A 144,179-nucleotide genomic window follows, 5' to 3' on the forward strand; every position below is an offset into this window, starting at 1 on the left:
AACTAGTTACACGGTTGGTAGCTGTTCTTCGCTTATTCCTCACTTTCCTAACAATCCGGGTTAGTTCTGATTACTTACAATTTTTGAGTAGTTTTAACTAGGTAAGATTAAATGTGCTGTACCTATTTTTTACTTGTTTAAGGTAAAAGAAAACTAGTTAAATGGTTCACAGCGGGTCAAACTTATTCCTCTTAACTTATTTCCTAACACATTCCGGGTTAGTTTTGATTACTTAGTATTTTTGACTAGTTAAGATTAAATGTGCTGTATCTAATTTTTTACTATTTTTAATGTGAAAAACTAGTCTTCCTCGTACACTTTCCTGACTTCTACGATAATTACTTTAAATTTTTGAGTAGTTCTGACGATCTTTGATTAAAGGTTTTGGGTAGTTTTGACTCCTTCTGACTTGATTAGCGCTGTACCAGATTTCTACTGTCTAAAAATGTGAAAAACAGAACTAGTAAATGTTAAACAGTTTCCGTAACATTCAAATTATTCACCACAATGGGGAAGCTGGTCCGATGTGGTCAAAGTAGGAGGCAAACTTCAACAAAAAAGTGTTGTTGGCAGGACAATTTATTTAAAATAGACTTCCGGTGCAGCATAAAGTAAAGTACAAGTAAACTATTCAAACAAATAAACAGAAAATAAGTAATTTAAATTAAAACAACATGATAACAACAACATGCCCCATCTGCACAAAAGTCTCTCCCTAACTGGACCATGTGGAGCTGCACATAAATGATGTTGAAATGATGAGGAAATGAACATATTATAAGTATAAGTATATAAGCAGTGTTGGGGAGTAACAGATTACATGTACCGGAGTTATGTAATCAGAGTACAAATTATGAGTAACTGTATTCGGTTACAGTTACTGTTTCAGTGAGAGGTAATCGGATTACAGTTACTTTGTTGAAGTAAATGGATTACACAGAGGTATTTTCCTGTTTTCACATTTCGGGGTATTCCACTTATTGCCGGACACTAAACCAGGTCCAAACCTGGTCTAAAACCAGGTCTAAACTAGGTCTAAATCAGGTCTAAACCAGGTCTACACTAGGTCTAAACCAGGACTAAACCAGGACTAAACCACAACTAAACCAGGACTAAAACCAGGTCTAAACCAGGTCTAAACTAGGTCTAAACCAGGTCTAAACCAGGTCTAAATCAGGTCTAAATCAGGTCTAAACCAGGACTAAACCAGGACTAAACCACAGCTAAACCAGGACTAAAACCAGGTCCAAACCAGGTCTAAACTAGGTCTAAACCAGGACTAAACCACAACTAAACCAGGACTAAACCAAGACTAAACCAGGTCTAAAACAGGATTTAACAGGACTAAACCATGCTGCGCGGACCGTGTCTCCTCTTCTATCAGTAATATTTTTAATACAGTTAAGTAAAGACTGGGCTTTTTTATTGTCTTTTAGCAGACTTATGTGAAGATATCGTCGTCTTTGCTTCTCTACAGCAAATCAAGTAATCCAAAGTATTCAGATTACATTACTCACTTTAAGTAATTTAATGGATTATGTTACAAACTACATTTTGTGGGATATAATCTGTAATCTGTAAGGGAATACATTTTAAAAGTAACCTTCCCAACACTGTATATAAGTTTATTTAAATTAACAATGTGCTATGTGATAATTAAACAAAATGTTTAGCTGGATGTGTGAAAATTAAACAAATTAATGTTTAAATGGTCAAAGGCCCGCATTGTCACAACCACGATGAGTTTAGAATCACATTTCAGACTTCAACTTTCAGACGGCAGAGTGGAGTTTTGCCATTTCGCCAATACAAACAACAACTAGCATGCAACTGGCACACCCATATTCCTTTCTGGTTCACGGACAATAAAAAGCTTTATAATTAAATCCAGACAGCACACAACAGTCAAAGAATCTGGCACAGTCTTTTTGTGTACTTAATAGGGGTGTAACGTTATCCAAGTCTCACGATACGATATCGTCACTGTATGAACCTCACGGAACGATATTTATTGCGATATCCTGGGAAAGTTCACGATATGGTGGGGAGGCTCACGATTAGAGATGTAACAATATCCAAATCTCTCTGTACGATATTTTCACAATATACATCTCATCTATCTGTATGATATTTATTGCGATATTTTGTGGAGGCTAATATGCTATTTTGTTCTTCAAATCCCTCAACAAGACTTAATCCAAAGAACTAATACTTAAAAGTGTTTAGAACTGATATTTCTTCATGTAATTTACATTGAAATGGCGCAAAGGATCATGGTCTATGTAGTTCCGTCTTTTTTTTTTAGCTACTGCCGCAGCATAACTCTTCAATTTAAGCAAAGACACTTGTAATTCGATATATTGTGATGGTCCACGATATTATTGTGAGAACTTTGACGATACGATATTATATTTCAGTTATTGTTACATTCCTAGTACTTTTAACATTTCGCAGTGACCAAAGGGTGCAATTATTAAGGTAATTTAATTTGCAAACAACAAAATATCTGGTCTCAGATGGGTCTTAAAACCTGCTAAACCTGTACTTTAGACCTCTAAAAACATGCTCTGAAATGCATTTTTGTCTGTTATTTCAGTCTTCAACAATCCTGGACCAGTTTTAAATTAACACTTTATTCTGAATTTTGATTTTAAAACATAAACTACGAATCTAATACCTATTCCAACAGATTTTTTTTTTTTCTCCCAAAGCCATTGAATCCTGTACTGTCTAGTAACAATAGTGGTTAAAGAGCTAAATTAGTCAGGTAGTAGGAGACATAAGAGGATTGAAAGTCCAGCCTTCTGCTCCTCTGTTCCTCACACGTCACTCGCTCAGATTAAAGTGACAGCCGGCCTATTCTCTCACATTGCATAAGGACCTCTCTGGAACACGCACGCCATTAGGAACACCACTCTCATTAGGAACTTTGTGCAAAACGCTAAAATATATTGGTTGGTATACTGGTCAAAGAAATGTCAATGTATTTTTATTTGTAATTTGAATATTATTGGTTTTGGAACACAAATTCTCTGCTTATAGGGTTTTCTTGGCTGTATTGTAGGTCTGTGTGGTGTTTTCTTATTTTAGACTTGGTTTAGACCTGGAATAGTCCAAGAATAGAACTGGTTTTGGTCTGGCGGTGCTTGAATGACACATTTTCTTGGTGCAGTTGGCGTGAAAAGAACCATCAGGTAGAGCTGGACAGTTTGGGAAAAAAAATGCAGATGGTGTTTTTCTGAGAAGCATTGCCATGATTATGATTATATTTGCAATTCATATTTTATTAATAAGATCCTGCTTAAAAGTTACTGACAAACTAATACAAAATCACAATTCAGAGGATGTTTGTGCAGCTCTAAACTACAGGATTAACAGTTTTTATGCAGAATAAATCACTGTATTCTAGTATATTTTGTTGTTAGAGGAAGAAATGATGGCACTTCAAAAAACTGTAGCCTTTGCAATTTGATCAATTTGTTTGTTAAAATTTTAATTGATTGCAATTAATCTTGCAGCCCTACCATTAAATGACTTCTGTTCAGACTAAAAATTTACCATACACACGTCATCAATTGTACAGACTCTGCAAAATCTGAAAATCTATAAGCTTCCACTGACAGCACAGACAAACAACTATCTAATTTAGACACATTTTTCACCAGTTATTAAGGGTTTTTAGTCGACTAGTCAAGTAATTGTTTCTATCAGAGGCGGCGCTACCATTAGGCAAAAGTAGTCGGCTGCTTAGGGCCCCCAAACCTGGAGGGGCCCCCAAACAATTGCCCTTGTGGCACTAATGACCGAGGCCTCAGAGCAATTAGATTTTCCCTCAAAATGACATTAAATAAGAGTAGTTTACTTTTAAACAATAATCATAACAAAAATAATAATAATCATATTTAATGAGTGTAAACAAAAATGTAATTGTACTAGCAAAAAATAAAACTACTTACAGTTCTGGTTTTCTAGTAGGCGACCAAACTAATAAGACAAGTTTCCAATCCACCATAATTCAAATAAATAGAGATGTGCAGGTTGCAAGGAAAATAGGGAAAAACAGAGTAAATAAATAAAAAAAAACTAAACAAAACGAAAAAAAATTGTGCATTATAGAGGGCCCCAAACTCAAGTTCACCTAGGGCCCTCAAATTTCTAACTCCGCCACTGGTTTCTATTGTACATTAAGCTTTCTGAAATACATTTAAAACACTTTAGGATGGCTTCTGGATAGAGAATTAGAAAATGTTTATGCTCTTCTGACATTTTGATTTAATTAAGCTGCTGTCTTTGTTTTAGAAGGTCTTTGGCGTGCATTTTAGAGTCCGTATAGTCCACATAACACTTAATAATGATCAAAATACAATGATCATTTTTGATTATTATGATTATTCTGGTTAATTCTTGCAGCTTTAATATCGCGTCATTAGGCCGTAGAGGTCTGTAAGCAGCTGGAGTCTGCAGCGAGACCTAAGCTCCTATATAAAGGGTTAAAAAGCACACAGTGTAAGCCTATGCAAAATCAATATTAGGCTATGTGTAATGTTCAGTGTGTAAAGTGCAGTCTGTAATATGCACGGAGTAACACGTGTCTTGCTGTTATATTTAAAAAGCCAAAAGCAGATACAGCTTGCGTGATATTGTGTTATACTTTTTCTCGTCTCAGCATTTCTTCCATCTCCCCCACAGTCACGCCTCCCCCCTCTCTCCAACCCCCTCCAACCCCGTCCATCTCCGGGCCTATCTGCAAGGTCGTTCCCAAGGACACCCTGCTCCCAGTATTCCCCCGTCTGATTGGTCGATGGACGTTAAAGGGACGGTTCCCTCTCGAGCGCATGGCCTGTATCCAGCTCCCATAAAACTCTGTCATCACTCAAATTACTCCTGATGTGGCGTGCTGTGTGCCGTAGACCGGAAAGGGAGACGTAGCAAAAACTGGGTGATATAACAACTTATCAAATCCACGTATTTTTATAGTACATTTTATATACATGGCCGTTTCCAAAGTGCTACACAGATAAAATCAAAGAATAAAAACAGTAAATAGCACATAAAACATAGCTAAAAAATATGTATTTGAATAAAATCTTATAAATAAAAGAGAAGGACTAAGAAACAACTCGCACGGTGTTAAAATCTAAAGAATAAAACACTTAAAGGGCCCATATTACGCTATTTTCTGCTTATTTCCTCATCAAAAACAGACCTGGAGTTGTGTTTTGTTTCATTCACACATGTTTAACACACAAACCCTACATGTTTAGTCTTGTGTTTTTTCTCACAAACATAAAACACTCAGTTCCACTTTGTGATGTCATGTGGTAATACAGGAAGTGCGCCACTGTGTTTTTAAACTCCACACACTTTTACTAGAATCATTTGGGTGATTTGAGCTCTGTAATTGCCAATGTCTACTGGACTAAAGGCAGCGGTTTACATTAAAACTACCACCACATGACATCACAAGGTGGAACAGTGCATAGCCAGGCTGGAGCTGCTCAATTTCATTTCTCTCCAGCGACTAGGTCAGGAATCGGGATACACTAGACTATTTCACCAACCTCTAAACTTTTTCACCTGGTGAGCTACATGTACAAAAAGAAAATGCCCAAGAGCTTCTAATTTTCACTGTCACAAGAAAATGAGCATAGAGCCTTAGATGGGGAACACTTAGATACCTATAAAACCAAACCTTTATCCTTTTATTAGTGCGCAAAGTTAGGGATCAAAGTTATACATTTACAAAGGCAGTTAATCAAATTTGAGTCATTCAGTACAATATGTATAATTCAGAAATCCTTTGGCGAGCTACTTGGAAGGGGGTGGAAAGCTACCGGTAGTTCCCGAGCTACAGGTTGGAGACGACTGCACTAGACGGTTTGCAAGATCCCCGGAAGTTGTAGACCGCGCACCGGCCAATCAGCGAAGAGCTGTGAAGCCATGACGTCAAACTCAAGCGCCTGTCTGGGTCGCTTTTGTGGAACAGCACAACGGTAAACAAAGCGATCGAGATGGATGTAGATGAAGACATGCATTCTGTGTTGGCAACAATTCCCGAGATCGAGGATTTAAAGCCGTAACAAGGAGAATGTTTGAATTTTATCAAGGAGAAAGACGTTATTGGCCTTTTCATACGTCACGGCCAAACAGCAGCGATTAGTTAAATAAAAAAAGTACCCGCCTACTGTTGAGCGAACGTATCCTAATGCTGCGAGGTCAGACGGTTTCCACAAAGTGAAACTGGCTGATGAATCAGGTTAGCCTATTAATGCAGGATTACTCAAACATGTGTGAATGAAACAAAATAAAGGTTTGATTTTGAGGAGGTAACAGCATTCTAACACGGCTTAAACCTCACAAGAGTCAATTTTATGTTATGCAGGACCTTTAAAACATGCAAAAACAAAGCATTTCCTGTCTGTATTCACGGGTTCTTTTCAACCCTATGAGCAAATTTGAATTATGTGATCGATGCAAATTTACTTCACAGAGAGCTGAGGAAGATATTAGGAGTAGATGCTTTTCCACAGCTGTGGTTCACTCGTGGAATACTGTTAACAAAGACGTTCCTAAACAATACCAAAGAAATCACTCAGTACTCGATACACATTATGATGCCACAATGAAGATAAAATGCTCCTTTTTTAGTAATAGAATGTAATTTTTAACAACAAAATAATGATACTTTCTTTATGGTACTGTAAGATCTTATATTTGTTCTGATATAACTCAAACTGACACTGAAACTCTTCTGGAAAATGCAATTTTTGTCATTACTGTGATTTTTTGCAATATCAATACTTGCTCAAATGAGTTTCTAGTTTCGAAATTAGTTTTAGTAGGCCTGTTGTGATAAACAATATACTGAAACCAAACCACAAAGCAGATTTAGAACCAAAAACTATGCTAAATTTGCAATATTGTTAAAAAATTACGAATTGCAATACCTGAAAGCTTATTGTAGTACAGAAAATAGTACAAAGACTAAGTTCTGATGATAAATACTCACCCCCAAATATTATTGTTCAATCTGTTCAATGATAAATCGATAAAGTAATTATTGTGATTTGTAATGTACATTTTAGTATTGATTTTTATCTGCTTTTTGATACTTTTGACAACCCTAGTAGACATAAAAACATGGTATTCTTTTGTTATTTAATGCTGCACTATGTAACTTTCTGTTTGGCGGTCCGTCACCTGTTAGTTTCTATGGAGATGTCATTGCTCTGCCTGGAATGTTCCATAGTATGACATTAAACAGCTATACCTTACATTTACTCAATTACAGGTGGTTTTATTGCTTAAAAAACCTAGAAAAACTGGCATTCTGACTGTGAGTGGGGTCGCCTCTCCACAGATCTGACCTGTAACTTGGAAGAAAGAAAGGTTTAATGTCATACTGTGAAATATTCCAGACAAAGCAATAACATCTCCACGGAGAAAAGCATTTGACGAACCCTCCACCACAATGCACCTTTAAAAATATTGAAAAAAACTGCAAAAACGCCCCTTTATTTTGAAAGATTACACACTTTCCTTTCTATTTTCGCCCCAATCTCTTCAGCTTTTTGACGCCTTTCTTATTATAAACGATAATACATTTCTCATTTCCATATCTTCAAAGCAGTTATTAACCCATTACCATATTATCTTGCGATCAATCTATTCTGCGCCCTTCCCCGCGCAAAACTAAACGAAGCAGCACCCCATGCATTCCAGAACATGTTTGTAGGGATCTAAAACGCCGGATTTGTGAGTTTTATGGATTAAAAACCCCACAGAGATCAGCCATTTTGTTCTCACCAGAGGCCAATATATTATCAAAATAACTGCAGCCTTATTGCTCCCATTAAACAGTGATTTATCCTTTAGTCGTGCCTTACACTTAGCAGTATGTCACTAAGCTGTACTGAAAATACACCATCCATTATACAGGCCCTCTCCCGCACTGCCACACAGCTCTGTATGTGTGACAGATCAGTTATCAAAGTGACAAAACACTCTGCAAAGAAACTCCACATCGCAGCCCGCTCATAAGCAGCGAGCGTCATCTCCGACCTGGCAACCCGCTTTCTTTACGATAAGAAGGCGTGACACGTACAGACTCAGCAGCCGAGGCCGAGCACAATGTAAACGGATTTGAAGCAGGCAGGCAAAAACAGTCAGCGAAATGGACTCCGCTGCCAGACTGTAGTAGTGTAGACTGAGCAAAAGAGGGTTTAGGACACGAGAGAGAGAGAAAGATGACAATAGAAATGTAATGTAAGCTAAAAGTTCAATTCATCTGCTTCTCCGACCACCGCCACTTATTCACAAATCACATTCATGCTTCTCGAAGGGGGTGAAATGTCTTGCTTAAGGAGAAAACGACAGAATAGAGCCACTTTCACCCTCCCAGACTGAACAGAAAGAGGTTTAGTACATAAGAGAGACATATGACAATAGAAATGTAATGTAAGATACTATATATACAGCTAAAAAGTTCAATTCATCTGCTTCTTTGGCCACCACAGCTCCCTCACATATTGCATTCACATTCACTAAACGAAGTGGGTGAAGTGTTTTGCCTAAGGACACAAAGACAGCAACAAAATGACAAAAACAGTCAGCAAAATGGACTTGAGAGAGAGATATATAATAGAAATGCAATGTAAGCTAGTGTACCATATTTTCCGGGCTATTGGGTGCGCTCATAAGCCTCCAACCCCATCAAAAAATGCCACAATCCAGAGCGTCCTACTATAATATATATTATATACACAAATCCATGTCCCAGCACGAGTTCAGTAAACTACAAAGCCGCGCCAAACACGCAAGGAGAAGACAGCGACCGCGCGGTGAAAAACACCCGCAGACACACTCATCACTCCACGTGGACGAGGAACGGAACGATGGAACGAACCGAAAAAGCGAGTGCAATGTGCCGCTTCTAGACAAAACTGAACAACTGAGTCATTGCGAACACGCCGACAATCCAGCGGTCCCAGACAGCACCCTCCCTACACGCCACAACTGAACAAAGCCCAGAGTCGCCGTGAACGTGACAAACAAAGTCCCACTGACCCATCCAACTGTTGTGTTTTGTTTAATGTGTCCGGTGTGTTTTATTTGTGAAAAAAGTTAAAAAATAGACCATTCAATGACAGTGCGCCTTATAATCCAGAGCGCCCTATAGTGTGGAAAATATGGTATATATTTTGCATGCATGTAACTAATAGCAACTGGGATGGACAGGCGGATTGGTGCAGCATTGGCAGTGATGCGGTCGCTGTATCGAACCATTGTTGTAAAGAAAAGGCTGCGTCGAAAGGCAAAGCTCTCGATTTACCGGTCAATCTACATTCCAAACCTCACCTATGGTCATGAGCTCTGGGTAATGACTGAAAGGACAAGATCAGAGATACAAGCGGCAGAAATGAGTTGTCTATGCAGAGTGGCTGGGCGCTCCCTCCTTAGAGATAGAGTGAGGAGATCAGTCGAGCTCGGAGTAGAGCCGCTGCTCCTCCACATCGGGAGGAGGTGGCTCGGGCCTCCCTTGTGGGGTGTTCTGGGCATGTCCCACCAGAAAGAGGCCCCGGGGAAGACTCAGGACACACTGGAGGGACTATCTCTCTCAGCTGACCTAGGAACGCCTTGGGGTCCCCCTGGAGGAACTGAAAGAAGTGTCCGGAGTTAAGGAAGTCTGGGAATTCCTGCTTAGACTCTTGCCCCTGCAAACAGGCCCCGGATACATGGAAGAAAATGGATGGATGGATACACGTAACTAACATATGGTAAATGGTCACATTTTTCTATAGCGCTTTTCCACCTTCAAGGCACTCAAAGCGCTTTACAACAAGGAACCACTCACCCATTCACACACCAGTGTACGCAGACACTGTGGGCAAGGTGGGTTAAGTGTCTTGCCCAAGGACACAACGACAGCATTCATCTGTGGGAGCTGGAATCACACCAGCCAACCTGTGGGTCAGTGGATCTGACCGCTCAACCTGTGATGTTTATGTAGAGAGCTGGAATCTAACCGCCAACCTTCAGAGCAATGGGAGAATACTCTACCAACTGAGCTACTGCCGCCCCATATCACATTCATACTAGGCGAATTGTCTTGCCAAAGGACACAACAACAGAATAGAGCCAATTCAAGCCTACACATACAGACTCAACAGAGGCCAAACACAACGCAAACATCTTTGACGCACATAGACAAAAACAGTCAGTAAAATGGACTCCACCGAAAAATACGTCGAGTGGCCAAAAAGACGTCACAAGAGTTAGAAATGTAAGAAATGTAAGATAATCCAGATATTTTGCATGCATGTAACTAAAAAGTAAAATTCTTCGACTTCTCTGCCCACTCACTCACTCACATATAACATTCATACTAGGCAACATGGGTGACGTGTCTTGCCTAAGGACACGACAACAGAATAGAGTCAGTTCCACTGTACACACACAGACTCAGCAGCAGAGGAGGAACACAGAGTAAACGGATTTGAAGCACACAGACAAAAACGGTCAGCAAAATGGTGATAAACTGTAGTAATGTAGACTGGGCAGAAAGAGGTTCAGGACATGAGAGAGAGAAATGACCGCCACCGCTCACTCACATATCACATTTACGAGGTGAAGTGGGTGAAGTGTCTCGCCTAAGGACACAACAACACCTCCATTCTTCTATCACAACTAGTATTCCTTGCTGTCGTCCATCCAAGTTTTCCAGGATCCAGAAAATATGCTTCTCTGATATTACTACTACAAATTTATGAGTCTGGTCACTGGTGAGTTTCCCTGAGTTCAGATGGGTGTGATTGACAGGTGGATTAGCCAATCAGAGATGTGCAGATACAAATCAAAACAAATATGGCTGCTTATGAGAAACAAAAAAAATAAGAGGAAACAAAACAAAACATCTCAGGTCACTATAAAATGGATTTATGTGGAATCAATAAGTGACGCACTAAATTCTGTTAATATGAGGTGAGAGAAGTAAGATTTTCTTCAGATCGGTGGGTGACCAATGAGTTCTTTTATTTTCACATGAATCACTGAAAACAAAAACAAAACATAAAATCTGTTTGGACAGTTTTGTTTGAGCAGAGGCAGTAGAGACCAGACTGATGTCCTTCTGTGTAAAAAAACAAAACAATGCATAGGCCTATACATAGACCTGGAGTGTCAAACTCAAAGTCACAGAGGCCCAAAATTAAAAACTGGGACCAAGTCGTGGGCCAAACTAAATATTTATTGAAAAAACTTCTGCACATCTGCCTGTTTTCTTTTCTTTCGAGATATGTAATGTTAAACCTTTTCTTATTAAAATACATGTTTAATAATAGTTTTGCTTAAACATTGACTCCAGAACAAGCACAATGCACAATAACACAATTTTAAATAAATAATGTATTTATAGCCTATCTACAGTGTTGGGGAGTAACAGATTACATGTACCGGTGTTACGTAATCAGAGTACAGATTATGAGTAACTGTATTCAGTTACAGTTACTATTTCAGTGAGTGGCAATTGGATTACAGTTACTTTGTTGAAATAAATAGATTACACAGCGGTATTTTCCTGTTTTCACATTTTGGGCTATATTCCTTTTTTTTTTTTTTTTTTTCAGTAATTCCACTCATTGCCGGACACTAAACCAGGTCTAAACCAGGTCTAAACCAGGACTAAAACCAGGTCTAAACTAGGTCTAAACCAGGACTAAAACCAGGTCTAAACATGGTCTAAACTAGGTCTAACCTAGGTCTAAATCAGGACTAAACCAGAACTAAAACCAGGTCTAAACCAGGTCTAAACCAGGACTAAAACAGGATTTAACTAAACCATGCTGCATGGACCGTGTCTCGTTCTCTTCTATCAATAATATTTTTAATAAAGTCTGGGCTTTTTCATTTTCTTTTAGCAGATAAAACATCTTATGTGAAGATTTCCTCATCTTTGCTTCTCTACAGCAAACCAAGTAATCCAAAGTATTCAGATTACGTTACTCACTTTAAGTAATTTAATGGATTACGTTACAAACTACATGTTGGGGGATGTAATCTGTAATCTGTAGGTGGAATACATTTTAAAAGTCACCTTCCCAACACTGCCTACCTGTAGCCCTCAGGCAGCTCTAATACATATTTGATATCACCTCTCAGGCCAAATATAATTATATCAAGGGCCAAATTTGGTCCCCGGGCCTGAGTTTGACATGTCTGACATAGACTGTATAAAGAAGTGGAAAGGCAGCGTGACACCCATTATGAAACCAAAAAGTTGCATAGTGCAGCTTTAAATGAGAAAAGTATCAAAAAGCACAATACTAAATTTTACACTACAAATCATGATAATTACTATATCAATTTATCTTTCAATACATATCAGACTGAACAATAGTGTTTGGCTCCAGTTACAGAGAGAGGGGTAACATTTGTTTTTTAATTTTCAATGTAAAGTCAATTGAAGCCAGAGTTGATGGAGCTGGAAGTGCCCCCACGCTCCCTTCCTATTTGGAACACGGCAATTAGTGGGTTTTGCTTTGTCCATTTATATTGACAGTTTATAGGTCTATATTATTCGGCCTAAGCACTAACCAGGCCCAACCCTGCTTAGCTTCCACGATCAGGCATTCCCAAGCACGAGTCGTCAATCTAAAAAACAACTGAAATGGAAAACGCTGCACATGATTCCGACCAGAGAGTCTCCCACAGAGCAGACACTCAGTCATCATCGCAATGACTTTTACTTTCCTTCATACATATTTGATCCGCTGCTGCGTTCATTAAAAGAGCAGAGAAAGTGCTGAGTAAGAGCGCTAATCACGGTGGGCTGAAGAGTAAACGTGGAGCGAGTTTTGGAGACGCTTCTGTGAAAGTCTAAACAACAGTGCAGAAGGCGTTAGCGCGGTGTTTGTTCTGCTGCGGCGGCGCTGAAACGACAGAGACACGAGGACGGTCACTGAGAACACAAGATAACATAGGCTCTCATATGTTTGTAATGCATATTCTTGTAAACAGTGTTGGGAAGGTTTTAAAATGTATTCCCCTACAGATTACAGATTACATCCCCCAACATGTAGTTTGTAACGGAATCCATTAAATTACTTAAAGTGAGTAACGTAATCTGAATATTTTGGATTACTTGATTTGCTGTAGAGAAGCAAAGACGAGGAAATCTTCACATAAGATGTTTTGTCTGATAAAAGAAAATAAAAAGCCCAGTTTTTACTTCACCAAAATAAAAAAACTATTATTGATAGAAGACGAAGAGACAGGGTCTGCACAGTATGGTTTAGTCCTGTTAAATCCTGTTTGAGACCTGGCTTAGACCTGGTTTTAGTTCTGGTTTAGTCTTGGTTTAGTCCTGGTTTAGTCCTAGTTTAGTCCTGGTTTAGTCCTGGTTTAGTCCTAGTTTAGTCTTGGTTTAGTCCTGGTTTAGTCTTGGTTTAGACCTGGTTTAGTCCTGGTTTAGTCCTAGTTTAGTCTTGGTTTAGACCTGGTTTAGTCCTGGTTTAGTCCTAGTTTAGTCTTGGTTTAGACCTGGTTTAGTCCTGGTTTAGTCCTAGTTTAGTCTTGGTTTAGACCTGGTTTAGTCCTAGTTTAGTCTTGGTTTAGACCTGGTTTAGTCCTAGTTTAGTCCTAGTTTAGTCTTGGTTTTAGTTTAGTCCTGGTTTAGTCCTGGTTTAGTCCTAGTTTTAGTTCTTGGTTTAGTCCTGGTTTAGTCTTGGTTTAGACCTGGTTTAGTCCTGGTTTAGTCCTAGTTTTAGTCTTGGTTTAGTCCTGGTTTAAGTCCTGGTTTAGACCTGGGTTTAGACCTGGTTTAAGTCTTGGTTTAGTCCTGGTTTAGTCCTAGTTTAGTCTTGGTTTAGTCCTGGTTTAGACCTGGGTTTAGACCTGGTTTAGTCCTGGTTTAAGTCCTGGTTTAGTCCTGGTTTAGTCCTAGTTTAGTCTTGGTTTAGTCCTGGTTTAGTCCTGGTTTAGTCCTAGTTTAGTTTTCTGGTTTAGTCCTTGGTTTAGTCTTGGTTTAGACCTGGTTTAGTTTAGTCCTGGTTTAGTCCTAGTTTAGTCTCCTGGTTTAGTCCTGGTTTAGTCCTGGTTTAGTCCTAGTTTAGTCTTGGTTTAGTCCTGGTTTAGACCTGTTTTAGACCTGGTTTACTGTGCGGCAATGAGTGGAATTACCGAAAAAAAAAAAAAAAAAAAAAAGGGATATAGCCCGAAATGTGAAAACCGGAAAATACCGCTGTGTAATCCATTTATTTCAACAAAGTAACTGTAATCCAATTACCACTCACTGAAACAGTAACTGTAACTGAACACAGTTACTCATAATTTGTACTCTGATTACATAACTCTGGTACATGTAATCTGTTACTCCCCAACACTGCTTGTAAATTACAATACAAAAAAAAAACACAAAAAACACAAAACAGTTCAGTAGCTGTTTATTTAGATCAGGCATTCTTAGGCAGCTCAGGGGTCCTCGTTAGTGCCATGGTAACGCTGGTGCTGGTGCCATGGTAACGGTTTTACTGCTGTAGCTTCAGTTGATCCTTTAACGTCCAAGTTTGTGTCTGATTGAGGTGGGTTTGTAAATTAGTTGTTTAATTGTTTCTTTAATCGTTGTGTAAATGTTCTGATGCTAATTTTATATTATTATATATTTGATATATTTATATGTGATAGTTAATGTGACTTTTTAACAATTGTTCTTATTATTATTATTGTATATATATATGTGCGAGCTGTTACTACTTCAGTTAATATGATGATTTACAGTCAGTGTTGGGGAGTAACAGATTACATGTACCAGAGTTATGTAATCAGAGTACAAATTATGAGTAACTGTATTCAGTTACAGTTACTGTTTCAGTGAGTGGTAATTGGATTACAGTTACTTTGTTGAAATAAATGGATTACAGGGCAGTATTTTACTGTTTTCACATTTTGGGCGATATAAACCAGGTTTTTTCTTTAAAATTTTTTTAGGACATTAAACCAGGACTAAACCAAGACTAAACAGGTCTAAACCAGGACTAAAACCTGGACTAAACCCAGGACTAAAACCAGGACTAAACCAGGACTAAAACCAGGTCTAAAACAGGACTAAAAACAGGACTAAAACCAGGACTAAACCAGGACTAAAACCAGGTCTAAAACCAGGACTAAAACAGGACTAAAACCAGGACTAAACCAGGACTAAACCAGGACTAAACCAGGATCTAAAACCAGGACTAAAACAGGACTAAAACCAGAACTAAAACCAGGACTAAACCAGGTCTAAAACTAGGACTAAAACCAGGACTAAACCAAGACTAAACCAGGTCTAAAACCAGGACTAAAACCTGGACTAAAACAGGACTAAAACCAGGACTAAACCCAGGACTAAACCAGGTCTAAAACCAGGACTAAACCAGGACTAAAACCAGACTAAAACCAGGACTAAACCAGGACTAAACCAGGTCTAAAACAGGACTAAAACCAGGACTAAAACAGCAATAAAAAAACAGGACTAAAACAAGGACTAAAACAGGATTTAACAGGACTAAACCATGCTATGCGGACCGTGTCTCCTCCTTTTCTATCAATAATATTTTTAATTTGGTTAAGTAAAGTCTGGGCTTTTTATTATCTTTTATCAGACAAAAAATCTTATGTTACGATTTCCTCGTCTTTGTTTCTCTACAGCAAATCAAGTATCCAAGGTATTCAGATTACGTTACTCACCTAAAGTAATTTAAAGGATTCTGTTACAAACTACATTCTGGGGTATGTAATCTGTAATCTGTAGAGGAATACATTTTAAAAGTCACCTTCCCAACGCTGGATTTATATGATTTATAAATATCCAGACAAAAGCTGGGCCCAACATTAACAGTTGCCAGCTATTTCTTCTCTGATAGTTATTTCAGTTAGTAAAATATTATTAAAATTTGCCTATAGATAACCAGATGAAGGATAGACAAATTAGACCTCCATGAGTACATTCCTGTGTCTGTTTACTAGGGATGGGCATGATTAGTCGATTAATCGATAATTGATCTTTAAGAATTTCATCGATTACGTTCATTTTAATCGAAAAACCGAATGTAGGTTGCTGTGTGTAGCGTGACCAAACAGGGTCCTTACATGTGTCTCTCTGCACTTACAAGGAGCAAGACACAAACAGTCAGTCCGCCTGCAACGAACCGAAGTGCATATGCATATTTAACGATGACTTGTACAAGAAATTCCACGCTTTCCGTTCCGGTCGGGACAAGTGTGAGTCCATGTGCACAGTGTACAAAGCAGCACATATGTTTCGGTGTCCAGTGGGAAAAAGCTTTGACAAACGCAAATCTGGTCACATTAACCTGTATTCCACTGAGTCATGTCTTTTAATCCGACAGAAGTTGAACCGCATCAGCGACACAAGAGTTGTATTTTTATCTTTATCGCTTAGTTTATGCAAATTAGCGATGCGGTTTTAAGTTTCGTTTCTGTGAGAGTTGCGCAAAACTGAATTAAACACATTATAATCTCAAACGGGCTGATGTGGCTCTAGAGTCGTTACGGTTTATTTGTCGTAAAGTTGAATTTATTTATGCAGATTAGTGCAGATAGTAATAATAATGATGATCATTTTAACATAAAAACATTAATGATTAATCGATAATCGATCGTTAATAACATCTGCAGCCTTTTACCATCTAAAAAACATAGCGAAAATCAAAGGTTTACTGTCTAAATCAGACTTGGAGAAACTTATCCATGCATTTGTCTCCAGTAGGTTAGATACTGTAATGGTCTGCTCACTGGTCTCTCCAAACGAGCTGTGAGACGCTGCAGAACATCCAGAACGCTGCAGCTCGGGTCCTGACTCGAACTAGGAAGTACGAGCACATAAGTCCTGTGCTCAGGTCTCTGCACTGGCTCCTGTGCCTCAGAGACTTTAAAGCAGCTCTGCTTGTACAAGTCTCTCCATGGAGGAACACCAAAGTACATCTGTGACATGTTAGTGTCATATGAACCATCTCACACTCTGAGGAGCTCAGGGACCGGCCTCCTGCTGGTGCCCAGAGTCACGACTAAACAAGGGGAGTCAGAGTTTCAGGTTCATGCAGCTAAAACCTGGAACAGTCTGAACATGTGAGACAGACTCTTCTGTGACGCTGTTTAAATCCAGACTCAAAACATTTCTGTTTAACTGTGCAAATAACTGAAAGGTTTTCATTCCGCACTCTTCTCTCCAATTTATGTCTCTCTTTTTTAAAATTTTAATCTTCATGATTATTTATGTTTTGATTTGTTTTTATTATGATTTTAATGTATTTCTTATTCTGTAAAGCACTTTGAATTACTTTGTGTACGAATTGTGCTGTACAAATAAACTTGCCTTGCCTTGCCTTAATTCTTCTGACGATCGATTAAGAAAATTTCATCGAATGCCCATCCCTACTGTTTACCACGCTCTGATCAGAGTATTGTTTTGGATAAAGTGTCTCAGTACGTCGCGTCTCAGTCTACAGTCCTAAGATATCTCCAAGTGTAAGTTTTGATGGTATAACTATCGGGCTGTTGGCGTTTTGTTTTAGTCGATTAACTGGTGGATGGTGTTTTAGTTGAACGAAATGTGTAATAGTTGACTAATTATTTTATTCAGATTATTAAGATCACACAGATACTACAACAGTTTTGAGTGAGATAATTTATTATTAATTATGCAGAATGGATTTTTGTGAGCGTTAAGTTGTGTTATAATGTTGTTACCTCCTCAAAAACAGACCTGGAGTTATTTATGTTTCATTCAGCTTGAGTAATCCTTTATTATTAGCTCAAAATGGTAGTTTTCATGTTTACAGCTACTTTTTATCTTTAGTTCAGTAGCAATAGGCAATTCCAGGGCTGAAATGATCTATTGCAGGCGTATAGAGGTTTCCATTTGAGAGAACTCAGCGTAAATATGCAGGGTTTGTGTGTTAAACATGTGTGAATGAAACAAAACACAACTCCAGATCTGTTTGTGACGAGGAAACAATATAATATAGATGAGAAAATAGTGTAATATGGGACTTTTAACTTCCCCAAGGACACAAAAACAGTTTGATAGATGCTTGAGAATTGAAATATAGTTTGCAATATTGGCACAGCATTGAACTGTATTGTACATTTGTAAGAAAATATCGTTGTACTCTGATTAGTTGAACACTACGACTACAAACATGCCCGTATTTATCTTCTACAGTTTTCTCTGTCCTTGATTTTTCTGGACACTGAGTCAAACGGGGATTACAGACGACATTTATAAAACCAGATTAGCTCAGATCACCTCCTCACGAGCGCTGTCATTACTGATGGATAATGCGACCATTGCAGATTACACCGTCCATTTCAGGACCACAGCTGCCCAGGGCGAGACTGCCAACAAGGCTGCCAACTGGACCCCCGACCGCCATCGATCACTCCCCCACGCACTACATTCACCACACTGGGGAAGGTGAGTGAAGTGTATTGCTTAATGACACGATAACAGTTTGCATTAAAGCCATTGTGGAACTCGGTATGCCCAGAAGTCTCCCGTTCAAGTACTGACCAGGCCCGACCCTTGCTTAACTTCTGAGATCAGGCTTTAAAAATGTGATATGGCCATGTTTTTGAATGAGGAAAAGTTCTTCAAATCATTTGCTTGAAACCGAGGAACTGACACTAGAGTAAGGTGCAAAGATCTGACGTCATCTGGGCTGCAACTATTAAAAAAAAAGTAAATAAAACAAAAGTTTAGTCTAGTCTACATATATTTTCACTCTCCAAAAGTAAATTAAATGCAAATGTGTTGTCAAGATAATCAAATTTCAAACTCGATTTCAGTACTAAGAAACAGACTCGATTCTCAACACTGATTCTGATACAAAAATGATAATAAAAAACAAAACAAACTCTTTCTTTAAACAATGGAATGTGATTTTCAATATTAAAGGGCTCGTATTACACTATTTTCTGATGTTATAATGTTGTTTCCTCATCACAAACAGACCTGGAGTTGTGTTTGTTTCATTCACACAAGTTTAACACAGAAACCCTGCAAATTTAGGCTGGGTTCTTCTCTCAAACTGAAAACACTCTGCTCCAATTTGTGATGTCATGCAATAATACAGGAAGTGCTCCCCTCTGTTCTTAATCTCCATACACCTTCACTAGAATCATTTGGATGATTTCAGCCCTGGAATTGCCAAACTCTATTAATCAAAAGGTAAAGGGTAGGTGTTAACTTGAAAACTACCACTACATGACATCACAAGGTGGAACAGAGCATTTTGAGCTTCAGAGATGTAGACAGACTAATAATAAAATGTATGAATGAAACAAAACACAACTCCAGGTCTGTTTTTTATGAGGTAACAGCATGTCTTTAAACTCACAAGAGTCAATTTTGTTTAATACTAGTATAGGATCATCAGATAATAGTTCTTTCTTTTCTATTCCCATCATTCGTGCATTCGTTTTTCAAAATAAAACCAAAAATAAGAAAACGAAAAAACAACTATTTTCTTCATTATTTGTCTCCAAAACCAAAATGAAAAAAAAAAATATTTTTTTTTTCAGTTTTTGATTTTGTGTTTAAACGAATAATGGGGGAAAAAAAAGACTGAACCAGGACTGAACCAGGACTAAACCGGGACTGAACCAGGATTAAAACAGGACTGAACCAGGATTAAAACAGGACTGAACAAGGTCTAAACCAGGTCTAAACCAGGATTAAAACAGGACAAAACAAGGTCTAAACCAGGACTAAACCAGGACTGCACCAGGTCTAAAACAGATCTAAAACAGATCTAAACCAAGGGTGACTTGGGGACTGGGACCAGACCAGGACTGAGATCGGGACCAGGACTGGGGCAGGGACTGAGACCGGGACTTAGACTGGGACCACACCGGGACAAGATCAGGACTGAGACTAGGACTGAGACCAGTTTAGTCCTGGTTTAGTCTCGGTTCAGCTCTGGTTTAGTCCTGGTTTAGGCTATCTGTTTTCTTTTTTTTCTTTTTTACAAATAATGAAGAATATATATATATATATATATTTCGTTTTCTTATTTTTTGTTTTATTTTGAAAAATGAATAAACAAATGATACACAGATTCCCATCCCCCTTACATCTGTGTAATCCCTCAGTGGTCCAGGAGGTAGGTTCCAGAGTGGTCCATGGTCTGATACAGCTCCAGATCATTCTAAAGCTATTCAGGTCCCTATCCTTTTGTCAGTACAGTTTCACAAGTAGTATTAGAATGTATTGGTTTTGACTATTTAGTGTAAATACTTAAAAAAGACAAGTAGTATAAGTAGTATAGTGGAATCGTGCAGAGTCAGAGCCCTGGATTACACCCTGACTCTTAACCGTAGTGACTAGAGCTGCACTCCTGACTCATGCCACATATTAATAGCCTGCAGAACATCCACTCTGCTGTTTAAACGCTCAGATAGATGGAGCTCTGCGTCTGCATTCAAGAGCCTATAGTTTTAACATCGTGCTGGAGGACAGGCCAGATTCTGTGGTGGATTTTGCTGATTAACTGTCAGTGTAAATTTGCTGACCTGGTTTATGGCTAATATCTCTGTAATTCCCGGGCCTATTCAAAGTTATATAATGTCTGTCAGTAGAAATGAACAGAATTGCGATTGTGTTTGAACAATGCCTCGCTTCAGAAAGTGGTGTCATTATTTAAGAAGTGATTATCGTTAGTTGAAAAGAGTTTAAAGGTCCTATATATTACGTAAAATTGACTCTTGTGAGCTTTGAGACATGTTAAAAAGTTTTTACCGCCTCAGAAACAAACCCGTTTTGAGTTTTGTTTCAGTTCATTCACACGTTTTATTATTAGTCTGTCTACATCTTCACAACTCAAAATGCTCTGGTCAACTTTATGATGCCATGATGCGATAGTTTTCAAGTTAAGAGCTCCTTTCACCTTTAGTTCAGTAGAGATCGGCAATTTCAGAGCTGAAATTATCCAAATGATTCTACTGAAGATGTATGGAGTTTTAAAAAAAAAAAAACAGTGGAGCTCTTCCTGTATCGCCACATGACATCACAAGGTGGAACTAAGTGTTTTCTAGAGCTGGGTGCACTATATTTCAAATCGATTCAATATGATTCAGTAAAAAATAAAGGCTAAGTCATGGCTGTGACGCTAAAAGTCTTTGTTGTTCATATAAAAAAACAAACATTTCTCATCAAAACAATGAAAATGTCAAATGTGTCGTGTGAACAACTTTCCTTCCTCTAAACAAGCAACAAAACTGTAGCACTGTAACAAAATAATTTAGTAAAATATACCAAAAATACTCTTGGCGATATGTCAATACAGCTGACCACGATATCGATACTGTATCATCACATTGAACGATACGATATATTTCAATATTTTTGCATTTCCCTAGTGTTTTCAGTCTGAGAGAAGAGACCAGTCTAAATATGCAGGATTGTTAAACATGTTTGAAACAAAACACAACTGCTGGCATGTTCTTAATGAAGAAACGACATGATAACATAGATCCGAAAATAGCGTAATATGAACCCTGTAAAACAAATACGACAATGTTATGGAGCTAATCCCTAACAAATAACAAAGAGCTTCAGTATTTGTGGATATGATTTGCATATATTTGTATATTTCTTTCAAAATTCTGAAACTTCTAGACAGGCCGGTGCCACCTAGTGTCTCCACTCAATTTCATTTCTCGCCAGCGTCTAGGTCAGGAATTGGAATACACTAGACCAGGGGTGTCCAAACTTTTTTCATCAAGGGCCACATATCTAAACACAGACGAAGCAGAGGGTCGATCGAGGGCTGTGGACTGGTGCTCAATACAGTGACTAATTGAAATATGTGCATGTTTAAACACGTTAGAATGAGTCAGCAGTCTTTATTCATGCTAAGATCCTTAAAACCACACACTAAATATTAAACAGTAGCTTTATTCAGTTAGATGTAAAAAAAAACTTGCAGTAAAAAGTTAATTTTTCATTGATGCAAGGTAATTTGGGTCAATCCACCTGGAAGCCTAAGGGCCAAGAAAAATTTGTTTGAGGGCCGCTTTTAGCCCACGGGCCATAGTTTGGACATGCCTGCACTGGACGGTTTGCAAAAACCCCGGAAGTTGTAGACCAATCAGTGAAGAGCTGTGAAGCCGACAATGACATGGTCACGACTGAGCGTTCCGGCAAATTACAAACGTCTCGACCAAATAGCAGCGATTGGTTAAACAAAAAAAAGTACCCGCCTACTGTCGAGCGAATGAATCCTAATGCTGCGAGGTCAGACGGTTTCCAAGAAGTGAAACCGGCTGACGAATCGAATCTATGACTGAATCTTCCTCCCCTCCATCTGAAATTGTGACGTCAAATTCAGCTTCCAGTTAATGACATTTTGATAATTTATGAATGAGTATTCAAAAGATATAATATTTGGGTTGAATCGTTAATTATGGCAAAGGTGGTTCTATATTTTCATTACTCTGATTTCATTTATTATTATCGATGGGTTTCAAAGTCAAGATTACTCAAATACAGACTGATATTTGAAATTCTAATTATTATTTTAGCTATTCCTTGTTTTGCAGTGTGTAGCAGCTGCTCTGAGCACATGTCCAGTGACTGTCCACACATTTTGTTACTACGACCACATGTACCTGCTGTTACCGCACCGTGACATATTGCTCTGCGTGTTGTCTTCCCTTCTCTCTCCATCTCTCCTCCATTTCTCGCTCTACCCCTCTTTTCTTCCTTCATCTCTCCTTCTCCTCTCCTTCTCTTCCTCGTTCCCATCTTCCCCCCTGCACCCGCTTCACCCATCGCTCATGTTCTGACTCAGCAAAAGCACAGACACAAGGTCATCCGGCTGCTGTTACCAAGGAGACGGGCGTTGGGGTTGGGTGGGGGAAGGGGGGTTCCTTCTCCTTTACCTTCAGGTGGAGCGAGGGATGCGAGGAGTGACAGAATGATCGAGAAGAAGAGAAAAGTATTATGTCATGACATCGGGGCGGGGGAGGCCATTTTGGTTCCTGGTTGAAAAGTTCGACGGTGTTTTGGGGTTTTCGCTGCTTCGCAAGGTTACAGAATCCCTGACTATGTGTCCTTATATAATCACAGGGTTGGGTGACACAGACGAAATGAATATGAATGAGTGAATACATTAACACGCTGTATATTTTGTGATTATTCTGATGGCAAATTTACATGGCAGCCCTTCAAAAATGTGCTTAAATATGCCACTAAATGTCTTGGTTGAGATTTCAGAAGTAGACATAGCAACTTGTCGGTAATTTGGGGTTTTTTGCAATGAAGCTGGGGGCAGAAATGCAGATTTTCCTATGGATTACGTTGTATTTTTAAAAGAAATAGCAAAAAAGTGAATTCACAAATGTTGAATATGATCATTTTAAGGGGTTTAACAATAACAATATTTATTGCGATATCGTGGAAAGCTCACAGTTAGGGATGTAACAATATCCAAATCTCTCTGTACGATATTTTCACAATAAACATCTCACAGTATGATATTTATTGCAATATTCTGTGGAGGCTAAACAGCTAAAACTGTTAATACGCTTTTTCCTCTTAAAATGCCTTGACAAGACTTAATCCAAAAAACTAAGACTTAAAAGTGCTTAGAACTATTATTTCTTCTTGTAGTCTGCACTGAAATGGAGCAAAGGATCATGGTCTGTGTAGTCTTTTGTTAACTATTGCTGCACCATAACTCTCAATTTCAGCAAAAACACTTGTAATTCGATATATTGTGATGGTCCACGGTATTATTGTGAGAATTTTGACGATACGATATCACGATTTTTTGATTATTGTTACATCCCTAATCATTTCTATTAAAGACTACACCCAGAGACTTGCAACAACATACATTTACAACATAAATCTGCATTTAGCAATATGAACTTTTGCAATCACTCCACTAAAATATTAGTAGCCTCTAAAGTGTTGTGATGTTATCTGAAACCCAGCTAAATTAGAACAGACCACTGTAGTTTTACTTTCAATAAGCTCTTTTGGACTACAAAGACACTACTCAAGACTCAAACTTTTCATATCTCCCACAGTGTGTATTGTTGTGGCATTTTGTAGTTTCACAAACAGTCCTACGGGTACTTTCATTATATTAATCCTCAAGATATTCCTGCTGGCCAGACCTAACTCAACATCTATGGGTCCCTGGGCTCCACAGCCGCCCTCTGCTCCTGACCCTGCAGCGCTGAAGGACGGGTCAAAGGGTCAAATGCAGAGAATAAATGTTCCTAAGTGAAGGGTAGTTTGATCACATGTGAAGAAGCCCACAGTAGCTCCACCTTCACCTCTCCTTTAGTGAGCAGTCATTTCTCCACAGATGAGTTTTTCATCATTCTAAAGGTCCTCAGATTGGTACTCAAGAAAGATCACATGACGGGGTTAAATCCCGTGATGAGTAACATATGGAACACAACATAGCCGTCTATAATATGTCCTTCATGTACACTATCCCAGCATGCATCTGTGTGTCCTTCTGCACGTGCTTCATCTTACTGCTCACTCTCTTTTGTTTGGTACAGAGAAGAAATGCACCTCAAATAATCACAAAACGATGTATATTATGGAGCTTGTCACTGATCACGGTCTCAGTGTGCACACTTTAGGTCGTGTCCAGTTTGGAGAGTTTGCAGAACACGTGTATGTTCTTGTTTCAGTGTTGTAGTAAGGCAGATGTGCTGCGGGCCCAGAGCCGCTGGGACAAGATGCACATGCCCATGAAAGAACCACGAGCGCGACACATCCAGGGACCGTGCTGATACATGCAGCGTTACACAGACTCATGTGACGGCACAGTGACACATTACAAGAGGAACAAACACAGGCACGAGTCACGACAGCTAGAGTCTAACCTTGTTCGTCCATTTACACAATCTCAGTCTAGAGACACTCGACGCAGCTGCCGCACGCCTCGGAACTCTGCAGTAAAACAGGAGGGGCAGGACTGGTCCCGATTGGTCTGAAAGCAAAACTAGATAACGACGATTGGTTAGCTTTTCTGTCGCTGAGTAGACGCTCAGACCCCGGAATGGTCGCATTTTGAGCGGTGGGCGGGTTCGAGGGGGGCTTCACATCACCCATTTGCGCTCAAGGCGGAGTGGTGCGACACGAGGTGCGGAGTACTGCGGCAGCCGGCACCGCCGCGGAGGGAGATAGATCCTGAAAAGGCAGGTCTGTGCTGCGTCTCTCCTTTCGCTCTTTCCACGAGAGTCTCAGAGCGCCCAGGACCATCCCCGCGTGATGCTCCGCTTGAGACCGCAACATTTCATTTGACGTCTCACTTGCTGGGAAAGTGTCGCCTTCGGTTTCAGAGGTCTGGAACACTCTGACAACTAATTACTGTGGTTTATTTTAAACTCAGAAAGCGTCACCTTAAGCCTGTCACTTTTATTCCCATAGGCACCTTACTGTATTTTGATCGTAGAGGCTGACACCTCTCAAGCCGTGCATCACCTGAGAGGAGAAGAGTGACTGCGCCAACATGGGGGTAAGATCCGTTCGAACTTTTTTCACTACGACGTAGCCCACCTGAAGTGGCCATAAAACAGAGACGCAGCCTGTATATAGGGTATTTTCTTTGGAGGAAATGTAAGTTCACATGAATGACATTGGCTCTGTGTGTTCCCTCGGTCTTTCAAAATGCGACAGACTGATGAGGCTTGCAGCTTCTACTTTCATTGCTCGGTTACAAATAGCCTCCTTTAATCTAGAAGCTCTGCTGTGTCCGCTGAAAAACTGGGCTATGACTCGTGTTTGTCTTTGTGGAAATCTACTGCGTTATGTTAAACATAATACAAAGTTGGTGCAGATGTCTCGGATGGGAGGTCCTCTGCGCTCTGGAGGTTGTCCGGATGTACATTAGAGTAGGCCTTACTTTGACTGTAACCTTGCCGGCCGTTACAGACCTAATCTGTTTAATCCTACACTGAGCTTCTCTACGGGGTGGAACACTGGTGCACGTGTAGCAACTGCCAATCATACTTAATTTTTAATTAGATACCGCGTTATCCTTTACATATGAAAGGCACAAAAACACACGCACATGGGCCGTAGAGATGGATGCGCGCAATGCGCTGTGACCTCCATGGAACCGCTGCCCCGTCTGCCTCTGTCCTCGGGTGCCGTAAGCGCCCTGCTTTATGCTCTGCTGCCGTAAATGAGGTGCTGAACTTTGGGGAAGCAGGATTCTGTTCGTCCTTGCGACTGATGCTGGAAACGTCTCATCAGCTACCCGTGCGTCATAATGCGGTTACCCGAATTAGAGACTCGCCGCGAGCTTATTCTTGAATTTGTGACATAACAGAGGTTTCCAGCTAACATGATTCTGCAAACAGTGATTAAAGGGACGCGGGCGATGCAGCCTGTGCGCATAAACAATGAAGTTTGTTTTATAGAATTGTGCGTAAACTTCACATGATCTTTGATAAACTTCAATTCGACGTAATGACGTCGTTTGTGGTTTAAAGACCGGTGATCTTAGCTATCCGTCACACTGAGATTTCATTTTACATTTGAGTTACTGCGACGGTGTGGTGGCATTTGACAGACCGAGATGTGAGCGGTGTATCCCGGATAGACCCTGTCACTCCGGTGACAGCATCAGGATGAGGCGGACGGGACACCGGAGCAGAGATGTCGCTGTCACACTTGTGACTGATGAGAAAGCAGAGGCTGCTATTTCAGCGGCTACTGCGTCAAACGGGACGGCAGTAGAAAAGTGCTTACGCATGTGGCTGCCGCATGAAAGTTTGTCAAAGCGAAGAGACGTAAGCATCACACAAGCATCTGTGAACGCAGCTTCAGCCTGAGCCCTAAGGTGGCCATGACAATGACGCTCAATATCTTTACATTTTCACCCTTGGCCCTGTGCAAGATGCACCAGAGCTGTCCTCTACCGGATCCGCAGGGGACATGCCTTGCGACGGTTTTCTGCGTCAAACGCGGGGCGGGGCCTCTGAGGTGGAAATTCCCAATAAAGCGCTGTGATAGGCTGATACCGGGAAGCACGTAAAAAGAAAAGGGTTAAGTGAGGATGTAGAGGAACTAGCAGAGAATCTACAGGGATGAAAAGAGCCTTTGAGAATGTGCATCAGCCTCTTGGTTTGATTATAAGTGTTGTGCGGAGGAGCTGTGTGAGGAGACAAGAGCAGGACCAGTGTCTGTGGAAATGTGATCTGAAGAGCCGTGCACGTAGCAGGACATGTGTTCACCTTCACACATGTGCTCCAGTGTGGGCTGTGCACAGGCCCAGGCTCTGCAGGTGCTGTGCTGCAGTGAGGAGGGAGGGCTGGATCCTGTTACTGGATAATGACCAGCGGCTCACATTACCACAGCTCCTGTTTCCTATGGCTGCTTTGTGGGATTGGTTATCAGGGCAGAAGACAGATGGGGCAGAGCAGGGAGATGGAGCAGGGTGGATGATCTTCAGAGGACATTGACTAAAGGCTTGTGTGGTCGGCTGGGGGTCGGGGTGGGAGTCGGGGTGGGGGTGGTGCAGGTGTGTCGATGCCCCAGAGACTGGAGGATTAAAGTGTGAAGGTTTTAGAAGGTCACAGGAGTTTGGCTGTGGTTAACCTGCTTTTAGGGCTCTCAAGCAGGAGAGAGGAGAAACTCCACAGTGATGGGACCCTAGGAGAGTAATTACATAAGAACATACACCTATGTAGAACATGGTGTCCTCTGTATGCAGAGCAGTGTGCATAGCTCTGCATAGCTGTGCTCAGGTACAGAGATGCTGCCTCTGCAGAGGCTGGGCCTGAGAGCTGCACACTGCAGCATCCTCCTGACTGCACCTGGAGCTGCTCATGAACGCACTGGAAAAGAGTCAAAGTATAAAAATGTGACAGTTTAACAAACTCCAAACTCGTTTAAACATGTGCACCCATGAACTGTGCTCCTGGTGCTGAGTTGCAGCTGTGAGCTGTTAGCTTGTGTCTCAGGGGTTGCAGAGGTCATCCATTCAATCGCTCTATTGTCCTTTTGTCCTCTGGGTCTGATCGTTTCTATGCACTGTAACAAGCGCACTGTCCTCTAGGAGAACACAGAGAAGAACAGGGTTTGGCTAATGTCTCAGCACACACAGTTAGCCTTTATGCTGCTGTTGGCTAGCACAAGCTAAGAAATGCTAAAGGTCACATTTCATTGGACAGGACTCCTGGAGAATTAGTGCAGACGAGTGATTGGCAGAGCTAACACTTTTCCAGAGGAAAGTGTTGATGGTCTCTTTAACAAGAGTGATTCAGCTGCTGCGCCGTAAACAATGACTGTGGTGATTTATGGCGTTGTCCTGGAGATGTGGGCCTAATTATTGAGATGAGAGAAGTTGTACTCTGTCAGAGTGGATTGCATCGGCCTCACACTCTTCGACACAATAAGATTTACAGTTCTAATTTAAAGTGCACCTAAATCAGTGCAGCTTACAGACTCCAGCAGAGCCGTGCCAACTCCTAGTGGACAGTGGGGGAATCAAACTACAGGTCTGAGAAAGAGGCAGATTAAGAGGAAACACGGACAGATGGACACGACGCAGCAGGGGGGCAGGTGACTGTGGAGGTACAAGTGTGTAAGCTTTTATCTGGTCATACATTTATATTAGAATGTGGTCTTATATCTGTGTAGCCCCACAGTGTCCAGGTCGGTTCCACAGTGGTTTATGGTCAAATATTAATCTGTGCTCTTGTACTTGTACATACAGCTCAAGTTCATTCTAAAGCCGTTCAGGAAAGGCTCATTTCTGTTTTGTGAATGTAACGTGACTTGGAAGTGACAGGTGATAGAGAACCTGAAGTGGAAGTGAATTAATAAAGCAAAGAGGAAGTGGACAGCGCCAGAGTCCACATTGAACCAACAGAAAGAGGCGGCGTTGTGTTAATCCAGAGCCGTGATCACAGGACACGGGATAATCCTCCTCCTCCTCCTCCTCCACTTGTCCCCTGGTCTCCTCGTCCCCTGTGCCCTCCGACTCCCCACAGACACCCACTTCCAGCCACAAGCTCCAGGACAGTTCATCTGAATATATAGACCCAAACTATAGTTATAATCAGCTAATAATAATTAAAGAAATAATAAATAAAGCAACACTGCGTTTTCTGGAGTTGGTACTTCAGTTGCATAATAATTAAAGAAGTGCCTATGACAAATTGGAGTAATTATTTGACCAAAACACACTTACGATCTTCATATATAAGATTTGAGCCACTTGTTTTACGATATTTTAGGTTTCAAATTTTACTTCTGTACTTGACAACGTGCAAGGAAATTACATAACTGTTACCGAGCAACCATGTAGTACACTCTTCGAAAACTCCTCTAATGTACACAGAGATTATTATTTGACAAATAGTATTATAATAAAACACCTTTTTTTTTGGTGAAATAATGTTCAAAGTATCAGAAAATGTGGGTGTTTTTTTTTTGTAAATTGTAAATTGTGATGAAGTTTTGGATAGAAATCTCAAATATGATAATGAGTCAATATGAAACTTTTAAAATAGAACTCTACTTTCTGTAATTTTCAACATATTTTTCAACTTTTCTTCACAGATTGTTTCTTGATTTGTGTAAAACTATAATTCATATTTTCTGATCTTGATTTGATCCCACCAAAATAAGTCAGAATTGGAGAATCATCAGAAGCTGCCATACAAACTTTAAAACCAAACTCTGGGACAGTGTGTGAGTTCATACCATAGAAGAGTTGTCAAAGGAACAATATTTCCATGGAAACTAACTGCAGGGGGCGCTCTTCCAGAATAAATAGGAGTCAGGTTTGTGGAGATGCGAGCCCACTCAACAAGATCCCATTACCGCAAGATATTTATACAGGCTCAGAAGAGTGCTCTTGGACATGTTTAGTCCTGGTTTAGTCCTGGTTTAGTTGTGGTTTAGTCCTGGTTTAGTTGTGGTTTAGTCCTGGTTTAGTCCTGATTAAATCCTGGTTTAGTTCTGGTTTAGTCGTGGTTTAGTTGTGGTTTAATCTTGGTTTAGCCCTGATTAAATCCTGGTTTAGTTCTGGTTTAGTCCTGGATTAGTCCTGGTTTAATCCTGGTTTAGTCCTGATTAAATCCTGGATTAGTTCTGATTTAGTCCTGGTTTAGTTCTGGTTTAGTCCTGTTTTAGTCCTGATTAAATCCTGGTTTAGTCCTAGTTTAGTTGTGGTTTAATCCTGATTTAGTCCTGAATAAATTGTGACTTAGTTCTGCTTTAGTTCTCATTTATTCTTGGTCATGATTAAGTTCTGGTTTAGTCCTGATTAAATCCTCGATTAGTTCTGATTTAGTCCTGGTTTAGTTCTGGTTTAGTCCTGTTTTAGTCCTGATTAAATCCTGGTTTAGTTCTGGTTTAGTCCTAGTTTAGTTGTGGTTTAATCCTGGTTTAGTCCTGAATAAATCGAGACTTAGTTCTGCTTTAGTTCTCATTTATTCTTGGTCATGATTAAGTTCTGGTTTAGTCCTGCTTCTATTTTTGTTTGCAGAGGACATTTAAATAACCAAACTTTTTCAGATTATCTTGTCGCAAACATTCAAAATCATCTGAGTAACGGCCGATTCAGCCGTGAGCACAAAACGATCACAAAAGCTGATTTGTTGTTTTTGTGTGGGTGGAACAGTCAATATCACATCACATGGTGTATTTTCAGGTCTTTTTTTTTTTAAATGACTCTTGTATTTCCTCTATAAAACCACTTCCTCTTCTGCACTGACGTCACCTTCCCTTTTTGTGCGGTTCTCAGATCACGTGGAAAATCTGTAGCCAACTTGTCCGGGCAAATTGAACATAGTTTGGCACTCCCTGTCTGCACTAACGTTTTATTGGGACACCGTACACAGAGCAATTTGACAAACATGTTAAAACAGTGGATCCTGTGCTGTCGTGGTCCTTTACCTCACATTAAAGAGCCAGTATTTTGCTATTTTCTGATTGATGTTATAATGTTTCCTCATCACAAACAGAATTTAAGTTGAGTTTTATTTCATTCACACATTAAACACAGAACTTCTGCACCTTCACTAGAATCATTTGTGAATAATAAACCAGTTTTATTTTTCACAAGATAACATTATAACCTGACTTTAAGCTCACAAAAATCATTTGGTACATGACTGATTAAAGTTAAAATTTCAAAAGTTCATATGTAAAAAAGAAAAAAAAGAAAATAATATTCATATGTAATGCATGCATGTTTTAAAAGGTGCTGCAGAGAAACTAGATGAATATACAGGTGGACTTCACTATGTCACGTTTCTGATGTAGAGTCCTGCACCTGCTTTTCTCCATGGAGATGTTATTGCTTTGCCTGGAATGTTTCACAGTGCGGCATTAAACATATCTGTCCCCATTAGGGCTGGGTATCATTAAGAAATTGCCTATATGATGCATACCTCGATACATAGGCCATGATATGATACAAATTTTGATACACAGGCCACGATACGATTGATACCTCGATACACAGGCCACGATCTGATGCATATCTTGATACTTAGGCCACGATACGATACATATCTCAATACACAGGCCACGGTACGATACATACCTGGATACACAGGTCACGATACAATACATACGTCGATACATATATGGGCCATGATACGATACATACCTCGATACATAGGCTACGATACGATACACACCTCGATACGTAGGCCACAATACCATACATATTTTGATACACAGGCCACAATACAATACATATCTTGATACATAGGCCATGATACAATACATATCTCGATTTGATACTATATATGTAAAATAGATTTGATAGGGTTCAATAAAAAATAAAAAAAAGCTCAGTCATGGCTGTTTAGAGAATGAGAGCCTCGCACATCAACTACTAGAGACGGGTGCGTTGGAGGAGAGGGAGCAGCCCCAGAACATACAGAAAAATCCCACACACCGTCTTACTTGCAAATTGTGAAATTTATTAGGACAAACCGTGCAACGTTTTGGCACTAGGCCTTCGTCAGGCAAACAGAATGAGAGCTCAAGTGGCCATCTTAAATAGGGTGTGGCAAGCACCCAAGGGTGACAGGTCATAAAGAAACAGTGCACACAGAACCCCATAATTCAAAAAACAAAGACAGTCAACATATAGTGTAATAATAATACAAATAATAATAATGAAATCATCATATAACGATCATAGAATAATATTAGAAAAGTAAGAAGAATATATGGATACATATAGACAAAGTACACATTCACCCAACTATAAAATAATGTTGTCGTGCCATATACACATCTATATATATACACAATGAATCTTAAGCTGTAGCCCATATACAGCCCACCCAAAACAAGAGTCCTAATGATGTAAACTGATGTTTACAAAAAGATGCTAAGATTAAAATCGTCATTGATCCTTTAGGAGCTAAAGATTGGAGAGTGTGAATCCAAAATGCTTCCCTTTGTTTAAGTATGCGGTCATCGTCCCCTCCTCTGGGTGGAGGGGGACATGCTCAATGCCACAGAAACGTAGAGAGCAAATATCATGTCTCTGGTCATTAAAATGTACTGCTACAGGGTCGTCTGTGCACCCAACTATGCCAACTTATATGTGGGTCTTTTTGAAAACAAATTTGTATTTAATTCTGCTCATAACCAATATTTATCAAGCATAATTAAATGGTTTAGATACATTGATGACATTAAGACGGTGTGCGGGATGGCTGTGATATTAAAAGTTAAACCACTTTTTGAGCAAAATGAACATGAAACACAAACATTTTAATCATCAAAACAGTGAATGCGTCAAATATGTTGCATAAACACATTTCCTTCCGCTGAACAAGCAACAAAACTGTAGTGCTGTAACAGAATAATTTAGTAAAACATATCAAAAAATACTCTTGGTGATATATTGATACAGCAGCTCATGATATTGATACTGTATCATCACATTAAATAATTCTATATATTGATATTTCAATATTTTTGCACACCCCTAATCTCCATGGAAACAAGTCTATTAAACTACCACGGCAAGTTGCAGGTCAGGTCTGTGGAAAGGCGACCACTGATCTCTGTAAGAATGACTGTTTTTTAAGGTGATTGATTTTGCAGTCAAAACATTAGAATTGAATAAACACAAGACAGATACAGTAAGTTTAATACCTCATTGTGAAACATTTAAGGCAACACTAAATCATCGCCATGGATACAAGCAACTCTAACCAAAAGGCTGAATACCGCACCTTTAATCAATATATATTTTTAATCGATTACACCACAGAATCTGCTGACTGTCTTCAGATTCTTGTAAAAACGTGTTAGTGGTTTGCGTCTTTCCTTTACCCAGCAGTGAATACAGTGTCCAGTTACAGATGCATCAATTATTGGTCGGCTCACATCAGGGGATCCTCGGAGCTCCGTCACCATGCCGATCGCTGTGGCGGTCGCTATGGTAACCCCCTCAAAACACGCTCCCCTGACGGGCTCCAGGAACACAATGCAAAGAGCAGGTTGTTAGCGTTCGCAAGGGAGTGTCTACAGAATAATTCATGTCAAGAGCAGACCACAAAGCACATATCTATAGAGCTCGGGAACCAAATAGCGCCGTGGTAACGAGTGGAGATTGTAAGGCGGTGCTGACATTCGTCCTGGTTTGGTCTTGGTTTGGTCCTGGTTTGAGTCAGGTTCTAATATTGGTTTAGTTTCAGTTCAGTTGTGGTGTGTGTGTGCACGTGTTACCGAACATGCAAATGACCAGAGCTGAAGGTAACATTAGATGAATTAGACACCTGAGTTACTCCATGTTTGTTTAGAAGTCAGCAGATGTTTTTTTGTTTTGTTTTGTTTTGTTTTTTTACCAATTGTTTCAAATCCAGAGAAACCGACGGCTGATAAACTCTACCGATATATATTTTTTTTAATACAAACACATCCACATCCCTGCACGAAATTGGATAAAAGTAACAAATATGTAATTGGGTTCTACTCTACAATTCAAGTTGATCGCCAGTGTGGTAAAAAAAAATGCAAATATCGTCCCTTTTGTTTGTCATTTTACATATGATTTGACTAATAAAAATCTATGGACATAATCCTTGTTTATGACGTAAGAGATTCCTAAGCCTGCAAATAGTTTGAAATCGGGATGAACCGATTCAGCTTTTTTTTTTCAGTTCCGATACCGATAACCGATATCAACCAATACCAGTGCAAAGATGAAATCAGTGTTTATTTCCTTTAAACACGAAATAAAACAAAACAAAACTGATCCAAATGTGTTCTGTAGCTGTTGTTTACCCCTCAAATAACGCAAGAATAAATTTGTTTCAGTAAAAATTCAATCATTATGACACTCTCGTACTACATCAATTCATATGTCCACCGCCCAGGATCCTTGTATCCTTGTTTTTCATGACCAGTGCAGATGATTAATTCAAATCTAGAGAAACCAATGGCCACTTTTTTTTTTTTTTAATACAAACTAATCCTCAACCCTGATTCTCTACAAATTGAATTAAATTGGATAAAAGTAACAAAATGTAGGCTTCTACTGTAACGCAAAAAAATACAAATATCAGCCTTTTTGTTTATCATTTTACATATGATTTGACTTATAAATATCTATGGACATTTATGACGTACGAGGTTCTTAAATCTGCAAACAGTTCATTGTTGTCCCGATTGTTTAAAATAGGGATGAACCGATCCAGCTTTTTCAGTTCCGATACTGATTTCGATACTATAGCTTTAAGAATCTGCCGACAGAAAGATGAAAACAGCATTTATTTCCTTTAAACTCAAAACAAAACTGATCCAAATGTGTTTTGTAGCTGTTGTTTATCCCTCAGATAACGCAAGAATACATTTGTTTAAGTAAAATCATTACGACACTATCTTACTACATGAATTCATATGTCATCATCCTGTTTTGAGTCCGGTTCTAATCCTGGTTTAGTTCCAGTTCGGTTGTGGTGTGTGTGCACGTGTTACTGAACATGTAAATGACCAGAGCTGAAGGTAACTTTAGATAAATTCAGCCCTGACACCTTAGACACCTGAGTTACTCCACATGTTTGTTTAGAAGTCAACGGATGTGTTTTTTTTTTTGTTTTGTTTGTTTTTTCATGACGAATGCAGATATTGATTGTTTTAAATCCAGAGAAATCGATGGCTGATAAGCTCTATCAATATTTTTTTTAATTACTTCATTTATTTATTTATTTATTTTATTTATTTTTACAAACTCATCTACAACCCTGTTTTACTACAAATTGAATGACACTGGATAAAAGTAACAAATATGTATTTCGCTTCTACTGTACAATTAGTGTGGTAAAAAGTGCAAATATCTGACCTTTTGTTTATCATTTTACATTTGATTTGACTAATAAATATCTATGGACATTTGGGGTGTGCAAAAATATCAAAATATCGATATATTGTATCGTTAAATGTGATGAGACAGTATCAATATCGTAGGGTGCTGTATCAATATATCACCAAGAGTATTTTTTGGTATATTTTACTCAAGTGCTACAGTTTTATTGTTTGTTTAGTGAAAGGAAACTCGTTTATTTGACATTTTCACAGTTTTGATGATTAAAATGTTTGTGTTTCATATGAATTTGGCTCAAAAAGTGGTTTAACAAAGACTTTTAGTATCACAGCCATGATTTAGCCATTATTTTTTTATTGAATTGTATCGAATCGATTTAAAATATATCGTATCGAATTGAAAGTTCACTGTTTTGAGATATGTATCGTATCGTGGCCTGTGTATCGAGATATGTATCGTATCGGCAACTTAATGATACCCAGCCCTAATGGACTTAGTGCTTGTTATTACATACTAGGTTCCCAAGCCTGCAAACAGTTCATTATTGTCCCGATTGTTTAAAATAGGTTTGAACCGATCCAGCTTTTTCAGTTCCGATACCGATTTCGATACTGAAGCTTTAAGAATCTGCCAATAGAAAGATGAAAACAGCATTTATTTTCTTTAAACACAAAATAAAATAAAACAAAACTGATTCCTTTAAATAACACCAGAACAAATTTGTATAAGTAAAAATTTAAACATTATGACATGATCTCATCTTTCCAGGATATCGTCTGAACCGATATTTAGAAATCGCATGGTACAATCAGCTGTTAAAGTCTCAAAAAATAGATGTATTGAGTCATAAGATTCATGGAGATTGTTTGTGGAGCCAGTCATCCCAAAAAGGAGCTATCAGGGTCAACATTTGTGGACGTTTCTGTAAAAAGCGTGAATCACCCGATGAGTCACTTTGCTCCCTGCCCTCCATCTGAGATAATCTAATTCTAAAACATGAATGGAACATATTTGAAATGTTTGATATTTGACCCCGCTGCGTCATTTCCAGGTAAATATAGTGCTGCTGTTGCGTGTGTGTTGTGTGTTTTGTTGTGTTTTTGTAGATGTGAGAGCCACGACTGTAATTCCAGACTCCAGGTTTTGTTTCCTTCCGAGGAACACGGCTCATTACGTTACACGGGCTCAGAGGAGTGATGTGGGACTGGATGTACTTTGGGACATGTTTAGTCCTGGTTTAGTCCTGGTATAGTCCTGGTATAGTCCTGGTTTAGTTTAGTCCTGGTTTGGTCCTGGTTTAATCCTGGTTTAGTCCTAGTTTAGTCCATGGTTCAGTCTTGGTTTAGTTCTAGATCAATTCAGTCCTGGTTTAATCCTGGTTTAGTCCTGGTTTAGTCCTGGTATAGTCCTGGTATAGTCCTGGTTTAGTCCTGGTTTAGTTTAGTCCTGGTTTGGTCCTGGTTTAATCCTGGTTTAATCCTGGTTTAGTCCTAGTTTAGTCCATGGTTCAGTCTTGGTTTAGTTCTAGATCAATTCAGTCCTGGTTTAATCCTGGTTTAGTCCTGGTTTAGTCCTGGTATAGTCCTGGTATAGTCCTGGTTTAGTCCTGGTTTAGTTTAGTCCTGGTTTGGTCCTGGTTTAATCCTGGTTTAATCCTGGTTTGTCCTGGTTTAGTCCTTTAGTCCTGGTAGTCCTGGTTTAGTCCTGGTTTAGTTTAAGTCCTGGTTTTGGTCCTGGTTTAATCCTGGTTTAGTCCTAGTTTAGTCCATGGTTCAGTCTTGGTTTAGTTCTAGATCAATTCAGTCCTGGTTTAATCCTGGTTTAGTCCTGGTTTAGTCCTGGTATAGTCCTGGTATAGTCCTGGTTTAGTCCTGGTTTAGTTTAGTCCTGGTTTGGTCCTGGTTTAATCCTGGTTTAGTCCTAGTTTAGTCCATGGTTCAGTCTTGGTTTAGTTCTAGATCAATTCAGTCCTGGTTTAATCCTGGTTTAGTCCTGGTTTAGTCCTGGTATAGTCCTGGTATAGTCCTGGTTTAGTCCTGGTTTAGTTTAGTCCTGGTTTGGTCCTGGTTTAATCCTGGTTTAATCCTGGTTTAGTCCTAGTTTAGTCCATGGTTCAGTCTTGGTTTAGTTCTAGATCAATTCAGTCCTGGTTTAATCCTGGTTTAGTCCTGGTTTAGTCCTGGTATAGTCCTGGTATAGTCCTGGTTTAGTCCTGGTTTAGTTTAGTCCTGGTTTGGTCCTGGTTTAATCCTGGTTTAATCCTGGTTTAGTCCTAGTTTAGTCCATGGTTCAGTCTTGGTTTAGTTCTAGATCAATTCAGTCCTGGTTTAATCCTGGTTTAGTCCTGATATAGTCCTGGTTCAGTTCAGTCCTGGTTTAGTCCTAGATCAGATTTAGATTGGTTTAGTCTTAGATCAGTTCAGTTCTGGTTTAGTTCAGTCCTGGTTTAGTCCATGGTTCAGTCCTGGTTTAGTCCATGGTTCAGTCCTGGTTTAGTCCATGGTTCAGTCCTGGTTTAGTTCAGTCCTGGTTTAGTCCATAGTTCAGGCTTGGTTTAGTCCTGGTTTAGTCCTGGTTCCGTTCAGCCCTAGTTTGGTCCTGATTTAATCCTAGATCAGTTCAGTCCTGGTTTAGTCCTGGTTTATTCCTGGTTTAGTTCTAGTTTAGGCCATAGTTCAGTCCTGGTTTAGTCCTGGTTCCTTTCAGTCCTGGTCTGGTCTTGATTTAATCCATGGGTTAGTTCTGGTCACATCAAAATTGGGGATCAAACTGAGACTAAACCTTGGACCAAATCAACACTAGACAGGACAGAACCAGGACTACAACTAAATTAGTTTAGGTTAGGTTTAGGTCTGATTTGGTCCTAGTTTAGTTCTGGTTCTAGTTTAGATCTGGGTTGGTCCTGGTTTAGTCCTGGTTTAGTTCTAGTTTAGTCCTGGTTCTAGTTTAGTTCTGGTTTAGTCCTGGTTCTAAATCTGGATTAGTCCTGGTTTAGATCTGGTTTAGTTCTAGTTTAGTCCTGGTTCTAGTTTAGATCTGGATTAGTCCTGGTTTAGTCCTGGTTTAGGTCTGGTTTAGTTCTGGTTCTAGTTTAGATCTGGGTTGGTCCTGGTTTAGGTCTGGTTTAGTTCTAGTTTAGTCCTGGTTCTAGTTTAAATCTGGATTAGTCCTGGTTTAGATCTGGTTTAGTTCTAGTTTAGTCCTGGTTCTAGTTTAGATCTGGATTAGTCCTGTTTAGTCTGGTTTAGGTCTGGTTTAGTTCTGGTTCTAGTTTAGATCTGGGTTGGTCCTGGTTTAGGTCTGGTTTAGTTCTAGTTTAGTCATGGTTCTAGTTTAGTTCTGGGTTAGTCCTGGTTTAGTACTGGTTCTAGTTTAGATCTGAGTTAGTCTTGGTTTAGGTCTGGTTTAGTTCTAGTTTAGTCCTGGTTCTAGTTTAAATCTGGATTAGTCCTGGTTTAGATCTGGTTTAGTTCTAGTTTAGTCCTGGTTCTAGTTTAGATCTGGATTAGTCCTGGTTTAGGTCTGGTTTAGTTCTGGTTCTAGTTTAGATCTGGGTTGGTCCTGGTTTAGGTCTGGTTTAGTTCTAGTTTAGTCCTGGTTCTAGTTTAGATCTGGATTAGTCCTGGTTTAGGTCTGGTTTAGTTCTGGTTCTAGTTTAGATCTGGGTTGGTCCTGGTTTAGATCTGGTTTAGTTCTAGTTTAGTCTGGTTCTAGTTTAAATCTGGATTAGTCCTGGTTTAGTCTGGTTTAGTTCTAGTTTAGTCCTGGTTCTAGTTTAGATCTGGATTAGTCCTGGTTCTAGTTTAAATCTGGATTAGTCTGGTTTAGATCTGGTTTAGTTCTAGTTTAGTCCTGGTTCTAGTTTAGATCTGGATTAGTCCTGGTTTAGGTCTGGTTTAGTTCTGGTTCTAGTTTAGATCTGGATTAGTCCTGGTTTAGATCTGGTTTAGTTCTAGTTTAGTCTGGTTCTAGTTTAAATCTGGATTAGTCCTGGTTTAGATCTGGTTTAGTTCTAGTTTAGTCTGGTTCTAGTTTAGATCTTTAGTCCTGGTTCTAGTTTAAATCTGGATTAGTCCTGGTTTAGATCTGGTTTAGTTCTAGTTTAGTCCTGGTTCTAGTTTAGATCTGGTTAGTCCTGGTTTAGGTCTGGTTTAGTACTGGTTCTAGTTTAGATCTGGATTAGTCCTGGTTTAGATCTGGTTTAGTTCTAGTTTAGTCCTGGTTCTAGTTTAGATCTGGATTAGTCCTGGTTTAGATCTGGTTTAGTTCTAGTTTAGTCTGGTTCTAGTTTAGATCTGGATTAGTCCTGGTTTAGATCTGGTTTAGTTCTAGTTTAGTCCTGGTTCTAGTTTAGATCTGGATTAGTCCTGGTTTAGTCCTGGTTTAGTTCTGGTTTTGTCCCAGTGCGGTGTATTCCTCGTCAAGCCTTGGTTCAGTCTTGGTTAAATCACACTCCAGACCTGGTTGAGTTCTGGTTTGGTCCTTACACTCTCACCTCTGATAACATCTCCATAACGAACACAAAACAATCTGACAATCTGTGCTGCGTTTTGTGGCCGATGGAGCAGCTTTTGTGAGCGTTATCAGCGAGTCCAGTGATTAGGCAGTGTTATGGAAACTCTAGACTTCCTCTGTTGCCTCGTGTCAACGGTCGTCAACTTTCAATTGTCCTCAGTGTATCACAGCTCGTGAAAACAACAGGTGTTTAGAAAGATTATTTTCATACGGCATCATGTTTTGATTCACTGATTTTCTCTTTAAAGATACACTGTGTAACTTTTCCGGTGTAGAATAGGAAATCTCGCTGTTTACGTCCGTGGAGATGTTATTGCTTTGCTTGCAATGTTCCGCAGTATGGCAGTAAATGTAACTATCTCCATGGAAACGAGCACGCTGCATCACCAGGCCTAGTTACAGGTCAGATCTGTGGAGAGGTTCAATAAAAACTGTTGTAGTAGAATAACAAAATTAAGCGTATATATGTTTAATACCATACTGTGAAACATTCCGAGCAAAACAACAATATCTCCATGGAAACAGGAAGGTGTCGCATTCGCAGAGGTGGGGGACTTGAAAGTCATGACTTGGACTCGAGTCAGACTTGAGTTACCAATTTAAGGACTTGAAACTTGACTTGGGAAAATGACCAAAGACTTGGGACTGAACTTGGAACTCGACTTGGACTTGAAAACCACTGACTTGGGACTCACCTTGGACTTGGGACTGGACTTGGACTTGAACACCACTGACTTGGGACTCACCTTGGACTTGGGACTGGACTTGGACTTGAACACCACTGACTTGGGACTCACCTTGGACTTGGGACTCGACTTGGACTTGAACACCACTGACTTGGGACTGGACTTGAACACCACTGACTTGGGACTCACCTTGGACTTGCCAGTCTTTGACTTGTGACTTGACTTGGACTTGAGGCCAAAGACTTACTTGAGACTTGATAAACAGCAAGTTGGTCCCATCTCTGTCCCCTACACACTAGAAAAGTTACACAATGCACCTTTAATGCATTTCCATACTCACATACATACATAAGCCTGTATACTTTTAACCACTCATGCTTCCTATTGGTCAATCTCTGTCGCGATCTGAGTGAGTGACAGGTGGATTTAACCAATCAGAGAAGCAGATATCTTTAATTCCATTTTAAATGGACAATTTTACGCTATTTGAACCATAATCTTTGTTATAATGGTGTTTCTTCGTCACAGACGTATTCGCAGTTGTGTTTTGTTTCATTCACACATGTTCAACACAAACAGAAAACACCCCGTCCCACCTTGTGATGTCATGTGGTAGTACAGGAAGTGCTTCATTGTGTTTTTAAACTTCACACACCTTCACTAGAATCATTTGGATAATTTCAGCCCTGGAATTATCAATCTCTAGTGAGCAAAAAGTAAACTGTAGCTGTTAAAAATGTTGAAAACTACCACATCATGACATCACAAAGTGGAACAGAGCATTTTGAGCTTTGGAGATGTAGATAAACCAATCATAAAGTGTTACTCAAACGTGTGCAAATGAGACAAAACACAACTCCAGGTGTGTGTGTTTACTACAGTCTACACTAAACTAACTCCTACTGAGTTCATTTTTGATCCTGGACATGACAGTTTTCTATAATCCCCCCTCAATATTTAGGCAGAGAAACCTTTAGTTTATCTCAAAACTCTTAAAAGATCGACTGGTTAACTCAATGTCCACTATAAGCAAAGATTGTTAGTATATAAAAATTATGATAACAATTTTAGAAACTCGTGGTATGAATATTGCCCACCCCGGTCACTACCAAAACAACTGAAGCTATTTGTGCTCTCACTTAAAATTCCTCTTGATGATATTAACAGTATCCAGACTCTGTAAACCAGCCTGTGCAATCTCTCAGTGTGTAAGTCAAACTCTGAAACAGCGCTCTTCTAAAACTTAATTAGAAAATAACCCCATCTGCCCCGTCTGCACCTGCCATGCCCCTGCCCCGGCCTCCCGCTGAGAGCTCCTGTTCCCAGGGCACGGCTCCGTCATTCACACCCTCTCATCCGTCTCAGCTTGTGGGCACTTGTCTGTAGGCGCTGCTTTGTTAGGCAAACGGCGGCGGGCACGAGAGGCAGAGCGCGTGGGCGTGTGGGCGGAGGGCAGGTGAAAGGAGGGAGTGGAAGAGGAGAGAAAGAGAGGAGAGAGGAGAGGCTGGGACAGAAGGAGCAGATATTTGGATAACCACATGATAAATAATATATTGGTTTTGTTTGGCTCATGTACAAAATTCAGACGTTAATCCTCAAAATATGTTACGTAACCTTTTCCATTCAGTCATGTTAGATCACCATAGACTTCAAACCATCATTTTTGCTTTGAATCAACTTAAAATAAGAATAAAACATAAACATTTCTGGTATAGCGCTTCTTGGGACTCTAAATTTACGGATGCAATTTACTTTTTTATAATATGTTTTGAAATTGAAAACTGAAGATGTAAATTTCAATCTATATTTAACCTGGTTTTCAATGTTTTGTCACTTTAAATTGTTTCAAGAGTCAAATTCAAGTAATTTTCAAATGTATGTTTATCTAATATTGATCGTTCATGGTTTTTCGTTCTTTTTCTTGTTAAAAAAATGCATCTTATTATTAAGTCATACTGACCTGCACTTCAATCTGTGCGTCATTTGTTCATTCGTTTTTCAAAATAATAGCAAAAATAATAAGAAAAAAAACAAAAAAAAAACTATTACGATACGACTTCTTTCTTCATTATTTGTCTCCAAAACCAAAATGAAAAAAACAGATAATGATTTGTGTTTTTTTTTTTTTCAGTTTTCAATTTTGTGTTTAAATGAATAATGGAAAAAAATGTTCTTTCCATTGCCGGACTTTTGCGCCGCATACGGACTGAACCAGGACTAAAACAGGACTAAACCAGGTATAAACCAGGACTAAATCAGGTCTAAACCAGGACTAAACCAGGACTAAACTAGTCTCAGTCCTGGTCTCAGTCCTGGTCTCAATCCCAGTCTAGTCCCCATCTCAGTACCAGCCTCAGTCTTGGTCCTGGTCCCGGTCTCAGTCTTAAACCAGAACTAAACCAGGACTGAACCAGGACTGAACCAGGACTGAACCAGGACTGAACCAGGAGTGTCGGGATGGGCCTGGACTGTTGGGTGCTCAGGACTGAGACCGGGACCAGACTAGGACCAGACTAGAACCAGAATGGGAATAAGACCAGGACTGAGACCCGGACCAGACCAGACTGGGACCAGACTAGGACCAGAACGGGACTGAGACCGGGACTGAGACCGGTTTAATCCTGGTTTAGTCCTGGTTCAGATCTGGTTTAGACCTGTTTTAGTCCTGTTTTCAGTTTTTTTTTTTTTTTTTTTCTTATTTTTGATTTTATTTTGAAAAACGAACGAATGATACACAAATTCACCTCAAATAAGACAACAAATACTATTTTTCCAAACACAACACAAAATAAATCAAACATAATTCAGTCATTTGAAGTGAAATTTGATCGATTGATTAAAAAATAAGATTAAAATAAGACGTCTTTTGTATTTGCCCGTCCTTCAGTCCTGCTGGGGGGTCACAGATCTTGAGTTAGTCTTGGTCAGAACTGCTTTAACTTTAGGATCTGTTCTATTGTTCGTGTTTCGTGTTGTCACAGTCTCGTTCTTTACCCAGGCCTCGTCTTTATCGCGTCGGGGAACGGCTGAAATCAGAAGTGTTGATGTAACAATGGAGCTGTCACTTTTAGTCGTCAGTGGATTTGTGAAGTTGTAGGGCAGCATTAGTCACTCCAAACAGTAAAGGCTCATTTGGTTCGCTCGCCTGGTACACACTCTCTCTGTTTCTTTAACTCTCTCTCTCTTTTTCTCTAACTCGTTTTTCTCTCTTTCTTTCACTCACTCTCTCTCTCTCACTCTCTCTCACTCAGAGAAGTGTCTCGGAGGACAGAAGCTTCAGTACTTTTCCACTGCATCAGTTAGGGCTCCGTGCAGCCTCTCCTCTCTCCTCTCCTCTCTCCTCCCTCGCTCTTCTCTCTTATGAGGTATTGGTTTGCCGATACCGATTGCTCAGTGTTAACTTTCGATATTTTTTGGGCCGATATGTAACGCCGTTTTGATCCATTTAGAACAAACTCAGCCCATTTTTACCACAAAAGAGCAGTGTCGTCTCATTTTTTGCAGTTATATTTTTACGCTAAAATATAAAAATTGATGTTTTTGCATATTCTTTAAGCTGCAGCTCGACCCAAGCAAAATATCGTTCTGTGCTGGAGATTTAAGGGCAATAGTCAATGCATTAAAAAGCGCAAATATCGGTTCGATCAATCGGCTAAACAATAAATTGGTCTAGATCTACTTTTCTACTTCCCTCCTCTCCTTCCCTTCCCCTCCTCTTGCCTCACTCCTCTCTTATCTCTCTTATCTTCTCTCCCTCTTCTCCTCTCTCCTCCTCCTCTCTTCTCCCCTCCTTCCCTCTCTCCTCCTCTTTTCTCCTCCTCACCCCTTTCCTCTCCCCACCCTCCATCTCTCTCGTCTCTCTCTGCTATTCCTCTCACTCTCTCCTCTCTCTCCCTCTGTCCCTCCTCTCTTCCTCTTACTCTCTGCCCTCCCTCCCTCCCTCTCCCCTCCTCTCTTCTCCTCTCCTTCTCTCCCTTGCTCCTCTCTCCCCACTCTTTCTCTCTCCTCTCTCACCTCTCTCCTCCCTCACTCTCACCTCTCTCTCTCTCTCTCCTCTCTTCCTCTCCCATCCTACCATCTCTCTCCTCTCCTCTCCCTCCCTATCTCCTTTTCCCTCTGCTATCTCTCGCTCTCCTCTCCCTCCTCTCTCCTCTCCTCTTGCCTCACTCCCCTCTTGTCTTTCCTATGTTCTCTTCTCTCTTCCTCCCTCCTTCTCTCTCCGGTCTCTCCCCTGCTTCCTCTCTCCTCTCCTCTTGCCTCACTCCCCTCTTGTCTTTCCTATGTTCTCTTCTCTCTCTCCCTCTCTCCTCTTCCCCTCTCTCTCTCCTCTCCCTCCTCTCTCCCCCTCTTCTCTTCTCCTCTCTCTCTCTTCCTCCTCTTTCCCCTCTCCTCTCTCCCGCTTCCTCCCTCTTCTTCCCTCTCCTCATTTTCTCTCCTCTCCTATTACGTTACTCCCCTCTTGCCTCTCCTATGTTCTCTCCTCCCTCCCTCTCTCTTGTCTCTCTCCCTCTCCTCTCCTCCCTCCATCCTCTCTCTCTCTCTCTCTCTGTCAGCTCGTGCCTGGTCTTGCTTGTTCACCTGCTCTTGTATGTTGGGGTTTATTAGCACATGGATCACGCCCTGTGCATGTTTCTCTCCGTCTGTCTGTCTGTCTGTCTGTCACTCTTTGTACAATAGGCTGCTTGTTTTGTATTTTCAAACACTCTACGCCACTTTTGACGTCAATGGTACCAAAAAAAAAAGAAAAAAAAGTTAGTTTCTTTGGTATTATCACTGTCATTATCCAAACTATTCAAGAAAGTCCAAATTTTGTCCTGTGTATTTTTTTCTTTTTTAATGTGTGTTTGGTTTTTTGGTATATATTTATGTTAACCCCCATAATGCATAGGCCAGTAGTTACACAGACTCCAATTTTTGAAGTATAAAAGTATATTTAAGTATATTTTTAAGTATAATTTCCTCCACAAACAACAACTTTTACTTAATTATACTGCCTAAAAAAGCTGCAATGTTCTGAAATGTGATTCTTGTACTAGTTTGTCAGTTCATATTTCAGTTTTTTTTTTGTCAATTCCTCTAAAACGTGAACTTTAAACACAATACTAAATAATAATATAACTAAAACAAATCTGAAATCAGAGAAACCACAAACTGCATTATGAAATCTCCCATATTTACCGCCTCGTGCCCTGACACTTCTCTCTTATCGCTCAGACAAAAGCTCGGATCTGTGCAGCGGTGCAGATTCTCAACTGTTAAAGATCAGTGCAGAGTAAAAGTACATGAAAGTGGATAGCGACTGGTCCAAACCTGTTTATCCGGGGCATCTGAAGTCTGTTAAGAATGTCATGAGTTGTGCAACCGCGGCATTAAAATCACTCCACTGTACACAGAAGCAGCTTTGTGAACTTTACTGCTCCGTTTGACTTTTGTGTTTGTCTACTGTGCGGTTTGAACAACTTAATCGGTCAATAAGGTTTACAATCCTTTTATTTGACATCTTAATCTCAATTGACTTACTGAAATACTTTAGAAATCTTAAACTGTGACTTACTTGTGTAGTATTTGTTTGTTTTAGTCGTTCTGAACTAGAGCGTGCGCAGTGCGTTCTTCTAATACTATGTTCGTTTGTAAGTTTTGCGTCATTCCCGGTCCGTGTACCATATGTTCTTTTGAATTTCAATTAAGAATGAACAACAATAAAATGAGAAAACAACTTTTTATTGTCATTATTTCATTTTTAGATTTCGGACCAGTCAAAAAACTGTCATCGTGCCTATTTTCAATTTCGTAATTTTGATATTTTATTCTCTTCTCGCAGCAGAACTTCCGACGTGAAAAACCAGAGAGAATAAAATATCAAAATTGAAATATGCAACGAGACAGTTTTTGATTGGTGTAATTTGAAATAAACTTTAAATTAAATTAAATACTGGAAATAGAAGTCGAAATCTGTTCTTTTTTTTTACACTAAAGCAGGATAATGAAATAACAAACTGTTTTCCCATTTTATTGTTATTCGTTCTTAATTGAAATTCAAAAGAAGGAATGGTACACAGACCGTTCATGATTATATTATTTTAAAATCTAAACTGAATACTTTCTTCAGTATTTATTATTGTTATAGTACACTTGTGCCACTAGAGGGCGCACAGTTCTTCTCAGGAACATCACCTAACTTGGTATTCCAATAAAAAAAAAAAAAGAAGAAGAATTTTATTAAATGCACGCTCTCTTAAAAAAATAGATCAGGCTATAAAAACAAAAACAAAAAATATATATATAAAAAGGAAATTTCAAAAAAGGCAGTGTCAAAATAAAGAAATGAAATAATAATTAAAATATGAAATAGAAAAGAGGAGCTGATGTTACTCTGTTGGTAACAGTTTGAAGCAATATTATCAATGCATTATTTTTTTTTTTTATTTTTATTTTTTTCCAGCTCTCGTTGACAATGAATAATTTTAAGGGTTCAATCTCTCTAAAACTCTAAAAATTAAAGGTGGACTATGTAACATTTCAGGTAGAAGGTCTGTCACCAGCTTAAGACGGGCCTGGAATGTTCCACAGTATGGCATTAAACCTGTCTATCTCCATGAACGTGAGCAGGTGACGCCAACAATACTGAAAGATCAGATCTGGGGAGAGGCGAGCCCGCACACACTAGCGATGTTTGTTTTTCAAGGTAAAAAAATCCATGTAATCCAAAAAGGATACATACAGTTTACTGAGGAACATCTCCATGGAAACGACGAAGTGGCGCACCCTCTACCAGAAAAGTCACACAATACACCTTTAAACCATTGTCCATTTGTTTGCACGTCCAGTATGCAGAGTCTTTATTGACGCCTGTGCACAAAGCCGGTGTAACCTGAGAGCTCTGGATCATATGAAAAGCACTGGCCTCTGCTCTCTCCCGCCCCCTGCTGTTCGTGCAGATATAACTCCGTATCGATCCGCTCCAAGGGCAGGTTGTTGATGACTCGTCTGATCGATGAGGGGGCATTTCCTCTGGGACACTTGGGAAGAAGGGTCCTGGTCACTTCCTGTCACCTCTGAACTCTGCAGTGACCCGCGCCGTGTTGCATTTACAGGCGGAGTAAATAAACGTGAATTACAATTTAGTCAAGGAATAATAGTTATTTCTAATCTGAAGGTCGGATGATCGATTGCTTGGACCAGAGCGTAGAGTTGTTAGGTCCTTGGGCAAGACGCTATATGAATGTGAATAACGCATGAGTGATCGGTGGTTGTTAGAGTGGTCGATAGCATAAATTGGCAGCCTCACCTCCAGCACTTTACCCCAGGGCAGCTATGGCGAGTAGATTATCCTTATTTGTAGGGATGGGACAGGATCACAAGATCTCACGAGACTAATTTGCCACAAGACACATAAGCACACATAAGGAAAATTATCTCATGAGATTTGTGTTTACATTTGAGTTGGACCAAAAAAGGTTGAATGCTGGTGAGTAGGGCTGAACGATTAAAAAATAATCATTTCTGGCAGATATTGCAATTTTGATTTCATCCAAAAAAAAATTTCAAATCAAGTTTCCGTGCACATGAACATTTGCAAATATCACAGAAACTTACATGATACCAGAGTCCTGCACCACGATTTGACACTGGACTGTAACTTGGGCTTTAGAAGAAGTACAAAAAAAAACCACGGTTTTGTCATGTTGTCTGAGATCGCGATTTCTGGTCCAAAACAATAGATCATTTAGCCCTACTGGCGAGTTAACAGTTCTAGAAGCCATAGTTACAAAAAAGCAGTGCAAAAATGTCCGCAAAAGTTCTCCAGTTATTGATTATTTTGATTTGTTTTTTATTTAATTTGTACCAAGAGAGAAACAATAAACATACTACATACACATTGTAAACAACAGAAAAGCAAGTTTCTCGAAAAGTAGTGGGAAGAAGAAAAAACTTATATGAAGCCGCCCCTGTTCATGACATAGTTTTAGAAATTATGTGTTTTCTTATGTACATCAATCGTGGAACTTTACAAATATTTACATACAATAAATAGCAGTCGCTGTATCGGACCGTTGTGGTGAAGAGGAGCTGAGTCGAAAGGCGAAGCTCTCGATTTACCGGTCAGTCTTCGTTCCTACTCTCACCTATGGCCATGAGCTCTGGGTAGTGACCGAAAGGACGAGATCGCAGATACAAGCGCTCGAAATGAGTTTCCTTCGCAGGGTGGCTGGGCGCTCCCTTAGAGATAGGGTGAGGAGCTCAGTCACACGGGAGGAGCTCGGAGTAGAGCCTCTGCTCCTCCACGTCGAGAGGAGCAGTTGAGGTGGCTCGGGCATCTGTTCCGGATGCCTCCTGGGCGCCTCCCTCAGGAGGTGTTCCGGGCATGTCCCACCGGGAGGAGGCCCCGGGGAAGACCCAGGATATGCTGAGGGACTATGTCTCTGGGCTGGCCTGGGAACGCCTCGGGGTCCCCCCGGAGGAGCTGGAGGACATGTCTGGGGTGAAGGAAGTGTGGGAGTCCCTGCTTAGACTGCTGCCCCCGCGACCCGGCCCCGGATAAGCAGAAGAAAATGGATGGATGGACATTAAAATAAATTTCATACTATTTTCGTACAAACAAATAATAATGATAAAGAAGGCAGAGAAGTGTATCGTTTATAATCGTATCAAAATAAGCAAAATGAGAATGAGAAAAATGTAAAGATTTTTTTTGTTTTCGATTAGTTAAATAAAGCTCACGAGGCTAGCGGTTATGGGATGAAGTTAGAGCTGAGTTCTACGTATATTAGGAATAAGAATTGATTTACAGACAAAATAAAAAACACCAGGATCATGTAGAGCGGGTTAATACGAACATTTTAAGACCAAAATGAGGAGCCTGACAGCAGCAGTTAGAGAGAGAGGGGCCCCGATTTATCAAGAGAAAGTGAATTGGCGCTGGAGTCGATGGAGCCAGAAATACACCCATGCTCACTTCCTGTTTGGATTGCGGCGGCTAACGGGTTAACTACAATCATGCAGTCTTCTCTTGTCTTTTTTGTCTTATTTCATACAGTTCTGGGAGTCTACTTTTTAAATTTATCTGAGTAATCCTGTATTATTTTCAAACGTCAATATCTTTTTACTTTTTGCTTTTGCTTTTTCGCTTCTCTCCACACTCTCACGGACGCTCGCGTACTTCGCTGATACAGAACATCAAAAGCTTTCACTGATGCTCGACTCGATTACTAAAATAATTTAACAACTGCCCCGAGCTTTGATGAGCCAGAGCCTGCGCTGCGCTCGCTGCTGCAGGAAGTAATTAGCTGCAGGTCCAGATAGACGTTAGCTCATTACGGCGCTGGCTGCGAACAGAGCCTCATCTGATCGGTCGGGATCAAATGAACGTGGTGGAGCAGATGACACATTTAATTCAATTGTGAGAGGACACTGGTCTCACGTCTTTATCAAACGCCCACAAGAAAAGCGTTTCACTGTGCAGACAACAAAAAGACGACATGTTAAAAGGCCCGTGTTACGACGTTTGTGATGTTGTTTCCTGATCACGAACAAACCTAATCCGTGTATCAGTCGTTCATTTGTTTTTCAATGTAAAACCAAAAATAAGAAAATGAAAAAACTTCAGTGACTGCGATGCCGGAGTTTGCGCTACATACGGACTGAACCAGGACTGAATCAGGACTAAAACAGGACTAAACTGTTTTTCAGTCCTGGTCTGGTCCCGGTCTCGGTCCCGGTCTCAGTCTCGGTCTGGTCCTGGTCTGGTCCCAGTCTCAGTCCCAGTCTGGTACTGGTCTCAATCACAGTCTGGTCCTGGTTTGGTCCCGGTCTCAGTCCCGGTCTGGTCCCGGTCTCAGTCCCGGTCTGGTACTGGTCTCAATCACTGGTCTGGTCCTGGTCTCAGTCCTGATCCCGGTCTCAATCTTGCTCTCAGTTCTGGTCTGATCCCGGTCTCAGTCCCGGTCCTGGTCCCAGACTCAGTCCTTGTCTGATCCCGGTCTAAGTCCCGGTCTAAGTCCCGGTCTAAGTCCCGGTCTAAGTCCCGGTCTCAGTCCCGGTCTGGTCCCGGTCTCAGTCCCGGTCTCAGTCCCGGTCTCAGTCCCGGTCTCAGTCCCGGTCTGGTCCCGGTCTGGTCCCGGTCTCAGTCCCGGTCTCAGTCCCGGTCTCAGTCCCGGTCTCAGTCCGGTCTCAGTCCCGGTCTCAGTCCCGGTCTCGGTCTCAGTCCCGGTCTCAGTCCGGTCTCAGTCCCGGTCTCGTCCCGGTCTCAGTCCCGGTCTCAGTCCCGGTCTCAATCCCGGTCTCAGTCCTGGTCCTGTTCTCGGTCTCAATCCTGCTTTCAGTTTTGTTCTGATCCTGGTCTCAGTCCCGGTCCTGGTCCTCGACTCGGTCCTTGTCTGATCTTGGTCTAAGTCCTGGTCTCAGTCCCGGTCTGGTCCCGGACTTGGTTCAGTTCTGGTTCAGTCCGGCATTGCACTCACGGAAGTCACGTAAACAGGAAACGGCCGTTATCCAACATGTGTAAAAGAAACAAAACACAACTCTACGTCTGTTTTTGAGGCGGTAACAAGATTCTAACGCACAAAAGCTCAAAAGAATCAATTTCGTGTAATATAGAACCTTTAAAAGTGAAGTTATTTAAGTAAAGTTAAAATGATTTTCATTCAGAATAGACGGTCTTGTTTTGTATATTGGTGTATTCTTGTTCGGTCTGGTTTTGGGACAAGTTTGTGTTTCAGTGTATTTTTCTTCTACATTTAAAGTTAAAGATGCATTACGTAACTTTTCAGATGATGATGATATGATGATAAGTTTATTCAGATGTTTCCATAAATGATAAATTGTATTATTGTGCAGTAATCAACACATACATAAAGGCAGTTTGTTTGTTTTTTTACATCGCTCATCACAACTATAACCTCCAAAAATAGAATAAAAATGTTGAGATGTTCCAATTTTTTTTTTTTTTTTAATTTTTTTTTGATCACACTGGCAAATAATTTAAATAAGTATCTTGAAATACCATGAGTAATCCTAAGATCAAACCCACAGGCTGCGTCACATGGCCACTTCAGCGTCCAGTGCAGCTCAGGTTAAATCATAGGATATTTATATCTGCGTCTCCGCTCTGTTAACATACGACATAATCCCTATAAGTGCCAAGAGCTAAAGCTAACGCGCCCAGGTCAGGAGGGCAGTAGGCCCTTACGCAGCCCCGTGCATGTATAAAACATATGTGTGTGTCTGTAGTATGGGCGGTCAGACAGTTACCGCGTTGCCACCACACAGGACAAAGATGGCCGATCCCCCACCAAGAAGAAGGGGGGCAAGGACATGGACGAGCTCAAGAAGGAAGTCCCCATTGTGAGTACATTTCTTATTACTATCAAAAATAAATGTGTTTTTTGTTCTTGTTCAATTTTGGTTTCATTCATTAAACAAAGCACCTCAAATAACATAAAAATAACCATCTATAATGATTTAAAAAACAAAAAAGTGCAATAAGAAGTAGTTTTATTATAACCAAAAGTGGGGACTTGCAAGACCTGAGTCACTATTTTTAGGACTTGAGACTTGATTTGATAAAATGGACTAAAACTTGGGACTCGACTGGAGTTGAAGCCTGAGAAGACTTTTAAATCTGAATTTTTTCTGTTCTGACCGTAATGATTCACACTAAGATCTTGTCAAGACATTCAAAAAGGAAAAATTAACAAAATTAATTTCTACAACTCTGATATAAATACTCATATATAAATATACTATGATTTTTTAAAGTACAATTGAGCTTAAAAGTCATATAAATTGCAAAAACCTAACCTCTGTTTGGTACTTTGGTTTAAAGACTTGAAATGACTTGAAGCTTAAAGCAGACGACTTGAACTTGACTTGGACTTATTGGCCAGTGACTCGAAACTCGACTTGGACTTATATATTTTACGAGATACGTACTTTTTATTACTCTGTATTTTTTACTTTTATTTGGCCAAATTTCACTAACATGCAGCAGCAATATTCAGGACAAGTGGGGGATGGTTGTTAGTTGTGAACAGAGCTGGGGATTGGACTCGAGTCAGACTTGAGTCACTATTTTTAGGACTTGAGGCTTGACTTGATCAAATGGACTAAGACTCGGGACTCGACTTGGACTTGAATGTCAGTGACTCGGGACTTGACTCGGACTTGAGGCCTGTGACTTGAGAAAACTTGAGAAGCACTTTTAAATCTGAATTCTTTCTATTCTGACGGTAATGATTCACTCTAAGATCTTGTTAAGACATTTAAAAAGGGAAAAGTAACAAAATTTATTTCTAAAACTCTTATAGAAATACTCATATAAATATACAATGATTTTTTAAGTACAATGAACTTAAAATTCATATAAATTGCAAAAATCTAAGCTCTATTTGGTACTTTGGTTTAAAGACTTGAAATGACTTGAAGCTCAAAGCAGACGACTTGGACTTGACTTGGACTTATTGGCCAGTGACTCGAAACTCGACTTGGACATGTGTGTCTTTGACTTGGGACTTGACTCAGACTTGAGGTCAAAGACTTGAGACTTACTTGAGACTTGCAAAACGACGACTTGGTCCCACCTCTGATTATAACGATCCCAAAATAATTACACGTATAAATATTAGTTTTATATTTTTTAATTCTACGGACAATGTGGCTGGTTCTTTACACTAAATGTACTCATTTTCAGCTCGTGTTCGTAGTTGGACTTTCCACACTATAGTACTTAACATAAATAAAAACAAAAATACAGAAATAATTGTTCAGCTATAAAGAAAAAAATAAAAGTATCTGTACAATTACCCACGTTAAAATGCCACAAAAAACACACCTTCGAAACCTTCAAACCTTGATGTATGCGCTCCTGATCCATCAAGTTAAAATTGTAATGTCTTTTAATATTTTACTGTTTCTAATATCACAATAAAAAAACAAAAACACAAAAAAAACCCACTAATTTTTACACGTCATCACCGTAAGATTAGACATGACAGTACAACTTTGCATTTAATTCGGCTCATCAAAGTTGTAGTACATGTTTAGCTGATCATTAAACACAAACAAAAAGCACATTTATTATTATATTTATTAGTGTGATGGGATGGATCTGTCAGGTTTGTATTGCTAAGACAGATCTCAGCTCTTCCTGTTGATCCGGCATCACTGCACAAGGAAAACTCAGGTGAACCGCATGCTTAGACGGCATCGTGATCGGACTAACAAATATTTCATAATAGATTCAACAATTTGATCAACTTACAAATATAAACGCGCTCAAATATAACGTACTGACTGTTTGCGTGTCTTCTGTTTTGCAGACGGAGCATAAGATGTCCGTGGAAGAAGTGTGCAGGAAATACCAGACCGACATTGTCCAGGTGAGGTGACGCTGCAGTGAGGGCAGACGAACACTAGATGGCGCCAGAGTCATTTCAAACGGCGGTGAAACTCAGGGGTTTTTAAGCTCTGGTTTTTAACAGTTCAAATTCAATCTTTAAGCAGGGAAAGGTGATCAGACAGTCCCAGTTTTGAGCTCTGTGTCCCCTGTCCCCGCGGATTTATCCAAAACCACTGATTTGTCCCAGTTTTATACAAAAAAATGCCCCACGTGTCCATATTTTTGACCAATTTAACACCTGCCAACAGTAAAGAGAGGCATACATTGGCATTTGTTTTGGTAAAATAAAGAAAAAAATGATCAAAACTAAAGAACATGTGACTCTACTGACAGATGTCCTTCATGAATGAGCCAAATTACGTAACAATTTTCCTTAATTATTGACTCGATTCACAATTTCATTAGGCCCAACCACCAAAAACCAGGAGTGTCCCAGTTTTTTATTTTGAAAATCTGGTCTTCTATACTAGAAACTGATCTCAAGACAAAAAAAACTCCAAAACAAATCAAAGAATAGATTGAATTTTAGCACAAAATAATGGCAGCACAAATTATGGTCTTAAATTAGTTCTGATTTAGACCAGTATCTTTTTTTTCCAGTACTAATACTTCATCGGTATCTTCATTCAATACTAGTTTTAGCGATTATTGTCTTGGTATTGATACTTCTGACAACCTGTACAGAAAATGCAAAATTGTGGCTGTTTGCTGTAGGTGTTCCAGTCAGTGCTCTTGGAAAAAGGATCAAAACTTAAAACACAACTGGGAAATATCTAGTCAAAAGGCCTTTATTTAAATGACCAAAGCCAACATGTTTCGACCAAACTAGTCTTCATCAGGGCTCCGTTGTTTCTTTATTTACTTCTAACAACCTGTCTGAGGACTGGACTACAAAGTCGCACCTCAGTTTTATGCTTTAATACTATAATTTTCAAACACAAAAATCATCGAGGTACAATTTTACGACTATAATCTAGTGTCATCTAGAGAAAACGAACTAATGCTGGTGTCAGGATGAATGTGAGACTAAGCCTAGAAACTCGCGTGTCATTAGAAAACATTTTATAATTAGGATAAACATTAGAGACAAATACATTTTAAAATTTGTTTTCATCTATGTAACCGAAAACAAGAAAAATGTTGCACTTACAATGATCTATTATGGCTGAGTTTGTTATAAATCTAGCCTTATTTCCCATTTTAAATACGTGTCTCTTTTGATTCCAGGGCTTAACCAACTCGAGGGCCGCTGAGTTTCTGAAGAGAGACGGTCCCAACGCCCTGACCCCCCCTCCCACCACCCCCGAGTGGGTCAAGTTCTGTCGTCAGCTCTTTGGAGGTTTCTCCATCCTGCTGTGGACCGGAGCCATCCTCTGCTTCCTGGCCTACGCCATCCAGGCCGCCACCGAGGACGAGCCGGCCGGAGACAACGTGAGGCTCCGGTTTTACTTTTATGTCCTCATGGTTTTATTTTAGGTTCTGTTGCTACTCATACTACTGCGACTACTACCTACTACTGCTTCTACTGCTACTATGGCCTAGTACTTCAAATACTGATACATAATTCACAGAGTTTTTAGAGCTCTCAAAGACCTTTTACATAGGCTCCTACTACTACTACTACTACTACTACTACTACTACTACTACTACTACTACTACTACTACTACTACTACTACTACTACTACTACTACTACTACTACTACTACTACTACTACTACTACTACTACTACTACTACTACTACTACTACTACTACTACTACTACTACTACTACTACTACTACTACTACTACTACTACTACTACTACTACTACTACTACTACTACTACTACTACTACTACTACTACTACTACTACTACTACTACTACTACTACTACTACTACTACTACTACTACTACTACTACTACTACTACTACTACTACTACTACTACTACTACTACTACTACTACTACTACTACTACTACTACTACTACTACTACTACTACTACTACTACTACTACTACTACTACTACTACTACTACTACTACTACTACTACTACTACTACTACTACTACTACTACTACTACTACTACTACTACTACTACTACTACTACTACTACTACTACTACTACTACTACTACTACTACTACTACTACTATTACTACTACTACTACTACTACTACTACTACTACTACTACTACTACTACTACTACTACTACTACTACTACTACTACTACTACTACTACTACTACTACTACTACTACTACTACTACTACTACTACTACTACTACTACTACTACTACTACTACTACTACTACTACTACTACTACTACTACTACTACTACTACTACTACTACTACTACTACTACTACTACTACTACTACTACTACTACTACTACTACTACTACTACTACTACTACTACTACTACTACTACTACTACTACTACTACTACTACTACTACTACTACTACTACTACTACTACTACTACTACTACTACTACTACTACTACTACTACTACTACTACTACTACTACTACTACTACTACTACTACTACTACTACTACTACTACTACTACTACTACTACTACTACTACTACTACTACTACTACTACTACTACTACTACTACTACTACTACTACTACTACTACTACTACTACTACTACTACTACTACTACTACTACTACTACTACTACTACTACTACTACTACTACTACTACTACTACTACTACTACTACTACTACTACTACTACTACTACTACTACTACTACTACTACTACTACTACTACTACTCTTACTACTACTACTACTACTACTACTACTACTACTACTACTACTACTACTACTACTACTACTACTACTATTACTACTACTACTACTACTACTACTATTACTACTACTACTACTACTATTACTATACTACTACTACTACTACTACTACTACTACTACTATTGACTACTACTACTACTACTACTACTACTACTACAACTACTACTGTTACTACTACTAAAGCTACTGTTTCTCCTACCTCTACTACCACTAATACTACTACAAATATTAATACATAAAACAGCACAGAAAGCATTTTTAGGACACAAGAACTGCTACTCATTCATTCATGTTACTTGTAGTAGAACTACAACAACTACTAATACTACTACTGCTGTTTAACCCAAATGTCTTTTCCTGTGTGCAGTTGTACCTCGGTATCGTGCTGACGGCTGTAGTCATCATCACCGGTTGTTTCTCTTATTTCCAAGAAGCCAAAAGCTCCAAGATCATGGAGTCGTTTAAGAACATGGTGCCCCAGGTGAGAACAAAACAAAACAAAAAAAAAAAACAAAGAAAAAAACAGATAAATATTTGACTGAATATAGTTTAAAAAGGTGAAGTTAAAGCTTCTTTGGTAAAATCTGCCTTTAAATTGTCACGGTGTTGTGCCTAAAGTGGAACTAAGGTGGAAAATTCTGTCTGTTTCTATCAAAAAACTGTTGCATTATTCGATCCCTAGATGTTTTCAGATGAGACAACTTTAAGTCACACGGTAAATATGACAAACGTGTGGACAGAAGCAGATAAAAGTGAATTGTGCTTATACCAGTCCGCGCTTTCCATCTAAAAGTATGATATTATCAAATTGTAGAACATGAATACAACAAGTTTTACGTTTTGTTTATTCATTTTACTATATTTTCGAAAACAGACCATTGTACCTGAGCTGTTCTGTGCTGAGCTGAGTTCATTTTCCTGATGTCGTTTCCGTTCTTGTGTGCTGACAGCAAGCGTTGGTGATCCGTGAGGGAGAGAAAGTGCAGATTAACGCTGAGGAGGTGGTGGCTGGAGACCTGATCGAAGTGAAAGGAGGAGACAGGATCCCAGCCGACATCAGGGTGGTCTCTGCTCATGGATGCAAGGTACACAGACTGAGTATTTATTATTGTTTGCATATAGAAAGTTGGAATTTAGGCTCTATTTTTGCACATATCATGTAATTTCTAATAGTGTATTTGTATTTTCTTAATTATATTGAAGCATGTGGATTACATTTGAATCATTAAGACTAGCCTGTGAGATTCTAATCCTGAAAATTCTTACCAAATATACAAAAGATGGTAACTTTCTTTCTTTTTCATAAACATTTGGGTATCCTCCATGCACCACATTTTGGGAATCACTGGTCTAGAATAAGAAAAATATGAAAAAGCTGATAAAAGAGCAAATAAATCTAAAGAGTATCAGGTATTATTTAATTTTTGTACTATACTTGAACCATAACCAAGACATTTTACAGACATGTTTTAGTACATGTTCGACGGATTACAAAAATATGAACTGTTATTACGATAAAATAATCCAAAATTAAATTATAGGGGTTTTTTTGGAAATATTTCCCATCCCTATTTGCAAACATGGGATTCATTTTTCCGTTTCCACCTCCAGGTCGACAACTCCTCCCTCACCGGAGAGTCCGAGCCCCAGAACAGGTCACCCGACTGCACCCACGACAACCCACTGGAAACCCGGAATGTCGCTTTCTTTTCTACAAACTGTGTGGAAGGTACAATTTTAGATGAAGGACAAGAGTCTACAGAAGTCTGTGTCCCATAAATTTGCCATTTTAATCATTACATTTGTCTGGAAGCCTCTTTAACTGTAGTTATGTTTTAGTTGATACAAGAGAAGCTGAAATTTTATGCCAAGGTTTGTTTCATGTGGATAGGCCCAGTATTACAGAGATGTGCTTTTTGACAGTTAAAAGGCAAATTCAACCACAGAAATCTGATCTGCCCTCAAACTTAATTTTAACATGGGGGAAATGAATAATGTTATGGTGAAAGTGAACCCAGCCTACTCATCAGTTTCACCTTCCTGCTATTTCTGACATTCTGAGAAATTTTGCCAATTCAAAAGCTATAATCTTTAGTTTTAAATTGTTAATTGCTGTATCAACTGCTCTAATTTTTCATCACTCTGAAAACCATGGATTAAGCAAATTAGTCGTTGTGTATAAAGTAGTATAAAGAATCCCTTTATCATTCGTTCAGTCATTTTTCAATATAAAACCAAAAATAAGAAAACGAAAAAAACAACTGTTTTCTTCATTATTTGTCTCCAAAACCAAACGGATAACGATTAATTTTTTTCATTTTTCGATTTTGTTTTTAAATGAATTATGGAAAAACAGATAATGACCGTTTCCATTTTCGTGACTTAAACTGCGATGCCGGACTTCTGCGCCACATATGGACTGAACCAGGACTAAAACTGAACTAAACCAGGATTAAACCAGGACTCAACCGTTTTCAGTCCTGGTCTGGTTCCGGTCTGGTCCCGGACTTCGTTCAGTCCTGGTTCAATCCATATGCGGCGCAAAAGTTCAGCATCGCAGTTTAAGTCACAGAAACGGGAAACGGAAACGTTTGTTCCACTATTCATTTCAACACAAAATTTAAAAATTTAAAAATGAAACATTTTCTGTTTTTTCATTTTGGTTTTGGAGACAAATAATGAAGAAAATAGTTGTTTTTTCATTTAGTTATTTTTGTTTTTATTTTGAAAAACAAATGAGCGAATGATACATGGATTATAAAACGTACTATTAACTTAAACTTCTTCTTTCCCCCCAGGCACTGCTCGTGGTATTGTGATCTGCACCGGCGACCGCACGGTTATGGGGCGCATTGCCACGCTGACGTCGGGTTTGGAGACGGGCAAAACCCCCATCGCCAAGGAGATCGAGCACTTCATCCACATCATCACGGGCGTGGCAGTGTTCCTGGGAGTCACCTTCTTCATCCTGGCCATCATCCTGGGCTACACCTGGCTCGAGGCCGTCATCTTCCTCATCGGGATCATTGTGGCTAATGTGCCCGAGGGACTGCTGGCCACTGTCACTGTGAGTACAGCCGAGAGCCGACGACGAGGTACAGGACGTCTCTGTGACTGACAGTCGTCTGAGCTCTGAAAGAACCATGTTCTATCATCCAGTTTATTTCTATCGTACATAGAAGTGGGATGATTTAATATCAAGGACACAATACTCCAGGAGTCCAGGAGAGAAGAACAAGATGAGATTTAGACATAATTAAATCCAACGCATCTATTTATTTTTAGCATTTTAGGAAACACTTTACTTTAGGGATCACATATTATTGCTTGACTAATAGTAAAAGGCATAAAAAGTGCTTAACCAACTCTGTTACTTTTTTTTTTTTAATAATGTATTTATTAAACCTTTTGTTGTCTAAGGTCATATTTTACAAATAGTCAACAATTATACTGACTGCACTGTTAGTATTAGTATTATAAACAATAGATGCTTTTCTACTTCAATAGCAGAATGATCACTAACTAACATACAAACAGTTACCACTTCGACTAATATATGGGCTGCTTTTTATATCACTACATACTGTATGTTTTGTGTATTATTTTCAGTAATAGCATTAGTTTTGTGCTAAATTAATATAATATTAATATAATTATTGCAGTCTTTAGTTGTATGAGGTAATCTAACCTATATTGTTTGCAGACTGCTGACACATAAAAAACAATATATTATAATAATATAAATATATATGTAAAATATAAAAATTATTACTATGTTATTCTCCCGAGGGCTGATGATCTTGTGTTATTTGGTTGAGCTGCAAAATCGTTTCCTTTCCCAAACAGCACAGCAGTTTTCAAAACAGTGCACATAGTGAAATATAAAAATACCAGAGCAGGTTTTGATGAAGAAATTATAGTAAAAAAAACATAAACTAATGAGACAAAAAGACAAAAATGTTAGATTTATTTTTAGATTCATCATACTTTGTCTTCCAAATGCAACAGTTGACACAGTTTTTGATCTTCAGATTTTTATTGAACATGACACACACCAAAATCAAATTATTCAGATGAATTTGATTATTCTAGTGTGTTTTTTACTGGCTTTATAAATGTACACAGCAACAGTTCTTATCCAATAGTACAAGTGTCTGAGGTAAATGCTGTGCGCAGGTGTGTCTGACCCTGACGGCCAAGCGCATGGCCAAGAAGAACTGTCTGGTGAAGAACCTGGAGGCTGTGGAGACCCTGGGTTCCACTTCAACGATCTGCTCCGACAAGACAGGAACCCTGACCCAGAACCGCATGACTGTGGCTCACATGTGGTTTGACAACCAGATCCACGAGGCAGACACCACCGAGGATCAGTCTGGTGAGAAATACTACTACTACTGCTATTACTTATACTTCTACCACTGTACTACTACTATTACTACTACTGAAACCACCAGATCCACTAGGCAGACACCACAGAGGATCAGTCTGGTGAGAAATACTACTGATACTACTACTACTACTACTGCTACTGCAACTACTACTACTGCTACTGCTGCTGCTGCTACTACTACTACTGCTAATATTTATACTACTACTATTACTACTGCACAAGGCTGACACTACAGAGGATAGTCCAGAGAGGGCAGACGAGCTAAGCAGAGGAATACAAATACTACTATTGCTGCTAATATTACTACTACTACTTCTACTACTTCTGTTGCTCCTGCTTTACTATTGACGGTACTACAAATACTGCTAATACTAATAATACTACTTCTGCAACAATACTACTGTTCCTTGTTTACTGCTACTACTGCTTCTGCTACTCCTACTAATACGACTACTGCTTCCATTACTAATACTACTAAAACTACTGTCTAAAGTACTACTATTATGACTGTTGCTAATACTATGGCTACAATTACTACTACTATATCATTAGTAGTACAATTGCTGTTGCTATTACTACTACAACTACTACTACTAGAAATAATATAGTTTCTATTTGTTGGCATCTTTCTGAATATCCAAAGTCAACAACAACAACTACTACTACTACTACTACTGCTACTATTACTATTACTATTACCACTACCACTAATACCATTAATACTGCAAGTACTACTGCTAATAAAGAAAGTTTTGTTTATACTGCATGAAGAGTATTCAAATTAGTTTGTGTTTTCAGTACATTGAGACAGTTTTTAACAGTAGGACACACTGAAAAAACAGGACTGGACAGAAACTAATACTGTTCTTCTTCCAGGTGCTTCGTTCGATAAGTCGTCGATCACATGGCAGGCGTTGTCGCGCGTGGCCGGTCTGTGTAACCGCGCTCAGTTTAAGGCGGGACAGGACTCCATCGCCATCCTGAAGAGGGACGTGGCAGGAGACGCCTCCGAGTCGGCCCTGCTCAAATGCATCGAGCTCTCGTGTGGATCAGTCAGACAGATGAGAGACAGGAACAAGAAAGTGGCCGAGATCCCGTTCAACTCCACCAACAAATACCAGGTGAGAACTCCCATCGCTGCAAAAATCACTGATGATAATTTTGCTTAAAAATAAATAAATAAATAATCATAAATGATTGAAACAGCAAATAATTTCAAACTTCATGCAGGCTTAATTGAGGTGACTTTTAACATCAGTGAAGGTCTTATTATCTTTAAAAACAACTATTCCATCAGTTAGGTAATCCCTGACCAAACCTGGCTAAAGATTTGGTACCTGACATTAAACACCAAATGCTCTCTCCTCTCCTCCCTTTAGCTCTCAGTGCACGAGACAGAAGACCCCAATGATAACCGCTACCTGCTGGTGATGAAGGGGGCTCCGGAGAGGATCCTGGAACGCTGCTCCACCATCATGATCCAGGGCAAAGAGCAGCCCATGGATGAGGAGTTGAAGGACTCTTTCCAGAACGCGTACATGGAGCTGGGAGGACTGGGAGAGAGAGTGTTGGGTAAGAACATGTCTAATGGACAGAAGGGCTAAAGATGAATGAGGATATAGTTGAATTCACAGTCTGAATAGTTCAAATCAGAAAATCCTAAAGGCTGCACTGATTTTAATAACATGATTTCAACTACCATATTTTTCAGACTATAAATCTCTCTGGACTATAAGTTGCACTTTTGGGGAAAATTTATTTTATAAAATCAGAGACCAGGAACAGACATTTCATGTTGAAAGGCAAGTTCTAGTAATAACAATAGAACAGAGAACAACAGACTGTTAACGTCAAATATGAACAGTTCTTCAGATAATCTATAACATAAACAACAGAACAAGTTTACCAAACTCTACATCTCACTCCAAATCACTAAATAAATTAAATTCTTCATCTTTGGTGTCACTTCTGAGCAACTCCATGACCTCTAGAGGTAAACAGAGCGCCGCTTCCTCTTCTGTGTAGGTGTTGTCAGACTCAGCATCAGTTCCAGTTAGAATTAGTCTGGCCTTTCTGAATCCCGACAGGATGGTTTCAGTTGTCATTGAAGTCACTTAAATTTTAATTTTCAGTGGTGCAGAAGTAATGTTGCGATCGACTGACATGATACAGACAGGACAGAGGCTCTTTCTGTAGGAGACATGCGCAGTAGAGCCAAGTGACAGTGGTACAGGAGGAACAGGAGCAGCAGATACTAGAGCCTCTCCACGCTTCAGTGTGAACATTTTAATATACAAGTTGCACCAGAGTATAAGTCACAGGAAACACCCAAGCCACAAAAAAAAGTGTGAATTATAGTCCAAAAAATATAGTAGTTTGTATAAACCAAAAGCAAGGGAATTAGTTAGCGATAATTTCATATAATGAAGTCAGATGTACAGTGTGATTATTATTATTACATTTCTCTTCACTTCATTTCAGGTTTCTGCCATCTGCTGCTGCCTGAGGACCAGTATCCAAAGGGCTTTGCCTTCGACACAGATGATGTGAACTTCCAGACAGAGAACCTTTGCTTCGTGGGTCTCATGTCCATGATCGACCCCCCCAGAGCCGCGGTGCCCGACGCTGTGGGCAAGTGCAGATCCGCTGGTATCAAGGTAATGTTCATGTTTTTTGTAATATTAATGTTTTAATGTAAAAAATAAAGATAATCATAGGTCATAGATAAGTACTTTTTATTATTTTGTATTTTTAAAGTTTATATGGTGAAAATTCACTAACATGCAGCAGCAATATTCAGGGTTTTTCTTAAAGTGGGAGTATGGCTGTCAGCTGTGAATACTGAAGAGTCTCTGAATATCCCATATACAGTATTTCTTTGATGCATTGTTGATTTCTTTCCCCTCACAGGTTATCATGGTGACTGGAGACCACCCGATCACAGCTAAGGCCATTGCCAAAGGTGTGGGCATCATCTCCGAAGGAAACGAGACCGTGGAAGACATCGCACTTCGTCTAAATATTCCCGTCAGCCAAGTCAACCCCAGGTAAAGATGTCCACATAAACCAGTACTGACAGTCATGTCTTTGTAGGTCAAAATACAATTGTCAGAACTAAGAAATAATAATCAGGGCAATTTTAAGCAGTAATGGAACATAATGAAGTAAAAGTAGTGTATTTAAGTGCTGTACTTAAGTAAAAAATGCAGGTATCTCTACTTTACTTTACTGTACTGTCCATTTTAAAGTGGATACTGTTTACTTTTTACATTTGAAGGCAGGTATCTGTACGTTCTTTTCCACTACATTTTTTGATCAGGATTGAAAAGTAAAAGTATTTTTTATGACACTTTGAGATGTACTGAAAAGGCTGAGGGTTATTTTTAAGACATTTGTAGTTTGGGGAAACAAAAAACACAAATAAAAGCAGCTAGGACAAAAATATATAAATTAAATTGTTTCTGTTTTACAAAATTCATCTCAAATCTTCATCATATTCACAAGATTTAAAGCCTTATAAGACCTCAAAATTGGTGCTGAATACTTATACTTGTACTTTAATACTTTTTCTTGAGGAGATTTTTCATGTGATACTTATACTTGAGTATTTTTTGCACCAGTATTTGTACTTTTACTTAACTAACAACACTGAGTACTTCTTCCACTACTGATTTTAAGGCAATGTAATCTCTACTGAAAAACTGTAGATTCTATTAATAAAATCTAATTTGGTAACACTTCAGTTTAGGGATAACACATTAATAACTAAGTGCTAATTGGTTTTCTAATTAGCAGTTACTTAGTTATTAGTTGATATTAATTAAACACTGATTAATGCTTATTAAGATTTCAGTGTGTGCACAAAAACATCTGTTGTAATCTCCAAGACTTTAACGGGAAGAAAAACGTTAATGTGTTGTACTCACAAAAATACAGCCTTAGAAAAAAATGTACTTTATAAAGACTAAACAAGGTGTACTGAAGCAGCTATTATGCATTTTACTATTAACGAGCTATTAATATGTGGTCCGTAATCTAAAATATTACCTCTATTTATTTATTTATTTTTATTTAAAGGAAGTATTTCACTGCTGTTTGGTTTCACTAATGGTAAAAGTGTCGTGTTCTCGAGCTGTAACACTAAAATAACACAAATTCTGAAATAAGTTCCCTAATGCGCCGTACCGTAATCGGTTTTATTTTGTTTTCAGAGACGCCAAAGCCTGTGTGATCCACGGCACGGACCTGAAGGAGCTTTCGCAGGACCAAATGGACGACATCCTGAGGAACCACACGGAGATTGTTTTTGCCAGAACTTCTCCACAGCAGAAGCTCATCATCGTGGAAGGATGCCAGAGACAGGTACGGTACACTGATACTGACTGACAGCTCTGAACGTGACTGCTGTTACGCACGCTCACCAGCAGAGGGCACTATTTATCCAGTTTAGACACATATCCACGCCTCATATCAGATAAGGTTTAGGAAAAAAAAAAAGATCAAATTATTTTTAAACAGTATTTGTGCACTACCAAAAATGCTGCTGTTTTACACTAAAGTACAACTTATTTTATTTATTTATTTTTTTGTAGTTTTTATTTTTTTAGTTTTTGTAGTTTTATGCAGTCTTGATTTTTATTTATTTATTTATTTTTTCTAATAATATAATTTTCTTAGCCTCCTTCTTACCCCAGATAATTTAAATGTTTACTATACGCCTTTTCTATCGGGGCGTCCAAAACCTACATATCTCCATGGAAATCTTATTGCTCTGCTATGAATGTCCCACAGTATGGCATTAACCTTATCTATCCTGCATTTAGGTTTATTTGTATAGCACAGTTCGTACGCAACTTAATTCAAAGTGCTTTACGGAATAAGAAATACATTAAAATTACAATAAATTAAAACTAATCAAAACATAAATAATCATCATAAAATTAAGAGAGTGAGACATTAAATTAGAGAGAAGAATGCAGAATGAAAAATGAAAACCTTTCCTTACAGAACTGTTTTGAGCCTGGATTTCAACAGAGTCAAAGTAAAGTTCTGTCTCACATCTTCAGGAAAACTAGTCCAGGTTTAAGCTGCATGAATGTGAAACGCTGACTTTATCCAAATACAGATGTTTATTTACTGCTCAAATGTACCTTCACATTGTATATATTTACCACAGATCTGATTCTAACTCGACTTGGTGCCATCGCCTGCTTGTTGCCGTGGAGACAGAAAAGTTACACAGTGCACTTTTAACCTAATTTACAGACAAGTCAAATATTCTCAGTCCAATGAATTAGGTTTGAAATAAGACCTTTTTATCTCATGTAAATATATTTCTGTAGAATATCGTTTTAAATGAGTCTGTCAAATGCTTTTCTCCATGAAGATGTTATTGCTTTGTCTGGAATGTTTCACAGTATGGCATTAAAGCTTTCCATCTTCATGGAACCCAAACCTGGCCAAGTTACAGGTCAGATCTGTGGTGAAGCGACCCCACTCACAGTCAGAATCATGTCTTTCTCGGTATTTTTGAGCTATAAAACCACTTGTAATTGAATAAATGTAAAGTAGAGCTGTTTAATGTCACACTGTGGAACATTCCAGGCAGAGCAGTGATATCTCCATAGCAACAAGCAGGTGATGGACCCCCAAAAAGTTACATAGTGCACCTTTAATATAATTTTCTTGCCGTGTTATGCTGTCTTGATCTATATGAAGCATCTTTGAGTGTCAAGAAAATCTCTACACAAGCGTTATGTCTTGTTATTATTATTATTATGTTTTCAGGGAGCCATCGTAGCTGTGACCGGGGACGGTGTGAACGACTCTCCCGCTCTGAAAAAGGCTGATATCGGCGTTGCCATGGGGATCTCGGGCTCAGACGTGTCTAAACAGGCGGCGGACATGATCTTACTGGATGACAACTTCGCCTCTATTGTGACTGGAGTGGAGGAAGGTGAGAGAAGACAAAGAAAAGAAATCTACAATAATCAAGTTATTCTGACAGTTTGAAATTGAAATTACGGATAATAACAATGACCTGAGCCATTATGATTTATGGATTATGTGTTATGTGTTGTAATATTTGCTTATTCAGAGTGGTATTTTGAGTGATTGTGTCTTGCATTTGAGTTCTGATGGCTCCAAAAACGTATTTTCACCTACCCCCATCACTGCCTATAGAGTTATGTGCCTCCTTGAGATCGATTATACAAAAAAAAAAAAAAAAAAAAGAAATTGCATAGACATTTTCAAATAAATAAATACATTTATAACAAAAAATGTGAAATACCTCTATGAACTTTTGTAACTTTTCTGGTGGAGAATCAAATGTTTTTCTCCACAGAGATGTTATTGCTTTGTCTGGAATGCTTCACAGTATGGCATTAAACATTTCTATCTTCATGGAGATGAAAACCAGGCGGAGTTACAAGCCAGATCTGTGGAGAGGCGACACCGCTCACAGTCAAAATGTCGTTTTTTCTAGGTGTTTTTGAGCTATAAAACCGCCTGTATTTGAATAAATGTAAAGTAGAGCTGTTTAATGTCACACTGTGGAACATTCAAGGCAGAGCAATGGTATCTCCATGGAAACAAGCAGGTGACGGGCCAAAAAGTTACATAGAGCACCTTTAATATTTGAGAAGAAGTGCATTAGATGGAAGTTTACTACAATTACAATTACTATAACTACCTTGAATTAAAATAATAAATAATATAAAATGATCACTATTGGAACAAAAGCGCAAATACGTTTCTTTCTATTGATAAAAAATTACATCCACAACTGTAAAATTAAAATTATTAAGTCAATTACAGACACAAAACCTGATGTTCAGCTGATTATAATCGCTATAATCTGTTCAGAGACACTTGTTAAACCCGTATTTCTTTCCTTGTTTCTTCAGGGCGTCTGATCTTTGATAACCTGAAGAAGTCCATCGCCTACACTCTCACCAGTAACATCCCCGAGATCACTCCCTTTTTGTTCTTCATCATCGTCAACATCCCTCTGCCTCTGGGAACCATCACCATCCTGTGTATCGACCTGGGCACGGACATGGTAAAACAGCTCAGATAAACGCCTGATTTAAGCCCTCGTCTGGTCTACACTGACAGGGTTCATACACACACCATTTTGTATTCTTTTTTTTTTTGGAATCTAGTTTAAATTGTATTCAAACAAAGCTCTTAAATTTTTAGGCCCCCTTTCTGGTCTATAATGACGACAGGGTTCATACAACTTACAAAAAATTAAATTCAAGCACTTTTCATTAAGGTTGCAGTGACTAATCGGATTACTAGTGATTAATCGATTATTGAACGGTTTAATTTAATGATCAGTAATCGTAATTTGGAAGAATCTGGAGAACCTGAATGAATATAACACGTCACAATGGAAAAGAAGTGACAGTATTTTAATATCTGTAAAGAGATATTGACGTAATCTGGCCTGAATTGGATTAAAAATAAACATTTGACAAGCCAATAAATAATATTAATTAAAATAAATAAATATAATAAAAATAATGAATGAATGAATAAATAAATAAATAAATAAAATAGGACCGTTGTGATGGTGATTAACAATTGAAAACAAAGTAATATGTCTTTTGAAAGGGGGAAGTCCTCTAAAAGTTCAGGTAACCAATGAATAGTTTAATCTGAACCAAAGTACTTAGTAGTATATAAGTATATTTTTGATTTCCTCCAAATAAATTGCAAGTTAATTTTTAAAAAGTTTTAATAAAATGAAAAAAGGTGAAAAAAAAACAAACATCATTTGGAATGTGTACAGAGACATATTTACTAGGGATGTAACAATAACTGAAAAATCGTGATATTGTATTCGTCAAAAGTCTCACAATAATATCGTGGGCCGTCACAATATATCGAAAAACAAGTTTATTTGCTTAAATACATGGTTTTATAGTAGCAACAGCTTATAAACATCGGAAACTACATATCCCATGATTCATTTCAGTGCAGACAACATGAAGAGATATGTTTTTTACTTGAATTCTTGGGATTATGATGGAAATAATTCACTCCAAAATCTTGTCAAGGTGTTTTAAAAGCAGAAACGTATCCCATCTACAGTTATATCAGCCTCTTCAAAATATCGCAATAAATATCGTACTGTGAGATTCGGATATCGTTACATCCCTCATATTTACCCACTGTAGACCAGCAAAGACGCAAAGTAGTTCCTCTGTCTCAAATAATCTTCACTGTTTTAACGTTTTACCCGCTTAGAATCACCAAACTTCAATCAAGTAACACAGAAATTTCTCAAATTATTTCACACACTGATACAAACCCGCGCAGAATATACAAAGGTGTGAGAATCCAAAAGTTCACAGTGGTTTTGTCCCTCAGGTCCCTGCCATCTCCTTGGCCTACGAGGCGGCAGAGAGCGACATCATGAAGAGGCAGCCCAGGAACCCCTTCAGGGACAAGTTGGTGAACGAGAGGCTCATCAGCATTGCCTACGGACAAATCGGTGCGTTCAAGTTACACGAGAACGTTACGGTAAATCTGAGCTGTGGGATGTATTTGGTGCGGTGGTGAGATAAACTTTCAAGAAAACAAAACTCATTCATAGATTTTAGGACTTTAACTGTAACTTTTCTTTTTGGAGGGATACACCACCTACTTGTCTCCATGGAGATGTTATTGCCTTGCCTGGAATGTTCCACAGTATGCCCTTCATTTATACAGTAGATCACTATGGATATAAGGAGATGATGACACTACTAGCTTAAGGTACAAGTCAGATCTGTGGAGAGGCAATCTCGATCTCAGACTACGTTTACACTGAAACGAATCACCGTATCGGAAACGATCTACGTCCAGACACGTCGTTTCTGTGTCCGCAAACCTTCCCTCTCTATACAGTTTTGAGCATATTTATTTACGTTTTACAGAAAAGAAACTTAAAACCGCATGGCTAATTTGCATAAACTGAGCGCTCAAAAACCAGCTCGCTATTGTGTGTTGATGTGGTTCAGCTTCTGTGGGACTAAAGGACACGACTCAGTGGAATATGAGTGTTCTTTCTGTGACAGAGGGGTGTTCTGCTGATGGTGAGTCTGTTCTGTGCTTCTGTCGTGTTAGAGATGGTTCATGTTAAACTTTTCAGAGATTATACGTCCGCAGGTCGTACAAACAGACCGTATAAATGAATGGACATATATTCTAGCCTCGTGTTTTGGCGGTGAATTACTTCGCAACGCACAGACCTACATCAGCGTATCACTATTTTCAAGCGTCCACACAGTGTCGGATTCGTACTCAGATGAATTCGTGGGAGCCGGCAGCACCAGATAGTTCCGTTTCTGGAGCAGTTTTCAATCAGATTAGTGTGGACGAACACTGCATCCACAACGAAAATGACTCGAATACTAGTGTGGATGAGGCCTCAGATTTCTTTTAGCAGTAGAAACATCTGTTGTTGAATAAAGGATAAGTTTAAAGCCATACTGTGGAAAATAACAATAGTAATAACTAGGGGTGTTACAATAACCGAAATATCGTGATATCGTATCGTCAAAAGTCTCAGTAATATCGTGGGCCATCACAATATATCGAATCAAAAGTTCCTTTGCTTAAATTAAACGTTATGGTGAAGCAATAGCTAAAAAAACAGAGGGAACTACATAGACCATGATCCTTTGCTCCGTTTTGGCTCAAACTACATGAAGAAATAACAGTTGTAAGCACTTTTAAGTCTTAGTTCTTTGATTTAAGTCTTTTTAAGGCATTTTAAAATGAAAAAGCAGCATATTCACAACAAAATATCGGAATAAATACCGCAAATACTGTCAGATTTGGATATCGTTACATCCCTGGTAATAACATCTCCATGGACACAAGCAGATGGTTTTCTTCATCAGAAAAGGTACATGATGCACTTTAAAGGTGTATTGAACTGAATGTATGTTTTTGTTTTTGTTGTGCACAGGGATGATCCAGGCTCTGGGTGGGTTCTTCACATATTTTGTCATCCTGGCGGAGAACGGTTTCCTGCCCTCTCAGTTAGTGGGCATCAGACTGAACTGGGACGACCGCGCATGCAATGATTTAGAAGACAGCTACGGACAGCAGTGGGTAAGGATCTTATACAGACTTTAGAGATGTGAATGAATGAGTAAAGAGAGATGTTAGAGAAGCTAAAAGTTGTAGATGTTGGAAGAGGTTTACTTCAACACAAACATTAGTCAATAAAAAGTGAAAGCATTGTGTCAGAAAACAAAAATAATAAATGAATAAAAACACATCTCTTTTTGTCTTATCTTTATCTAAAAAATCTGCATTTCTCCCTCAGACTTATGAACAGAGGAAGATCGTGGAGTTCACCTGTCACACGGCGTTCTTCGTCAGTATCGTGGTGGTGCAGTGGGCCGACGTCATCATCTGTAAGACCAGACGTAACTCTGTGTTCCAGCAGGGCATGAAGTGAGTCACACCTTCACTCTTTAACACAAGATCAGACTGTCGCAATCAAACCAAAATCAATTCAACGTGTTTTTGTTTCCCAGGAACAAGATCCTGATCTTCGGCCTGTTCGAGGAGACAGCTCTGGCTGCGTTCCTGTCCTACTGCCCCGGGATGGACGTGGCCCTCAGGATGTACCCTCTCAAGTGAGTCTCGTTTATATGAAAAAAAACAAAACATACTGTAGCATCTTACGGTAATGAATAGACGAATAGTTTACAAGATACTGCTTTATTACGAGAACTGAATTGGTGACTGTCGCCCAAAACCATGCCAGTACAATCAGGTTAACAGTCCAGTAGGTCCCGCTTAAAACTCGGACCGCGTTGCTCTTCAGAATAAAAAAAACTCCTCTAAACCCGTCTTCTTAACCCAAGTTCAGCCCCCTCCAACATTTGTCCAGTCACCTAGGCCAGGAACTTAACATAACACATAAAATAACAGTTATAAAAACAAGAACAAGGTTTTAACAAGTACGTTATTGCAGGTTGCTGCAGTACGTTGTTCTTGTGTTCTTGTGTGGGGCTGTGGAGCCAGTTACAGCATGACAGTCTGTCAAATAAAAGCTAACATCAAAAATATAAATAATTTCAGATAAAAAACAGGAACTTATAAAATATCTACAGGCATTTACTTTATTTTTTATTTTTTGTTAAATACCCAAACATTAAATCTATAAATATTTTTTTGGGGCAGATGAATGAAAATAATGACACCTTTGTGTTGGAAATACTGAACCAATTCCTTCGTGTGGTATTGGTAAAAATTAGGGGTTATGGTGCAGCAATAGCTAAAAGAAGACAGAGGGAACTACATAGACCATGATCCTTTGCTCCATTTCAGTGCAGACTACATGAAGAAATAACAGTTCTAAGCACTTTTAAGTCCCCTCGATTAAGTCTTGTCAACAGTCAACTTGTATTAACAGTTTTAGCTGTTTAGCCTGCACAAAATATCGTGATAAATATCGTACAGTGAGATGTATATCGTGAAAATATCGTACGGAGAGATTTGGATATTGTTACATCCCTAATCGTGAGCCTCCCTGCCATATCATGAGCTTTCCCACAATATCTCAATAAATATCGCACCGTGAGGTTCATACCATGACAATATCATATCGTGAATTTTGGATATCGTTACTCCCCAAGTGAAAAGTAATAGTATAAGTATCTTTTTAGTACATGGCAGACCTGGGCACAGCTCCAGGGCCACATACGGTCCTTTGGTTGACTCTGACCGGCCCGATTAAGCTCATTTGGAATTATAAAATGAACATATTTTATCACTGTACCTCATACATGGACTAAAGCTGCATTAGTTTTATTTTAGAGGTGTTTTTTGTAAAGCAACCTCACTCTTTCATAACATTTACTTTTACCAGCGCATAAAACAATGCCATTTCCTGCTTTTTATGAAGAAATACAATGGATATTATGCAGACCTGAGTTAAGCATTTTGGCCTGGCCCTACATAATATTTTTTGTTTCTCATGTGGTCCCATGGAAAAAAATAATTGCTCACCTCTGGTACACGGTATGAGTGATCCGTTTGTCAAAATATAATTGCATTTTTCAATCATAAAAAAAACTATTAGTGAAAACAGTTGCAAAACGGTTTAACTTGGTTCCAGTTTTGTAACTACAGAGATATTAACCATAAACCTAGTCAAAATATTTGTATTTGGACAGTTAAAACACTGCCTTGAGACTCAATTTTAAACTATGGGTTTTGGCGTAGAAAGAAATTTTGATTAACCTGTTGTTTTTTTCTCTCCACAGACCAACGTGGTGGTTCTGCGCATTCCCATACAGCTTCCTCATCTTTGTTTATGATGAAATCCGAAAACTGCTCATTCGCCGCAACCCTGGAGGTCAGTATCCGCTGTCTAACTCTGCGAAATTCCCAAACTCTGTCGCATTTGTCTAATCCATGTCACTGTGTCTCCCTCTGCAGGTTGGGTGGAGCGGGAGACGTACTATTGATGGAAATGCCCCGTTTTACGCTCCCAAAACCTTCCTCCTCGTTCCTTAAGCCATTTCATCTCAGCAAGATCTCATTTTCGGACACCCCTTATAAGGACTACGACGCTTTTACGCAATTTTCATCACAACTGCCCAAAGATTCAAACTGCAAAAAGTCCTTTACAACTTTCTACATGGCCCCTCCCCCCCTTCCTCTTCCCCTTCCTTCCTTCTCTCTTTTCCTCTTCTGTCTTACCCTTCATCTTCTATAATACTCTTTGCATGTGTACATAAAACAATATATATTTACCAAGAGGCAGCTGCATAACGTGTAAGTTTGACTGAGCTAAGGAAACAAAGAGAGGGTCATATGCTCTGCAACGAGACCCCCCCGAAGCCCCACCCCCTCTCACCCGATCGCCCGAAAACCCCGATCACCTTCCTCCCATAGCCATCTTTTATCGTCCGGATCGAACTTTCACTCGGACCGACCGCACACACACGTACACGAGAAACACTGCCCGGAAAATCAAACCATCGACTTGAGTTAAAATCGCTTTGAATTCTGAATTTAAACTTGATTTGAGAAATTTGGACAAGATTAACATTTTTTATTTATGTATTTCTGATTTGTTTCGATGTGTTTTTTCTCTGTGGGTGAAGTCATATTTTTATGACTTGCGTGAAAAATTGCAACACCGCTGACGAAAATACGCTGAAATCGAAAAGTAACCGAAACGAAATGACTGTTCTGGATTCTCAAGCCGTTTTAACTCCTTCGTTTTTGCCGTGTTCGTCCCTCCATCCGTCGGAAACCACAGTATTATTTGTTCAGATGTGTTCTGGGGGCGGGGTTTAATCATTTTCATCTTCTTTAAAGGAGGGGCACGAGTGTGTGTGAGCGCTGCTTTAAACCGCGTAGGCCCGACAAAGCACACCCAACATGGCGTACCATCCCACAATGTACAAAAACGAACCATCTAGTCTCGGTTAAAATGGCTCAGAATAATCGAGTAATCGTGAGAAAAACGTTTAAGATCACGATTTATGTTTTGACGATGCAGAAGTATGGTTAAAAACATGAAAATTTTAAAGAAACGCTGCAAAAAGAGAGAATAAAATGACAAATAATACAAACTTGCAACGTAATTTTCCATATAAAATCAAATTTAACTTTTTTGCTTTGAGTGAATTTTAAAGAAAAAAAATTTAGATTAAAATTAGAATTAATACAAACTTGGAGCGTAATGTTCCGTATAAGAACAAATTTAACCTTTTTGCTTTGAGTGAACCTATATACAAGTATAATTTAGCGCATTTCTGATAAATTTTCAAAATAAACTTAAGATATTTTTATGAAGGCAAGCCAAAAACATATTAATATTGTAATTTTCATGAGATTTTCATACACAATTGGCTGTTAATTTGACTTAAAGAATTAAAAAAGGTCAAATTATCATTGCTCTACCAACTAAATTAAACGTCTCCGTAAAAATCTGCTGGAATAATTCTGAGTTTAAGCCGTTTTAAATCGATCTAGATGTTGTTTCTTTGCAGTGCAGCCGCCTTCTCCTCTTCTCCTCTCTCTCTCTCTCTTCCACTCCTTTCCTGCCCCGTTTGTGTGCTGTGTGAACCGTCCTCGATAATACTTAAACAAACCATTCTTTCTGTGTGCTCTAGAAAATATATAATTCAGTAATATGAACTTTAAACGACTACAATCACATCTTCATGAAATGACAATGCAATGCAAGACAAGTACTGTATTTGTTCGGTTTCCAGTCACTTTCGCTTCTCAATAAAAGCAGGGTTGAAGCTTTCAGGTTCTGTGTGCTTGGTTCTGGTGTCGCAGTGTGCCGTGGTGAGTCAGTGGGGCTGTGCGTGCATGTGTGTGGGAGACCGGTGAGCGGCCAGTAATCTCAGGCTATAAAGTTTAGGGCGGATTCAAGATGGCTAAACCAATGGGAAACGAATATAAGAGAATAAAACGAGACCACGCATCAAGTAGAGCAAGTGTGTCAAACTAATGAAATCGACTCAATAAAACATCTAGAACATTTAATACAAACCGTCTCTCTGTGTGTTTATTTCTGAATGTCTCGGTCTGTTGTCAACATGTGAGGTTATCGACGGGTTTCAGAATTATGAAAAGTTATTATCCGAAACTAAATATGTTGGAAATACTGTATCAGTTCCTTTGTGTGGTATTAGTGAAGTAAAAGTAATAGTATAAGTATCTTTTAGTACATGGCAGACGTGGGTACAGCTCCAGGGTTGGCCCATTTAAGCTCATTTGGAATTACAAAATAAGCATATTTTATAATTTTACCTCATGCATGGACTAAAGCTGCATTACTTTTATTTTAGAGGTGTTTTTTTATGACCCTGACTTTTTCATAACATAAACTTTTACCAGTGCGTCAAAACAACTGCTTTTCATAAAGAAATTCAATTCATATTATGCAGAATTGAATTAAGCTTTTGGCCTTGACCCTCCATAATATTTTGTTTCTCATGTGGCCCCATGGAAAAAATAATTGCCCGTCCCTGGTAGATGGTATGAGTGATCTGTTTGTCAAAATATAATTACATTTTTCAATTCATATTCATATTCATACTATATAAAAATCATATTTAAAGTGGCTAAAAAGTTATTTAGAGAACCGGAAAGAGTTTGTGAAACTGGGGGAACACAGCTCTTCACTGTCTCTGTCCTGCCACAAGGGTCTGTGTTAGGACCTAAATTATTTATTTTATACATTAATGATCTTTGCAAAGTGTTTACATTGTTTAAAGCAACTCCGCGACCCGGCCCCAGATAAGAGGAAGAAAATAGATGGATGGATTAATAACTGTGGTGTTCTGACACATCTTAACATTTAAACAAATAAACTAATGATTTTCTGACTTATTACCATGAAAACAAATAAACTGTCACCTACACACTTTATTTACTGAAAATAGTCACGTTTTTACACAGCACTTTTCCACTTTGATGAGACTCAAAACACTTTACATTAAGGAACGACTCATTCACACACACTCTCATACAGAAGAAAGGCGGGATAAGTGCCCTGCCTGAGGACACAACAACAGTATTGATCTGTAGGAGGTGGAATTGCGTCGTTAAACATCAGTGCCAGAGTGGTCAGGTTATGTCGAGAGCGGGAATCAAACCACCAACCTTCGGATCAGAGGATAAACACGAACACCAACTGAGCCACTGTCACCCAAAATATATTATTATATATTATTTTTTTTATTTAAATGATACTGTGTGTCAATATGTGGTGTAAAACTCTGAAACAATCTGGATAAACATGTCAAGCAACACCAACATATCCATAAATTCAAGTTTTTCTATAAACATATGGTCTGGTCACAGTATAAAGAGAGTTGGTCATAATATTAGAACAAAACTTCCTTCTGTAGTGCTGATTTATGTTTGTGTTTTCTTACCATTGCTAGTTTGTTCCGTCCATTAAATTATTTGTATCTTGTATACTACCAAACTAAAACAGGTACTCATTATCCGAACTTGTAAAAAGTTTATATAGTTTAATGCAAAATGTCTGAAAAATGCAAAAAGAAAGCTCATCGTGTTCGATTAAAAGAGTGGGAGTTGGATTAATTAAGTTTTCTTCTTCCCACTCCTTTCTGGGCAAATTTTATGTTGTGTTTATTTTCATTTCTATTATAATTTCATCTATATTACAAGTTCCATTGTATAAGAATGTAAATCTTTAAAATAAATACATAAAAATAAATAAATAAATACTCATTTGACATTATGATTCGTCACATTTTGAGACAGATGCGCGTGTTACTGCACTAAATGTTACTGTTTATTTTGTACGATCATAAACGATAAACTGTGTGCTTACTTCAACATTATTATTAGTTAGGACGACCATAAACAAAAATATATTTCTGCCTGTATCTATAAGTGAGTTATGGATATGTGTATAAACATTTATGTTGAGTATTTGCACTGGATATCCTTGCGTATGTATGTATGTATGTATGTATGTATGTATGTATGTATGTATGTATGTATATTTATGCAATACATACAACAGGCAAGCTCTCCAAAGGTGTTAAAAAAAAAGAAAAAAAAGTATGAACTGCATGTTTACCAGGTCCCAAATATCTTCATGTACATATCCCTGTTTTTGATGTTGTTGTTGAATTTTGTTGTACTTTGCTCAAACAAATAAAATTAATGAATGAATGAATAAAAGTATAATTAGAATGAAGTGTCAATTACTTGAGTAAACAGTGCTGGGTGTAACTGAATAACTATTATAAATATCCATCCATCCATCCATTTTCGTCCGCTTATCCGGGGCCGGGTCGGGGGGCAGCAGTCTAAGCAGGGACTCCCAGACTTCCTTCACCCCAGACACATCCTCCAGCTCCTCCGAGGCGTTCCCAGGCCAGCCGAGAGACATAGTCCCTCCAGCGTGTCCTGGGTCTTCCCCGGGGCCTCCTCCCGGCGGGACATGCCCGGAACACCTCCCGAGGGAGGCGCCCAGGAGGCATCCGGAACAGATGCCCGAGCCACCTCAACTGCTCCTCTCGACGTGGAGGAGCAGCGGCTCTACTCCGAGCTCCTCCCGTGTGACTGAGCTCCTCACCCTGTCTCTAAGGGAGCGCCCAGCCACCCTGCGGAGGAAACCCATTTCAAGCGCTTGTATCTGCAATCTCATCCTTTCGGTCACTACCCAGAGCTCATGACCATACCACCTATGGTATTATAAATATTTGTAATTAAATACTTGTAATTAAATACTTGTATAGAGTTACTAACAAAATACTTACAATTACACTACTGCTTGAGAAGACAGTGTAATCTTCCTTTGCAAACATAGATTTAAAGTGAGAGGGCCCATATTTTAAAATTCACAAAACTTTCCGACGCAAGTCAATAGAAATTATTTGTAAATCACAAAATAAAGGGGGATTTGAGCATTACTGAACATTAATGAGGATATTTTATTATCGACTGAGTGAACGAACAGAGAAAAAAAAAAGCAAATGTGTTTAAAATTATGCTTTTGATGTTTTGTATTTGTTGTTTGGTGTTGCTCTATGTTTTTGTGTTTTGTTTTTATGTTGATTATTGTATTTTGCTATTGTATGCTATATTTTGTTGTCTTTAATAAACAAACAACAACAACAAAAAACAGGAATTAAACCAGCAATAAAAGGATCCATAAGTCGCCTATTTGGACATTAAACATAGCCCATTTCTTTTTTTTTTTTTTTTCCAACATTCAATTGGAACAAAATAGTCAGTAAAATAATTACAAAAAGATTCGAAATGATAGACAACATGCGTCAGAGCTTTATATTGCAGACCTACATACAAAAATACAATAAAAAAAAAAAAAAAAATTTAAATCTCTCTCTTTGGGAAAAAATTAAATACAGGCATTTATTATATTATTATTATTATTATTATTATTTATTTTTTTATTATTTATTATTTATTATTATTATTATTATTATTTATTATTATTATTATTATTTTTATTTTCTTTTTTTTCAAATTTTTATAGTTTGGAGAGACTAAAATGTATTTGAAATATACTGAACAGGCCATGGCTCAGGTTTGTGAATCCAGAGCTTACACCTGCCGTCCACGTGACTCTCTCTGCACAAAACACAAACTAAACTTTTGCAGAGCAGCTCCTCCTCTTCATCAGTGAATGTCAGATCCGGCATCTTCGGCTCGTACGCGCCCGGGCCCACACGCCGACGTCACGAGGTGTCCGCAGGGCCGACAAACCCGCTCACACACACCCCTCGCACAGTCCTCGCTCGTGGCTCTAATTTCCCTTGTGTCTCTGCAGCGTGGTCTCTCTGCAGTGCGACTCCCTCCTCCTCCTCCTCCTCCTCCTCCTCCTCCTCTTCCTCGCTCTCCCCCATCGCCACCCTGCGTATAATAGAATATCGATCGGTGCCTCTGCCGCAGTGTGTCTGTGGACCGGCGAGGGCCCTCCAAGGTCATTGCCATGGCAACGGGAGCACGGGGTCCTCCGGCTGCGCTGTCACGGAGCAGGGGTCGCCGGGGTCACGCCAAAAAAAAAAAAAAAAAAAAAAAGGGGGGGACAGGAGGAGAGGAGAGGAGAGAGGGGGGAGGAGCCACAAGGGTCTGACCTGGACTGGACCACAGAGTATTTAAACCCAAACAGAATAACAAGGTAATGCACAGACTATAAACCAGGACTAAACCAGGACTAAATCAAAACTAGCCCAGGACTAAACCAGGACTAAACCTGGACTAAACCCAGGACTAAACCTGGACTAAACCTGGACTAAACCAGGACTAAACCATGACTAAACCAGGACTAAACCAGGACTAAAACCCAGGACTAAACCAGGACTAAACCTGGACTAAACCAGGACTAAACCAGGACTAAACCCAGGACTAAACCAGGACTAACCCAGGACTAAACCAGGACTAAACCATGACTAAACCCAGGACTAAACCAGGACTAAACCCAGGACTAAACCTGGACTAAACCATGACTAAACCCAGGACTAAACCCAGGACTAAACCCAGGACTAAACCCAGGACTAAACCCAGGACTAAACCTGGACTAAACCCATGACTAAACCCAGGACTAAACCCAGGACTAAACCAGGACTAAACCCAGGACTAAACCCAGGACTAAACCCAGGACTAAACCAGGACTAAACCAGGACTAAACCCAGGACTAAACCAGGACTAAACCAGGACTAAACCCAGGACTAAACCCAGGACTAAACCAGGACTAAACCCAGGACTAAACCCAGGACTAAACCTGGACTACACCTGGAATAAACCAGGACTAAACCATGACTAAACCAGGTCTAAACCAGGACTGGACTGGACTAAACTGGACCAGGACTGATTATTATAACCATCCACTGATCTCAAACGTTTTTGTAAAATAAACTGATCTAAATGTTATAAAAAAAAAAAAAAAAAAAAGACTATTTCAAACTATGACCAAGAAATAGTGAGTGATGAGGGCCACTAAACAGAGAAACCTGCAAAGCAAAGACACGAGCACAACAAAAAGTACAAAAACAGTATCTGTGTGTCATAAGCGTGTGGATGTGCATGTACGTTCCTTCGCGGGCAGGTGTGTGCATGTATGTCCGTGTGTGCATGTATGTCCGTGTGTGCATGTATGTCCGTGTGTGCATGTATGTCCGTGTGTGCATGTATGCAAATGTACATGTATATGAGGGAGGGGGAGCGTTCAGATCAGGAGGTGTTTTGCTTGAGGGGTTGGCCGGCCTGGTTGCTGGACGGGTGGACACTTGCAGGGCCCTGAGGGTGTCCCCAACATTCCGGCATGGAGGCCCGTGGGCGTGGCTCGGCCTGCTCCGACTCGAGTGGGGATCCGAGGCAAAGCTCCATTACAGACTTAAAAGGGATAGTTCAGAATTTTGGACATAGGGCCTCATTTCCTAGTTTGCCAGAGTACTGTAGATGTGTGAAGACATGTTTTGAAATATTCCATCCAGTCCTTGTATTCGCAGAGGTCGCTGGTGTTAGACTAGTGCATGTCAATGGCCATAGTTATCCTGCCACTAAAAACAGTCTTACCCACTCCACAAAACACCTGAAACAAATCTATTATTACACCAGACTGTCCATGTAAACGTCTGTGTTGATAGAATCATTTTAGTAAGTAAGTAAAACCAACCTTGTATTGCATGAATCGTCGCATGTTGAGGGACTATTTTCTCAGCAGCAGCGGAATTTTACTCTGCTCTAGTTAGTTTAGATGATATGAACATGGCCACATCTGGAACCTTCTTCATCATGTGCTCTATGGCTGCGTTCAGACTGCAGGGCTTAACGCTCAATTCTGATTTTTTTGTGAAATCCGATGTTTTTGCGAGGTCGTTCACATTTCCAATTAAATGTGACTTGTATGTGACTCCAGTGTGAACATTAAACGGCCCGAAAGTGTCCAGCATGCACACTGGAGACACGACGACGTCAACCGCAGCGAGCGTGCTCTGTGTTTATGGAAGTTGTCCAAACATGGACGCGAGCATTGAAGCACCTGGTGATTTTAAAGTTCCTCTCGTACCGGAGCCAGAACATGAACAACTTACTTGTTTTAAGGAGGAGATTGAGAAGGAGAAGGACGAGGTTTTTGGCCGTGGTGTTTTGTGGGACAGCGGCAGCGACGTCCGTTGAAAGGAACGTGTGGATGTGGAGACGTAGCCAAGAGTGGTGAGTGGTGATGTGCTTCACTTCAGTGACACAGAGTTCATTAACAATTTTCGCCTACTTCAGTGCAGAATAGTGACGTTTGTCGCTTGTTAATAACGTGTAGGTCGGATGAATGTGCTTTGGCCGTTCAGACTGAAGTCGCATGTCAAAAGATCAGATATGTATCGGTTTCAGGAGCACATATCCAAGTGTCCTGGGTCACATTTGAAAAAATCGGATCTGTGTCGTTCAGACTGTCATTAAAAGATCAGAAACAGGAACATAGAGGCCAAAAAATCGGATTTGGGTCACTTCAGGCTGCAGTCTGAACGCAGCCTATGTGTCACTACGGAAGCTGCAGGTAAACAAACTATTACTTTGCCGGTGAGACTGGTGCCAGGTGATATCAGTCCACCACTGCCGAGCTTTTTATCAGGAAGTACAACACACTGCTGCTGCTCAAACATAAATCCCTCAATGCAAGGTTGGTTTTACTTCTAAAATTATTCTATCAACACAGACATTCACATGGACAGTCTGGTGTAATAATAGATTTGTTTCGAGTGTTTTGTGGAGTGGGTAAGACTGTTTTTAGTGGCAGGATAAATATGACCATTGACATGCACTAGTCTAACACCAGCGACCTCTGCAAATACAAGGACTGGATGGAATATTTTTAAAAGTGTCTCCAATACCAATATCGACGTACAAAATAGATTTTTTCGAATCTAAATTAGATATAATTTTCTACCTACAAGGAAAATGTTAAAAATTTGGAATATGATAGACACTGAATGCCGTTTTTGCTGTTTGGAAGTGGAGTCAGCCGAACATTTGTTTTGATGCTGCCATACTGTATCTTCAATTTGGAGTGAGGTAGAGAAGATGTGTTTGGAGCTCGGTTTGGTTTTTAAGTTGGATTTAGCCTCTACCTCACAGGGACACTTTAAAAATAGAAGTGATCTTGTCAATTTAATTAAAACGTTTTATTTTCAAAGCAAAAAAATTGATTCTCACTTAATATTAACTATTAAAAAATATATATATTTACCAATATTTAACCTGGGAAGGGTATACAAATTAAAACGGACAAAGAAAAAAAAATTGGAAATGAGGCCCTATGTCCAAAAATATAAAACTGTACCTTTAATGTTTGTCTTTTATCTTGTATGATGTTTGGTTCCTATATTTTGTCATGTATGTAGTTTGCAAATTAAATTATTAAAAAAAAAAATTTATACAATAAAAAAAAATAATAATAAATAAAAAATCAAATAAAAAAATATAAAATAAATAAATAAAAAATTAATAAATAAATAAAAAATCTGTCATTGTCTTATTTGCTATTAATGACACATTTCCAATTCTAAAAATCCTCAGTGAACTATAAAAATAAGTAAAAAATGAACAGGGCAGGGATTTGCACGATGAGTTTATTGCACTTTAAAATGTACTTTTACATACAAGTTACTCCCCATCAAAACACAAAAAAATATGATATAAAAGGAATTTCAAGCTTTACAAAATGACCTTCTTTGTGCATACGTTACCATTAACCTAGTTTGAAGAATCGCCCTGATTTTGTGACCTGAAATAACTATAAAAATCATAGTATTTTTATAGTAAGAATAAAATGCTTTAATGTTATAGAGCACGTTTTCGATACACAACATTCTTACATTTGCAGTAACATTTTTGGCACTCGTTTTTGAAATCTAAGCTCTTATGGTCCATTATAAACTATTTAAATTAATAAATCATGCTTCAATGTCTTCGCTTATGAATTAAAATATTAAAGAACGTTTAATTAAAGGCAGATCGCTTTAATTTTTTATGTTGTGCTGATGAAAATTACGTTAAATTAATTTAAAGTAACAGCTCCAGAGCGAAGAAACAAAACTGGCAAAGATTGTTGGTACACACAGGCATCAGGTGAGGATCAATACAAAAAAAGTAAACACAAAAAAATAAAAAAATAAGTAGAAGTTTTGTTCCCTTCCCACGTGTTCGTCCACTATGGAGTTTTTTGATTTCTGTGCGTATTTCAGGACTGATCACTGGTCGTTTTTATAAGTTAAAATGATTTGCAAAAGCATTTACAAGCAGCAAAGCAGAGGCATACATGTAAAACTTAATATAAATAATAATGATGATAATTTAGGCAAGAAATGGGGACTTAAATCGATTTAAAGTCAAATAAGTAACAGCTCTAGAGGCAAAATTGTATCAAAAATGATGGTAGGGCTCAACAAATTTGGAACAATCTTTTGAATCTTCACATTTATGTTGTTTTTAAATATTATTACTACATTTGCAATTTATATTTTAGCAGATTCTGTATGAAAAGTTGACATTTTAAGTAGGAAGATTATAATTTGAGAGAAAGCTGGACTAGAAACAGCTAAATTACAGGGTTATGAGGTTTCTTAGATATAAAAAAAAAAAGTATTCTGTAATATTATAAATTTGTTACTAAAATTGCAGTATTCACAATTTTCTGATTACAATTTTGGTTCAAGCGCTATTAACGTCGCAGCCCTGGAGTTGATGTTACGTGAGGACAGATACAAGATACAGGATACAGAGAAAAAAATAAGAAATATATCGTTTTAGCTCCCTCCCCCGCGTCCGTCCCCTACGGTCTTTTTGATTGCGGTGTGTATTTGAAGCCTGATCACTGACCATCTCCCACTGAGGCCGAGTCTGCTCTTCACACCGGCTCCATGAGGAGTTCTTCCAGGTCCGAGCCCTCCACCTCACGGAACGCAGCGTGGGAGCCAATCACAAACAGCGTCGCTCCTGACAAGATACGCCACACAAGACACAGGAGAGGAGGGGAAAGCATTTAGAACAAGATGGCCTCTCGAAAAGATAAGCCTCATTTACAATTATATTTAAGGTGTTTTGCTCTCGAGACACTTTTACTGTATCATTTAACACAGTAAGCAGCTCGACTTGTGCTGCTGGATGTCTCGGACTTGCCATAACCACAAGGAGAGATGAGTAGGGCTGAGAAACCGAGATCCAAAAAGTTTTAAGTCATCAATTATCAACTTGGGTCTTTTAAAATGACAGGTTTACAGCCGAGCCTCTCAGTAAAAGAATGTGGAGTTCAGATTTTGAAAGAAATTTTACGTTTTTATTGTTTTAAATGGCACCGATTAAATGATACTGAAGTTAAGACTGTTTTCTATTTGCAAACATAAAAATTCAAAGAAGAAATATAATGCAATATAATGTAATATAATAATACAAACAGACCGTATTTTTTGGACTATAAGTTGCGCTTTTTTCATGGTTTCAGGGTGTTTCCTGTGACTTATACTCCGGTGCGACTTATATATTAAAATTTTCCGACTGACAGCCGCGAGAGGCTCTAGTCTTGTGTGTCAGTATCTAGTACTACTATACCTCCTGTACCACTGTCACTTTGCATTCTATTGCACATGTCTCCTGTAGAAAAAGCTGCTGTTCTGCTGCAAATAGTGAAATATTCAGATGAAAACGGTAACCAAGCAGCAGAGAGAAAGTTTGGAGTGAGCGAGAAACTTGTGATTGACGGAAAGTGGGGATGGAGAACACAGCTTCACGGTAACTGGGAGGGTCCGCCATGCAACTTTCCTGGAAGTCACTGGATGAATCAACAAAGCCTGAACTTCAGTGACACCGAAACCATCCTGTCGGGATTCAGAAAGGCCGGAATAATTCTAACTGGAGCTGATGCTGAGTCTGACGACAGCTACACAGAAGAGGAAGCGGCGCTCTGTTTACATCATGGATCTATGGTTTATTTCCAGAGGTCACACAGAAGTGACACCGAGAATGAAGAATTCAATGGATTTAGTGATTTGGAGTGAGATTGTGAGTTTGGTAATCTTATGTTCTGTTGTTTATGCTATAATGATCTGAATAACTGTTCATATGTGACATTAACGTAACGTCTATTCAGCCTGTTGTTTCAAGATGAAATGTCGGTTCCTGTTCTCTGATTTTACAAAATACATTTCCCCAAAAAGTGCCATTCCTAGTCCGGTGAGACTTATACATGTTTTTTCCTTCTTCATTGTGTATTTTTTGCCTGGTGCGACTTATAGTCCAGAAAATACGGTAATTTATTTCTGTTTGTTTGTATTGTGATTTTAATGTCTTTCTTATTCTGTAAAACACTTTGAATTGCTTTGTTTGTTGCATGACTAGAGCTCAGTATCATTCAGAAGTTGCCAATACAAAACATATCTTGATACACTGAACTTACAATTCAATATGATTCAATACGCTATACTTCTAATCTATTTTATATGGTTCAATAAAAAATAAAGGCTAAATCATGGCTGTGATACTAAATGTCTTTTTTAAGCCACTTCTTTTGCAAAGTTCATATGAAACACAAACATTTTCATGTTCAACATCAAAAAAGTGAAAATGTCAAATGTGTCGCATAAACAAGTTTAATTCCTCTGAAAACGCAACAAAACTGTAGTGCTGTAACAAAATAATTGAGTAAAATATACAAAAAAATACTCTTGGCGATATATCGATACAGCAGCCCATGATATTGATACTGTATCATTACATCTCAGCGAATTTGGAGTCAGACTCTGTTATGAATAGGATTTTTTGACGGACAAAATAGAAAATAATAATAATCTGGATCACGTGGAGCGGGTTAATATAAACATTTTAAGACCATAATGATGAGGCTCGCTGCAGCAGTTACACAGAGAGGGACGACAAGCTCATAATGTAAGTCAACTGGAGCCAGAGTCAGAAGGACGGAAGGAAGGGCCTCTTGGCGAACTTCCTATTTGGCACACGGCGGCTAGTGCGTTAACTATGTCCACTCACATATACAGTCTATGCATTAAACAATAAAATATATCAGTATTTCAATATTTTTGCACACCCCTATGTATGCCGTAAAGATACAAATAAACTCCCTCTTCACTATTATAAGTTCTGAAGCTTTCCTCATATTTAAAACTAATTCCAGATTTACTTGACCTAATATTTTAATTTAGAAACTTAGAAATAGTTGCATTATTACCTTCAAGATGACACACCGCCGTTCTTAATATAAACATTAAGAAGTACACAGACTTACCGAGAATCCAGAAAACAGCAGCTCCAGCACCTGCCAACCAGAAAACAGGGAGAGAGACGGCACCTGCCAGACTCATCTGATGGGGCGTGGTCAGCTCTTTGCCTAAAAATGGAAACAATATGATGATTATTTCTAACTTTGTATGGAAATAAAACATATATGAATAAAGAAAGAAATTATAATAGCTAAAAACATAACCACATGTATTGGTTTAATTTTAATTTAAAGGACGTTTCGTTGCTTACCCATAATGACTAGTTTCTTCTCCAGAGATTTGACGTGAATTACGTAAAAGGCTCCAGCAAACACGGCCAAAGCGATCAGCAGCATGGGAGAGCTAATACTGTAAACACGTCAAAGTAGAGTCGAGTTATTATTAAAATGATGTACATTTCTTTCAGTCACAGTGCAAATAAAACATCTTAACGTGGTGGGAACTGGGGCTGGGTATCATTAAGGAGTTGCCGATACGATACATACCTCGATACACAGGCCACGATACGATACATACCTCGATACAGTGCACTTTCGTTTAGATATATTTCAAATCGATTCGATACGGTTCAATAAAAAATAAAGGCTAAGTCGTGGCTGTGATACTAAAAGTCTTTGTTAAATCACTTCTTGTGCAAAGTTCATATGAAACACAAACATTTTATTCATCAAAACAGTGAAAATGTCAAATGTGTCGCATCAATGAGTTTCCTTTCACTCCACAAGCAACAAAACTGTAGCGCTGTAACAAAATAATTTAGTAAAACACACCTAAAAATGCTCTTGGTGAAATATCGATACAGTAGCCCACGATATCGATACTGTATCATCACATTAAACGATACAATATATCGATATTCCGATATTTTTGCACACCCCCTAGTGGGAACAACTCTGAATTTCAAAGAAGCACCTGGATTAACCCCTTGGCATTGGTTATTCTTTGTCTCATATTTATGTTCAGTTGTGGATGTTGTTTGGGCTTAGTGTCTGTTTTTCATGCGCTTTGAAAACTTAATTCAGATTAATAGTTGTCTTATTGTAATGTAAGCGCCTTCATTGTCTGAGGAAATTGTCCTTTTACCATGTAGACCGAACCATGATGACACTGTTCTTAAAACGCGGAATCGGTTTTAACTTTTTCAATGGTCTCATGGTTTGGGAGCGTCTCTGCTAAAAACAAGAACTCCCTGAATCAGTCGGTTAAATGCTCGAGTACCTCAGAGCCCCCTGCACTACCTGCACTCAAGACAGTTACAGAGGATGTCCCAGAGTATTTTAAAAGACGTGCAACATCCACTAAACTCAGAGTTTCAGCTGCTTCCTTCTGGTCAGAGGCTTTTAGTCCCAAAATCTAGAACAAATCGTTTTAAAAGAAGCTTCATTCCAGCTGCTATCATACTTAAACTGTAATCTATTTATCTATCAATTTTAGTACGTTTGTCTTGGAGAAATTGTGGGTTTTTCATATATTTAATATTTATTGTGATTTTAGTCAAGCGTGATGAATGAATTTAACTAATTGTTGAAGCAACGAACCATTCTGCACTGGAGCACTTTAACACTATTTTGTAACTGTGTTTTATATGTATTTATTGATAATGATGTGGATGAATGAAATGTGAAATGTGGGACCTGCCTCTCAAATCTGCAAAACAAATTTACGTAAGGGTACAAATAAAGCAACCTAACCTAACCTATAAACATAAGGAGCTACAGCAGGGGTGTCAAACTCATTTTGGTCCGGGGGCCATATCCAACCTACTTTGATCCCAAAGGGGCCGGATCAGAAAACTCATGACATATAAACCCCAAAAATAACAATAAGTTCAAATATTTGTGCAGAGAAACACAAATCTATTACAGACATCTTTTTTAATTGATGAACTCTTTCTTTTACAAAATATTATAATATTATGAACAACCTGAAACTTTAAGGAAAATCCAATTTCAACACAATGTTTTAACTTTAACGTGTATGCAAATAGGAATAAGTACATTTTTCTTGGAAAATCCTGCACTCGGCTCCACTTTTCTCATTTTGGACATTTTGCTGATGACGGTGTCACGGTCAACAGTCAAAACGATCGTCCTTTAAAGCATTTGGAAAGAGACAAGTCTTCATTTGTGCTGCTGTGGTGGGAGGGGCCACGTACAGAGACGCTGGAGACACTGATATGCTAAGCGATGCAGAAAATTACCAATATTTTAATAGAAAATATAATTAAAATATTTTTGTAGAAAATCAGCGAAGGGCTAGATTAAAGGTCTTGGAGGGCCGGATCTGGTCCCCGGGCCGTATGTTTGACACCTGTGAGCTACAGGTTGCATTAATTAATCATGTAATTCTTATTTTACCCAAATCCCAGTGCTAGTTTGTGGTTTCTGTGGTCTAATATTCCCACAGTTCATGACATTATGTGTATACATTTATGAATCTACTTGAGGACTCACAAAATTAGATGATAAACTTTTTAATAAGGCCTAAAAATGGTATGGAAGTGCCTGTTTTGAATTTATAACAAAGAAATACTCTTGCATTTGTTTGTTAATTCTACATTTATATCGACCTTTTTGAGTCTGAATCACCCAGGGGTTTATATGTTTGCCTCATTGTGTTCATTGTGAGCGCCTTACATGCAGTACAAAATAAGTCCCAGGAAGATGAAGGTGTAGTTGCTGTTGTAGATCTCCACATTTTTCACCACCCTTTTACACAGCTCTCCGAAGTTTCGAGGTTTGGAAAATTTCCGCTGGTCGACGAAACTGGCCCAGGGTCGGATGGACACTCGGCGTTTGTCCAGCCACTCTTTGGCCATTCCAGCGGAGAAACCTTTGGGCATCCACAGCCTGGAGACAAAAAGACAACAAATCACACACTTGAAAAGGAAGTAATTACGCACATAGTTCACACTTTACTGTAGCTGTAGTTGACTAATATTTTATTTGCACAGGGTAAGTCTTTAGTTGACTGTTGCCATGTACAAGATAAACACAAATCAAATTTGAAAATTATATGAAGACTATGATAAATAAGTACAATTTCAGGAGCTACTCTCTCTTCAGTACTTTCAGATGTTTAACAATAGATAGTTGGCAAAATACTGGTACATTTTTATTATGACATATAACTAGGGATGTAACAATAACCAAAATATCGTGATATCGTATCGTCAAAAGTCTCACAATAATATTGTGGGCTGTCACAATATATCGAATCATAAGATCCTTTGCTTAAATGCATGGTTTTATAGTAGCAACAGCTTATAAACATTAGTTAGTTAGTTTATTATTTTATTTATCTAGGAGCTACACAAAGAGGTCATATGTTTGTGCCAAGTTACAGCAAAATTGCTCATTTCCACCTTCAGTCCCTGGGCAGGTTGGTGTCATAAATGGTGTAAATGCCAATAAAATAAAATACAGTGTTTACTGATGCAATCATCCAGTCAAGCAAAAAGTAAAACTATAGTCCCATTCAGTCTCAGGCACCATATCCAAACACTATTTACATATTTTATAATTTGTACATGATATAATTTCACATGGGAGGCTGTTCCAGAGGTTTATCTCCCTGTAGGAGAAAGATGATTGACCAAATGAGGTTCTGTATCTCTGAACACGACACTCCTCTGGCTTTGGACCGTGTGGCTCTGCAGGTTTTCTCTGAAGTGAGCATGGATGATTTTAAATAATGTTGTTAACATCTGATTAAATGTAAGCAAGTTATCAAAATTTTGCTATTTATATTTGACAAGTATTGAAAAGTGGCGAGGATTTTTAGTGCTCATTTATACAATGTTTCTAACGGCTTTAGAGATGTGTGAAGAATCCCTCAGTCGTCCAGGTAGAATCCATGAGGAGAAGATTCAGTTTGTCGACTGGACAAAAGTTAGTTTGGTTGAAGACGTCTTTAGAGATATTTTAGACGCCTGAGACCAGCTTGTAATACAACACTGAAGATGCGAGACATAGCATTAAAATACGTAGGGACATACGGGAAAATAGGGACCTACATATCCCATGTTTCAGTGCAAAAAACATGAAAACAATGATATGTAACAATAAACAATATGATAATTCTTGGGATTATTTAAAATGTTTTGGGATTATGACGGAAATAACTCACACCAAAATCTTGTCAAGGTATTTTAAAATCAAAAAAGTGTTCTATCTACAATTACATCAGCCTCTCCAAAATATCCCAATAAATATCGTATCATGAGATGCATTTTGTGATAATATCGTACAGAGAGATTTGATTTAGATATCATGACATCCCTACATGTAACACATTCATTTCCATTTACCACTTCTACCGACTGAATTTTCAACTAACAATTGACCCACTTTTTGTAAAACTATCTTATATTATCTAAAAACATTGAGTTTATCTATCTAGAAATGTAGATAACTGTGCAGTGTAGATAGAAAATGACTCATATATACAAATGCAATGATGTTATCTGTACTCTTCTCTTTTTAATTTAAATGTTAATGATTATTTATGATTTTATTTGTTTGTAGGTGTGTAACGATTTCCAAGTCTCTCGATATGATATCATCACGGTATGAACCTCACGGTACGATATTTATTGCGATATCGTGGGAAAGCTCATGATATGATGGGGAGACTCACGATTAGGGATGTAACAATATCCAAATATTTCTGTACGATATCTTCACGATATACATCTCATGATACGATATATATTGCGATATTTTGTGGAGGCTTACAAACAAAACTGTTAACATGCCTTGACAAGACTTAATCCAAAGAACTAAGACTTAAAAGTGCTTAGAACTGTTATTTCTTCTTGTAATCTGCACTGAAATGGAGCAAAGGATCATGGTCTATGTAGTTCCCTCTGTCTTTTTTATCTATTGCTGCACCATAACTCTTAATTTAAGCAAAGAGACTTGTAATTCGATATATTGTGATGGTCCATGATATTATTGTGAGAAATTTGACGATACGATATCACGATATTTCGGTTATTGTTACACCCCTATTTATTTGCATTGTGATTTTCATTCAATTCTGTTTTGCAAAGCACTTTCACTTACTTTTTGTATGAATCGTGCTCTACAAATAAACTCACCTTCCCTATTAGAGAGCCAATAAATTTTCTGTAAATAATAATTAATTACGATAAATATTTGAATTGTAATATTGTACAGGCAAATGTCTTCTAATCATTGTATAAATTATAAAAACATGTGTCAACATTCATTAATTAATCAAAAGTATCAAAAGCATTTATGTGTCTAATGGATCCAAAATGATACGTGTAACTATAAAAGAACACGAGTAATAATGACGAATGAATAATGAAATGTAATCCCTGCGAATATTTGCTTTTGTTGTGAGAGTACACGATGTGCTTGTAACAGTGTGTGCCAATTGTTTTGTTAAACTCACTTGGACATGATCCCAGCTCCACCTGTGCCTGTGGGAAACGCATCCTCGGCACTGAACAGGTCTCCTCCTTTACTGTCCATGTCCACCTCACAGTTCTCCCCTTTTGGAGCTCCCGAGGACATTTAAACTCACTCTGCGGCAAAACACAGACGGAAATAATAAACAAACGCACGATTACACATGTTAAAACAGATTGGCATGTTCGTCCAGACTTTGCCAAACTGTGTTCAGACGTAGTTGCAAATATTAAACCGGAACTAAACCTGGACTGCAACTACAATAGGAGTACAACAGAACCAAAACCAAGTCTACTTCAAGACGATAGGTACGATCACACAGACTACATGGAATTGTGAGTAAACTGCAATAGATTCTGGACTAAACTACAACTAGAACAGGGCCAAACCTGGGCTCAAACCAGGACCAACAAGGATAAGATCAAACCAGAACCAAACCAGGGCTAGTGAGGACAAACGTTTAATGTTATAATTACATTTAAAATATGACTTGATGGGAAAGGGATTAATTTAATTTAATCTAAGTGTGGCAACAGACTAGGGAATGGACAAGATCTCGTGAGACAAGATAGACCACGAGATTGCGCACACATTATCTCGTGACATTTATCCCCATGTTTTTACACTTAGACTGGATAAAAAATAGAGTTGATTCCTTGCAAGTTACAATTTTTGAGAAGCTGTAGTCCCAAAAAGCAACTCTTACAATGACAGCAGAAATATTAAGTAAATCAAAAATTATGAGCCCAAAATTAGGCACTGGACTGTACAATTAATTCATTATAAACAATGTCTTAATCTCATCTTTTCTCGTTCTCGTTAATCCAATGTCGTGTCTCGTTTCGTCTTCTGGAAATTGTGCCTCGACCTTTTTTTTTTGTTCTAGAGATTGTGGTTAATTTTTTCCGACTTGATAAGCATTTTATTCAACTGTGGTTGTTTTAAAAGTGTAGAAATAAGGTTTAATTTGACCTGAAATGAACCACTTACATAAAACAATATTTTTACTAGGGCTGGTTATCATTCAGAGGTTGCCGATACGATACATACCTCGATTCAGTGAGCTAATGATTCGATACGATTCAGTACGGTATATTTCAAAAAATAAAGGCTGTGATACCAAAAGTCTTTGTTAAACAAGAGAATATGAAACACAAACATTTTAATCATCAAAACAGTGAAAGTATCTAAACAAACAACAAAACTGTAGCACTGTAACAAAATAATTTAGTGTATCTTCACATTAAATGATATGATATTAAGATCTTTACATATTTTTGCACACCCCTAATCTCATCCAACCCCTACAACAGACCTTATGTTGATTTTTTTTTTTTTTTTTTTATTCTAGTGATTGTAGTTCGTTTTTTCTGGCTTGATGAGCATTTTATTCCACTGTGGTTGTTTTAAAAGTGTAGAAATAAGGTTTAATTCCACGTTTTGGGCTCAACAATTCAACGCGATACATTTCAAATCGATTTGATAAGGTTCAATAAAAAAATAAAGGCTAAATCATGGCTGTGATCTGTTCTTTTGTTCTGTGTTTTGTCTTTGTTGAACCACTTCTTGTGCAAAGTTCATATGAAACACACCCACACTTACATAAAACCCACTTACATAAAGAAATATATTTATACCGATGCTATTTTGTGCTCTGTAAAATCTATGTGGCAATTTGAGGTTAACCACAAACCAAAAAGAATGACAAAACTGTTACATAAGACAAAACCCTGTGACAGAAACTTAATTGTGATGGAAAATTTTAGTTATGGAAATTGTGTGTCACTAGAAAAGAGCCTGGGCGCTACACGTCGACACCGAAACTACAGACTTATCATACTATCAATTTATCTACATGTCATTTGTTTAAAGATTTCAGTGTATGATTAAACAAAATAAAAAATAAAAAAAAATTTAAAAAAAGAAAGAAAAGAGAGAAAGACACGTCCACGTATTATAACTAAACTTAGCGATCTTAGCTGCAACGCCAAGATCTCAAAGCACTACGAAGAATACACGTTTGGTAAACTTATCAGGTTATAAAATGTTTGTTTAAATAAATAATATGTGGATTAAATAAAGGTTTTTTTTTTTTTTTTTTTTTTAACTTACTTGCTGAGGATCGCCTCTTCACTGTTGTGGTTGTTCTTTGCTGGAGCGGAAGTGATGTGGACGAGCCGGACCCGGACTTCCGGTTATTTTAGGTAAACAACGCCACCTGTCTCCGCTATAAACGCATGGATTTATTAAAATAACTATATTAATGCACGAATTAGTTAAAATAACTTTATAAACGGGATGAATGTATTAAAATAACTATATAAACGGCATAAATGTATTAAAATAACTATATAAACTGCATGAATTTATAAAACTAACTATACTAACTGCATGAATTCATTAAAATAACCATATAAACTGCATGAATTCATTAAAATAACCATATAAACTGCATGAATTTATTAAAATAACCATATAAACTGCATGAATTTATTAAAGTAACTATCTAAACTGCATGAATTCACTAAAATAACTATAGAAACTGCATGAATTTATTAAAATAACCATATAAACTGCATGGATTTATTAAAGTAACCATATAAACTGAATTAATTTATTAAAATAACCATATAAACTGCACGAATTTATTAAAATAACTGTATAAACTGCATGAATGTATTAAAATAACTATATAAACTGCATGAATTTATAAAACTAACTATATTAACTGCATGAATTCATTAAAATAACTGTATTAACGCCTCAAATTTATTAAAATAACTATCTAAACTGCATGAATTCACTAAAATAACTATAGAAACTGCATGAATTTATTAAAATAACCATATAAACTGCATGAATTTATTAAAATAACTATACTAACTGCATGAATTCATTAAAATAACTGCATTAACACCTTAAATTTATTTAAATAACCATATAAACTGCCTGAATTTATTAAAGTAACTATCTAAACCGCATGAATTCACTAAAATAACTATAGAAACTGCATTAATTTATTAAAATAACGATATAAACTGCATTAATTTATTAAAATAACTACATTTATGATATTTCTTTGCCATAATTTAGGAAAAATGGTCAACAAATAAAATATAAGCGCTGATTATATGAAAGCTAAGTTTAGTACAATTAGGTCGTCATGTTAAAATTTTCATGATTTTGTGGTATTTCTGTGTCAAAGTTCATGAACAAATGCTATGTTACATGTATGTATGTATACAAGAAAATTACTATAGGGAAGCTGTTCAGTATATTTGGTCATTGTCTACTCCATAGACTGTATATGTTTTTGTTGTTGTTTTAATATAAAGTCTATGGTCACAGATAGGATGACCAAATGTTCCTATTTACCCGGGATAGTCCCAGTCTTGAGCCCTGTGTCCCCTGTCCCAGCAGATTTATCCAAAACCATTAATTAGTCCCAGTTATATACAAGAAATATCCCTGGTGTCCCTGTTTTTGACCAATCTGATCCCTACCAACAGTAAAGAGAGGCATGAATTGTAATCTGTTTAGATAAAATACAGAAAAGCTTCTTAAAAATCACCAAAACAAGAAAAAAAGAAAATGTGACTACACTGACTCATATGTTAGTCATGAATGGGCCAAGTGCAAAACAATTTTCCTTAATTTCTCGTTCCACTATTTTATTATTACCAACCACCAAAAAAAACAGGGGTGTCCCAGTTTTGTATTTTGAATTTCTGGTCACCTTACACATAGAGGCAGGTGAGAATGTGTAATGAATATCTTTAAAACATTATTATTAAGGTTGATTGTGAAACATTGCAGACAAAGCAATAATAAAGGCATCACCATGGAGAAAAGCATTTAATGAACACTCCACCGTACACAATGCACCTTGAACATACAGTACTTTAAGTTAATTATCCGTATTTATCCTCAATATGTAGGTAAAACTTGCAGCACTAGTTCTGGAGGACTGGTGAATCAAAATAAAACCAAAAATAAGAAAATGGAAAAACAGTTTTCTTCTTTATTTGTCTCCAAACAAAAATGAAAAAACAGATAATGATTCGTTTTTTCAATTTTCGATTTTGTGTTTAAATGAATATTGGAAAAAAAAAAGGATAATCCGTGACTTAAACTGTGATGCCGGACTGAACCAGGACTAAACCAGGACCGAGACCGGGACCAAACCAGGAACAGACCAGAAATGAGACCGGGACTGAGACCAGGACCAGACCACAGACCAGGACCAGGACTGAGACCAGGACCAGGACTGAGACCAGGACTGAGACCGTTACCAGACCAGGACCAGGACTGAGACTAGGACTGAGACCGGGACCAGACCAAGACCAGGACTGAGACCAGGACTGAGATCAGGACCAAGACCAGGACTGAGGCAGGACCAGACAGGGAAAAGACCGGGGCTGAAACCAGAAATGAGACCGGGACTGAGACCAGAAATGACACCGGGACTGAGACCAGGACCAAGACCGGGACCAGGACTGAGACGGGGAACAGACCGGACCAGAACTAAGACCAGGACTGAGACGGGGACCAAGACTAGGACCGAGACCAGAAATGAGACCGGGACTGAGACCGGGACTGAGACCGGGACCGAGACCGGGACCGAGACCAGGACCAAGACCAGTTTAGTCCAGGACTGAGACCAGGACCAGACCAAGACCAGGACTGAGACCAGGACTGAGATCAGGACCGAGACCAGGGCTGAGGCGGGACCAGGCCGGGAACAGACCGGGGCTGAAACCAGAAATGAGACCGGGACCAGACCGGGACTGAGACCAGAAATGACACCGGGACTGAGACCAGGACCAAGACCAGGACCAGGACTGAGACAGGGAACAGACCAGACCAGAACCAAGACCAGGACTGAGACCAGAAATGAGACTGGGACTGACACCGGGACTGAAACCAGGACCAAGACCAGGACCAAGACCAGTTTAGTCCAGGACTGAGACTGGGATGGAGGCGGGACCAGACTGGGAACAGACCGGGACTGAAACCAGAAACACCGGGACTGAGATGGGACCAAGACCAGAACCAGGACTGAGACTAGGACTGAGACCAGGACTGAGGCGGGACCAGACCGGGACCAGACCGGGACTGAGACCAGAAATGAGACCAGGACCAGACTGGGACCAGACCGGGGCTGAGACCAGAAATGAGACCGGGACCAGACCGGGACTGAGACCAGGACTGAGACCAGGATTGAGACCGGGACCGAGACCGGGATTGAGACGGGGACCAAGACCAGGTCCAAGACCAGAAATGAGACCGGGACCAGACCGGGACTGAGACCAGGACTGAGACCGGGACTGAGACCGGGACTGAGACCGGGACTGAGACCGGGACCGAGACCGGGATTGAGACGGGGACCAAGACCAGAAATGAGATCGGGACCAAGACCAGGACCAGGACTGAGACCAGGACTGAAACGGGGACCAGACCAAGACCAGGACCGAGACCAGGACTGAGACCAGGACTAAGAAGGAGACCAAGACCAGGACCGAGACTAGTTTAGTCCTGGTTTAGTCCTGTTTTAGTCCTGTTTCAATCCTGGTTCAGTCCTAGTTCAGTCCGGCATCTCAGTTTAAGTCACATAAATGGGAAATGGCCATTATCCATTTTTTCCATGTTTTTTTCCATTTTTCATTTAAACACAAAATCGAAAACTGAAAGAAAACAACAACAACAAAAACAAACAAACAAAAACAATACAAAAAAAAAAACAAAAAACGAATAATTATTTATTTTATTTTGTTTTGTTTATTTATTTATTTTCATTTTTGTTTTGGAGACAAATAATGAATATATATATATATATATATATATATATATATATATATATATTATATATATAAATGTGTTTCTCACCTTCCACGGTGGTTGGTCTCTCACCCTCATTCAGCTCGGGTCGTCTACCAGAGGCCTGGGAGCTTGAGAGTTCTGCGCAGTATCTTTGCTGTTCCCAGTACTGCACTTTTCTGGACTGAGATGTCCATTGTTTTTCCCGGTATCTGTTGAAGCCACTCTTCCAGTTTGGGGGTTACAGCCCCGAGTGCTCCGAACACCACAGGCACCACTGATGCCTTTACTTTCCAGGCTCTCTCCAGCTCTTCCTTGAGCCCCTGGTATTTCTCTAGCTTCTCGTGTTCCTTTTTCCTGATATTACCATCGCTTGGTATTGCGATGTCAACCACCACGGCTCTGCTCTGTTTCTTATCCACCACCACTATGTCTGGTTGGTTATGTCGCTCCATGTATGCTTTCCCTGCCAGCATCTTACACCCTGCAGTTATGTGCAGGGTGTGTATATATATATATATATATATATATATATATATATATATATATATATATATATATATATATATATATATATATATTATATTATATTTTATTATATATATTTATTTATTTTTTTTCATTTTCTTATTTTTAGTTTTATATTGAAAAACGAATGAACGAGTGACACAGATTCTTGTGCGTGTGTCTTGTCCGTGCTGGTTGCGGGGGGATGTCGCTTGCGTTTTGTAAACACCCACCTCGCGCTCTGATTGGTGCGAATATCTGCTGTCACCGCAGTCTTTTCGTATTTGCTAGAACATCTACTCAGGAAACAAAGGTCGGTGCATAAATCCGCTTTAAATCTTTCACATAGCGTTTATTGTAATAATTTTAAGGTCGTAGATTTACCGCAAACGCTACGATTTTTTGCGTAAAGTGCCATGACATGATTTACGACGGTTTAGGACATTGTTGCTTTTGCGACCGTTACTTTACCATCAAATATCGCTTGGTAATCCTAAACAAACCATTATTACGTGTGTTTATTCGTGCAGATTGCGTATATGTGTCGATTTGGTGTTGTTATATGGTGCAAAAGCTTGTCATAATCGTATGTCTCTTGTGTGTTTTTTTTTTTGTCCTCAGAGAAGGAAACGTGACTGGTTACGTAACTCCGCACGGGCCTCGGGGTAATTCGCATCAGCCTGTTTTACTGCACCGCCAATAGGAGGAACAAAGAAACATATGGTTATAATTTTTTAACAAACAGCTGCCTTTAAAGATACTGTAGGACCGTGGGCAGGACGTTTTTACGCGCTGACACGAGACAAGGAAGACGTCGAGGGGAAAAGAGGTGAGCCAAGTCTGCGTTAGCTCCATGCGAATAGCACAGGGAACGATTTAGCTCAACATAAACAACAGATTACGCTTAGCAACAACACTTTCTAGTCTTTTCTACAAATACAGAGGCTATTTGACACCTTCTGATGACCTATGCAAGCTAAAACAGGCAGACAGCTGTTTACAGAAATGCGCAAAATATCTTCATAATTTGAGGTTATTTCTGGACAACTTGGTTGTTTTTGTTGCTTCCATATGTTTTTTTTTCTGTGCCATTTCTGAAAAGTAGATGCTTTACCTTTTATATGTTTAATTATAATATAAGGAATCATAAAAACAGATTTGCTTTCTGATTGTTTTTAGACTTTGAAGGACAATTATTGCATGGAGAGCCACCATAGTTTCCTCTATTCATGGGGAAAGACTGACATTCTTCTTTACTAGCTATATATCAAATTTCAATGTCCCGATTATTCACAGTTAGTGTTATGGTTATTGATTTCACAGTTTTAGTTATGCTCATAGTCAATATTCATTAATAATTCCCAGTATTTAATATATAACCAGCCATTTTTGCTTCTATTTTTAGTTCTTTCAATTATCTGGTGTACTGATCAATCATGATTATTGATTAACTTTGATAATGTTGATATCCATACTGTGTTGTCAGTGTAATAAACAAAACAACTCGCCTGATGCAATTTTCTATGGATGTTTTTAACTTGTTATATTTCATTTCAGTTTATTTTAAACAGGTCAGGACAAGAGGAAAAACATATTGCACATTATCTTATATTTGCATAAAATTTGGTTATCTTTTTTGCAGATTTAGGAGGTTGGGAAGAAGTTTATCCCTGATCATGGCCGTAGCACATCAGTTGCGTTATCCGTTCAGGGGTCTTCACTGCTGGGATGAAAACGAGTGCCTCGATTACTACGGCCTGCTGTCGCTTCATGAGGTTTTTGAAATAGTTGGTTCTCAGTTGACTGAGACTGACATAGAGGTACTTTCATTTTTTTTAAATGAAACGTATACGGTGCAACACCCACTTGATCCAGCAGGGTGGACAGTGGAGCCGAGCGAGGACGATCCGGATGACGCAGGAGTGCAGCCCAGTCCTCAGCTTTTAAACCTGTGGCGACGACTTAACACTAGCTCGTCCCCACAGCCGTTGTTTGCCTCTCATAAGCCCAAAAGTGGCCTTGAATTGTTGTTGGAGCTGGAGAATAGAGGGTACATCAGTGAGGGAAACCTGGAACCACTGCTACAGCTGCTCCGAGTCCTGACCCGCCATGACCTGCTCCCCTTTGTGTCTCACAAGAGAAGGAGGACAGGTGAGACGTGTAAATGTGTATTCTGCTAATTTTACTTTTTTAACCTTTTTTTTGCAGGATGTAATGCAGTTTTCTCACATACCTAGAATGTTGATTTGAGTAAGCCGAGTAAGCCAGCATATTTGGCTCCACGGCCCTCTCTGGAGTTTACAATGCTTAGATCCAATTTCTGAATCAATACATTCTAGTGCTGTCACAGTACTAAAAATTCTATACTAAGGACAAAGTCTGACACTCTGACACTGATATAGATCTTGATACCCTAATGATAATAAACAGACATTTTAGTACTATAAAATGAAGTTTTAAATTGTGTTTTGATCTAGTTTTGATAAACACCAGACTAAAACATTCCTGGATAGGTTCAGTTTAGATTAGAAATACTTCTATGTTTTTGGTATTTTTACCATAGATAGTAGTTGTAATATCAGTTCATATCAGATTTTAACTTTTTTTTTTATTATTTAAACAATCCTAATATGTAGGACTCTTATCTAGGAAGTGCCCTCCTTGTTTTCAAAGTCCATGCAATTTCACCAAACTACTTCGTTCTGACTAATTGTTCACTCAAATGACCTACATCAAGATGCAAATTTAGCTTCAGCAGCTTCTGTTTTTATTCTTATCTGAACTGTTCCAGTAGAAGTCTAAAGTGTCCTAACAAAGGACAAAGGACTTTTTAAAAAGAGGATATTTAGAGTATGTTGTGTCTGTGTGTTAAGTTTCCCCAGAGAGATTCCGACACTGGCATGGAGCAGATCATAAAGAGCTGATGTTTTCCTCAGGACTGCCCCAAACCTGCAGAGCAACTGAAATGCCTCTTTCTTCTTTCACTCAACAGGGGAGATCAGGTAACCGGATTAAACTGTACACATTTTGTTTAGCCAAATACTTCTGTGAAAGGTCCTGTACCTGACTTTTTAAAGAAATACTTTGACGGGTGACAGTATTTTTTTACAATCTGGCACAATGTTGGATGAGAACTATGTGAAAATTACTATCTGATCATTTTAGGCAGTTGTTTTTCTGTCGTGGTTAAACATTGGAGTGAAAGAAGTGATTACGCGGGTGGAGTTTGATGAAAATGATGTAGAAACAACTTCCCATAACCAGTTTCTCAGACAGTTTTCTGTCATGGTTCATCATCAGAGCTAAACAAGAGGCGGGTTTAGCAGATCTTCTCTCATGAGTCAAAATGGTTTGTGATTATTATGACTTTAACTCTGTCCGTAGTTTTCTAGTTTCTAAACGTCATCACTTTTTTATGATTTAGTCGACCTTTATACTCTGAAAATCATGTTCAAAGTAAACAATAATCTTTACAGAACATGTTCAAAATCTGAAAGAGCCAATTTGAGCTCAGAGGCACGGCCATGGTTATCAAAAAGAAAAGCAGAACAAACATTATGAAATTTTGTGTATCTGTTAAAGGGGTGGAGCTCTGGAACAACTGTACAGAAAACCTAAAATTGTGCACCAGTCTCTTTCACTTTATAAAGAAGTTTAAATGTTTAACTCTGGACAGATACATGAAATATGATAGTTTGTGCTGTAGGACGTTGTTGTTCTGTTTCTGATTTGTTTGTTTCCTCTTGCTGTATTTATGAAGATGAACTGGTGTTAAGATGAAGCTCTGATAAAGGAATAAAGGGTAAAGGCAGAATAAGCTTAAGCTTCAGCCTACACCTTTTCGGTCTGTGTATGTTAAATATGACTGTCTGTGAATTAATGTCAAAATGTACCTGTGACCAAAATAAATAAATAAATAATAATAATAAAAAGCTTTTTAATGACGAATCACCGCAGACCTTCCCTCTGGACCTGACTATCTAACACCAGTCGTTCATAATTAGTCACAGGGCCTCTGATCTTCATTCTCTCTGCGTCCATGTGCTCTGTTAGGTTTGTACTCTCCTGTCCCTGTTGCACCTGCCCAGAAGCGACGGAGGAAGGGGGAACGGCTGGTACCGAAAGCCCAAGAAAACTACCAAACCGAGCCAGCCTCCACCTCCTCCGGCCCCAAAGAGCCTCTCCTGTGGTAAGAACCAAACCTTCATTTATGTTTGTCTTTAAACACATTTCTTTTCTGCATGTCGTCATTTTACACACCTGATTACTACACTCTATTACTGCACTCTTTGTTTTATTTTCTCATATTTTTCCATCACATTTATCAAATAATCTGAGTATTTAAAATTGCTGTTGTGCTCTTGTGGCGCATACTTTGTCCATGTGCATGTTTACTGCATTCTTTAACTCCGTCATGTCATTACACAAGATATGTAAAACACAGTCTTCTACTCCAGACGTCCCTCGGGCGCCCTGTAAAAATGTGAAAAACATGTTGTTCTGGATGATGTAGGGCTGGGTACAAAAAAAAATAAAAATAAATAAAGATACTAGTACTTTTTTGTTTTTCCCGCATTAACAAAACAGACTCGTATTTAGAGCCCGACCAATACTATCAGTCGATATGGGCCGATATTTCACGTGCACATGTTATATGTCGTTATAAATCTTAGACTCTGGTCTATGAATTACCGCGCCGCGCAGCATTTATGGGTAAAGGCTAATAGCAGTAGTTTCTTTACTAGTGATGGGTCGGTCGCGAACGAAGCGGCTCTTAGATCCGGCTCTTTGAATCGAACAATGGGAGCCTGCTTCTTACTGGGAGCCGTGTTTTCTCTTTCTCTCACTTTTTTTCTCTCCACGTCGTGTGCAGACTCGTGGTAGTTTGACAGCGGCAGTGGCTGAAAACGAAACTTTCAGAAGTCTGCGTGTGTATAGGATAGAAAAAACGTGCATGTTTGGGTGTAGTTCAGCATAAAATAAATAAACCAGGACTAATCTTGGGGTCGAGAGAGGGAGAGAGATAAAGACCAAGTCCCGACACTCAGTCTTGGTTCAGTTCTGGTTTAGCCCTGTTCTATACATGGTTTAGATCTGTTTTAGTCCTGGTTTAGTCCTTTTTCAGTAATGGTTCAGTTCTGGTTTAGTCCTGCTTGCACCAAACCAATACCCAGCACTGGCTGCTAGAAAGTGATGTAAAAATGCCATTAGGCCAATCTACTGTCTGTAAATATGATGCAAAGAGTCAGAATAAGAATAAATGTTGCCTAAATAAAGCCAAATTAAAATCCACTAGAGCCAAACCTAAGTTTTTTTAAACAATTCAAGATTTACTGTGAATTTTTACATCACTAAATATATCGGCAGCTCCAACTCCCATTTTATTGGTTTCATATCGGCCACAACAAAATCCATATCGGTCGGGCCCTAATCGTAATGTTAAAATTCACTATTTTTTTTTTTTTTCACAGTCTTAATAAGTTTAATAACAGGACTAACAGTTTGTAGCAGCCCAATATTATTACTATTACTTCCCTATCACATTTTTAGCAATTGTAACACTTTGATTAGACCCACATGGCTTATTTTGACCCTACGAGCTGCCTTAGCTTTCACATTTTATCTGTTATAAGTCAAATTATTTTTTTAAAACTTTTTTTGTAGGTAGGACACTCTTTTAAACGTACCCAGCCCTACCCAGGTTCACGTGACGCATTTCAAAATATGAGGCTGCCGTTAAAGGGTTTGTGAGATCTCGTGTTTGAAAACACTGCCACTAAACTCGAGCGCTTTACTCTTTGATTTTTACATCCAAAAATTCCAATGATCTCACTAACAGGATTTCAAACTCGCAATGAGTTTACATGACTTGGATTTCAGATGTAACTGTTGCTTAAAATGACTGGAGATTCTGTCGCCATATCTGTTTCTCATCCTTCTCATCTTCACCTCTTGAAGCCACTATTTTTAGCTGCTACGGATGTAACAATATCCAGATCACATTATTCAGCTGATATTTCTCTCTGTGACCTTGACGAACCTTCAGTGCTGCTGCTTATTCATGTTTCATATTAAAAGATTTGGATTTTAAAACTAAAAGCTGTTCCCTGTAATCCTTGTGTCATTCGTTCATTCGTTTTTGAAAATAAAACCAAAAATAAGAAAACAAAACAAACAAAAAGAAATCTTCTTTTATTTGTCTCCAAAACAAAAATGAAAAAACAGATAACGATTTGTTTTTTCAGTTTTCAATTTTGTGTTTAAATGAAAAATGGAAAAAACGGATAATGACCGTTTCCCGTTTCTGTGACTTAAACTGAGACGGGGACAGAGACCGGGAAAGAGACGGAGACGGAGACGGGGACCGAGACCAGAAATGAGACCGGGACCGAGAGGGACCGAGACAGAAAGGACCGGGACCGGGACGAGACAGAAATGAGACTGGGACGAGACAGAGACGGGGACCGAGACCAGAAATGAGACTGGGACCGAGACCAGAAAAGAGACGGGGACGGAGAGGGGGACGGAGACGGGGACCGAGACCAGAAATGAGACTGGGACCGAGACCAGAAATGAGACTGGGACCGAGACCAGAAATGAGACTGGGACGAGACTGGACTGGACTGAGACGGGGACTGAGACGGGGACTGAGACGGGGACTGAGACGGGGACTGAGACGGGGACTGAGACGGGGACTGAGACGGGTTCAGTCCTGGTTCAGTCCGGCATCTCAGTTTAAGTCATGTAAACGGGAAACGGTCATTATCCGTTTTTTCCATTATTCATTTAAACACAAAATTGAAAACTGAAAAAGCAAATCGTTATCTGTTTTTTTTTGTTTTGTTGTTGTTTTTTTCATTTTGGTTTTGGAGACAAATAATGAAGAAAATAGTTGGGGTTTTTTTTGGTTTTATATTGAAAAACGAATGAATGAATGTTACACGGATTCCCTGTGTTCCTTCTATGCACTTTTTTTGTCTTTTGCAGCACAATAAAGTAAAAATAAGTCCATAAATTTTATTTTATTGTAATATCAGGCTTTTTTTTGTTACATCCCTAACTGCTAGATACAGTAACTTAAAGCCTTGCTATGAGTAAAGTCAACTTTAAAGCTCAATATAACTGGATACAATGATAAGAAGGAGTTGCTTTGTACACTACTGCCCTCCTGTTTCTATACGTACTTTTGAAAAATACGAGCTAAATAAGTCCAGTCCAGTTTGTAAAGTCCTAACATCAGCTGCCCATTGTGTGAACTGCTTATCTTGCCATGTTATTACGACATAAGCTTGATTCTGGCTCCGTAAATGACCTAACAAAGGAGACAGCCGCTCTTAGCTCTTGAGATGAAATGTGCCTGTCCACGTGTTGCTGTCTTGACCCCACATCTGATCCCTTCAGGTTGACTCCACAGTGACTCACAGTGATCGAATATTCGGAGAACAGATCGAGACTGAGGAACAGTTCAAAACAGTCTCTGTGCGTACACTGGGTTTCACATGCTCGCTCACTGCTTTGGGCCGTGCCGAAGGTAAACCGGCTCTCCTCCTTGTTCAGCAGGGAGGGGCTGCCACTGTGCTCTCCTTACATTGATTATCACTTGTACATTAGCGCCCTGTTCCCTCTAAAGTCAGTTCAAGAATAATTTAGCACCACAAAAGCATGATTTTGTGTAAGCTTTGACTCAAATGTGATGTTTGGATACAATTAAAAGTGCACTGTTTAATTTCTCTGGTGCAGATGTTATCATTTTATGGGAATTTTCCACAGTATTGCTCTAAACTTCTCAATATTGCATTTATTAAGAATATTTGGGTGGGTTTTTAGCTAAAAAAATAACTAAAATCATGCATTCTTATTGTGAGGGGGGCTCGCCTTTCCACTGATCTGACCTGTATCTCAGCTCTGTGGCGTTACGTGCTTATCCCCATGGAGACGGTGTCATACTGTGGACTATTTCAAGGCAAAATAATAACATCTGTGGAGAAAAGAGCCTTGACAAGAGAAGTTACATAGTGCATCTTTTAAGCAAATCAAAACTAGTTTGAATCTTTCAGTAACCTGGAGTTTTTTTGTTTTGTTTTGTTTTTTTTAATTAGATTAGTCATTTTCAGATGGTCTCTATTGTGCAGTCTCCAGGTCTGTGTCTGTCAAAGTGGTCACACCCAAAGTGCAGTCACTGTAGTCCTTTTAAACCAGTCCTTGAGCTACAAGTGTCTCATGAAAAAGGCCATTCAGTGTAATGTTTGATAATGTTTAAAGGCTCATTTATGCTCCCATTTCGTACGTTAACAGATCCATCCTGGAATCCGTTTCCAGCTGCCAAGTCTGTTCTGTAAAACGACCACCAGTGGGCGTTCAAAGTCTGTTGAGGAGGTTACCAAAACAGAAGAAAGAAACAATAGTTCTAGTGAAAAAAGTTCTGCCTCTCTGGTTGAGCTGTGTTCACTACAGTCCCCAACGGTTAGCACATCAGCGAGGTCTGGGGAAAGGGACAAACTGACGGACAGAAGCCCCTCATGTATCCGTGTGCGTTTCGAACGTAGAGCATAAATGAGCTTAAGTAGAAATGTGTTCATGTTAAATAACAGTCAGAATGAGCTACTAAGTGCCAGAAGAATACCTGCTTCTGTTGCTAAACCTCATGTGTGTGTAAGCTCCACAACCACAGAAAGAGAATCATGATTCACTGTTGGACACTGCTCCTCACCTTTTAAACAGAGAAATGTATACAATTTCAAGTGTTAAAAATCCATTTCCAAATAGGAAAAGTACCAGAGCTAATAGAGTGTATAAGACAGAGCAAATAGAAATTGTAAAATCAAAGTTCATTAAAACTGAGGAGAGTTTGTGCTGTGCCTAATGGTGCTTTTCAGAGTTGACGTCACGATTTAGCATCAGCGCACTCCGAGCTCGGACAAACAAACCACTTTTGCCCATTCACTGTTATAATGTGTCTATGAGGAGCTGTTTCTATGCTTCAAACATCTTCACCAAACATCTTCTGAAATAAGAGGCACCTTGTGCACTCATGTTAAGATGAGCCTTACACTGATGCTTCATAACTCATGGCATGTTGAAGGTCTTTTTTAAACATAGTTTCTTGTTGTCTATGGTTGATCTCAATATGTTCTAGACGCAGAACAACAACCAATGACTTTTGTAGAGCTTCCTGAGGGCTAAGAGATTCTCTGTTTCTGTTATTTCCTGAATGAATGTTTGGAGAACAGAATGTTTTTCTCTGTTCCTCTTGAGTGCTTTGTTTGTCCGATGAGGACCAGGAAATGCTTTGAACCCGCGACGTCTCAACTATTTTTAGCAACTCTGAAAAGTGCTATCATATAAAGTCGTCCGATGTCCAACCCACCTGTGCTTTTCTCTTGTCTCCCTTCTCTATTCGCAGTAAAAGACCAACGGTGTGTCAGGACACCGTATGCGCACACACCAAGAGAACTCTAAACGCTCACACTACGCAAAAGGGTTCAAACTCCTGAGTGAATGTTGTAGGAGACAGAGAGGGCTCTGGCCGCTCCTCTCTGCACTCCCCAACTCCTCACTCACTCAGTGGTTGAGCAGAAAAATGGATCGATAAAGAGTTGAAGCTCTCCATGCCAAGTGACTCCTCGTAAATGGGTACTTAAGTTTTTTTTGCTATTCTGTGAGTTGGAGGAAGCCAAACGGACCAGGCGTTTTAAAGAGAAAATGAAAGCTGTGCTTCCTAATGTCCTGTCTAAGTGGATGTCTCTGTGTCTGATGAAGCGTGAAGTGCTCTGTAACCCTAACAAAATGACTATCGCTGTGTTCCAGTGGTTTTAAATGGCCCTCTCCTCTGTGCCACTATCTCGAGCTCCATCGTGTGCACTACCAAATGGGATGGATCCATAAATACAGCAATTACATAAAGGCCAGGTATTTATTGTAGCTCTAGGCCTTGATGTAATGAGCCGCAAGGTTATACTGTTAGAACTCCCATTATTTATACAATACCAGTGACCTGCTACTGCTAAATACGGAAATAGCTTTTGGCTGTTACAGTGACTCCTTGTCAGAGCCACACAAATATGACACAGCAAAACTGCCAAAGGCCTTAAGGTCTGATTTTATTTTTTTAACTCCATTTTGTAATGTTTTTATTGCAGATTTCCTTTTAAAAATAAGTAATTACATTTTTTAAAAGTTTTTATGAAGACACTGGTGTTTTTTGGCTTTCTAATGCAGATCTATTCCATAAGTGTATATTCACTGAATTTGCCACAATTACCCAGGTTTAATATTTCACATTCTCAGCTAATTCTGTAGAAAAAGTAGCTGTTTCCTGTGAAATGCATAAACTTAGACGTATAAGGACATCTTTAAAAGACTGTCTAGCATAAGAACATGCTGTACCTGATTGTAATGGTTACTATTTCACCTGGAAGGCTGAGGGGCAGATCTTTGTTGCAGCAGTCGACAGTCGCTGGTTCCTCTCGGAGCTCCTGAATATTGAGGAGGATCTCAGCCGAGCTTTGGCTCAGGACAGTATGTATCCTCTGATCTTTCTCGCTGTGCTGTTGCATGACCACCAAACCTGATACTGCGAGACTCCAGCAGCCCCCTGCCTTTGCCCAGTCTAACTAATCCCACATATAAGGACGCACTGCAGAGCCTAACTTTCCACCAGTGTCCGGCCCGTTGATAAGTCCATACTACTACTACATATGCGACAAACAGGGTGAACACCAAGTTTTCATGTGAGGAGCTTTAAAATCTGAAATTCTTTAAGTGTGAGGAGATTGCTTTTTGCTCCAAAATGTTCTGAAAGAGCCCAATGCTGCACCAGTTCAATTGAAACGTTTACTTCTCCCCTGCTGAATATTTGCGTTTATGCCTGGCCCTAATGCAAAATATGCAAAGTATTTTAGAAGTGACGTCATTGAGAAGAGTTCCTTTAAAAAAAAAAAAAAAACTCCCTGATGCTCTTAAGCTCTTTGTATTTCTGTACTGAATTACTGTGAGTGTTTTGACTTGCCCACATCTTTAGGTTTTTTTGGTGAGTCTAATGTTAGTTTTGTTTCTTGGCTCTTCCCTCCTTTGTCTCCTCCTCTCTCCCGCTCTTTGTTCTCTCTCCTGCCTCTCTCTTCCCTCCTGCCTGTCTTTTCTCAGACGTGCGACTGCGTGTGCGGGCCGAGTACCTGGAGCACGAGTCGGCTCTACGTAACGGCGTGGCCTCGGACAAGCGGCAGCCCCTGGAGCGTCAGTTTGAGCTGTTCAGTCAGGCCAGCTCGGTGCTGAGGTCCAGAAACCTGGGCTCCATCGTGTGCGACATCAAGTTCACGGAGCTGGACAACCTGCACGCGTTCTGGACGGACTACCTGAGCGGGGCTTTGCTGGAGGCGCTCAAGGGGGTCTTCATCACAGACTCGCTGAGGAGCGCGGCGGGGAGCGAGGGCGTGAGGCTGCTCATCAGCGTGGACCAGGACGACTACGAGGAGGGCTGTCGTGTGCTTAGGGCCGAGAAAGAGCCGCACGCAGAGCCGGAGCAGGGTCAGAAGTCACACACGCGCTGCACTGTGTAGAAACCAGACACACTAACAGGGAAGGAGGTCAAGAATAAATAATGCTGTGGACTTTTGTCAGGCCTGTTTAGACGCCATTGTTTCAGTCTGTTGAGTAACCACTAGATGGCAGCACTTACCATCTCATTTTGTTAAAGATGCCTTTCAGTGAGACAATTTCAGATGCTCTTTAATAGCCATAAATAATAATTTGCTAATAATTCAAATTGTCTAGATGATTAAATTATTTGCACCGGTGCTTTTTTTGTACAAAATCACTTTGAAGGGTCAATGTTTTATCATGACAAAATATATTATTAATATATTTTCAAGTTGTTAGTATTTGAATATCAAGACTATTAAAATACAAAAACTAGATAAAATACTAACACATATTTCTGTTTAATTTGTAATAAACAACATAACCTTATTATAAGTTAATGTAAAGTGCCAGTTTTAAATATGAACTGAAAAAAAAAAAATCTGCCAAAGAAAAGTTCAGATGTTCGAGAAATCTGATTTTGACCAGTACAAATGGGGTTTTCCAAGAGAAGATTCGTGTCCAACTTTAAAGTGTAACTCTGGATCACAAACATTAGGGGTCTGAGCTCTGTACCATGATAACCTGCCTTGTGATTGCGGTGGTCAGTGGATACAGCAGTGGCCGGCAGATGACAGGCGTGATTAGGGCCAGGCATCACTAGACCATGGAAGATTCATCATCACAGCCTTGTCAACAGCTCCGCGGATAACGCAACCACGGCTGTGTCCGGGCTCCCAGCTAGGCCTCTGCAAGTACTTCTCTCAGCGAGTAAAGCACAGGACGGCGCGGCGGTCAATAGAAGTGATGTTGGGGAGATCAAAATCAAAAGTGCACATCCCAGCTCCACTCAGCCCTGCCATGTAGCCCGGCAGAGTGGCTCACAGACAGCGGTCTACTCACCCTGCTGGAACTAATGCCTGGACTTCACTCATCGAGGAGGATCAATAAGGCCCAGTGTAAGTCCCCTCATACAGGCACGACTTAAGCAGCTCTGCCACTGTCTCAGAGCCGGCTGGACCCCACTACCCCAAATGGACTCCTTTATTTCATATGCTTTTGTATCTGTTAGTACTGTATATTTGTACCTTAACATTGAAGACTTCAGGGCGACGTTTTTGTTAAAGCAATTTGTATTTCTTTTGTGTAAATATTAAACATTGCTGTTGAAAAATCTGTGGTTGGTTTTGTTAACATTTATTGATTGCAGATATTTTGATTCTGCTGGTATAAACTGGGTCTCCATAGGTTGGGGATTGACGATGTGACTCATTATGGCTGAATTCACGTCAGAAATGGTCTGGTCCAGGTTTATTTCCAGGGTTGAGTACCAGTTTTGTTCCAAGACTAAACCAGGATTAGAATAGGACCAAACCGAGTCTAAATCAGAGCTCCACTTGGTTCGACTTGAATATGAAAACGACCTTGATGTGTATTTTAGACTTCGACGAACTTTATTGATCCAAAGGAGAAACTATTTGGACACAGTACCTCACACATAACAATATAATATAATAAAAAAGTCAAAATGGGGTGTTCAAAAATACTGAAATACCGATATACCGTATTGTTTAATGTGATGACACAGTATCGATATTGTGGGCTGCTGTATCGATATATCACCAAGAGTATTTTTTGGTCTATTTGACTAAATTATTTTGTTACAGCTACAGTTTTGTTGCTTGTTTAGAGGAAGGAAACTCGTTTATGCGACACATTCGACACATTTTCACAGTTTTGGTGATTAAAATGTTTGTGTTTCATATGAACTTTGCACAAAAAGTGGTTCAAGTTTAGTATCACAGCCATGATTTCGCCTTTATTTTTTATTGAACCATATCGAATCAAATTGAAATATATCGTAACCGAAAGTGCACTGTATCGAGATAACTATTGTATCGTGGCCTATGTATCAAGGTGTGCATCGTATCGGCGACTTCTTAATGATACCCAGCCCTAGTAATAAATTCTAAATAAATAAGTAGCAAAACATCAAGAGACAGACGCCAAATAAAGCATAACTATATAAACATATGTACAAGTAAAAATAAAAATATAAAGATTAAGTAAATAAAAAAAAATCTCAGCTATATACAAGAGATGATAAGGAAAACAGTACAAAGATGATTAGATGATTGACAGGACATAGGTTTGTCTGTTACATAAGGGTGAGTTGCTGTATAGCTGTAGGGAGTATTATCTGTCACATAAGAGTGAGTTGCTGTATAGTTGTATGGAGTATAGTGTAAATGTAGTCCTGTACCTCTCTACAATTTACCATTTTGTCAATATTTCATGTTACTGGACCAAGAATATACTTCTGAAATCATAGAGTGTGTATACATGCACATCAGTTTCCCGGTTATGATCGGGTTTTCTGAGTATCCCGGCTTCTTCACGGTGCATGTAAACGCAGTATCCCGGTTTCAGTATCCCGGTTATGGCAGCATCCCCGTTATTAGAAACCAGGTTACTGTAGCTGGTATATTCCAATAGTAACCGGGATACTACATTTGATCATGTATACAGTATACAGTGTCCTGGTTTCTCAGCGAGCATGTATACGCAGTAACCCGAGTAGTGACTAGGGGTGTGCAAAAATATCGGAATGTCAATATATCGTACAGTTTAATGTGATGATACAGTATCGATATCGTGGGCTGCTGGATCGATATATTACCAAGAGTAATTTTAGGTATATTTTACTTAAAGGTTGTATTAGAGGATTTTTGTGCAGGGACAGTCCTTGTGCATGTGTGACACCACCTTCCTTCTCCACAGCTCCTCCTCCCGCCTCTTTACTCATCATGTTTGTTTACATCCAGTGCATGTCTAAAAGTAATTTAGCGACCGACGCGTCAGTCTTTAGACCCTTCGCCTGCTTCAGTCGCGCCGTCGCTGGAAGAAATCTTCAAGAATCACCTCAGTTTGTCTTCGCTCCTTTTCTCCTTCTCTTCTTCTTTCAGCGACCTCAAAAACTGACTTTCTTTTGCGGCGAACTGGTCGTGGATTCTCGTCCGCCGTCGCGACAAACTTTGTGTGAATTGAGAGGAAGCGACAATTTGAAAAAGCCTCTAAGAACCGCCACATAAACCGCGTAATCTCCGAGCGCCGACGAGTCAGTTACACTAAAAACGTAGGGAGTTTGATTGACAACCTAACAGCCAATAGATAAAGAGGGAGCCTTGTTTTCTATTTGCTGATGTTTATCTGGCCTCAACACGTCCACAGTTGATAGATTTTCATTCTTTTTTTTTTTTCTCATCGTAATTACAAGGCTGCTGCGTCTCTGTAATGGTATTTTAACATTTAATTGACATTTTGAAACAAAACAAAAATCCTCCATACAACCTTTAATTATTTTGTTACTGTGCTACAGTTTTTTTGCTTGTTGTGTGAAAGGAAACTAATTTATGCAACACATTTGATATTTTGACACTGTTTTGATTATTAAAATGTTTCTTTTAGTATCACAGCCATGATTTAGCCTTTATTTTTTGCCGAACCATGTAAAATCGATTTGAAATATATTGTATCATACCGAAAGTGCACTGTATCGAGGTATGTATCGTATCGTGGCCTGTGTATTGAGATATGTATCCTATCTGCAACTTCTTAATGATACCCAGCCCTAGTAGTGACATAACTGGGATATGACTCATAACCGGGATACTGATGTGCCTGTGTACACACTCATAGTTATAACCCCAAAATGAGATCTGGAAAAGGAATAACACTAGAATGGACCCAATTACAAACCACAAAGTCTACATAGTCTTATAAGGATGTAACAATAATCGAAATATCGTGAAATCGTATCGTCAAAAGTCTCAATAATATCATGGGCTGTCACGGTATATTGAATCACAAGTTTTTTTTGCACAAATATATCGTTTTATAGTAACAACAGCTTATAAACATTGGGAACTACATATCCCATGATTCATTTCAGCGCAAAAACATAAAGTTATATGTTTTTTACTTGAATTCTTGGGATTATGACGGCAATAATTCGCACCAAAATCTTGTCAAGGCATTTTAAAAGCCAAAAAGAGTCATCTACATCTACAATTATATCAGCCTCTCCAAAATATCGCAATAAATATCGTACCGTGAGATGCATATCGTGATAATATCGTACAAAATTTGGATATCGTTACATCCCTACTGTCTTTTTTTGTAAAATTGTAGTTGAAATGTGTGTTTAGGTGTAGTTTGTGATGTCATATTTTAGTCTTTTCGTCAATTCATTTGGATGTGTTTAAAATATGAACCTCAGAATTCAGAAAAATCCCAATTTAATATTTTCCTCGAAGCGTTTAGCCCTCACATAAAGCATTCGCTGGACAAATACGCCCTCCAGACTTGATCGAACGAGCGCGCCATATGTTATAACGTGTATAAAACTCGCTTTCTCCCCTCCAGAGGCTGACGTACGGGGCGAGCGAGCGGCCCCTCTGCTCCTAAACGGTCTGAAGAGATCCATTGAATGCAGGTCACTGTGGAGCGCCTCCCTAATCGTTTCTCTTGGCGCTGTAAGATGGCGGCGTGATCAAACCAAAGAATCATTTATCCTCGGCCTTTTCCCCCCCACAAACCCCACAGCCCGTAATGACCAGGGCTTTCATACGCAGATTCCCCCTCTCTCCGCATCTCGACTATTTAGCTTTTTAAGATGAATCGCCGGACCTTGTTTAATTATGCACAAGTGTTGATGCTCTGATCTTTAACGGGGCCTCTCCGGACATTATGAAGCCTTCTGATGTAGATGATCGCACCATCCTTAAGCGCATAAATAAATAATGACAGGGTACTTTGAAGAGTCACCTCATTGGACCTCCAGGTTTAAAAGTCAATGATGCAAACTCGCTTTAAAATGCATAAGTGTGTTTGTTGTTATGACCAGGAGTTTCAGAGTGATGAACAAATTAAGACTATGGCATTTACTCAACCTTTGATGCTGATTACAACGCCAAAATGAAAATAAAAATGCTCCTTTTTTAGTAACAAATTGTAATTTTCATATACAGAATAATAGTACTTTTGTTATTTTTGCATAAGATCTTATATTTGTTTAAAAATGTTCAGGAAACCTCAAATTTTGTGCTGTCAGTGCAATTTTTTTGCAGCAGGGATACGCCAAGAATATTTAATGGCATTTTTTACTAAATTATTTTGTTACAGAGCTACAGTTTTGTTGATTTTATGCGACATATTTGACATTTTTTCACTGTTTTGAGGATTTAAATGTTTGTGTTTCATATGAACTTTGCACCAAAAGTGGTTTAACAAAGACTTTAGTATCACAGCCATGATTCAGCCTTTATTTTTTATTGAATCATAGTGAATCGATTAGAAATCAACCTCAACCTTCAATGCTGATTACGACACCATAATGAAAATAAAAATGCTCCTTTTTTGGTAACAAATTGTAATTTTCAGATACAGACTAATAATACTTTTGTTCTTTTAGCATTAGGTCTTACATTTGTTAAAAAAATTTTCAGGAAACCTCAAATTTTGTGCTGTCAATGTGATTTTTTGCAGCATAGATACTCTATCCATCGCCAAGAGTATTTTTTGATATATTTTACTAAGTAATTTTCTTCCAGTTCTACAGTTTTGTTGCTTGTTTAAAGGAAGGAAACTGGTTTATGCGACACTTTTGACATATTCACTGTTTTGAGGATTTAAATGTTTGTGTTTCATATGAACTTTGCACCAAAAGTGGTTTAACAAAGACTTTAGTATCACAGCCATGATTTAGACTTTATTTTTTATTGAATCATATTGAATCGATTTGAAATCAACCTCAACTTTTGAAGCTGATTGTGATGCCACACTGAAAAAAAAATGCTTCTTTTTAGTCACAGATTGTAATTTTCATATACAGAATAATAATACTTTCGTTATTTTAGCATGAAGTCTTATATTTGTTAAAAAACAGTTCAGGAAAGCGCAAATTTTGTCCTATGAATGTGATTTTTTTGCAGAATGGATAGTCTAAAATGAATATCTAGTTGTTGTTTTTTTGTTTGTTTTTTTGAGTATTGATTAGAATCTGATTTTCTTTACTTTTTTTTTACAACCCTATGACTATCTAAAACAAAATATTATATCTTTCAAGAAGTGCAAAGTCCTCAAAATGTCGCCCATAACTGAAAAGAACTGCCTGAATATGAAAAAAAATCATTATTTGGGTGATAATTGAAATCATGATCATTAAGATATGCACTACTCAGCTATTGAGATTTATGATCAACCACTTGCTTGAGATGCTATTGCTTAGCCTGGAATGCTCCACCGTATGGTTTTAAACAAAGCTATCTCTATGGAGACAAGCATGAAGCACCACCAGGCCAGAAACAGGTCAGATCTGTGGAGAGACAAGCCCGCTCACGATAAAAAAATCCATGTTTTTCAATGTGTTTCTGAGCAATAACACATGTAATTGTTATTTAATCAATGCAAAATCGTAATTAATGGGTTTTTATAATTAATTTGAGCAGTGATTTTTATTTTAAGACTAAAATTTACAGTTATAATTCTGAAACCACTACAATTTCACGCATATTTAAAGCAGGCGCCCTATTATTTCCAATTTATTATGCAAAATATTCATCACGTTTATCCTAATTTGCTGAACTTTCCCGGCGATCATGAGCCCTTTGACTTATATTACCGTAAACACACGCGCACAATAGTTTTATTATTCCCCTGTCGCCATGGAAGCAGGAGTAGATTTGACCCTGGGGGGTAAAGCCTTATGGGGCAGATTCGAGCCTGTCCAGAGAAGACCTTGTTTGATGGGCAGCCACAGCGCCCCGGGCCTGCCTAAGGGATGAGAGGGGCTTGTGAGGAGCTTGTTCACACCGCGGCCGCCTCAAAGCAGGGCCAAGCGTGCGGTGCCAACAGGACAAAGTGAGAAAGCTGCTGCCATGTTTCCTCTGAGTAATGTTTTTATTTACAATGCCCTTATAGTCTCCAACGGTCGCTCAAACTTTTCACACCGGCAAAGATTTAGCTTTTTTGAGCACTGCAAGTCTAAATCAAGTAATCAAATGTAATTATAAACTATTCCAGGTTTAATCTAGATCTAAACCAGGTCTAAAAGTGGACCACTGTTTCTCCTTTTGTATTACTATATTTCTATATTTTATTTTTACTTATACATACACGTTTATGTCGTTATTTGCCTTATTTGACACCCGTTTTTTACTATTTTTGGTCCTTATTTAGAATTTATTATTACCATTTCTCTTTGCTTTGCCTGGAATGTTCCATGGTGTGACATTAAATATAAACATCTGGCATTTATTCATTTATGTCTTCACATTTGCCAAATCGAGAATAGTGATAACAAAAAGGTAAGAGGCATAATTATTTTCAATGTATTATGCAAATTATCCTTGAATTTTATGTTAATTTATTGAACTTTCACATGTCCTTTCCAGATAAAATTTTTTTTCATGTAAAGACAAAACCCATACCGTAATAATTATTAATAAATAATATGGTAAAACTATACAAATCTGACCTGATAATTGTTCAATCAGATGGACTTTTTATTCTTCACCAAATTGAGAATCCTTCAACTTTCTACAGAATACGGACAACAAAAAGGTAAGAGGCATGATTATTTTCAACTTATTATGCAAATTATCCATTTTATATTCATTCTATGCTAATTTGTTTAACTTTCACAAGCCTGAGACTGTAACTGTTATTGTAAACAAACTACTTTTATTATTCCCATCTACACAGATCATGTAATTATTAATAATATCGTAAAAATATACAAATCTGACCATAATGTGATAATTGTTCAATCAGATGGACTTTTTATTCTTCACCAAACTGAGAATCCTTCAACTTTCTACAGAATAGTGACAATAAAAAGGTAAGAGGTGTTATTATTTTCAATTATTTATGCAAATTATTCATTACTTTTATGTTAATTAGTTGTTTTGCTGTTTGATTGTAAACTCACTAGTTTTATTATTCCCGTTGCTATTGAAGCATGTACATGTACCACAGTTTGAGAAACACTGGTCAATGTAGAATGTTTTTCATGTAAAAAAAACAAACCGTACAGACCTTTTTTTATTCTTCACCAAACTGAGAATCCTTCAACTTCCTACAGAACACAGACAACAAAAAAGGTAAGAGGCATAATTATTTTCAATGTATTATGCAGATTGTTCATGAATTTCATGCTAATTTGTTGATTTGTTGTACTTTCGCACTGGTCATATGCCTTTTTACTGTGACCATTATTGTAAACACACTAGTTTTATTATTCTCCTGTCACTATAAAAGCTTGCAATCTGATAATTGTTCAATCAGATGGACTGCCCTGAAGTGGACCTATACGTTTTCACTCTTCACTAAACTGAGAATCCTTCAACTTCTTACAAAATAGTGACAGCAAAAAGATAAGAGACATAATTATTTTCAATTTATTATGCAAATTATTCATTAATTTTATGCTAATTTGTTGATTTGTTGAACTTTCACACTGGTCACATTCTCTTTTACTGTGACTGTTATGGTAAACACACTAGTTTTATTGTTCCCCTGTCACTATAGAAGCATGTACATGTTCCATAGTTTGAGAAACACTGGTCTAGATAAAATGATTTTCATATAAAGACAAAAAAACCATATTGTAATCATGATTAATAATATGGTAAAACTGTATAAATATGACCTTAAATATGATAATTGTCAGATGGACTGCCCTGAAAAAGACCTGTTTTTACTAAGAATCCTTCAACTTCCTACAGAATAAAGACAACAAATAAGGTAAGAGGCATTATTATTTTCAATATATTATGCAAATGATCAATTTTATATTCATTTTATGCACATTTGTTTAACTCTCACATACCGTTTGAGTGTGACCGTTATTGTAAACACACTATTTTCATTATTCCCATCGCCACAGAAGCAAGTACATGTTCCATAGTTTGAGAAACACTGGTCTAGATAAAATGTTTTTCATATAAAGACAAAAAAACATACTGTAATCATGATTAATAATATGGTAAAACTGTATAAATCTGATCTTAAATATGATAATTATTCAATCAGATGGACTGCCCTGAAGTGGATCTAGAACTTTCTACAGAATACAGACAACAAAAAGGTAAGAGGCATAATTATTTTGAGTGTATTATGCAAATTATCCATTAATTTTATGTTAATTTGTCGATTTGTTGAACTTTCACACTGGTCACATGCTCTTTTACTGTGACCATTACTGTAAACACATTAGTTTTATTATTCCTGTTGCCATAAAAGCATGTAATCTGATAATTGTTCAATCAGCTTTAGTCTGTGTTTACTCTTCACCAAACTGAGAATCCTTCAACTTCCTACAGAATACAGACAAAAAAGGTAAGAGGCATAATTATTTTGAAGCATATTATGCAAATTTCCATACATTTTATGCACATTTATTATGCTATTATGTAAATTATTCATGATTTGTATGCTCAATTGTTGATTTGTTGAACTTTCACACTGGTCACATGCTCTTTTACTGTGATCATTATTGTAAACAAACTACTTTTATCCTTCCCTTGTCGCTGTAGAAGCTTGTACATGTACCACAGTTTGAGAAACACTGGTCTAGAACAAATCTGACCTTAATGCAACTGTTGTTCAATCAGATGAACGGCCTTAAGTGGACCTGGCTTCACTCTTCATCAAACTGAGAATCCTTCAGCTTCCTACAGAACACAGACAACAAAAGGTAAGAGTGAGACTTGTGTTCTTTCTCTTTTAAATAAAACAATGTAACAGAAAATATAAGAAATGTTAAAGGTGCACTCAAGCTCCATGGAGATGTTACTGGTTTGCCTGGAATGTTCCATGGTGTGAAATTAAACATACGTCTGCATTTATTCACAGTGTTGGGGAGTAACAGATTACATGTACCGGAGTGAGTAATCAGAGTACAAATTATGAGTAACTGTATTCAGTTACAGTTACTGTTTCAGTGAGTGGTAATTGGATTCAGTTACTTTGTTGAAATGAATGGATTAATGGCGGTATTTGCCTGTTTTCACATTTTGCTAAACCAAATAAAACAATAAAAGGTCTAACTAGACTAAACTAAATAAAACCAGGATAAACAGACCAAACCAGGACTAAAACCAGGACGAAACCATCTAAAAGAGACCAAAAATGTAAACAATATGACACCTAAAGGTGCACTCATTTAGAAATCATTTCTCTATCAATATATTTTTAATGTGGTTAAGGAAAGACTGGTCTTTTTATTGTCTTTGCAGATAAAACATCTTACCTGAACAAAAGTCTGTCATGGAGACTTGGGCTCAACACACAATTTGAACAAACAAGAATTTTCAGGATGTGGTCATTCATGTGTATCATGACAATATTGTAATCCAAAGTATTCAGATTGTTACTCACTTTAAGTAATTTAGTGGAATTACAAACTACATTTTGGGGTATACGCAATCTAGGGAAATACATTTTAAAAGTTTCACAACACTGTTTATTCATTACGGGCGTTTTTATTGCTCCAATTTCCATGATTCCTTTTATGAACAAGGGCGACTCTTCACAGATCTGAGCTGTAATGTAACACAGCACTGTGAACAGGTGGAAATGTTACTCAGTGCACCTGTAAATATATCATCAAACTAAGAACAGAAACGAAGCTTGCCAGAAATCTCCAGAAGAATAAATAACGTCACGTCCGTTTATTTTCTGTCAAAATGAACAGAGGCGACTCTCCACAGATCTGAGCTGTTATGTAACGTCGTGCTGTGAACAGTGTTGGGGAGTAACGGATTACATGTACCAGAGTTACGTAATCAGAGTACAAATTATGAGTAACTGTATTCAGTTACAGTTACTGTTTCAATGAGAGGTAATTAGATTACAGTTACTTTGTTGAAATAAATGGATTATACGGCGATATTCCCCCCCCCCCTTTTTTTTTTTTCTCAGTAATTCCACTCATTGCCAGAAACTAAACCAGGTCTAAACTAGATCTAAACTAGATCTAAACCAGGTCTAAAACCAGGTCTAAACCAGGACTAAAACAGGACTAAAACAGGTCTAAACTAGATCTAAACCAGGACTAAAATCTGGTCTAAACTAAATCTAAACCAGGAGTAAACCAGGTCTAAACTAGATCTAAACAGACTAAACCAGGTCTAAACTAGATCTAAACCAGGACTAAAACCAGGTCTAAACTAGATCTAAACCAGGACTAAACCAGGTCTAAACTAGGTCTAAACCAGGACTAAACCAGGACTAAAACCAGGTCAAAACTAGATTTAAACCAGGTCTAAACCAGGTCTAAAACCAGGTCTAAACCAGGACTAAACCAGGACTAAACTAGGACTAAAACAAGTCTAAAACCAGGTCTAAACCAGGATTTAACAGGACTAAACCATGCTGCGTGGACGTGTCTTCTCCTTTATCAATAATATTTTTAATTTGGTTAAGTAAAGTCTGGGCTTTTTATTTTCTTTTAATCAGACAAAACATCTTATGTTACGATATTCTCATCTTTGCTTCTCTACAGCAAATCAAGTAATCCAAAGTATTCAGATTACGTTACTCACTTTAAGTATTTAATGGATTCCGTTACAAACTACATTTTAGGGTGTGTAATCTGTAATCTGTAGTGGAATACATTTTAAAAGTCACCTTCCCAACACTGGCTGTGAACAGGTGGAAATGTTACGCAAATACATCAAACTAACAAGAGAAACGAAGCTTGCCAGAAATCTCCACGCTTGATAAAACATAAAACACTTGTTAGGCACTCGGCCAAGCACGGTGGAACTTTCGGCGACTGAAAACTATAACAGAGTCCGTATTGCAAACAAGCCAATCCTCTCCCCGACAACGCGCTGATGTATGACATAAAAAGCATTTCATTTTCCCCACAGACTGGACAAAGTGAACATTTGTTGAATTGAATGTCCTTATTCCCTAAAACACTCGGGGACCTCTCAGCTGCTGTCTCCGCCGTAGATTGCCTTGTGGTGCTTGGCTAATGTTATGTTGGGATGTGCGGCTGTTCTCCGGTCATCATCTTGGTCCAGACTTTATTCCAGTGTCCGCAGGTGTTCCTCTCACCTGCGTGATTGGATGGAGCCTCAGTCGTCCGCCGTAGCTCAGCCCAAATCAGAGTGCTATCAAAACGTGTGATCTAAAGCTGATAGACACTATAGGGCCGCCGCCGCTGGGACACTTATTATTGTATGTATACCGCAGCATATGGCGCCGCGTCTCTCTGATGGGCAAATTCTCCCTCTTTTATTGAGACGAGAAAATGGCATTAGGTGATGTGCTCCGACGCCGTCCCCTGTGTTCACCGCTTCCACTTCTCGAGGTGACTTCAGCTGTGTGAAAGGGAGTCACGTTTTAATACCGTTTTTCGCGATAAGGATATTGTGTAATGTGACTTGTCTCCTGTCTAGTCTCTGTCCAATTATACTGGGGAAAGATGAAATAAAAATAAATAAATACTCTAAATAATCTGCCAGGGTGTGCAGGAGTAGTACACAGCAAAAACTGGAGGGTTAAAATTTCAGGTTAACATATTTCAGACACAAAAAGATGCTATTTTAACTATTTGAAAGTTAAATTGGGGTTATTTGTCAGAGTTGATATGTTTGAGGTTAATTCATTCAACTTTCCTTAGAGTTAATTTGGCACCTCCCACCCACCACTTCAAACTCCCGCGAGAGAAAACCAGTTTGAACCAGTTTTGTACATAATTTCATCTTAAATTAACTAAAATAAAGTGTAAAAATAAAACACCTCTGTGTGTTGTTTAGCTAAATCAGGATAACTCTACAAAGTGTTATCTGTTTATTCTCAAAACATTAATATAACTCTTGATTTCGGGGTTAAAGAGGAACTTTGGTAGACAGGCTGGCACCACCTAGTGCCTCCGCTCAATTTAATTTTTCTCCAGCGACTAGGAACCCTGGAAGTTGTAGACCGCACAGAGCTGTGAAGTCAGCAGTTACTTGGACACCACTGAGCGTTCCGGAGCATTACAAACATCACGACCAAATAGCAGCGATTGGTTAAATATAAAAAGTACCTGCATATCATTGAGCCAATGAATTCTAATGCTGCGAGGTCAGACTGTTTCCACAAAGTGAAACCGGCCAATGAATCAGGCAAGAACAGACATGTCAAACTCAGGTCCAGGGGCCAAATTTGACCCTCAATATAATCATATTTGGCCCACAAGATCATATCAAATATGTATTAGAGCTGGTCTGCCTGCTACAGATAGACTATACAGACATTATTTATTGATTTATTTATTTTTATTTTTTTTATATTCTGCTTGTTCTGGATTCAGTGTTTGAGCAAAACTATTATTAAACATTTATTTTAATAAGAAAAGGTTTAACATTACATATCTCGAAAGAAGAGAAAACATGTAGATGTTGTTGAGATTTTTCAATAAATATTTAGTTTGGCCCAAGACTTAATCCCAGTTTTAAATTTTGGCCTCTGTGAATTTGAGTTTGACACTCCTGGACTAGAACTTTGGTCCAGTGTTACTTAATTAATATTTCCAAAAATGTTAAATTATCTCTAGTACAGACTGGACAGATTGGAATGTTAAACTTGATTCTGTCATTTGAGTCATTTTTAACTCTCCACTTTTTGCTGTGTATAATGTGGATACTTTGTACACATATAGTAATACAACAATCTGTTTAGCTTTTATCTCCAGTGGTGGTTTACAAAATGTATGAGGCAGCTTTGGCACACGGCATTTTCATTTTTGTATGTTGCATATTTTGTTGCGTGGATACTCAAAAGTAAGTATTTATTGTTTGCTTATTATCAAACAAATTGAAAATGCACTGCAAACAAAATAATTACAAGTACCTCCAGGTAATGGAGCTCGACAGAGACCAGCTGCTTCCATAAATTTTTCCCATAGACTTTTCGAAAAATATAAAAAATATAAAATTAAAAGTTCAAAGGCATCGTGGAGGCAAACCAGCTACATGTGCGAACTAATATCAATAATGCAGTTGTTTTAAGACAAAAAGGCACATTTACAAAAAGATTCAACCACAAAATTAGCGGCTTATAACATTTCAGAAACAGATTTTTAATATTATTTCAGCAGGGGTGTAACGATATCCAAGTCTCACGATACGATATCGTCACAGTATGAACCTCACGGTACGATATTTATTGCGATATCGTGGGAAAGTTCACGATATGTTGGGGAGGCTCACGATTCGGGATGTAACAATATCTAAATCTCACTGTACGATATTTATTTTAATATTTTGTGGAGACTAACGAATCTGTTATTATGTTACTTTTTTCTCTTAAAATGCCTTGACAAGACTTAATCCAAAGAACTAAGACTTAAGTGTTTAGAACTGTTATTTCTTCATGTAGTCTACACTGAAATGGAGCAAAGGATCATGGTCTATGTAGTTCCCTGTCTTCTTTTTTTTTAGCTATTGCTGCACCATAACTCTCAATTTAAGAAAAGAGACTTGGGATTCGATATATTGTGATGGTCCATGATATTATTAAGAGAACTTTGACGATACGGTATCACGATATTTCAGTTATTGTTACATCCCTAAATTCTAGGTCTTGTTATCATTAGTTATCACATAGTTGTTTAGCCCTGAGCTTTCAAATGTTTCATAGAATTTTTTTCATTTTTTGGAAAGTTTATGTGGAAAATGAATGAGAAATTTAGTTCCGGAAACAGTTGTTGAGCTCCGATGTTTGTATAGACCTCCCTCAAGTGTCTCTGGTTGAAAAAGGAAGGCAGTGACATGGACAAGGAGCTCAGCCATTTTAAATTTAGGTAATAATGGTTTTATAACTTTGTCCTTGACTTTAGCCCAGGTTGCGTCACATTATCTGTTCAAACTGGCATTCCCTCCATGATTTTTTACAGTGTTGCTTCTTATTTGTTTGTAAAGCATCCTTGAGTGTCCAAAAAAAAAAAAAAAAAGTGCTATATAAGTCCAAAGTATTATTATTATTATGAATCTTGGCTAAATCTATGTAAATATGTGTCATATGTGAATAGGACCAAGGAGGGCTGCAAAAAATCACAATCAAAATCACCATTTGAGTTGACACACAATCAAAACAGGAAGGCTGGAGGTATTTAAGAAGTAGAATAACCTCCAAAAAGAACAATTATGTAGTATTTTTAGGTAAAAATCATATTACGCTGGTACTTTAGACTTGTACAAACGTTTATGAAATGTACAGGATTCAGATTTTGGTCTCCCTGATGTTAATGCTCCTGTTTACAGCGTCCACTTTGAACCGAATCCTGCTTTTTAAACATATATCACAACTCTAATCACAGACGAGATCATTTTCAGATATATTTAAGAAATAGAATGACCTCTGAAAAGAACAAATTATTAGTGTTTTTTATATAGACGTCCTATTACGGCTGAACTTTAGGCTTGTACAAACCTTTTCTGAAATGTACAGGATTCAGATTTTGGTTGTGTACAGTGTCCACTCTGAACTGAATCCTGCTTTTTAAACATATATCACATCTCTTATCGCGATCACAGTCATTTTCAGATTTATTTAAGATATGGAATCACCTCTGAAATGAACAATTTATGCAGTCTTTAGGTAAAAATCATATTATGTCTGTACTTTAGACATGTACAAACCTTTTCTGAAATGTACAGGATTCAGATTTTGGTTGTTTACAGTGTCCACTCTGAACTGAATCCAGCCTTTTAAACATATATCGCAACTCTAATCCCAATCACAATCATTTTCAGATATATTTAAGATATAGAATGACCTCTGAAAAGAACAAATTATTATTATTTTTGATATAAAAGTCATATTACGCCTTTTACAAACCTTTTCTGAAATGTACAAGATTCAGATTTTGGTTGTGTACAGTGTCCACTCTGAACTGAATCCTGCTTTATAAACATATATCACATCTCTTATTGCGATCACAGTCATTTTCAGATTTATTTAAGATATAGAATGACCTCTGAAAAGAACAAATTATTATTATTTTTGATATAAAAGTCATATTACGCCTTTTCTGAAATGTACAAGATTCAGATTTTGGTTGTTTACAGTGTCCACTCTGAACTGAATCCCGCTTTTTAAACATATATTGCAACTCTTATCACAGTCGAGATCATTTTCAGATTTATTTAAGAAACAGAATGACCTCTGAAAAGAACAAATTATTAGTCTTTCATATTACACCTGTACAAACCTTTTCTGAAATGTACAGGATTCAGCTTTTGGTTGTTTACTGTGTCCACTCTGAACTGAATCCTGCTTTTTAAACATATATCACATCTCTTATCACAGTTGCAGTCGTTTTCAGATTTTTATTCCCCAAATTGATGCAGCCCCATGACCAAGGCCTGGAGCACCGCACGTGAAAAGCGTCTTTACTTTTGCCTCGAGTCCCCGCGGGCCACACTTTTTTGAATCCCCTGCTCTCACGTCTCCTCCTCTGCGCGCTGGTCGGTCTTGGACTTGGTTTTGCAGCCATTTTAGGTCGCTTTGATCACTAACGAGCCCCACACCTCCTCCTGCTCTGTCCTCGTGCCTCTTTCCTTGTCTCGCGCACGCAGCATCAGCACCGGGTCGTCATGGCAACCGCTGTTTAGGGGACGGAGAGAAAGACGCACACACACACACACACAGAGAGAGAGAGAAAGAGAAAAGGGGGCAACATGAAAGGTTAGGGTGTAACCATATGCCCCTATCCCACCCCTAAAAAAAAAAACGCGACCCCTCCTCACCTCCCGCGTGCACAGAGCGCGAGAGCCTGACCCCCCCACCCCCCTCTTCTCCCATCACGCCCTCACCTCTGGTTCATTCCCCCGGCCGCTCTCTCCATCCCACTGTTGTCCAGACGCACAGCACGCGTGGCGGGGATGGAGACTTTCGCCGATGGACGCACTGGTAAATTCACGAGACACGACATTCCTCAAAAAAGAGCTTAAACTTCTTTTCTCTTCCTTTGCCTCTTCTCTGACCCGGTACCCTCTCGCACGCGCGCTCACACACACACACACACACACACACGCGCCATCCTTCCTCCCATGTGATTGTGTCTCTTGTGTTCATATAAAGGCTGCAGGTTTGACTTTGTAATGGAGTCCTGATGTAGTCCTGTGTGGTGTGGCAGCCGCGGGAGCTCGGCCGGAGGAGCGCGCAGCGAGGGGAAGGACCGAGAGAAATATCGCTTCTAATGATTTTTTTTGGAGTGGGGCTGGGCTTTTTCCTGCTTTATTGATTACAGAGAAATTAATTCGCGACAGGGACAGCCCTCGAGCCGCGTCTCTCTCTCGGTCCGCTCCTTCTCCTTCTCCTCAGAAGGAAGAGCCATGTGTCTTTCCTCCTTCGCGCTTTGCATGTTGTATTATCGCGGGAATGTTTGATTCGCTGTGACCTGTATGCATAAGCGGAAGTGGGGCTGCACCTGCGCACAAGTGACTCCACGTGAATATGGCGCACGTTAAGATGCTCATTAGACACCGGGGGCTGAGTGTGCGCCGCTGTGTGACGGATGTGTGACTGTTGTGTGTGTGTGTGATTGCGGTTATTTGTGCGTCATGTGGTGTAAATGTGCGTCTCCGCTCAGATGTCATGATGAATTTCGGCTTTATCTATCACATGCTCATTTATTCCCTTTCGTACGGCTGCGGTGCGCACGCCACAGACCGCAGACCGCACATGCAGGTGGGCGTGCTCGCCTCCATCTTAACAGCATCGTGTCTCTTAATTTTCGCATAATGTGTCCGATTACTCAGCGCTTTACAGCCCTATAGCTTTTGATCAATACGGGCTCGACGGTTTGCCGATGGCCGCGGATTGCACAATATCACCTCCGCGCGCCAGGGCTGATACTCCGCCGAAGGGAAATCGATGAACGGACTGAGTTAATTATGAGAAAATCAATTAAAAGGAGGGGATCCGCGCGCTTTATAAGCCCGAGTAGAGCGCTCTCGCGGCAGAGGAGCTTGGACAGCTCCACCGCTCCGGTCCGGGGCTCTTTCCTCTCCGTCTCCTGCTGCTCCAGCTCCCCGTGCGCAGCGCTGTCCAGCCCCGCGCCGTTTACACCAGATCTAACAGCACCAAAGAACCGTGTGCAGGAGGAGAACACTGCACTGTCACGGCTTTTATAAGGTTTATAATGAGTGTCAGCGTGTAAACCCCGCGCGCTTTTATCTTTACAGCAGCCTTGTGTTAATAGGCAGCCTGATCCTGCCTCATTAGTCTGCTCCAGGAGCTCGACTCACTACACACACTTTACTCCACAGGCCCCAGAATCAACGTGCAGGCTACTCAAACACAAACTTTATTGGCGTTTATAATCTGTCGTTTTGTCATCTTGGTGCGTGCGTAAATCCTGACAGTTTTAATTCTTCTCCTACGTGTGTGTGGAGCTTCATCACAGACACTAAAACGTTCTGGTCTCGTCTGTTTGTGTGTGTGTTTTTTGTGTGAATTCAAGTCCAAAGTGAAGTGCAGCGTCAGTGCGTGGACGTGACCCCCGAGCCCCACGAGACCAGAGGGCACGCGCGCGAGGAGTGCACGCGATCAAAAGCTCTTTCCAAACACACTCCACACACACACACACACACACACACACACACACACACACACACACACACACACACACACACACACACACACACACACACACACACACACACACACACACACACACACACACACACACACACACACACTGACTTGAGGCTACTGTACCTGAACCATCATGGATTTTGTCTAAGGCCTGGGCCTCTTCAAAACTTTGGATCGTTTCATTTGAATCGATTTAAATGTTTTTGAATTATTATTTAAATGAATCCTCTACGTATATTTGCATTTAATATTTAACTTAGGCTTGTGTCGATGATTTTATTGGCTATAAGCTTCTCCTCCTTCTAGGCCTTCATTAATTAGGCTCGTTTTTCTTGAGCGCGCGCGCGTGTGTGTGTGTGTCGCTCGTGCTTCTGATGAATAGGCCGGTCCACACTCTGAACTCTTAAAGGTTTTATCAGCTCACATTTTTACTTTTCTTTTTTCCCGTGGAGGCATTCCCAGCGCTCAGAAACCTCCGACTTTGGCGCAGATGAATATTCAGAGCAGGCCCGACTGGATTTTTGTTTTCCCCATTTATCATCAGCACCTTTCATAACTGTTTTTCTCACTATTTTGTACAACAATATTAAATAATTTCACCCACTTATTTGCATTTGGCAGGATATTAACATACTTGAGCAAATCTACATAAAATTGAGCGTGTTCTGGTGATTTGACTTCAGCACGTCTCTGCATTTTATGTTATTTTGCCTTCAAATTAAGCTTTATTTCTGAGACTGTTACTGAGCTCCTTTTATATTTTCTAGAGGCTACACTTGCACTTGTAGGTGACACACACACACACTCAGAGTATAGGTTATGTAAAACTTTGTCACGCCTCGGGCCTGCTGTGTGTGAGGACAGTCACTGCGTTTTTATCACTGCTATTTTGCACTTTTAAATTTGCACTTTGTTTGTTTTTTTTGCTCTGGATCATTTTCACATATTTCAAAGTAACGATACTAATATGTTAAGCTATAATTTAGGCCTATTTTGTTTAAGTTGTTCAGACTATGTGGGCAAATTGAGTACAGGATACAGCTCATTTAAGATTTCATCCTCAGGCAAATATTTAAACACGTGTTATTTTTTGTTTATTATTTTTGTGGCATTATTCTGTGTACAGTTTACATTTACCAGACTTTTTAAAAACGCATTTGTGAACCAACCTCAGCTCCAATAGTTAGAAGAATAGAATAAATGTGTGTGTGTTTTAAACCCAATAATAAATCCTGTATTATTGTCTGAAATCAGTAAAACGCATCGTGCGGAGTGGATATGATCGATCCTCTAATCCGCGCTGAGACGCACGTGCGCTGCGTCATGACACTCTGCGTGTGTCTTATCTACATGGAGCAGACTGTGGCCCGCGTGCGCAATTTTACGCTTGCGGCTAAACTCTGCGCGCTTCGCTCATAAATGCGTCACTTTTGGACGCACCTTTTTCTCTTTGATGTGTCACGTCCAGACAATGAGAAATCTACAGCAGTGTCCAGCATCCCTCACGCTGTCTCCCGCAGCGCAGGCCGAGCCAAATGAATCCATTCTCTGCGCCAGACTCTGCACCCAAACAGCCCTCTGCCGCGCGTCCTGCGCACAATGCGGTAATGACCCCGGGGTCAAAGGGCATCTGGCCACAAGCTCAATTAAAGCGCACAGATTGCAGTTGCACGAGGCTCGTTTTGTGAAAAGATATGACCAGCAGTGACCGCTCCACTAAACAAATCCAGACCAAACTCAGCTGCAAAGGTGAAGCCTGTGCTCATTGTACCAGAGTAAATATACAATGGAGTGTATAGAGATTAGTTAATCAGCATTCAATATTTAGGTTATCTTATTTTTTATTTATTTTTTATTTATTTTTTTATTTAATGTTTAAATTTATTCTTTAGAGGCAATGGATTCATCTGATTCAAGTTGTGCAGGATCCAGGGACAGGACAGGGTTTTGTGGCTTAGTCCAAATACTAGAAAAAATAATAATTAAAAAATAAAACAATAAATATGTGATTAGAAGTCTGCTGTGAGGGCAAATGATGCTTCTGATGAAATAACTTGTATATTTTGAACCTTACATTAGCCTCCTAAAGTGAGAACATTTGAACGTGCTCTTTTCGTTGACTATATGTTCCTCTGCAGTCCATCAGCGCGTGTCAGCCGCAGCCCGTTTTTCCCACGCTCATGTATCAATTGAACAGAATCAATGAACAGCCCCTGATCATTGCCGTATCGATTAGCTGATAAATGGTGCTCGGAACAGTTATTTGAAAATATCCTGCGGTCAATGACTCTCCTCTCCGGTCAGCAGCAGCAGCAGCAGCAGCCGGAGCGTCCAGCCCAGCCCCGCTTCAGACAGGACCTCAATATGTGACAAGAGACAAGTGATAAATCGATCCAAAATCACCACAACCAAACAGGCCTCTTGTGTCCATTATGTGATTGTGTCTGCGCGTTTGTGGTCAGAATACATCAAGGCTATAGGCGGGGTCAAAGTTCAGGCCCATCCCAGACAGATGACCCTCCACACTGACTGACCTCCGCGGGCCTGGGGGGGGGGGGGAGATAGGGAGCGCGCACGCCGGCAAAACCCAGCGCCGAGGAAACATGGAATTAGGGAGGGTTAGATTTTGGGAAGAAGAGGAGCAGGGCGCAGCGGGAGCGTAGCCGGACCGGACACACCACAGCGGACCTTGAAAACATCCTTGCGGTTTTTGTTTTGATGGGAGCGATGGGCAGCTCGGGTTTTGGGGAGAGGGGATGAAGCAGTGAATTAACACCTGACCCCGGTTTCTGACCTGCTCCCCCTCCTCTCCTCTCCCTCCTCGGTGGGCTCCATCTAGATTAGCAAATATGTGGTATCTACAACGGACAAGAGCACGCTACAGCTTCGGTGCAGCATCATGGCTTGGCTTAGTTCACATTTAGTACTATAAGAAAGACGCTGGAGTGTGTGTGTCAACAGCAAAAATGTCTTTACGAATAATATACTGTTATAATTTCTTCAATTCTGAATACTTCTCTTGCTTTAGATCTGTTCTGGTCGTGCTCAGACTTGACATAATTTGATATTATTCATGGATTTGAGGAATTACGCAATTAAAATCCAAATATTACATCTTTTGCGAAGATTTTTCCCATTTAAATCAAAATCAGGAGCGAATATTTAGCAAGAAATCCTTCAAAAATGTAAAAATCTCGGGTTAGTGCTTCTGTAGACTTGTTTTGGTTCTGGTTTACTCATGGTCAAGTCCAGGTTTAGTCCCAGTTTTGATTAAAGGTGTGTGTAAAAGCGAACTAGAAACACAACCTTATAATTTAGTATTTTTTTTTTTTAAAAGTACACCCGGACACTGGAGTGTGTGTGTCAACAGCAAAAATGTCTTTACGAATAATATATTGTTATAATTACTTCAATTCTGAATACTTCTCTTGCTTTAGGTCTGTTCTGGTTGTGCTCAGACTTGAATTAGTTTGATATTATTCATAGTTTTGAGGAATTACACAATTAAATCCAAATATTACATCTTTTAAACAGGAAAAATCCTTGCAAAATCAAAATCAGGAGTGAATATTTAGCATGAAATCCTTCAAAAATGTAAAAATCTCAGGTTAGTGCTTCTGTAGACTTGCTTTGGTTCTGGTTTAGTCATGGTCAAGTCCGGGTTTAGTCTCAGTTTTGATTAAAGTTGTGTGTAAAAGCGAACTACAAACACAACCGTAAAATTTTGCATTTTTTCAAAGTACATCTGGACAATTTGAATATTTGTTTTTCTTATTTTGTGGAGCTAGAATTTTTAGTCAAGTGACACTCAATGAATAACTCGAGAAGAGAGGGGGAAAAAATCTACTACTACGACAACAACTAGTACTATTACTTCTACTACTACTACTTTTTCTACTTCTAAATTCCAAAATAGTCAAATCTCCTCCAAACAGCTCACATTTTGACACACGTTGTAATTTCTTTTCGCCGTGATATTGTGTTCCGAGTGTCCGGCAGTATTCCCCAGAGTGGTCCGTCTCTGCGTCTGCGTTTGTCACCCTAACGGTCAGTGCGTAATGACCACCTCCCCCACCCCAATGACCAGCACCCCCCTATCCTCCCTATCCACCCGATGACCCCCCAGCACCCCTTCCTTCCTCCCTCCCTTCCTCCCTCCTCTTCACACACACACAAACACACATATGACCCTCATCCATTTTACCTGCAGGACACAGGAACGACCCCGTGCACCCACCCACCCACCCACCTCCCCCCCCCCCCCCGGTTTGGCTCGCTCCGGCCTGGGACGGGTTCTCGGGTCCGTGCACCCTATAGCCAAACTGACCATAACGCGGGCTATAATAAAACTATACGCGTGGTTTGTGGTTCGTCGGAGCATAAGATAGTAAATAAAGAGAGTAAAAAAGCAGGAGATAGATTTTAAAAGTTGCTACGTGTAAAGAAAGACTAGTTGAGGACACACAAATAGTTTTACTGTCATAAATCAACATAAAATCAACACTAAACCTGTTATTAAAACTACCTGAACTAGTGTCGATAATAAAAAATATTTGGACAAAACTGGACATTTCCTGAATATTGTTCAATTTGCTTCAGACCTAGTATTTGCTTACATAATAATATTAAAGAAACTATAATTATTTTGTCTTGAAAATTGAATTTTACTCTCTAAAAGATCAAGATCAAGTATTATTTTCCTGCGTAGTGAAATCAAGCTTGAAATTTTAGCATCGTGACACACATTTTGATCAAATCGAAAAGAAAATTAAACCTATAATGAGGATAAACATGAACTAGAATATGTAAAAGTATTTATTTGATTGATTTTGAGTGTATTTTTGACCAAAACTTTACGCTTGTACCAGCCAAAATTTAGTAAAACAACAAAATTCCTAATATTTATCATGTTTATATCCAGTTTTCAAACATATAATCCAAAATTATCTTCTGTATTTTCTAATTTTTTTTGTTGAATTGTTATGCTGTAGAACAGTTTTTTCAAGAATAGCATCTATAGTTTATCAGATAAAGCTTTAGTGTTGCATTTTGAACATAATAATATTTCAACAAATTTGAAATCAGGTCAAAATGTCGAAATACAAAAGCAGTGTTGATTAAACTTCTATGCAAAATATTCTACAGTAAATGGGTCAAATGTACCTTTTAAAAATGACAGCGAGGACTTGGAAAATGCTGAATATAAACGAGAATTTGGTATAGAAATTTTAATACTGTATATAGAATTGCTTTTGGTGCGCGACATCCTGTAGTTTTATTTTTATTTTTCATTTTTCTATCCGTGTGTGTCTCTTTATTCCACCGCGCATTACACCGTAGCGGTCATTCTTTTGTGTGGCGTATATCTGTCCTCTGACCAGTGAAGGACCACCACCCATCCCTCTTATCCATCTCCCTCCAGGCTATTGTTCCAACCTGATGGCTGCTGTGCCCGAGCAGAGGCCGTATGCTCCCGACCCGCAGTTCCGCGTTCGTCCTGGGAGTGTCAGCAGAGAGCAGCGTTTTTTTTTTTTATGAGTGTGTATGTGTATATATATGTGTGTGTATGCAGTATTAGCCCCAGTCCTTAGTCCTACCATCTTCCAACTGAGTCAGACAGAGGAGGAAGCCAGCGGGAAGTTGGTCCGGACAACACAGGAAGCTCCAAAAATACATCTTTTTATCCTGTCAAAAGCTGGGCGCTCTTTTCTTTTCACCAGTGCGTCTTTTTTCCCTCTGCTGTTTCCTCTATCACTCCTCCCTCTCTAAACCAGACCCTAATCCGCCTACTTTTACCCCACACTTGCTCCTTAATCCCAAATCTCTTCTTCTTCTTCTTCTTCTTCTCTCCTCTCTGCTTTCCAAAACGTTTTATTTTTTTTTTCTTCCTTTCAATTGTTCGGCTCGGACCTCCTCCCTAACACCCCCCTACCCTCTGTCACTCTGTCACTCCGTCTATCGCATCCGAACACGCCGCTTCTAAGCATAACCCTTTTACACACTTCAAAAATCATACTCCGACGCCTAATTTTCTCGACATCTACAGCTTTATTCGTTTTTTTTTTGTGTGTGTGTCGCCTTTGTCGGTGTCACTCAAACCGCTCAGGGGTGTTTAAGTCTGGAAAATATTACCTCACATCTGAATAGGTTGATCAGAGAAGAAGAGAATTCAGAGGGAGGACAAAAATGGGTTTCTTTTGGGGTACAGGTTGCGCGCGGTTGTCACAATGCGCTGCCAATCATTTCTGTGTCCTTAGCCGGGCGCGCTCCAATTTGAGTCACAGCGGCCATTTTGTTGGATGTGATCAATTTTGTGTGATTTGGCCTCTGTGATTTCAGACAGTCACTTTCGGGGGAGCGGCGTGGAGCTGCTGTAGAGATGCAGCTCACGGTTTCAGGAAATGTGAATGTGTAAAAAGCAGAAATGATGTAGTTAAAGAGATGAATTGTGTTTTAATTTTGAACTGATTTCACCTTGGAGAACTTGACTTGCTTGCAGTGAACGGTTCCATTTTGCTCTCAGATGCTTCTTCAGAATTGCGATTCATTTTCAGATTTATATTTTATTAGAAAAGCAGATTATACTTTGCAATGTGCAGGTTGAAATCACCCATTTCTGCTTTTGCATTTAAAAAAAAAAACGTATACAAACTCTGAACAGGTTGGGGAGCCAGGGAACCTCAATCCGTGTATCATTTGTTTATAAGTTTTTCAGTATAAAACCAAAAATAAGAACCCGAAAAAACAACAATTTTCTTCATTATTTGTCTCCAAAACAAAAATGATAAAACAGATAATGATTTGTTTTTTTCAGTTTTCGAATTTGTGTTTAAATGAAGAATGGAAAAAACAGATAACAACTGTTTACGTGACTTAAAGTGCGATGCCAGACTTTTACGCCGCCAAATGGACAACCAGGACTAAAACAGGACTAAACCATTTTCGGTCCTGGTCTGGTGCCAGTCTCAGGCCTGGTCTCAGTCTCAGTCTGGTCCCAGTTTGGTCCTGATCTGGTCCCGGCCTCAGTCCTGGTCTCAGTCCCGATCTGGTCCCGGTGTGGTCCCGGTCCGGTCCCGGTCTCAGTCCTGGTCCTGTTCCTGGTTTCAGTCCTGGTCTCAGTTCTGGTCTGGTCCCAGTCTCAGTCCCGGTCTGGTCCCGTATCTGGTTTAGTGCTGGTTCAGTCCTGGTTCAGTCCTGGTTCAGTCCTGGTTCAGTCCGGCATCACAGTTGTTGGTCGCTCAGGTTTAAGCCACTTCCTGGTTAATGCCTTTTTACGTGTTGTCAATAGAATATACAGTAATCTCTTGTTTGTGTTGTTAAAACCGTCTAATACTGAGTTACCAAGGTTAAATAGACAGTTTATCCAATGCTGTTTTGAATTCACTCCAAAAAAAAAAAAATATATATATAATATATAATATAATATATATATATATATATATATATATATATATATATATATATATATATAAACAATGACATTCATTTGGTCTTCCGATAAACTAGAACAGACATGTCAAACTCAGGCCCAGGGGCCAAATTTGGCCCACAATATAATTATATTTGGCCCACGAGATCATATCAAGTATATATTAGAGCTGCCCGCCGACTACAAATAGAGTATACAAACATTATTTATTTAAAATGTTATTAGCAGGACTCAGAAGAAAGTAGTACACAGCAAAAACTGGAGGGTTAAAATTTCAGGTTAACACATTTCAGAGTTGTTTTAAACACAAAAAGTGGTATTATTTTAACTATCTGAAAATTAAATGGGGGTTCGAGTTGGGGTTATTTGCCAGAGCTGACTGATTTAAACTTAATTCAACTTCCCCCAGTGTTAATTTGGCTCCTCCCACCCTCCACTTCAAACTCCTGCAACAGAAAACCAATTTGAACCACTTTTATACATAATTTCATCTTAAATTACCTAAAATTAAGTGTAAAAATAAAACACCTCTGTGTGTTGTTCAGCTAAATCAGGATAACCGTACAAAATGTTATCCATTTACTCTCAAAACGTTAATATAACTCTTGATTTCGGGGTTAAACTGGAACTTTGGTCCATTGTTACTTAATTAACATTTCCAAAAAAAATGTTAAATTAACTCTAGAACAGATTGGATTCATATAAACCCTGAGAAAATGTTAAAATTGATTCTGTGAGAGTCAATTTTAACCCTCCACTCTTTGCTGTGTTCTAATTTTTCATTCTCATAATTTTAATCCTACATAATCTTAAAATAAGGCATTAATTCACAAATGTATTCATGATTTTCTAATAAATGATGTAAATGAATTGTCACACATTGCTTTCACACATCCACAGTAGAATTAGATCACAAGTAAGTTATACAAAAGATAAAATAGTAGAATTGTACGTTTTTGTTTATGTGTTGTTAGATTGAAATGAGATAGAAATGACACTTGTGTTAACGTTCATGTTGTAGATGTGGATTTGAGCACAAACTAGAACATGGAAATGACACAGACGACTAAATGTGTGATGCAAATTGTTCATAAAAACACCATAAAACAGGAAAGTTGAAGCCGAGTGGTGGAAAGTAAGAAAGAAAGACAGTAGGGATGGGACAAAATCTCATGCCACAAGATCTTGCGAGACAAAATTGCCAAAAGATCATTATCTTGTGAGATTATTTTCCCCTGAATTTACCTTTGGCTTGGACTAAAAAAAAAAAAAAAAAGAGTTAAAAGCTGGTGAGTTATACAATTTGAGAAGCTGTAGTTCCAAAAAGCAGAAGTACAATGACCTGCTAAAGTATTACAGAAAATAAATACAAATAGTGAAGCCAAAATTGTGATTATTTTTTACAAATTATGTCGTTTTGTCTCGTTCTCGTGGACCTAATCTCGCGTTTTGTCTCGTCTTGTGAAAATTATGTCTCGTCCCATCCCTAAAAGGCAGGAACAAAAACTGAAACAATAAAAATGTGTCTATTTTACTTCACTGTGTTTGAAATCAGGTATTTGTACTTTTAACTGAAAAGTACAACTATGTGACATTGATCCACAGTGAACCGTAAACCGTAAACTCAGCCTTATCCTTAAAGACTTACGTATAGATGATACTGCCTTGACTTTAACAATGAATAAAATCCAAACATTCCAAACTTAATTGCGTTCTCTGTATCTCCATCAGTCCGCGTGCCTCAAATGAACGCCAGAGGTCAAAAGGTCAACGCAATAAAAACACCTTTAATAGTCACACTTGGACGTTGAACTGTGTCTTAAAAGGTGTATTTCTTTCTTTCTTCCAAACTACTCCAATAAAAAGTAAAACATGAAATTCACTAATTTTAGAATAACTGAATAAAACATCACAAGAAACACATTTTTAAGGGTTTAGTCATTTTATGGCTCAAGGGCACAACAAAAGTCACCAAGTATTATTGTCTCATAACAAAATAATGACAAAGAAACTATGGATAAGTAAAAGTGTATGTCTTCCTTACTGTAAAAATCCACAATTAGAAATAACTCAGAAAAATTGATTTGAAAAGTTTAGTTAAAATTTTTAGTTGAATCAAAGCATTTCAATAACACATTACTTAGAGTTTTATTTTGCATTGTGGATGATCTTTTGTGGCATACACAAGAATCCACCTTAAAAACAATTCAGAAAAAAAAGTATATATTAAAAAGTTTACTTAAAAGATATTAGTTTACAATTACATTTTACCTCGAATTGTATTTATGTAGCATACACAAAAATTCACCTTAAAAGCAACTAAAAATAAATATATATTTTTTTTAAAAATTACTTAAAAACATTAGTTGAATCAAAGCATTGCAATATCATATTACTTAAGACTTTTACTTTATGTTGTCATTTGTAGCGTACATAAAAATTCATTGTAAAAACAACTTAGAAATAGATATTTTAAAAAAGTTTACTCAAATATATTAGTTGAATCAAAGCATTACAATATTTTTTTACTTAAGACTTTTATTTTGCAATGCAGGTGATCACACTTGTAGCATACAAAAAAAAATAAAAAAATAAAAAATCCACTATTAAAACAACTTAGAAAAAATAGTTTAAGAAGTTTTCTTAAAATATTAGTTGAATTAAAGTATTGTAATATCATATTACTTAAGACTTTTATTTTGCATTGCAGGTGATCATTTGTCACATACACAAAAATCCATTGTACCAGCAACTCAGAAACTATCATTTAAAAAGTTAACTTAAGAATATCCATCCATCCATCCAGTTTCTTCCGATTATCCGGGGCTGGGTCACGGGGGCAGCAGCTTAAGCAGGGACTCACAGACTTCCCTCACCCCAGACACTTCCTCCAGCTCCTCCGGAGGAAGTAGCACACACACAAATCCACCTTAAAAACAACTATTAAAAATATGAGTTGAATCAAAGCATTTCAGTATCATTACTTGGACTTTTATGTTACATTATGGGCGATCATTTGAAGCATACACAATAATCCACTGTAAAAAGCAACTCAGAACATTTTTTTTTCAAAGTTTACTTACAAATATTAGTTGAATTAAAGTATTGCAATATCTTATTACTTAGACTTTTACTTTGCATTGCAGGTGATCGTTTGTAGCATTAACAAAAATCCACCTTAAAACAACTCAGAAAAAAAGATATTTTTAAAAATGTACTTAAAAATATTAGTTGAATCAAAGCATTTCAGTATCTTATTACTTAAACTTTTATCTTGCATTATGGGTGATCATTTGTAGCATACACATAAAACCATTGTAACAACTCAGGAAAAAAAAAAAAAAAAAAAACTTACTTAAAATTACTTAAAAATATTAGCTTATAATTACATTTTACTTGTACTTGTATTTTGCATTGTGTGTGATCATGCAGCACAAAAATCCACTATAAAAAAGTATAAAATATTGAATAATTTTTAAAAGTTTACTTAAAAATATTAGTTGAATCAAAGCATTTCAATATCATTCCTTGATAATGAGGTGTTTATTTTACATTGTGGGTGATCATTTGTAGCACACACAAAAATAAACTCTAAAAACTACTCAGAAAATATATTTTAAGAAGTTGACTTAAACATATTAGTAGAATCAAAGCATTTCAATAACTTATTACTTAAGACTTATTTTGCAATGCAGGTGATCAATGGTAGCATAAACAAAACATCCACGATACAAACAACTTAGAAAAAAGTGTTTTAAAAGTTTACTTAAAAATATTAGCTGAATTAAAGTATTAAAACATCTTATTATGACTTATATTTTTGCATTATGGTGATCATTTGTAGCATACACAAAAATAAATTGTAAAACCAACTAAGAAAATGTAATTTATAAAGTTTACTTAAACATATTAGTTGAATCAAAGCATTTCAATATCATTACTTAGACTTTTATTTTGCATGACGAGTGGTTATTTGCAGCGTCCACTGTTCATAAGCAACACTGTACTTTTATTTCAGCCCAACTTTTGGCTAATCCGACTCTCGGCTCGACTTCCTTCCTGTCTGAAACGTGTTAAAAGTAAATCAAATACCATTATACGCTTGTTGACAAACCTTTCTCACTTCCTCTGTGGACTTTTGTGTCACTTTTCTTTGGGGCTGTAATTTCATCCGGACTTTAAGCACACAATGTAACCCCACCAATACCAAAACCACGAGCACCACCAGCAGCAGTACCAGCAGTCGCAGTAGTCATAGTAGTAGTAGTAGTAGCAGTATCTGTATGTGTTGCCACCTCATCTCCCCTCATATTATTCAGATAACAAGAGCCTCCCTCATGTCCAATACCAAAAAAAGGATATGTTTTCTTAATCTGTCTACGGTCGTGGCCCTGAAAGACTTCATTTTAGCGCCGCCTCAAAAACATCAATATGTCTGAACAGGATAAGAAGAAAGACCTATATATTCCACATTCCCACCATATCCTCCCATTTGTATGGTGCAGATATTGGGTCCACAGCAAGAAATCGGGTTTGCGAATAGCAGTTTTCCGTTTGTCCGAGCGAAATAGGAATGTTATACGGAACCAATGCATCTGGACTTGCTATGGACATCTCAACAATACCTTATACTTCCCTCCTCTCTCTCTCTCGTTCTCTCTTTCTCTCTCTTTCTGTGTATCCTTGCCGTCTCCACCTTTCAATACTGTCCCTCCATCTCCATTATAACCGTATGGGACTAGTGTGGAATAGGCCTAAATGTAGAATCTTGTCTCACCTCACGCTGCGTCCGCCGTAAAGATAGCCTTTTGGACGAAACTCGGGGGGGGGATAAAAAACACAAAATGCGCTCGGGTACGGCTCTCGCTTCCTTTCTCTTTGTGTTAAATGTGTGAAAAAAGGATTGGCGAATGGGTGTCAAGAAGCAAGACTGAGTAGACGGGGTGAGGCATTGGACGCTGGCTGGGCGCTTCTGCCTGTCACACTACAATGTGCATGGATGATAAGTAATTCAGAAAAACATGCACGCGGTTTAAGTTATGCTTTCAAATGACTTGTAAAACTTGGAATACGATTTTCGGGCTGTTTGTTATGCTGTGGTCCTGTCATGGTGGCCGGCTGTCACATTGCTATACAGTAGTGGTGAGGGGGAATCTGTTTTACATCGTCTGCCGCAGGACGAGACACTTTTTATTGAAACTATGGTCTCCCCAAGGATCCATATTTGAATAATTTACATTAAAGGTCCCATATCACGCTATTTTCTGATCGGTTTTAATGTCAGTTTTAAACTCCGAGTCTTAAACTGACTTGGAATTTAATTTTGTTTCATATTTGTTGTTTAATTTTTAGAGAAACCTCGATCAAGATGTAGACTTTTGCATCGCATATGGGCTGGACCAGGTTTTAGTCCTGGTTCAGTCCTGGGATCAGTCCTGTTTAGTCCTGGTTCAGTCCTGGGATCAGTCCTGTTTAGTCCTGGTTCAGTCCTGGTTTTGTCCCGGTTCAGTCCCGGTTCAGTCCTGGTTTTATCCTGGTTCAATCTGGGATCAGTCCTGATTCAGTTCTGTTTTTTTCCTGGGTCAGTCTGGGATCAGTCCTGGTTTAGTCCTGGTTTAGTCCTAGTTCAGTCTGTAGGCGGCTCAAAAGTCCTGCATCTCGATCAGTGTTTCTTCTACTCAATAAATAAAGCCTGCAAAGTGATGACGTATTTTTGACAGTCGAGTTGCGTCTGTGAATTCGTATTCGTACTGAAGAAAGCGTAATCGTAAATGTTCATTTCGTGATTGTAATGCTTCACGTTGTAACTTTTCAATTCATATTCTGACGGATAAAATACACACAAGATATTTTATGTACGACTGGACTCATTAGGGAGTTTATGCATATTTTATGCTCAACTACAGCCAAATATGCACAGATTTCTATCCTATGCACACAAATATTTCTGAAAGCTTTGTTACTCCATAGAAGTGCCCCACTGTTTTTTTAAAGTCCATACACTTTCATTAGAATCATTTGGATACGTTGAGCCCTGGAATTGCTGATCTCTACTAAACTAAAAGTAAAAGGTAGCTGAAAACTACCATGACATCATAAGGTGGAACAGAGCATTTTGAGCTTTGAAGATGTAGATAGACTAATAAACCAGGATTCGTTAAATATGTGTGAATGACACAAACCACAGCTCTGAATAAGTTTTTGAGCCACCTTGTGCCTCTGCTCAATTTCATGTCTCTCCAGGAACTAGATCAGGAATCGGAATAAGAACCCAGGAAGTTGTAGACCCCGCACCAGCCAATCAGCGAAGAGCCAGACATTCTGTGTTGGCAACGATTCCCGAGATCTTGAAATTAAAGCTGGAACAAAGAGAATGTTTGGTGAATTTTATCAAGGGGAAAGACGTTATTGTCCTTCTTCCTATGGGATTTGGGAAAAGCTTAATATACCAGTTAACCAACGTTAGAGGCGCATTACATACGTCATGACCAAATAGCAGCGATTGATAAAGTTTTAAAAAAGTACCTGCCTACTGTCAAGCAAATTTATCTTAATGCTGCGAGGTCAGACGGTTTCCATGAAGTGAAACCGGTTGATGAATCAGGCTGGTATAACATGGATTAAAGCTCACAAGAGTCAATTTTGTGTAATATAGAACCTTTACTACAGTATTTTGGAATTAAAATATAATTTACACTGATAAAAAAGCATTAGCCCCTTAACTCCGACTGTCACAAATATGCAACAAACTGTTTGGATCAAGATATAAGCCAAGATAGCGGCTGCATTCCCCCAATTCCCATTAGTTCATATGCAGGACCTTCCTAGAAACCTTTGGCAAACACTTGTTTCTAGTTGTCGCAAATGTGCAGCATACCTCTGTTTATTTTATTAAATTTTTTTGCTATAGTCAAATGAATAATCTCAACTTAATTTACCATCTACTTAAAGGCAAAAACACACACAAAACGGTGTTTTACACACATCTACATACTACATACATACATATACATTTTGGCATTAAGGGCTTAACGATTACAGATTGAGACAGAACTAATTCTTTTTAAACTATTTACCTTATGCATTCTGAGCATACTTATTATTCACCACGATGAGTTTAAAAGTGTGTTTCACAACTTTAAGAGACCAGAGCGTATCATTTTGCATTCACGGTCAAGGTAACAGCAACATCTAGCATCCTAACCACACACTTCCGCATAGTCACACATTAAAACGCTTTATAATTAGATGCAGACAGTACAACGCAGACATATTTGACCTCAAGAGCTGCTTATAAAATATATCTGTACTGGAGTATGATCAATTTTTGTCAAAAATACTGAAAAAAAAGGTACTTTTGCTTATTTACGACAATACTACCCAGGCATAGAGAATGATTTGTATATCCATTTTTATTTTCAGTTAGTGGGGAATGTTATCATAGACTGTTAATGGAAAACACTGAATGTATATGGATGGTGAAGTTAAAAAAAAAAAAAGCTTCCAAAAAAATCAACAGCATCAGGCTGCTTTTGAACCCTCACTCATCCTTTTCATAGTTTTACACTTGGGGAAAATGAGGAAGAAGCAAAGAAGCAACATATGAAAAGTAAAACATGACAGAGGAGCACGGGGATGGGGGGGGAGGAGGAGGAGGCGAGGAGGGAGCAGAGGAAGGAGAAGCAATCTGGAAAAAACAAGAGGGCTTTCAAAAGTAAGGGATGAAAGCTAGTCAGCCTGTTATTTGTGAAAAATGATCCTTGTGTAGTGCTCCTCTTAAGAGCCAGGTACATATTATTTTATCTTCCTGAGGAGACTGCGGTTTGAGGTGTTTCGTCGCTGTAACGC

General features: G+C 38.7%; 3 protein-coding genes across 5 annotated transcripts; 2 read left to right on the plus strand and 1 right to left on the minus strand.

Moving 5' to 3' along the window:
* The first annotated feature begins 24,905 nt into the window (after positions 1–24,905).
* atp1a3b (ATPase Na+/K+ transporting subunit alpha 3b) lies at positions 24,906–75,657 on the plus strand. Of its 3 annotated transcripts, none has more exons than XM_020940589.2 (23): positions 24,906–25,364; positions 25,451–25,538; positions 51,767–51,880; positions 53,854–53,913; positions 55,161–55,364; positions 57,106–57,219; positions 57,689–57,823; positions 58,350–58,467; positions 59,537–59,805; positions 60,915–61,113; positions 62,005–62,249; positions 62,508–62,700; positions 63,610–63,785; positions 64,039–64,175; positions 65,340–65,490; positions 66,916–67,084; positions 68,037–68,191; positions 69,508–69,631; positions 71,093–71,238; positions 71,456–71,586; positions 71,670–71,771; positions 73,407–73,498; positions 73,582–75,657. In XM_020940589.2, exons 2-23 carry the CDS (start codon positions 25,533–25,535, stop codon positions 73,608–73,610), a joined length of 3,069 nt encoding a protein of 1,022 aa, XP_020796248.1. In that variant the 5' UTR covers positions 24,906–25,364; positions 25,451–25,532; the 3' UTR covers positions 73,611–75,657. The 3 variants fall into 3 exon arrangements, with proteins under 3 accessions (XP_020796248.1, XP_055020257.1, XP_055020258.1); XM_055164282.1 differs by having other exon boundaries at positions 24,907–25,364; positions 51,806–51,880; XM_055164283.1 differs by lacking the exons at positions 24,906–25,364; positions 25,451–25,538; positions 51,767–51,880; ... (5 more) ...; positions 59,537–59,805; positions 60,915–61,113 and adding an exon at positions 61,180–61,226.
* Positions 75,658–83,225: 7,568 nt separating this feature from the next.
* On the minus strand, positions 83,226–94,538 carry rabac1 (Rab acceptor 1 (prenylated)). Its single transcript, XM_020940591.2, has 6 exons — positions 94,457–94,538; positions 92,328–92,460; positions 89,543–89,755; positions 87,157–87,254; positions 86,912–87,013; positions 83,226–84,609 (listed from the first exon to the last, which is right to left on the minus strand). Exons 2-6 carry the CDS (start codon positions 92,447–92,449, stop codon positions 84,521–84,523), a joined length of 624 nt encoding a protein of 207 aa, XP_020796250.2. The 5' UTR covers positions 92,450–92,460; positions 94,457–94,538; the 3' UTR covers positions 83,226–84,520.
* A 4,379-nt stretch (positions 94,539–98,917) lies between these two features.
* dedd1 (death effector domain-containing 1) lies at positions 98,918–111,416 on the plus strand. The gene is given in 7 exon segments (XM_020940590.2): positions 98,918–98,981; positions 99,290–99,497; positions 100,311–100,819; positions 101,542–101,670; positions 102,722–102,767; positions 102,769–102,857; positions 109,811–111,416. Coding segments are annotated over 5 exon segments (1,152 nt in total). The 5' UTR covers positions 98,918–98,981; positions 99,290–99,497; positions 100,311–100,344; the 3' UTR covers positions 110,224–111,416.
* Positions 111,417–144,179: the final 32,763 nt, after the last annotated feature.

The sequence above is a fragment of the Boleophthalmus pectinirostris genome, unplaced genomic scaffold (assembly GCF_026225935.1).
Source record: "Boleophthalmus pectinirostris isolate CB_2022bp ecotype Guang Dong unplaced genomic scaffold, ASM2622593v1 HiC_scaffold_6, whole genome shotgun sequence".
Classification (NCBI taxonomy): Eukaryota; Metazoa; Chordata; class Actinopteri; order Gobiiformes; family Gobiidae; genus Boleophthalmus; species Boleophthalmus pectinirostris.

Coding starts and splice junctions, on each gene's coding strand:
- atp1a3b (XM_020940589.2), top strand. Junction 58,468..59,536: donor TTCTACAAACTGTGTGGAAG/GTACAATTTTAG, acceptor CTTTCCCCCCAG/GCACTGCTCGTGGTATTGTG. Junction 71,239..71,455: donor ACAGCTACGGACAGCAGTGG/GTAAGGATCTTA, acceptor TTTCTCCCTCAG/ACTTATGAACAGAGGAAGAT.
- rabac1 (XM_020940591.2), bottom strand. CDS start 92,449: ATGTCCTCGGGAGCTCCAAAAGGGGAGAACTGTGAGGTGGACATGGAC. Junction 89,756..92,327: donor GGAGCTGGGATCATGTCCAA/GTGAGTTTAACA, acceptor TTTTGTCTCCAG/GCTGTGGATGCCCAAAGGTT. Junction 87,255..89,542: donor GGACTTATTTTGTACTGCAT/GTAAGGCGCTCA, acceptor ACGTGTTTACAG/TATTAGCTCTCCCATGCTGC.